Genomic DNA, 144,179 nt, shown 5'->3' with positions numbered 1-144,179 from the left:
GTGACGTTGAGCATCTTTTCCTGTGCTTTTTGGCCATCTGTATGTCTTTTTTGGAGAAATGTCTATTTATTTATTTATTTTTTCACCATATTAACAATTTTTTTTTATTTAACAAATTTAATCAGTTATACATATACATATGTTCCCATATCCCCTCCCTTTTGCGTCTCCCTCCCGCCCTCCCTATCCCACCCCTCCAGGCAGTCACAAAGCACCGAGCTGATCTCCCTGTGCTATGTGGTTGCTTCCCACTAGCTACCTACCTTATGGTTGGTAGTGTATATATGTCCATGCCACTCTTTCGCTTTGTCACAGCTTACCCTTCCCCCTCCCCATATCCTCAAGTCCATTCTCTAGTAGATCTGTGTCTTTATTCCTGTCTTACTCCTATGTTCGTCATGACATTTTTTTTCTTAAATTCCATATACGTGTGTCAGCATACAGTATTTGTCTTTCTCTTTCTGACTTACTTCACTCTGTATGACAGACTCTAGGTCCATCCACCTCATTACAAATAGCTCAATTTCGTTTCTTTTTATGGCTGAGTAATATTCCATTGTATATATGTGCCACATCTTCTTTATCCATTCATCTGTTGATGGACACTTAGGTTGTTTCCATCTCCGGGCTATTGGAAATAGGGCTGCTATGAACATTTTGGTACATGACCCTGTTTGAATTATGGTTTTCTCAGGGTATATGCCCAGTAGTGGGATTGCTGGGTCATATGGTAGTTCTATTTGTAGTTTTTAAAGGAATCTCCATACCATTCTCCATAGTGGCTGTACCAATTCACATTCCCACCAGCAGTGCAAGAGTGTTCCCTTTTTTCCACACCCTCTCCAGCATTTATTGTTTCTAGATTTTTTGATGATGGCCATTCTGACTGGTGTGAGATGATATCTCATTGTAGTTTTGATTTGCATTTCTCTAATGATTAAAGATGTGGAGCATTGTTTCATGTGTTTGTTGGCAGTCTGTATATCTTCTGTGGAGAAATGTCTATTTAGGTCTTCTGCCCATTTTTGGATTGGGTTGTTTGGTTTTTTGTTATTGACCTGCATGAGGTGCTTATAAATTTTGGAGATTAATCCTTTGTCAGTTACTTCATTTGCAAATATTTTCTCCCATTCTGAGGGTTGTCTTTTGGTCTTGTTTATGGTTTCCTTTGCTGTGCAAAAGCTGTTAAGTTTCATTAGGTCCCATGTATTTATTTTTGTTTTTATTTCCATTTCTCTAGGAGGTGGGTCAAAAAGGATCTTGCTGTGATTTATGTCATAGAGTGTTCTGCCTATGTTTTCTTCTAAGAGTTTGATAGTGTCTAGCCTTACATTTAGGTCTTTAATCTATTTTGAGCTTATTTTTGTGTATGGTGTTAGGGAGTGATCTAATCTCATACTTTTACATGTTCCTGTCCAGTTTTCCCAGCACCACTTACTGAAGAGACTGTCCTTTCTCCACTGTACATTCCTGCCTCCTTTATCAAAGATAAGTTGACCATATGTGCGTGGGTTTATCTCTGGTCTTTCTATCCTGTTCCATTGATCTATCTTTCTGTTTTTGTGCCAGTACCATACTGTCTTGATTACTGTAGCTTTGTAGTATAGTCCGAAGTCAGGGAGCCTGATTCCTCCTGGTCCATTTTTCGTTATCAAGATTGCTTTGGCTATTCAGGGTCTTTTGTGTTTCCATATAAATTGTGAAATTTTTTGTTCTAGTTCTGTGAAAAATGCCAGTGGTAGTTTGATAGGGGTTGCATTGAATCTGTAGATTGCTTTGGGTAGTAGAGTCATTTTCACAGTGTTGATTCTTCCAATCCAAGAACATGGTATATCTCTCCATCTATTTGTATCATCTTTAATTTCTTTCATCAGTGTCATAATTTTCTGCATACAGTTCTTTTGTCTCCTTACGTAGGTTTATTCCTAGATATTTTCTTCTTTTTGTTGCAGTGGTAAATTGGGAGTGTTTTCTTGGTTTCACTTTCAGATTTTTCATCATTACTATATAGGAATGCCAGAGATTTCTCTGCCTTAATTTTGTATCCTGCTACTTTACCAAATTAATTGATTAGCTCTAGTAGTTTTCTGGTAGCATCTTTAGGATTCTCTATGTATAGTATCATGTCATCTGCAAACAGTGACAGCTTTACTTCTTCTTTTCCGATTTGGATTCCTTTTATTTCCTTTTCTTCTCTGATGGCTGTGGCTAAAACTTCCAAATCTATGTTGAATAAGAATGGTGAGAGTGGGCAACCTTGTGTTGTTCCTGCTCTTAGTGGAAATGCTTTCACTTTTTCACTATTGAGGGCGATGTTGGCTGTGGGTTTGTCATATATGGCCTTTATTATGTTGAGGAAAGTTCCCTCTATGCCTACTTTCTGCAGGGTTTTTACCATAAATGGGTGTTGAATTTTGTTGAAAGCTTTCTCTGCATCTATTGAGATAATCATATGGTTTTTCTCCTTCAATTTGTTAATATGGTATATCATGTTGATTGATTTGCATATATTGAAGAATCCTTGCATTCCTGGAATAAACCCCACTTGATCATGGTGTATGATCCTTTTAATGTGCTGTTGGCTTCTGTTTGCTAGTATTTTGTTGAGGATTTTTGCATCTATGTTCATCAGTGATATTGGCCTGTAGTTTTCGTTCTTTGTGACATCCTTGTCTGGTTTTGGTATCAAGGTGATGGTGGCCTCGTAGAATGAGTTTGGGAGTGTTCCTCCCTCTGCTATATTTTGGAAGAGTTTGAGAAGGATAGGTGTTAGCTCTTCTCTAAATGTTTGATAGAATTCGCCTGTGAAGCCATCTGGTCCTGGGCTTTTGTTTGTTGGAAGATTTTTAATCACACTTTCAATTTCAGTGCTTGTGATTGGTCTGTTCATATTTTCTATTTCTTCCTAATTCAGTCTTGGCAGGTTGTGCATTTCTAGGAATTTGTCCATTTCTTCCAGCTTGCCCATTTTATTGGCATAGAGTTGCTTGTAGTAATTTCTCATGATCTTTTGTATTTCTGCAGTGTCAGTTGTTACTTCTCCTTTTTCATTTCTAATTCTATTGATTTGAATCTTCTCCCTTTTTTTCTTGATGAGTCTGCCTAATGGTTTGTCAATTTTGTTTATCTTCTCAAAGAACCAGCTTTTAGTTTTATTGATCTTTGCTATCATTTCCTTCATTTCTTTTTCATTTATTTCTGATCTGATTTTTATGATTTCTTTCCTTCTGCTAACTTTGAGGTGTTTTTGTTCTTCTTTCTCTAATTGCTTTAGGTGCAAGGTTAGGTTGTTTATTCGAGATGTTTCCTGTTTCTTAAGGTGGGATTGTATTGCTATAAACTTCCCTCTTAGAACTGCTTTTGCTGCATCCCATAGGTTTTGGGTCGTCGTGTTTCCATTGTCATATGTTTCTAGGTATTTTTGTATTTCCTCTTTGATTTCTTCAGTGATAACTTCATTATTAAGTAGTGTACTGTTTAGCCTCCATGCGTTTGTATTTTTTACAGCTCTTTTCCTGTAATTGATATCTAGTCTCATAGCATTGTTGTCAGAAAAGATACTTGATACAATTTCAATTTTCAAACCTAGCCTTGATTTGTGACCCAAGGTATGATCTATCCTGGAGAATGTTCCATGAGCACTTGAGAAAAATGTGTATTCTGTTGTTTTTGGATGGAATGTCCTATAAATATCAATTAAGTCCCTGTTGTTTAATGTATCATTTAAAGCTGACGTTTCCTTATTTATTTTCATTTTGGATGATCTGTCCATTGGTGAAAGTGGGGTGTTAAAGTCCCCTACTATGAATGTGTTACTGTCGATTTCCCCTTTTATGGCTGTTAGTATTTGCCTTATGTATTGAGGTGCTCCTATGTTGGGTGCATAAATATTTACAATTGTTATATCTTCTTCTTGGATCGATCCCTTGATCATTATGTAGTGTCCTTCTTTGTCTCTTCTACTAGTCTTTATTTTAAAGTCTATTTTGTCTGATACGAGAATTGCTACTCCAGCTTTCTTTTGGTTTCCATTTGCATGGAATATCTTTTTCCATCCCCTTTCAGTCTGTATGTATCTCTAGGTCTGAAGTGGGTCTCTTGTAGACAGCATATATATGGGTCTTGCTTTTGTATCCATTCAGCCAATCTGTGTCTTTTGGTGGGAGCATTTAGTCCATTTACTTTTAAGGTAATTATCAATATGTATGTTCCTATTCCCATTTTCTTAATTGTTTTGGGTTCGTTATTGTAGGTTTTTTCCTTCTGTTGTGTTTCTTGCCTAGAGAAGTTCCTTTAGCATTTGTTGTAATGCTGGTTTGGTGGTGCTGAACTCTCTCAGCTTTTGCTTGTCTGTAAAGGTTTAATTTCTCTATCAAATCTGAATGAGATCCTTGCTGGGTAGAGTAATCTTGGTTGCAGGTTTTTCTCCTTCGTCACTTTAAATATGTCCTACCAGTCCCTTCTGGCTTGCAGGGTTTCTGCTGAAAGATCAACTGTTAAGCTTATGGGGATTCCCTTGTGTGTTATTTGTTGTTTTTCCCTTGCTGCTTTTAATATGTTTTCTTTGTATTTAATTTTTGACAGTTTGTTTAATATGTATGTCAGCGTATTTCTCCTTGGATTTATCCTGTATTGGACTCTCTGTGCCTCCTGGACTTGATTAACTATTTCTTTTCCCATATTAAGGAAGTTTTCAACTGTAATCTCTTCAAATATTTTCTCAGTCCCTTTCTTTTTCTCTTCTTCTTCTGGAACTCCTATAATTCGAATGTTGTTGCATTTAATGTTGTCCCAGACGTCTCTGAGACTGTCCTCAGTTCTTTTCTTTTTTTTTTCTTTCTTCTGCTCTGCAGTGGTTATTTCCACTATTTTATCTTCCACGTCACTTATCCATACTTCTGCCTCAGTTATTCTGCTATTGATCCCATCTAGTGTATTTTTAATTTCATTTATTGTGTTTCTAATTGTTGCTTGATTCATCTTTAGTTCTTCTATGTCCTTGTTATCTGTTTCTTGCATTTTGTCTATTCTCTTTCCAAGGTTTGAATCATCTTTACTATCATTATTCTGAATTCTTTTTCAGGTAGACTGCCTATTTCCTCTTCATTTGTTAGGTCTGGTGGATTTTTATCTTGCTCCTTCTCCTGCTGTGTGTTTTTCTGTCTTCTCATTTTGCTTATCTTACTGTGTTTGGGGGTCTCCTTTTTGCAGGCTGCAAGTTTGTATTTCCCGTTGTTTTTGATGTCTGTCCCCAGTAGCTAAATTTGGTTCAGTGGCTTCTGTAGGCTTCCTGGTGGAGGGAACTAGCGCCTGTGTGCTGGTGGATGAGGCTGGATCTTGTCTTTCTGGTGGGCAAGTCCACGTCTGGTGGTGTGTTTTGGGGTGTCTGTGAACTTTTTATGATTTTAGGCAGCCTCTCTGCTAATGGATGGGGTTGTGTTCCTGTCTTGCTAATTGTTTGGCATAGGGTGTCCAGCACTGTAACTTGCTGGTCGTTGAGTGAAGCTGGGTGTTGGTGTTGAGATGGAGATCTCTGGAAGATTTTCACCATTTGATATTATGTGGAGCTGGGAGGTCTCTTGTGGACCAGTGTCCTGAACTTGGCTCTCCCACCTCAGTGGCACAGCACTCACTGACTCCTGGCTCCTCAATTTGGGCTGATTCGTTGTCTATTCATGTATCCACAGATGCAGGGTACATCAAGTTGATTGTGGAGATTTAATCCGCTTACTGTATATCTTTTGATTGGAGTATTTAGTTCATTGATATTTAAGGTAATTATTGATTGAAATTTATTTCCATTTTAAACCTTGTTTTCCTGTTGATTTTGTATTTTTTATTTGATCCTTTCTTTTTCTTTTGCCTTTTATATTTTGATGATTTTATTTTGTATTATGCTAGTTTATCTACCTTACATATAGTACTGTGTATATGTTAATCCCCAATTCCTAATGTATACCTCCCCTCTTTCCCCTATGATAACCACGAGTTTGTTTTTATGTCTCTGAGTCAATTTCTGTTTTGTAAATAACTTCATTTGTATCATATTTTAGATTCCACATATAAGTGATATCATATGGTATTTGTTTTCTGACTTCACAATATGATAATCAGTAGTTCCATCTGTATTGCTGCAAATGGCATTATTTCATTCTTTTTATGGCTGAGTAATGTTCTATTATTTATATATATATATATATATATATATATATATATATATATATATATATATATATATATATCACATCTTCTTTGTGCATTCATCTGTCAGTGGACATTTAGGTTGCTTCCATGTCATGGCTGTTGTAAGTAGTGCTGCTATGAACACTGGGGTGCATGAATCTTTTCAGATTATAATTTTGTCTGAATATATGCCCCAGAGTGGGATTGCTGGATCATACGGTAATTGTATTTTTAGGTTTTTTTGCGAAGCTCCATACTGTTCCCCATAGTGGATGCACCAATTTACATTCCCAGCAACAGTATAGGAGGATTCCTTTTTCTCCACACCTCCTCCAACACTTATTATTTATAGACTTTTTTTAACTTTATTTTTTTTTTTGTTGGAGTATAGTTGCTTTACAATATTGTGTTAGTTTCTGGTGTACAACAAAGTGAATCAGCTATGTGCATACATATATCCCCTCTCTCTTGGACCTCCCTCCCACCCTCCCTCCCACCCCCATCTAGGTCATCACAGAGCACTTAGCTGAGCTCCCTGTGCTATACAGCAGCTTCCCACTAGCTATCTATTTTACACATGGTAGTGTATATATGTCAATCCTAATCTCAGTTCATCCCATCCTCCCCTTCCTCCCGTGTCCACATGTTCGTTCTCTACATCTGCATCTATATTTTTGCCCTGCAAAGAGGTTCATCTGTATCATTTTTCTAGATTCCACATATATGCATTAATATACAATATTTGTTTTTTCCCTTTCTGACTTATTTCACTCTGTATGACAGACTCTAGGTCCATCTACATCTCTACAAATGACCCAATTTCATTCCTTTTTGATGATAACCATTCTGTCTTGTATGTGTTGATACCTCATTGAAGTTTTGATTTGCATTTCTGTAATAGTGATATTGAGCATATTTTCATGTCCCTATTGGCCACCTCTATGTCTTCTTTAGAGAATTGACTATTTAAGGCCTATGCCAATTGTTTGATTGAGATTTTTGTTTTTGTGATATTAAGCTGTGGGTGCTGTTTGTATATTTTGGAAATTAAGCCTTTGTCCATTGCATTGTTTGCGAATATTTTCTCCCATTCTGTAGGTTAACTTTTCATTTTGTTTATGGTATACTTTGCTGTTCAGAAGATTTTATGTTTAATTAAGTCTCATTTGTTTTTTTTAATTTCCATTACTCTAGGAGGCAGATCCAAAAAAATATTGCTGTAGTTTATGTCAAAGAGTTTGTTTTGCTGCCTATGTTTTCCTCCAGGAGTTTTATAGTAACCAGTCTTATATTTAGGCATCTATACCATTTGGAGTTCATTTTTGTATATGGTGTTAGAGAATGTTCCCAGCACCACTTATTGAAGTGGCTCTCTTTTCTCCATTGTGTATTTGTACCTCCTTTGTCATAGATTAATAGACCATAAGTGTGAGGGTTTATTTCTGGGCATTCTACCCTATTCCATTGATCTATATGTCTGGTTTTGTGCCAGTACCATACTGTTTCAATTTCTGTAACTTTATAGTCTGAAGTCAGGCAGGCTGATTCCTCCAGCTTCGTTTTTCTTTCTCAAGTTTATTTTGGCTATTCAGGGTCTTTTGGGTCTCTAATGAATTAAAAGTTTTTTTAAAATCTAGACCTGTGAAAAATGCCAGTTTTATTTTGATAGGGATTGCATTGAATCTGTAGATTACCTTGTTTAGTATGTTCTTTTCAACAATATTGATTCTTTTGAGTGCAAGGACATGGTATATCTTTAAATCTGTTTTTGTCATCTTCAATTTCTTTTATCACTGTCTTATAGTTTTCGCAGTATAGGTCTTTTGTCTTCTTAGGTAGGTTTCTTTCTAGGTATTTTATTCTTTTTGGTGTGAGGGTAAATGGGATGGTTTCCTTAATTTCTTTTTCTTCTATTTTGTTGTTAGTGTATAGAAATGAAACAGACTTCTGTGTATTAACTTTGTATCCTGCAACTTTATCAAATTCATTGTTGAGCTCTAGTAGTGTTCTGATAGCATCTTTAGGATTTTCTATGTATAGTATCATGTCATCTGCAAACAGTGACAGTTTTACTTCTTTTCCAATTTGGATTCCTTTTATTTCTTTTTCTTCTCTGATTGCCATTGCTAGGACTTCCAAAACTATGTTGAATAAAAATGGTGAGAGTGGGCATCCTTGTTTTGTTCCTGATCATAGAGGAAATGTTTTCAGCTTTCCACCATTGAGTATGATGTTAGCTGTGATTTTGTCATATGTGGCCTTTATTATGTTGATGTATGTACCCTCTATGCCCACTATCTGGAGAACTTTTATTATAAATGGATGTTGAATGTTATTGAAAGCTTTTTCTGCATCTATTGAGATGATCATATAGTTTTTATTCTTTAATTTGTTAATGTGGTGTATCACACTGTTTGATTTAGAGATATTGAAAAATCCTTGTATCCCTGGGATAAATCCCACTTGATCATGGTGTATGATCCTTTTAATGTACTGCTGGATTTCGTTTGCTAGCATTTTGTTGAGGATTTTTGTATCTATTCATCAGTGCTTTTGGCATATAATTTTCTATTTTTGTGTTATCTTTGTCTGGTTTTGGTATCAGGGTGATGATGGCATCATAGAATGAGTTTGGGAGTGTTCCTTCCTCTTCAATTTTTTGGAATAGTTTCAGAAGGATAGATGTTTACTCTTCTCTAAATGCTTGGTAGAATTCACCTGTGAAGCCATGTGGTCCTGGACTTTTGTTTGTGTGAAGTATTTAAATTACTCATTCAATTTCAGTACTGGTAATTGGTCTGTTCATATTTTCTATTTCTTCCTTGTTCATTCTTGGGAGATTACACCTTTCTAAGAACTTGTCCACTTCTAAGTTGTTCATTTTATTGGCATATAGTTTTTCGTAGTAGTCTCTTATAATCATTTGTATTTCTGGGTGGGTGTCCATTGTAACTTCCCCTTTTTCATTTCTAATGTTATTGATTTGAGTCCTCTTCCTTTTTTTCTTGATGAGTCTGGCTAAAGATTTATCAATTTTGTTTATCTTTTCAAAGAACCAACTTTTAGTTTCATTGATCTTTTCTATTGTTGTCTTAGTCTCTGTTTCATTTATTTCTGCTCTGATCTTAATGATTTCTTTCCTTCTACTAACTTTGGGTTTTGTTTGTTCCTCTTTCTCTAGTTGATTTAGGGTGTAAGGCTAGGTTGTTTATTTGAGATTTTTCTTGTTTCTTGAGATAAGACTGTATTGCTATAAACTTTCCTCTTAGAACTGTGTTTGCTGCATCCCACAGGTTTTGGATCATTGTCCTTTTGTTTTCATTTGTCTCTAGGTGTTTTGTGATTTCATCTTTAATTTCTTCAGTGATCTATTGGTTGTTTAGTAGTATATTGCTTGGCCTCCACGTGTTTGTGGTTTGGTTTTTTTTACATATTTTTTTCTTGTAGTTCATTTCTAATCTCGTAGCATTGTGGTCGGGAAATATGCTTGATATGATTTCAATGTTCTTAAATTACTGAGGCCTGCTCTCGGGCCCACAATGTGATCCATTCTGAAGAATGTTCCATGTGCACTTGAAGAATGTGCATTCTGCTGATTTTGGATTGACTGCTCTATAAATATCAATTAAGTGCATCTGGTCTAACGTGTAATTTAAGGTCTGTGTTTCCTTATTGATTTTCTGTCTGGATGATCTGTCAATTGGTGGAAGTGGGGTGTTAAAGTCCCCCACTATTATTGTGTTACTGTCAATTTCTCCTTTTATGGATGTGAGGTACTCCTATGTTGGGTGCATATATGTTTACAATTGTTATATCTTCTTCTTGGATCAGTCCCTTGATCATTACATAGTGTCCTTCTTTGTCTCTTGTAACAGTCTTTATTTTAAAGTCTATTTTTGTCTGATATGAGTATTGCTACTACAGCTTTCTTTTGATTTCCATTTGCATGAAATACCTTTTTTCATCCCCTCAGTTTCAGTCTGTATGTGTCCCTAGATCTGAATTGGGTCTCTTGTGTACAGCATATATACAGGTCTTGTTTTTGTGTCCATTCAAGCAGTCTATGTCTTTTGGTTGGAGCATTTGATCCATTTATGATTAAGGTAATTATCTATATGTATGTTCTCATCGCCATTTTGTTAATTTTTTGAGGTTTGTTTTTCTAAGTCTTTTTTCTTCCTTTCCTCTTTTGTTTTCTTCTCTTGCGATTTGACGACTAACTTTAGTGTTGTGTTGGATTCCTTTTTCTTTTTTCTATGTATATCTATTGTAGATTTCTGGTTTGAGGTTACTATATGGTATTGGTATAGCAGTGTATGGATAAACAAGATTGTTTTAATTTGCTGTTCTTTTAATTTGTTCTTTCAAATGCATTTCCAATATCCTGAATTTGTGCTCTCCTGTTCTCACAATTGCTGGTTTTGATATCATATTTGTGTGCAGATTGCTTCCTACATTTATTGTATGTTTGCCTTTACCAGTGAGATTTCCATTTGAAATTTTCTTGTTTCTAGTTATGGACTTTTCCACCTAGAGGAGTTCCTTTAGCATTTGTTGTATAGCTGGTCTGGTGGCGCTGAATTCTCTTAGCTTTTGCTTGACCTTAAAGCTTTTGATTTCTCTGTGAGAGCCTTGCTGGGTAGAGTATTCTTGGTTGTAAGATTTTCATTTTCATATGTTTAAATATATCATACCACTCCCTTCTGGCCTGCAGAGTGTCTGCTGAGAAATCAGCTGATAACCTTATGGGAGTTCCCTTGTATGTTATTTGTTGCTTTCCCCTTGTTGCTTTTAATATTTTTTCTTTGTCCTTAATTTTTGTCAATTTGATTACTATGTGTCTTTGTGCTTTCCTCCTTGGGTATATCCTGTCTGGTACTCTCTGAGCTCCCTGGACTTGGGGGACTGTTTCCTTTCCCATGTTAGGTAAGTTTTCATCTATTATCTCTTCCAATATTTTCTCAGGTCCTTTTTCTGTCTCTTCTCCTCTGGGACCCCTATAATGCAAATGTTGTTGCATTTAATGTTGTCCCAGCTATCTCTTCTGTCTTCATTTCTTTTCATTTTTTATTTATCCTGTTTGGTGTCAGTGATTTCCACCATTCTGGCTTCCTGGTCACTTATCCAATCTTCTGCCTCAGTTATTCTGCTATTAATTCTTTCTAGTGTATTTTCCATTTCAGCTAATGTATTGTTCATCTCTGTTTTTTTGTTCTTTAGTTCTTCTAGCTTTTTCTTAAGCATTTCCTGTATCTTCTCACTCTGTGCCTCCATTATTTTTCCGAGATCTTGGATACCCTTTACTGTCATTACTCTGAATTATTTTTCAGGTAGATTGCCTACCTCCACTTCACTTAGGTGTTCTTCTGGGGTTTTATCTTTTTCCTTCATATGCGACATATTCCTCTGCCATCTCATGTTGTCTAACTTTCTGAGATTGTGGTTTCACTTCCACAGGCTGCAGGGTTGTAGTTCTTGCTTCTGCTGTCTGTCCCCTGGTGGATGATGCTGTCTAAGAGGCTTGTGCAAGCTTCCTGGTGGGAGTGTCTGGTACCTGCCCACTGGTGGGTGGAACTGGGTTTTGTCCCTCTAGTGGGCAGGGCCGTGTCATGGGGTATGTTTATCAGGCAGCTCTGTGTTCAGGAGGACTTTAAGCAGCCTGTCTGCTAATGGGTGGGGCTGTGTTCCTGCCCTGTTGGTTTTTTTGGCTGAGGAGTCCCAGCACTAGAGTCTACAGGCTGTTGGGTGAGGCCAGGTGTGGGTGAGAAAATGGCAGCCTCCAAGAGGGCTCACACCAATGAGTACAATCCAGAGCTACTGCTGCCAGTGTTCTTGTCCCTGCAGTGAGCCCCAGCTACCCCCCGCCTCCACAAGAGATCCTCCAATACTAGCAAGTAAGTCTGGCCTAGTCTTTTATGGAATCACCACTTTATTCCCTGGGTCCTAGTGTGCATGAGACCCTGTGTGTTATAATAATAATTATTTTTTAATTTAATTTTATTTATTTATTTTTGGCTGTGTTGTGTCTTCATTGCTGTGTGCAGGCTTTCTCTAGTTGCAGTGAGCAGGGGCTACTCTTCATTGCAGTGTGTTGGCTCCTCACTGCAGTGGCGTCTCTTGCTGTGGAGCACGGGCTCTAGGCAGGCGGGCTTCAGTAGTTGTGGCACGTGGGCTCAGTACCTGTGGCTTGTGGGCTCTAGAGCACAGGCTCAGTAGTTGTGGAACATGGGCTTAGTTGCTCCGTGGCACATGGGATCTTCCTGGACTAGGGATTGAACCTGTGTCCCTTGCATTGGCAGACAGATTCTCAACCACTGTGCCACCAGGGAATTCCCTATAATAATTATTATAATATAATTATTATATATAATTATTCTCTAGTTTGTAGGTTGCCCACCTGGGAGTATGATATTTGATTATATCATGAGTCCGCCCCTCCTACCCATCTCATTGTGGTCGCTTCTTTATGTCTTTAGTTGTAGAAGATCTTTTCTGGTAGGTTCCAGTCTTTTTCATCAATGGTTGTTCTGCAGTTAGCTGTGATTTTGGTGTGTCTGTGAGAGGAGGTGAGCTCAGGGTCCTTCTACTCTGCCATCATGGCTGCTCTGCCTGAGATTTTTTTTTTTAATGTAGGCATTTATTCCAATAAATTTCACTCTTAGTACTGCTTTGCTGAATCCCATAGTTTCATTGTGTTTTCATTTTAATTTATCTTGAGATATTTATAAAATTCTCTTTTTATTTCCCATTTGATCCAATGGTTGTTCAAGGGTATGTTGTTTAATTTCTACATATTTGTAAATTTTCCTATTTTCTTTTTTTTTTTAATAAGAAAAGAGTTTATTTTGGGTATAAATAATTGCAATTCAGAAGGCTCAGATTCAGGTAACCCTGAAAGAGTGTTCCAGGGAAGAGAAATAATCAGGGGCTTATAAAGACAAAAAGCCACGAGGTTGTTAAAATTTGCCTGGTGAGAATTGTGTTTGTCTCCGATGTGAGTCAGGAAATGTTTGTCCTTAAGAATCACAAGTTATTTTAGGGTAGGGGTCTGATAAGTATATAGGCTGTTCCAAGGTATTTTAGAATAAGGGTCCAATAAGTATCTTGAGTTTCTGGCAGATGTTTTGGATGACATCATCAGGACAGTAAGTGGTCAAGAAGTCAGATCCATCCAGGCTGAGACATACATAAGTCACACATTATTAATGGCCTCCTGGCTCCATTTTAGAGATCCTTTTAGCACCACCAACTCCATTTTTATTTTCCTTCCACAGTCCTTTTTTATCTCTGCCCTATTTTTATTGTCCCAGCCTAGCCTTCATGGTAAGTCATTTCAGAGATGTCCAAAAATCTACGTAGAATCCTTTGTTCCCCTGGCATTTTGTTATACCAGCAATGATAATCCCCTGTCTTGGGTTAATCCTATGGTTTCCATAGTTCTCATACCCATGACGGTTGATTGTACTCATTTAAAATCATGCTAACTAAATTCAACCAGGCTTAAATTAGTTAGCAATCTTTTCTTCATTATTTCCCCTAGAGTCTATTTTAAATAATTTTCACATTCCTCAAATTCCTAGTATGTCTTCTACACCCAAACCCAGAGGCTATTTCACTGAAAAGGTTTAAGTCATTAATAAGCTCGATTGACTTCCTCTCTTTTCTAATCTGAAAAGTTTACCTTATTTCCTCCTATACACTTCTTCAATTTTGTCACAAAGAAATACCCTGCTCCCATTTTCAAAACTAATCCCTTTACCTGTCCTAACAACCCCATTTTCACCTGACTCTTCTCCCTCCTTATTTATAAGGTATCTCTTGAATCTCAAGTAAATTCTTCCCTAATGGCTTGATTCCAAGCTACTGCACTGCCCTAGTTTTACTCTGCCTGAATGGTACTCCTAGGTCTTCCTCACAGGCTTTATTCAATCATTTTGATTCTTCAATGAGGGATTTCTTAGGAGATTTCTTTTGTTTTATCATCTCTCCAAATTCCCCACCTTGGTGTCTTCACGTCTAGACACTCTATTTTATGTACTTCTTCTGTGTAAACTGCCATAGCCTTTACATTGAGCTTTGTTAAGGAAAGCAACTCTGCTACTGTCACCAAACCAGCCTGAACTAGGAGAAATGGAGAGCCTAAAGTACCATCAACATGAGGTAGCTTCATATCTCTCAAACTGTAGGCTGGCCCCACTTTCTGCATAGCTTCAGAAAGCCTGGTTTCAGACCAATACTTTTACAACCAGAGCATCATACTTGATACAAATCCTCAAATTCTTACTGGTTTATGGTTAACCACAGGGAAAGTCCCATCATGCAGTTAGTTGGAAAAATATTTTACAATAATTATCTAGAGAAGTTCGTTTGAAATGATAATGGCCTAGGTTAGACAATCTTGGAGTATTTTATTAAAAATTCTTGTGGCTAAGATGGTCCTTTAGCTATTCTTGCTTGAAGTTTGTTCCCAGGTGAAAATGCCTTGGGTCATTTCCCAAGAGACCTTGATTGTCCACTTGAGCTGACCAACAATGAGAAGACATCTCATTCTAAAGCTAATTCCTCAGGAGTCTTCTCTTTCTGTGAAACAAGCCAGGTTTCTGTCCTTCCCAAGTCACCCCTGAGGTCCACTCAACTTCTCATCTTCCAGGAAGCCATTCAGAACCAAGGAAGGTTTTCTTCCTCTTTGGAGAAAATTTCTTAAAAATGGAAGAGTGTGAAGTAAAGGAATAGGGCTCCAAAAATCAAGTGAAAGAATCACAGGACTCTCTTAGGGAATAAGGAATGAATATTCCATAAAAACACTAAATTATATTACAAAAAAAGTGCCATGGCTCTAAGGAAAGAATAGAACTGCTTTCTACCTCTTACCTTCAGCAAGCCTCTTATGTGCCTTTAAGTTTTTCTTCCTTGTAATATTGTAGATGCAGTTAAACAACATGGTTTCTCGGATTTCCTCTAGAGCTAATATAATACATAAATTTACTTAGTAAAATATTCTAATATTATAATGCAATATATATTTTAAAAATCTATTTATTTATTTGTTTGTTTGTTTATTTGTTTATTTATTATTTTTGGCTGCATTGGGTCTTTGTTGCTCTGCACAGGCTTTCTCTAGTTGCAGTAAGCGGGACCTACTCTTTGTTGTGGTGCGCGGGCTTCTGATTGTGGTGGCTTCTCTTGTCGCAGAGCACAGGCTCTAGGCGAGTGGGCTTCAGTAGTTCTGACAGGCGGACTCAGTAGTTGTGGCTCATGGGCTCTAGAGCACAGTCTCAGTAGTTGCGGTGCACGGGCTTAGCTGCTCCACGGCATGTGGGATCTTCCCGGATCTGGGCTCAAACCCATGTCCCCTGCATTGGCAAGTGGATTCTTAACCACTGAGCTACCAGGGAAGTCCTGCAGCTTTGATTCCATCTGTCAGGCTCTTTTCAATTCTCTGAACCCCTTGCATTATTCCAGAAAGTCCCAGTTTTGCCATAACATGGAGATTTGATTTCTCTTATGAGCAAAAATCCTGTAAGTAGGAAAATAATCACCAAATTCCAGCAGAGTCAACTTCACAGAGAGCAAAGGGGTTCAGAAACCACCTTTCGCAGAAAGGAGCTCCAGAGCCCAAACCAGCCACTGTCTCTAGAAAGTTCTCCCCCCGTCTCCCTCGCTGCCAGCTGGACAATTCTCCCATTTTCTTGATGTTATTGATTTCTAGTTTCATTCTATTGTGGTAAAAAAAAATAACTGGTGACTTTGATCTTAAATTTACTAAGACTTGTTTTGTTAACTAACGTGATCTATCTTGGAGAATGTTCCATGTGTGCTTGCTGTTGAGTGGAAAGTTCTGTGTGTATCGGTTAGGTCCATTTGGTCTATAGTATTGTTCAAGTCAGCTGTTTCTTTATTGATTTTCTTTCTGGATGTTCTATGCATTATTGAAAGTGAGACTCATTAAAGTCTCCTACTATTATTGTATTTTTATCAATTTCCCCTTTCATATCTGTCAATATTTCCTTTATGTACTTAGGTGCCCTGTTGGGTGCATATATATATATGTTGTACCCAACGATTGTTCTATCTTCTTGTTGAATTGACTCTTTATCATTACATGATGACATTCTTTGTCTCTAGAGACACTTTTTGAGTTAAAGTCCATTTTGTTTGATATATGTATAGCCACTTCTGCTTTCTTTGAACTGCTGTAAGAAAGGGATATATTACGTTTCTAACATCCCTTCATTTTCCAGCCTGTCTTCTTCTTTCTTGTAGATAGCACATAGTCTTGGTTTTTCATCCATTCATCCACTCTATATCTTTTGACTGGGAAGCTTAATCAACTTACATTTAAAATAATTATCTATAGAAAAGGACTTCCTATTACCATTTTGTTAACTGATTTGTCTTATAGTTCTCTTGTCCTTTTTTTTCTCTCCAACTCTCTTTGTGTTTTGTTGTTGCTATTATTTGTATCGATTCCTTTCTCCTTGTCTTTCATGTAACTTCTCTAAGTATTCTCTGTGTGGATAACAAGGCGCTTATATAAAATATAGTTGTAACAGTCTATTTAAGGTGATAACAACTCCACTTACAAACAAATCTACACTTTCATCCCTCCTTCTCCATTATATGGTCATGTCACAATATACTTCTATTTATATTGTGTATCCAATAACATGATTTAGTTTTAGTTATTTTTAATACTTTTGTCTTTCAGCTTTTTACTAGAATGAAAAATGGTTTATCCACCACTGAAATAGTAATATGGAATTCTGTTTTTGTCTGTATATTTACCTTTACTAATGAGTTTCATAATTTCTTATGCTTTTATATGGCTGTTTAATATCCTTCAACTTTTGTTTAGCTGAGAAAGTATTTTTCTCCCCTTCATTTTTGAAGGATAGGTTTACCAGGTATAGTATTCATGGTTAGCAGGGGTTTGTTTTGTTTTTTTTTGCAGCATTTTGAATATATCATGCAACTCCCTTCTAGACAGCAAGATTTCTGATGAAAAATCTCCTTATAGTCTTACAGGGCTTCCCTTGTATGTAACAAGTCACCTTTCTCTTGCAGTTTCAAAATTCTGTCTTTAACTTTTGACAATTTGATTATAATGTGTCGTTTTCATTTTATTTGGTGTCTTTTTTGCTTCAGGGACCTTGGTGGCTATTTCTTTCCCTGGGTTTGGGAAGTTTTCAGCTATTATTTCTTTGAATAAACTTTCTTCCCCTTTCTCTCTTCTCCTCCTGGGACTCTCATAATGAATATTCTATAAGTCCTTTAAGCTATGTTCTCTCTTTCTTTTTTTTTTTTTTTGCCCCTCTGATTGCCAACGGCCTTTTAGTTTGTCAGTGCTTTCTTCTGCTTGATCTATTCTGTTCTGAAGCCCATTTAAATTCTTTTCAGTTCAGTTATTGTATTCTTCAGCTTTGTGATTTCTGCTTGGTACTTTTTTGTTTGTTTGTTTGTTTGTTTGTTTTGTATGTGTGTGTGTTACGCGGGCCTCTCACTGTTGTGGCTTGTCCCGTTGTGGAGCACAGGCTCCAGACGCACAGGCTCAGTGGGCATGGCTCACAGGCCCAGCCGCTCCACGGCATGTGGGATCTTCCTGGACGGGGGCACGAACCCGCATCCCCTGCATCAGCAGGTGGACTCTCAACCATTGCGCCACCAGGGAAGCCCTCTGCTTGGTACTTTAAAAAATTTCCTCTTTGTTGACATTCTCACTTTGTTCATGCTTTGCTCTCCTGACCTAGGTGAGGATCTTTATGACCATTATTCTGAATTCTCTGTCAGGAAAATCACAAATCTCCATTTTATTAGGGTCAGTTTCTGGAGACTTGTTCTTTTATTCGGAACATATTTCCTTCTTTCTTCATTTCCCTTGACTCTCTATGTTGGTTTCTGCACATTAGATAAAACACCCACCTCTCTCTGTCTTCATGGACTGGCCTCATAGTATAGGAGATAAACCTCACCAATCATCCTGGCCAGAGAGTCTGGGTGCCTCTCAAACCCCTGTGCTTGTCCAAACTGCCATCTTTGTTCCTAGTGTCCCCCAGGAGAATAAAGTATGCCAAGTCCTCAGTGCCTCAAGAAGGCAAGAAAGAAGCCAGTAGCTCAAATAACAGCTAGAAAAGTTGGGGGCACTAGATGAGTAAACCAATTCCTTCTCTCCTTAGTGAGAAGTTGGAAGCTGGAGTTTATCACTCACTTGCTCTGCAATTAACTTGGGAGAGGAACTGTGGCAAATTTCTACACCCTCATTCAGATCAACCACCCTTTCGAATGGCCTGCTTTGCTCTCTGTTGCCCCCAGGGTCTTAGCAAATGTTGGGTCATGTTAGGTCTCATAGACATGTGGGTTAGAAGCCAGTCCCTTGCGTAGCAGCTGGAAAGTGGGGGGCTTGATGTGAAGTCCACCTCCTTCTAGAGAGAAGCTGAGGGCTTGACTTTATCACTGTAGCAGGCTGAGGGTAGGAGCTGCAGGAAGTGTCTGCACACCTGTTCAAACTCCCAGGAGACAAGGCATTGCCTGTCCTGTCAGCTCCCAGAGACAGGCAAGTTAGATGCCAGACCTTCAGGCAGCAGCCGGAAAAGTCAGAGCACTAGTATGCAGTCTAACCCTTTCTAAAGAGATGCTGACAGCTGGGTATTATTGGAGTGAGCTGAGAGGAGGAGGAGGAGGAGTCATGGGGAGAGCATGCAGGGACATTAAACATTGTTGCTTTCTCTGTAGACCCTGGGGGAGAAGTACAGGCTGGGCCCCATCACCTCCCAGAGACAGGCAAGTTAGTCCCTCCGATAGCAGCTGGAAAAATCACGACACTTGTGTAGTTCAACTCCTTCCAGGGAGAAGCTGGAGGCTTGGTTTTTTTCACTGGAGCGAGCTAAGGGGAAAAGCCACAGGAAGTGCCCACATGCCCACTTAAGCCCTGGGAGGACTAATAATTGCCTACCCCATTATCTACCAGATGCAGGCTAGTTAGAAGGCAAATCCTCAGGCAGCAGCTGGAAAAGTCAGACTGCCAGATGTGCAGTCAAACCCTTTCCAGGGAGCAGCTGGGAGCTGAACTTTATTGCCTGCTCACTCAGCTCCTAGCCAAGGGGAACGAGCTGGGCAAGTGCCTGTACAAGTTCAAAACTGCCTCATAGTTCCTTGAGGTCCCAGGGAACTAGCAAATGCCAGGACCTATCAGCTTCCAGAGATGGGTGGGTTAGAAGCTAGTCCTTCAGGCAGCAGCCATAAAAATTGTGATGCTAGATGTTTGTTTGGCCCAAAGCCTTCACTCCTCAGGTTGAAGAAGGTAGTTGAGGGTTTCCTCCCATTTGCCAATTGCATGGCACATTGCTGGGGTGGGGTTTATGGTGAAAGGGTATCAGCATTTCCTACCTTTTTCAATGTGGGTATTTTCTTAGTCACCCAGTGTGTAGGAGTCTTTCTAATTTCTGGATTTTTCTCAGAAGTACTGATACATGTGAAGCAGTTTATTGAGTCTATGGGTGGAAGATATTTTGCCTATTCAGATATTCCTTCCAATGCACCCCCTGATCTCTTCAGAGCATCTTGAGACTGGATTTCTAAAGAAAGCATTGTGTCCATCAGCAATTCTAGTGCAGCTAGTACATATTTACTAACTGTGTAGAAGATACTGTGCTGAGTGTTGTGAGGGAAGCAGAGATGAACCAAATAAGGCCGGTGACCTCAAGAAACAGTGTAGCAAGACAGACACATTAAAAAAAAACAATGGTAGATCACATTAAGGTCGCTAAGACAAAGACTTTGAAAGTTTTAGAAAAATGTATCTCTCATCTTTTTTGAGAAATCCCGGAAGAATTTATGCAAGAGGGGAATGTTTGAGTTGAAGCAAGAGGCAAGAGGTCTAACTTGCAACTTTTAACCACTTATTGATAGCAAGTTGCTGCAGCCCAGGTGGGCAAGGGAATGGAGCACTTCATCATCAAAACCATAGCCAGATTAAGGATCCAACTGTAGCTCTATCCCTGGCATGTCACTGTGTGCAGGGTGATGCCTCAAAGTTTCACTTCACTACATTTGTTATCCCCTATAATATGGAACTTCAGAGAGCTGTAGAATGTGTACATTTAACCTAGACATCTAGAGTAGAGCTGTCCAATAGAATTTTCTGTGATGATAGAAATGTTCTTAATCTGCACTGTCCAATATCATAGCCACTAGCCATATGTGGCTAGAAGGAGGAAATAAAATCTAAATTTGTTTTAATAACCAGTGTGGCTAACAGCCATCACATTGGTCAGTGCAGGTCTAGAACTTTGGGTTGTTCTTAGTGAATGAGTCACAAAATAATGTATGGCCAGCATTTATTGTATAGTTCAGAAAGTCTAATTAGTAGAATCATGGTCTTTTGGGATCATGTTGATCTACCTAGAGTGAGATAGGACTTCACTTTTGTCTCTATCATCTTTCCATAACTGACACATTAACTTTTTTCATGTGATTAAACAAATATTTATTGAGCATCCATTAACATGAACAGAATTAAACCTTTCCAAGACATGTTCCAAGAACATGAAACACCTGCACTTTTCTCAAAACTTCACAACTCATTTTGAAAAACCTGTGTAAGATTCGGAAATGGGGTACTGGAAGAAAGAAACCTCCAAATACAGCAGCTTTAAAGATTGCTTAACTAAGAGAAATCTGGGTTGGAAGTCCATAGCTGATATGACTAAATGGCGATTTCAGGATCCAAGTGCCTTCTTCCTTATTGTTCCACTAGGGTTGCCCTCAGGCACATGGCATTCCAGATGGGGAGGGAGAAGAGCTAGGGAAAGCACGCCCGTTCTTTTAACAGGCACACATCACTATTATTCACATCTCTTTGGCCAGAACTTGGTTAAATGGCCCCACCTAGTTACAAGGGAATCTGGCAAGTAGTTAATCTAACCCCCCGCCATGGTAAAATATAACAAGCTAAAGTATGGGGTTCTATTGCTAAAGGAAGAAGGGGAGAAAGAATGGATATAGTCGCAGTCTTTGCCAAAAAAAAAAACCCAAAAAAACAAAAAAAATCCCAGAAATATTCTGGATTCCATGATAATGCAAATTGGAGACATAAAAGAGCACACCAAAAAAATAATTTTTACACATCTTATCATTCACCACAAAAAAAAATGAAAAAATTAGAATTATTTTTTCTTTACCAATCTAAATATTTAAGTCCTTTATTTAAAGCAACAAATAAATGTGCACTTGTACCCACTAAAAATTCATCATATCAGACAGAATCAGAAAGTTTATTTACTTTAAAACATTTGACAAGTATTGTTATTGGACAATCATTTATTTAAAATAATATACTAAATACAAAAATAAATCAAGTATTGCTTCTATTTTTCAAGTGTCAAAGTCTTTGCCATAGAAAATAGAAAGAACCTTTTGTAAACTAAAAATTACATTTAAGCTCCATCAAGCTTAGTAACTGCACACGATTTCCTTTTATGTTTGTGCTTTACAAATTTCCAAACTACTTCTTTGCAAGGTATAGGTTCACAACAAGAATGTATGCATACAACCATATACACACATTTTTACATAGGAATGTTTCTCATTAAATATACATATAGAGAACCTAACACAGATAGTACTGTGGCCTAAAAGCCAACCCACTGGGCCACATGTGCCACTATACAGCAACAGGTGTAGATGCAGAAGCATTATTTGACATTCAAATGAGCACTCCAGTTATCAAAGACGATGACATCTGAGTAAGGGCTACTCAGTTTAATGTTTCTAGACAGGACATTAATTCTTAATCTATATTAAATCATTAGTTCAACAGCCTTATTAAAAAAAATAGAGTGAACTTCAAATATTTCACAATACATTAAGCTGAGGATAAACATCATTGTCATATGTATACACACTTTTATTTTAAAAAGGTAAAGGAATATTTATTAATCTTAGAGCAAATACTCAAAATTAAAGATCATTCCCAAATTGGTCTGTGGTTTTACTTTATAATCACTGGGACATTCAATTCCTTATCAGAGAGATAAATGCTGAATTTCTCTTCCCTGGTATATGCACTCAGGCCTCACAGCAAGGACATGTATAAATCATGGTTCAAGATGAATATTTATAATGCTTTACCACCCACAGGGTGTCAATCTCACTACATTAACCAGATGTGGAAAAGACTCTCACTTCTGATCAGTTCCTGAATTTCCATATGATTAATCACAATAATACAGAACTTTAAATTACATTAGTAATTTATTAGTATAAATACATATTGAGCATTTTAAATTCTACCAACTAGAAAAGTGATAAATCACAAAATTTGCTTTTTCTCTATTTAGGAAAAAGAATCTAGCCTTACATCCTTATTCAGAAATTGCATGAATTTTTCAGAAATTCCAAATATAATGATTAAAAATTTATAAGCAATTGAACTGTGAAAATACTAATTTATTGAAATTGATGTTTCACAATAAATTTCATTAAAAGGGAGCTTGAAGAGCTTGTGAAATCTCAATTACAAGCAAGTAGTAAACACCAAAGGAGCAGATGTCTCACATTGACCAAAATGTACCAAAATGCTATAATATTTAGAAAATTTTAATTAGCATGCTAAAATATTTTCAAAAGCTTATTTCATTTCACTAAAAGTCACAGGCAAGCAGAGACTACAATAATACAGGAAAATGAAATCCAACAATATAATTGTACCAGTAAAGAACACCAAAATCTAAGAGGTAGTCAAAAGAAGTAACCCTGATAAAATATCCTGACAGATGCTCCCTAATCTCAGAGACCCAAATATAGTATGAAATTCTTATATTTTCAGTGATTAGAAAACATTTATTGGTATAGAATATAAAAACCAAGTATCTAAATGAATAATACTGTAAATGGAATACTCATATTTGCAAAAAAAAAAAGCGCTAAGAATAAAATCTAGAACAGATGTCTACAGCCTGTGGGCCAAATCTGGCCTACTGCCAGTTTCTGAAAACAAAGTTTTACTGAAATATAACTACACCCATTTAATTTACATATTGTGTATGGCTGCTGATTTTATACTTACAGCTGAGTCGAGTACTTGCGATAGATCATATGGCCCACAAAACCTAAAATACTTACTAAAACATTGACCATCTGTCCCTTTACAGAAAGTTTGCTGACCCGTGGTCTAGACATATGCTGATAGGTATGTAGTTCTGAATAGCACTGGAAAGATTATGTCACAACATAAGGTATTCAACCATAAGGAATGTAAGATACTAGTTACATCATAATTCAATTACTTTTCATATCTGAAATCGTCCTAACATCTTTCTTTTTTTTTATTTTTGTGGTCTAACATCAATGAGTGTTTCCAAGTTATTATAAAAAGATTTAGTACTACACTGTCCAAGAAGTTTCTGCAATGATGAAAGTGTTTTATATCTGCACTGTCCAATACTGTAGCCACTAGCCACATATGGCTGGCTATTGAGCATCTGAAATGTGGCTAGTGCAACCAAAGAACTGAATTTTTAATTTTAATTAAATTGCAATGTGACTTTTGGCTACATTACTGGACAGCACAGATTTAACTCAACTAAATTAAAATTCCGAAGTGTGACTCTTAAAAATGACCAAAAATAACAGAGTAATGCCTTTGAAAAAAGGAGCTTTGGGCAGAAATGAACTGAATACCATAAACTCAACCCAAGACAAATTCCTTAATTAGTAAGCAAGATAAAAATGATTCCAAGTTGTTCCTCTACTTCACTATCTCTTTTCAGTGAAGAGGCAAAACTACTAATGCATCTTTTTTTTTAGCAGAAACCCTGATAATTTTACGCTTAAAAGTAATAATAATTTTAATCTTCATTAATTATATTAAAATAGTGTGGGCATTTCACACAAAGTATATTTTTTAGCTTGCTTCCCATCAGAAAGTCATCTCTTAAAGTCAGTTCATTTCTATACCCTTAACATTTCAACCATGCTGTACAGAAGCCTTAGTTTATAGTACGTACATATGAGAACTGTGACCTCTTCTAAATCTGCAAAATTGCCAAGTAGTCACTTCTACTATGGAGAAGTCATTTTAATAGTCCAATCTTCCAAATGTTATATCTTCCATTACATGACAAAATATACCCATTCAGTGACAGAATTAGAGGACAGAGGTAATGCCTTGTGTAGGTCAAGTCAAAAAATATAACTCTTGTATAGTTCTCCATGTGCCTACCTCACAACTATTTTTTTCACAACTATTTTTATATGTACCGAAACACTAAAATAGATGTATTTTTAGATTACATATTACCGATTACACATTGCAAATTAGTTACTGGTACAACTGAAAATCTAAAATATACAAAGTCAAATTTGAAATAATATAATACTCTCAAAAGACAAATGTTTGAGATATTTGCCTTATTATATCTTCCAGTTAGTCACACGTGCTTCCCCAGATAGCTAATTCCACATTTTTTTTCAAAATCAGCTGGCAAGACTAATTTTATGCATTTTGATTTTAAAATAGCTGATATCCAGAATCATACACTACTTTTCCAACCTGGTAGTTAGTTGAAAGATACAAAATATTTTAAGGGCACTTCTGTTTATGTTTTCTTTTGCAGTTTAATCAGATGTCGTAGCAGGAACTTTAACAGAGAGATTTCTTCTGGTGCTGGTGATGTGCCGCTGCTGTGCTAGGAAAGACCGGGCAGGAGCACAAGCCCCCGTGTCTTTGTAAGCACCACTGCCGCTCACGAGTCTAGATTCCATCCCTAATTTCTGGAATGCTAGACTCTGAACAAAAATAAACAAATAACATGACTATGTAGAGTTTGCAAAGTGCTTTCCACATATATAAAGTCATTTAATCCTCAAAACAATTCTATAAAGCTGGTGTTTTCCTCATAGGTATAGAAAAATTAAGGGTTCAGGAGCTACACTGCACGTGATAATGCCAGTAAGAAAGGAGAAAACAAAGGCATAAATCCCTGTTTCTCTATTTTGACCCATTAAATTTGAAATTGTTAAAAACAGTAGCTTAAAATAATGCTCTAGAATTAAGCTTAATTATAACAACAGAAAAAAGTCCCAAGGCAAATTTTTGTGTTGGGGCCATTACTCCAGCCATTATGAGCAGACACAGCACAAGAGAAAAGCTTAGGATCAATGGTTCTTGAAGTGTGGTCCCTGGATTAACGTTTGCACAACTGAAAATTTTAAAGTGCAAATTATACCTGTGGATTCCACCCAGACCTACTGAATAAGAAGCTCTGCAGGTAAGTCCAATAGTTTGTGTTTTAACAAGTCTTCTGATGCATGCTAAAGTTTGAGAATCACAGAATAGTTCAAATTTACTATGGTCTAGCTATATATCAGTACATGACAAATTATTGTAGTTGTGGCTATTGGGTTTCTTACTAAGGGAAAAAGTCACTACTCCTCTCTCACTAGATCACATAAAGCGATTTTACTGAACGTAGCTTCACTGGTAACTAGTACAATAGACAACAATATTGTAAATGCTCAAAAAATATGGGTTGAAAAATGATTAAATAATGCATTATTTGGCTCTAATATCTTTGATGATTTATGTATCAAGAGGCCACAGAACAACAAGGAAAATAATACATTGTCCCTAATCTTAACCAGGATGGCTAACCCATGAAGGAAGGTTCTGGGGACACCTCACACAATCTCCTTCAAGGTCTTGCTAAATTAAGCCAGACTTCACCAAATAGAGAAGGGAGGGAGAAAGCACAGACAAAAAGTATGATGACATGAAAGAAAAAGGCATGTTTAAGGATGGAGAACCAGTTCTTCATGGTGAAGCACAGGCTTCACATGTGGAGAGTCTATAAACTGATATTCTCTCATACTAAATAAATGGCAGCTAAGGTAGATAATGGCTGTGTTATTATCTATGCTAGCTGATTAGAATACTCAAAAGAACCATATACATCAGGAAATGCTACTCTTGAAAACATCCCACCATACTAAGGATGACAAAATAAAATATACCAAATTATTTTATACTATTTTCTCCGTGTTAGGACAGATAGACAATTCTTAAAGAGCAGTCTCTGGATAAAAAAAAAGAAAATACAATAAAGGATACACTGAGAGGCTTTAGGGATGTTAAAATACATGCTGAGTACTAGAAGCACTTAATTTTGCATTATACAGATATCCGTAATTCTACAGAAACCCTTTATGAAGCACAAATTAAACGTTTTAGCTCAAATAAGGCGATTTAAAAAATGTTTAAGAACTATATGAGTGCTTCATGTGCATTAACTTAAAGGTTGGTGAGTCATGAAATCAATTTAGTGGTTTCGAAAAAGTCAAAATCAACTAAAAATATTAAAATATAAAGTAAATTTGGATTATGACCAACATTTAAAAAAAAACGAGAATATAATAGAAAACACCTGAGTGTAACACACACAGTCAAGGTAATTTTGTTCAGTTATACAGAAACATGAACACACACTAATTTGTGGTATAAAGTATATTTCCTTCTGTGGTTCATGGTCAAAATGTTTGATAAACACTGTTCTAAACATAGATTCACTGGCTAAATTTCAACTCACCTTATTATACCAGGCAGAAACAATGAGTTTTTCTTCATAATCACGGAATTTTGCTACTTTACATTCACTCTGGAAAAAGATATGAGGACTATTAAAATCCCAGAAATAAAACCAAATTACTGAAAATGGAATATTTTTTTCACTATGCCCATGATCAAGAGAATGTGAAGAATGCACTGTGAGGCACAGAAAGTATACAAATTGTAAAGCTGAATCATGGGAAATGCATGCCCAGCACCTTTAGGAAAGAATAAGATTGTGACTAATAAATCTTTATTTTAGGAATTGTACTGGTAGAACAGATATTAAACAATAACAAACAAGAAACGAGTGATTCTTATGCTACTGTCCCCTATATCTAGAGAAAAAAGTAACAACTGGCTTAGGTGACAAAACAAAGCTGCATCTGCGGAGAGTCAAAACTAAGGAGAAAAAAGATGTGGGGAAAAATACCCCAGAAAATCCTTCAAAATTTCCTGTAAAGCTTAGCACGAATTGTTCTCTCTCAGTCCTTGGTGACTGTATGCTACACTGCCCAGGGCCCTATCTGCGTGCCACCCTAGAGACTGACGTTCATTTCTTAATTACTCTAATACAGCTGATTTTGTACATGTTGTGGAGCGCCAGATATAGCTGGAATTTAAAACATTTGAATGTTCCTACAGCAAGATGCTCATGGTACGAAAAGCATACAGGAAACAAAGGAGGTAAGATGCCCATCTTCTTGCTCACATCCACTCCAGACAGAGACTGCCCGAGAAGGATGCAGACAGAATAACCTCTGCTATAAACATTAGTTTTCTCCTTTTTACTTTTTGCAGTGTGTGTACAGATAAATACACATAAATTAAAGGCCCATATGCTGTGACTTAACTGAAGATTTTCCTCACAGCCCTATATTAGAGGCACCATTTTGTCATCACACTTGTAAGGGAGCTATATTTCAAGTATCAACACTGGTGCACATTCTCATTGGCTTTCACTGGGAAGTGAATATTCAAAGCAACTTAGAGTTCATAGATTATTCAGTTCAAGTCTCATTATTTTACAGACGAGGAGACTGAGGACCAGAGAGGAGTGATAACTTTAAGACAAGTTAACAGTAAAGCTGTAACCTTGGCTTCTGATTTATGTGATATTTAATGCTGTGGGGGTACAGAGATATGATACAGCCTCTGCCCTCAAGACACTCTGACACATGCCATAAAGAAAAATGCTATTGTGGGATGAATTCATGAGTTCAAAGCACATGGAGTCACTATAAAGAGACAACTAACTTTGCCTAAGATATATAAGGAGAGCTTTATAAATGGGAGATACTGGAGCTGGATCCTGAAGAATGAATAGTATTTCTTCAGAGAGACACTTCTATCCAGTGATTTTTTACAACACTTGACATGGCCTGGACAAGCACTTACAGCAAGTGCACCATAAGGCTGGTGTGTACTCTGTATATTAAAGTCTTTAAAGCTTTAAATAAATTATTTCCACCACAGTCTCTATCTACTGGCTCAGAAATAATATGAAGAAAATGGTAAATGAATATAGTGTATTCCCCTGAAACATAACCTTCCTAGTTGATTTATTGGGAGAAGAAAAGTAAAGAAGAATCTGGTTAACTGAGTATAGTACCTTTTTAAAAAGGTGAGCTTTGTTGTTTGTTTTTTTTTTAATGAACTCTTATCCACATAATATTAAAAGGAGCATGATGGCAGGACTCTACTAGAAAGAAGGGCTATCTATATGATTCGCTGTTACAGAGGGAGAGACATACAATGGAGCAAGATACATAAACTTGTAGAGGCCCATTTGTGGGCTTGTGAGATGCTTTTTAATAAGCATACTGAGTGCTAAAACATGACACTCCTAACTTCTAAATTCTTGTGAAATTTGATCATTAATGGCAAATATTGACAGCAGTTAATTATATATTGACAGAATAATTAAGAGGAGATATATGAATATGGAAGTTTTACCTCCAGAATCTCAATTCTTCTCTCTTTCTCTGCCAACTGCTTTCTAAGTAGCATAATTTCAGCTGATGCTGGATTTAATTTGGGGTCTAAAGTTTTTATTACCTGTTTAAAGGAAAAAAACAAATCTCTTACGTTCACTTTATCTTATCAAATACTGAAATAAGAACACAGCATGTAAAATCTGTGTAAAGTGGAACATTATCCAGAAAGTGATCCAGGAGCTAACTATAACTTGTTTTACATTCTAATTTGAGTAACAGAAATAACACTCTACAGACTAGAAATGTTATAAAAATTCAGTACAAAAATGGGAAGATACCCATCCCCAAATCAAATATCCTTCTCCAGGCTCAGTACTCAGAAATAGTTACTTAGCCTTATCAAGCTTTGAGCACTGAGGTCTTGAAATAACCCTTTTCTACCTTTAACTTGAATCAGATAAATTAAAACATTTTTTTAAATTAATTAAAATGAATTCAATAGTTATATGGGAACTTGCTAACTGTACAAAGTAGGAGTAACTAACACAAAAAAATTCTTAGCAACAATCTTTTACTACCATTATCTAGTTAGGTGTAATTCAATATATAAGATAAATATAATAGACATTGATGATTTTGTCTGCAAATTCTAGAGTATTCAATCATATCCATGTAAATTACCAAATGTGAGCAAAAACAAAGTTTGATCAGAATGTTGTTCAGAGACTGAACTAAACTATGTAGTCAGCAGTATGGTAGCAAATCAACTCAGAAATATTAGGTATAAATTACAAGCAAAACAAGTTTCCAATAATAAGGTCATCTGTATCACCTAATTACAAATATATTTTAAAAGACTTAAAATTTAATGACAAGAAAATTTCATCTATGTTTATAGAGGTAAAGAAAAAAGACTAGAAAGTAATATCTCTAAACATTACTGTGGTTCTTTCAAAACGATTCACTGCTAAACATGGCAGGCACTGTGGCAGATGGGGCTGCAGCAGTTTGCCAGAGTAAGGGCAACTGACTCTTATGAAGTACCTCCCCTTATGAAGCACACATTGTAAAAGCAGACACATTAGTTTTTAAATCATACTGTAATTACAAAGAACACATAAAAATTCGTTGCCTCTAAGTGATAGAAAGTATGGTTGTGACTTTTCTATATTTTCTGAGCTTTCTATCATGTACATATGTTACTATTTTAACCTCTCCCCTGAAATAGTGTAAGGGTAAAAAATGAAATCATGTTTACCAAAAAAGCAACTATTTTTTAAATGATAATATTTGATGATGGCAAGAATACAGTATTCATTGTCATTGCTTTGTCTAATTAGTTACAATACTTTTAGAATATCATGTAGAAATACATGTCAAGCATCTTAAAAATGTTCTTATCCTTTGACCCAATAACTTTGTCTGATGCATTAATCTAGGAACAAGATTAACATAATAAACTAAAATAAGGGGAAACTTTCTGTATAAATATGTTTCCTGTAGCCTTATTTCTAGGAGCAAAAAAGAAAAAGACATGGAAACAAACTATTTCCAACAATAGGATGTTGACTTAGTAAATAATGATATATCTACTCAACTGAAAGAATATTATGTAGCTAACTCTTTAATTTTGCAGTCTGCTCCATACACAAGTGTATTGTTTGCTGCTGTATTCCCAGTGCTTACCATAATAGGTGCTCGATAAATATGAAGCTACATTTATATAACATGAGGACATTAAGTTTAAAAATACAAATCACACGATCAAAATCATATGTGATACGATCATACAAATTGGGTGTTGGGTGTGTTAATGGTAAACAATCACGGAGATAATAGGCACTGAAAAAAAATGCACTGTTAACAGTTGTCTCTGGGAACCTTTCAATAAATTTTGTACTGAAAGCATTTACACATTTGTTTTTTTTGTTTTTGTTTGTTTGTTTGTTTGTTTTTGTGGTACGCGGGCCTCTCACTGTTGTGGCCTCTCCCCTTGCAGAGCACAGGCTCCAGACGCGCAGGCTCAGCGGCCACGGCTCACGGGCCCAGCCGCTCCGTGGCATGTGGGATCTTCCTGGACCGGGGCACGAACCCATGTCCCCTGCATCGGCAGGCGGACTCTCAACCACTGCGCCACCAGGGAAGCCCGCATTTACACATTTGTAACAGAGACACTGAACTATGGCAGACTGCCCGGATGTTGAGCAAGTCGGCCTCCTGAAGTTGGGTGCAGCCACCTGCCTGAGTTCTGCCCACTGAAATGCGAGGGAAGAGATCTACGCCTGATCCATTACGTATGTCCCATACCATCTCGGCTTGTCTTCCCTCCTCTGTAGCTGGACAACATCGAGTGAATCTGAGAACCCCTTAGTGAAGAAGGCTGACCCTTCGTCAGTCGGGGGCTCTGAATGACTGCATAGAGTACGGCCCCTCCCACACTGACGACTGAACTTTGTGTGATCAAGAAGGAAACTGCTGGGCTTCCCTGGTGGTGCAGTGGTTGAGAGTCCGCCTGCCGATGCAGGGGACACGGGTTTGTGCCCCGGTCCGGGAAGATCCCACATGCCACGGAACAGCTGGCCCATGAGCCATGGTCGCTGAGCCTGCGCGTTCAGAGTCTGTGCTCCGTCCGCAACGGGAGAGGCCACATCAGTGAGAGAGGCCCGCGTGCCGCCAAAAAAAAAAAAAAAAAAAAAGAAGGGAACTTCTATCTTGCTAAGCCTTGAGATCTTGGGCGTACCTGTTGCTGCAGGTACTATTTACACCTTAATAAATAAAAAACTTAAACATAACAAGGGAGATATGTTAGTAGTATTTTAAGGCTCTGTCATAAAATTCTCTTCTTTTATTCAGTAACTATAAAAGGGCACATTAACATTCTTTGAGAATACTTACAGATAATTAGGAAAATATATTCATGGAAATAAAAGATTTTATGAGAACAGTACTTACAGATATTTAAGAAAAAGTATGAAACAAGGAAAAGAATAATTAGTCTGGTGAACATTTAGACTGATCTTTAACTGTCTAATACAGACTTAATGCTAAAACAATTTAAACAAGTTTGCAAAGCTCAATTTTCACAAAGGCAAATGTTCACTGTAAGAGCTAAAGATTACGTACCTTACAGTAGTCATTTTCTCTATATGAGGTCACTACAATCAACATTTAACTGTCCCTATGAAGCCATGAGTAGTATTTTCTGATGCTGATGAGTGAGAGGGAAAGAACATGAGGACTGAGGTGGAGACGCACCAGGAATCTGACTGGCAAGGCAGGGTAGTGGGGAGCAAAGTGATGTAACATAGATCCAAGAAGAGGTGGGATAGGCCCAATTAGAACCCAAGTCACAAAGACTAAATCCCTGAAAGATAAGCCACTCACATTTCTTGCTTTCTCTAAGTACATTTTGTATCTTTCCTCCATTGCTTTCATATCTTCATCTTTCTTCTGAAGAGCAGCTTCAAGTTCGTTGATCTTTTGTACTGTTATTGAAAAGAAAATGAAACATGAGCAATTTAAAATACTCCCTCCTCACATAAAAAATTATATTTTCTAAAGACTGATAATGAGAATTTAGAAAAGAAACATTTTATTTCTTCTTTATAGTCAATTCTTATCTAAAACTTTGGAACTACACCCAATACATCCCCGATCATTTTGTATTATTTTTTCTTAAAAAATATCTCTAACCTGCTTTACTGAGTTATTTTTCTCCCTTCTATCAAGTATTTCATTGAGCAAATACACCTTACAATGTAAGCACAACCATCACAAAATAAAGCATTCTTTCTACATGTTTGAAGTTCATTTTAATCTGATTATTTTATTTATACTTCCATAGTATTAATTTTATTATATTTTACAATGTTTGATACTCATATATCAGTCAGGTCATTTTATAAGATTTACCTCTTTTTTTTGCTTTAGGATATGATCATTTATTAATTACTTAAATCACTAAAAATTACTATGATTCTTATTTGCAATGTATGTATCTGCATTGCCTGAAGACTTATATACACGGTTCTTGCATCCTTCAACTAAAAAAGTCAAGTCTTTACATAAAGTCTGATCCAGGTTTTTACAAATACCTACCATTCTGGTTTACATCTGGCTGGAGGTCTTCAATGAGCTCTTGTTTCTTCTGTAATTCTTCATGGACTTCCGTTAGTTTTTCCCTAAGTAGTGGAAAGAGCATGGGGCTTTGAATCCAAACAGACCTAAGAATGAAAACTGGTTTCTGCCACATAACATTTGTGGACTGTGGGCAAGTCACTTTATGATCCTTAGTTTCTTCATCTGTGAAATGGGAATAATACCTGCCAAATATTCTAGGGGTTGGTTATGAGGATGTAAACTGCCTGACACATGGTGGGTGCCAAAAATTTTACAGTTTTCCTGGACACCCTTGCTTTCTAAGAAAGTTAAAGTAAATATTTTATAGGTTCAACATCCCACACTTCCACATAATCTAGTTCTGACAGTTGTCTGCTTTATAAACTCTTCAAATGACACTAGCGATTAAAAAATGTAGGAGTTTGGGATCATGAGCAGGTAGGCTGACCCTTTTACCATGTTCTTCTTTTCACTTTTGGTAGCAGTGGTGAACACTGAATTGGCATCAGGGTTTTTACTTTTAATAAACAAAATCAGAAAAGGATATTAATAACTTCAGAAGCTTTTAAAACCCTTCCCCTCTCATATTTGAAATGAATATCAGTTTTACTTACATATGAGCTTCCAACTTCTGCTTTAGTTTGCTGGACTATAAAAATTAGAAAAAGTTGTTGTAAGATAACTATTGTGACAAAGGAAAGTTTTTCAGACATCAAAATCTCTTTACCTCCTTTTGAAGGGATACTATATAAAATTATAAATGTTTTAAAAATTTGTATTTCTAATAACATACTTTTAAAAACAGAAAATTTTAGGTATATTCTTACTTCAAAGAAGAAAGGGAAAGATAATAGGAAATTAAATTAGGAAGAGTAAGTATAATAGCAGAAAGAAAAATACTTCGTATTTTTGAATACAATGAAAATAAAATTTGAACTCGATGGAAAATAGAAAATGCAAGCTGCATGTGATATATTGAGGAGTATCAAACATTTAAACTCCTAAAGAATCATCCATCTAAAACACAAATTTTAAGATTTTAGACTTTCACTAAAGAATAGACTTAATGAACAAAAATAATTATTTCTATAATAAAACTTTATAAATGCAAGCACGTTCAATATTAACATCAAAATGAAGCCATTGGATTTGTTAAAAAATAAAATTTAAAACAGAAAATTTCCTCTTTAAAAGAACAGGAATTTAGATTGCAATACTAGTTCTGTATCATCTACCAAATAGTTTGAAGAGTTTAAAATATATAATCTAAAATGTAATTTAGACACCAATAAATTTTTTAAAAAAGATAAATTTAAAATCCTTAAAACACTGCAATTCAAAATGTACTACCCCCAAATGACCCCATTTAAAAATATTTTTTAATGTGGCTTTAAAAATTTGTATTAGAGAGGTTACAATACCGTATATATGCACATATGAGATGCCGCCATGCATGAGATGATTTCTATTTTCCAAGCCCCCAGGGAAAAAAGAGAAAATCATATAAAGCATATAAAAGACAGAAAGGAAACTCAACCCTTTCAATCTTCCTTTTCATCTCTTTATTTACTCTCCCTCATCAATACAAGTATAGTTACCTAACATTCTATCCAATCAATATCTAACACACATCTAGCCCTATGTTTTTTTTGTTTTTTTTTTTTTGGAACAGAAAAAGTTTTATGGAAGGGCCAAGCAAGGAGAATGGGCAGCTTATGCTCAAAAAGCCTGAACTCCCTGATGGTTTTCAGGGAAGAGTTTTTATAGGCAAAATTTTGAGGCAGGGCTGCAGGGTGCATGACCTTTCTCTGATTGGTTGGTGGTGAGGTACAGGGCAGTGCTCTAGAAATCGTGTGCTCAGCCTGAAGTTACCATCCTCCACCTGGGTGGGGATCTTAGTTCCTGTAGAAGAACTCAGAGATCTATTGTTCTGTATATCCTTTGAGGAGGAACCAGGACCATGCTTCATCTGCACTGTAGTTTCTTGACTGCTCCTCCTCTGTTTCTGCATTCCCTCCCTTCCCTAATTAGTAACTGTTTGAATCTGCCCTTTAGAACTCAGTAAGGCCTGAGGCCAAAGCCTTTTTCCTTAAAACATGAAATGGGAGACAGAGAAAGACTTTTGTACCCAGAAGGGCCCTACAGGGTCCCGCTGAGTTTCAAGCATGCTTATTGTGATCATTGTTTCTAAGCCTTTTCCATGAGCAGAGCTAGGAAGTATGCACACACACACATACACAATGCACATACACAACACACTTTTTTGTATCTATGTTATAGTCAATAAAAAGGGCTTTTTGTTGAAATGAACATTTTGTCCTTCATTTTGTTTCCTAGACTCCCAATAGCATAGCCCACTGAGGAGCTATTGGCACAAAGCCCATTTAGTATTTTGAAGTCTTTGTGGAGAAAGAAAGCAGTTCTTCAATTTGAGTTTATGGATCCAACTCCCATTTCAATGTTGTTCATTTTCTCTCTCATATATTCGTTCAAAAAAATCTCTGCTCGTCCATACCATTTTACAAAGTCTATTTATGTTTTCCAAATGCCAAACTTTCATCAAATAATTCTCTTGGGGGACTGTTTGAGATGCAAGTTGTTGCAGAAAAGAAGAGGAAAGAATGGCCTGTAGGCCAGCCCACCTGTGCTTTGCTCTCATTCTGTGAGTTTGCTAGTTGCAAGTCCAGACTGAGAATGAGCTACACAGGTTGCTAACACAACAGAAACACACCTTCTTACAAGGGATGTTAACAAGAATATGGCCCTGAGTCCTAATTTTAGCTTAAATGCTAGGCTATAAAAGAAGTACAAGGGGCACTAGATTAAGGAAGGATTTAGTCTATACTGAAAAGCATGAAAATAGGATGGCAAGTGCAAAAGAATCAAGGGCAGATATTCAGTTTCTGTCACACTTCCCAATGGAAACAGAGGAAAATATTTGCTGTAATACTTGTGTGGTCTTGAAGACAGGTCCAATGTGTCAAGTATGACATCAGCCCTATCTTTTTGTTGTTGTTTTAGTTAAATACATTCTTCCCTCAATTATTACTTCTTCTCCTCTCTGTATATAGAGATTGAACTATATAAACATCACTAGTTCTATTCAGATTTAGGCTGTTTGATCTTCTTTAAGTCCTCTTACCTCTGCCCTCACAATTATTTGCCATCAAAAACCGTGAGAAATGGCAAGGCCATGAGTCTGTATGAAAGGAGGGAAGAAATAAGGGGTGATGTACTTCAAGACTGCTTTAAGATTTCTGTCCTTTGGAGGTTGATGTGACCAACTTCTTGAATGTCCTTTTGGTAGAAATCACTTTCTCATTCTCTCTTTTCCTCTATTCTGACTGCAGATTACTCTCACTAGGGTTTTCTCAGGACAGTCCTGTTGGGATCCCAGCAAAACTGTGAAGGCCTCAATTGTAGCATGCTCCCAATCAGGAATTACCACGAACTTAAGGGTAGCTGTTGAAGTAGGGCAGATAGAAATCACCTTCCCATCCATATGATCAATTTATAGGCTCCAAGTTGGCAAAATCACTGCATCTGTTATGCACATATATACGGTATTTAAGGGCACCCCCAATGATAAGGGTAGCACTTTCAAATACAAGATTAATTTTGGACATCAGGACCTATTACAGAGTCCATACATAACAGAATTATCATAACTTTTTTTTTTGGGGGGGGGCATCGCAGGCCTCTCACTGTTGTGGCCTCTCCCATTGCGGAGCACAGGCTCCGGACACGCAAGCTCGGCAGCCATGGCACACGGGCCCAGCCGCTCCGTGGCATGTGGGATCTCCCCAGACCGGGGCACAAACCCGTATCCCCTGCATCGGCAGGCAGACTCTCAACCACTGTGCCACCAGGGAAGCCCTATCATAACTTTTAAGTTACTTACACTTTCTCCTTCAGACTTGGAGCCTTGTTCTTGCAAAGACTTCTGGAGGTCCTCAATCTGCTGCTGCAATTCTCGAATTTGTTCTTTGCTCAGCCTATTATAAGATGAATCACATGTGTTTATTTGTACTGAAAGTCAAAGTAGTTAAGGATCTATAAAGGTACATTTATGCAATTTAACTCATAAAGTATACATTTAATAGCAATCACCAAAGCTGAACAATTATCTGTGGCTAGGTATGATATATGGTATAGTAGCCTACTTTCAAGGAAATATTCTTTAAAAAAAGACATTTTTATCCTAAAAGCATATATGCCCACATTTAAAAATTTAAGGTTCTTAATGAGTCAGTGGTAAAGCATAACATTTCTGCACTGTACTCACTGGTATAAAAATCAGAAAACTAGCTCAGTTTTCCTTCAGTTGTATTTTTAATGAATGGAAATTAGGTTTCCATTTCTTGTTTCAGATTTCACAGGGTGTTGGGAGAAGAGGAAGGCCACCATTTTCCAACCATTTCTTCATGACTTTTATTTCAACTAAAGAGATTGGCACTAGCAACTACTGCAGCTTTTTTTTTTTTTTTTACTTTATTGGAGTATAATTGCTTCACAATGGTGTATTAGTTTCTGCTTTATAACAAAGTGAATCAGTTATACATATACATCTGTTCCCATATCCCTTCCCTCTTGCGTCTCCCTCCCTCCCACCCTCCCTATCCCACCCGTCCAGGCGGTCACAAAGCACTGATCTGATCTCCCTGTGCTATGCGGCTGCTTCCCACTAGCTATCTACCTTACATTTGGTAGTGTATATACTGCAGCTTTTTAACTTGGCAAAATCTCATTAAAGATGGATGGGATGGGGGTGGGGTGGAAGGGAGGTCTAAGAGGGAGGGGATGTATGTATACATATAGCTGATTCACTCTGTTGTACAGCAGAAACTAACACAACACTGTAAAGCAGTTATACTCCAGTCAAAAAAACAAAAAGACCCTGCTTAATCGTTACTGCCTTTGAAGTTACCAGCAAGAGAGACAGAGAGTTACTATCTGTCTGACTTTCTCTCTTCATATATATATGACACAACACACCTGCCCATCGTGACACTCCATTTTTCCAATATTAAAGTTATCACATAATAATTATCTATTCACATGTCTATCTTCCTATATAAACAGCTGAAACTTAGGATCTCCAGTGCTGATACTGAACCATATAAAACAGCAATATTTAATGGTCTCTTCAGAAAGCTAAAACGTTATTTTTCTTTTAACTGCAGTTGATGTAATAGTATACATACAAGTTGAGAGACAAGGTTCAAGTGTCTTTAAAATTCCTGGTGGTCTCTAAGATCCAATAAAGGTAGGTCAGATAAATCCAAATACCTTCATTGTCAGTATGCTATTATAAGAGGCAGGTTAGCAAAGTGGTTAAAGAGCACAGACTCTGAAGTCAGATTGACAGAGGGTTCAAATGCAGGATCCAGAACTTACTAGCTGTGTAACTTTGGGCAAGTTACACTTTGCACCTCAGCTTCCTTGTCCATAAAAAAGATAATTATAGTTACTACTTCATAGAGTTATTGTGAGAATTTACTGAGTTAATATAAAAAAGTGCTTAGAAAAGTGCCTGGCACTAGTAAGCACCATATAAACGTTATTTGCTTAAACATTATAATTTTTGAACACCTCATTGATATCAGGTAAGTACACCATTTGCTTTAAACACATTATCTGTAATCTTCATAAGAACCTGCAAATAGGTGTCATCTCCAATTTATAGTTGAGGACACTAAGTGTGAATTTAAGTAACTTGCCCAGTTTAAGTAGAGGTGGGATTCAAATTTGACTCCACAATCTATGTACCATCTATGCACAAGACTCCAGCTGAAAACCAGATTGTCATTTATTCATCTGTTAATTTTTTGTCATTTGTGAAGACATCTAAATGAAATTCAAGAATAAGCAACTTGCTTTAACAAAGTCTGCTAAAAATAATGGGTAGTGAGAGATGAAAAAACAAAAATCGAAACTTGTTCAAATCCTAATTATTTGAACTACAATGATATCTTCCACTTCTGCGAATCAAGATTCTGTGGTTAGGTAATTAAATCGCTATGACTATCAATTATGAAGGAGTGTGTCAGTCACCTCTGCTCAGTTTCCAATTCATTCATCTTGCGGTGCTTCTGTTCCAGCTGTTCCTGAAGTTCTTCAATACGTTCGTTCTCAGTACCTTCCTGCTGTAATCGAAGCATCTTATTTTCATGTTGCAGTCGAATAAACACCTCCCTGATGTTAAAAAGCAATTAAAAAAAATTTTTTTTAGTATAAGAGTTTTAAAAACTCTTTGCTTTTTAAAAAAGAAAATTCCTGTCCACTCGATAGCTGTCATTTTGAAACGCCACCAAAGCTTCTGAAAGTTCTTAAGAAAAAACTGTGCATTGTAGGACTATGCCTCATAAAAACAAATGGTAAGTTTTTAAAGGTACAGGTATAAGATTATATGTCAATAAATGTTTATTATGTAAATCTCTGAGATGATATGAATTATTTTACTTTGATAATTTAGAAACTATTCAAACTAAAGGTAATATATAGCACATCCTTAGAAAACATATAAATAAAAAGCAGTAGGTTTAAGAAACTACAGTTTGCTTAAAATTTTTAAGTATACTTTTATGATAATGACAGTCATATGAGTGTCTCTAGACTGTTTGTTTTTAGAAAAAATGTTTATTAAAGGTTTACATACATGTTTTTAAAAATGCAAATGATAGGAATGGTATTAAATAAAAAAGGAATGCTTCCTACCTGCTGCCCTCCTAAATTCCATTCCCCAAAAGCAACTAATTTCAATTAATCACAATATTTGTTCTTCTGAATGCCAGCACCATCACTTTAAAAAATGGCTATTTTTAAATGATTAATATCACTGGATATTACTAACTAAAAAGTGCAAGTTAGTTTCCAGCCCAGCATGTAAGGAGCTCAATCTTAACAGCAAAAAACTGAACAAACTGAAAATCAACAACTTTATAAACATTATGCAAAGTGAAAGAAGTCACTCACAAAAGGACGCATATTGTATGATTCCATGTATATGAAATGTCCACAACAAGCAAATCCATAGAGACAGAGTAGATTACTGGTTGCCTGGAGCTGGCAATGGAGGGGAGGCAGGAATGGGGAATGACTGCTAATAGGTACAGGGTATCTTTTCTGGAGGATGAAAATGTTCTAAAACTAGATAGTGATGATGGTTATACAACTCTGTGATTCCACTAAAAACCACTGAACTGTATATTTGTAAACGGGTGAATTATATCTCAATAAAGCTGTTTAAATAAAGAGTAGAATTAGAAGTAATTAACAAATACAACTGTTGCCACAAAAAAGGAAAGGAAAATTTTATACCAGATTAGTCAAATACCTAGAAGTAAACATAGCGGTAAAATACCAAAATAAAAGTTAGGTCAAGAGGAACCTCTAAAATTTGTATTTTATTTAACTCCAGCTTAATCCTCCTGCAATTGACAGCTCCTCTCCTATTTTTTCACCAGTGTGGATCTGAATGCCAAGTATTAAAAAGGTTTTCCATAGTGTTTAAAAGAGGAAATTCCTGTCCACTCAACAGCTGTCATTTTAAAGTGTTACCAAAGAGATTAAGGATAAAAAATTAAGTTCAACACAATAAAGGCTGTATTATAAAAACTAGAACATGTTATTCAGCTAGTAAGTGAAATTTTATTTCTGGTAAATTTTTAAGCTTCCATAGTAGCAATAACAATATGATTTAGAAAGCATAAGCACGAGACAAAGTAATTTTCAAGCCCTATGACTCATAAAATGGAAAATGTTAAAGGCTTAGAAATTTACAAAAGGAAGAAGAAATCATGTTTCTAATATTAAGTATGGGTTATCAATTAATAAAAACAAGTTTACCTATATTCCACTGGCATAATCTCAGCAGCAAGATTCTCATAGCTTTTTGTAGCAGATGCATCTAAACAACATCAGCAACAAAAAAATAGATTAACATTTCAGTATATCTACCATTAAAAAAACCTTTTCTAAATGCAACAAAATTCACCTGTTTGGTTTAGGTGATCCTGTTGTACTTGTGAACATCGAAGCTCTTCATTTGTTTCTTTCAGAGTATCAAGCTGTTCTATTAGTCTCTAAAAAAGAATCGTTTATATAAGCAAAATATTTAATTCTGCCCACAGGCAATTTAATTTATGCTTAGAATAATTTATCTTAATTTAATTTGATAATTGTTCCTTACTTAATTAAAAATGACAATGTTTTAGTTTTAGTGCTAAGGGGTAATTTCTCTTGTATAAATCATATAAATAATAGACTTTATACAACACAAAGCTTGTGATTTTCCCCATTAGATAGTTTATCTTTGAACCAAATGAATGTAATTATGCAACAGAGCACAAATATGCAACTGTAGAGTAATAAAAGTACATGGACTTTGGAGGCAAATAGATCACGCCCTGAATTCAGTTTCACTATTTCCAGCTATACTATCTAAGGCAAGTTATTGACTCTTTGGCTTTAGATCTTTATCATCAAAATGAGAATACTGATTCATAAGCCCCTGCAAAGGTGTTCTGAGTAGCGAATGAGATAAAGTTTGTCTAATATCTAGACTATAGTCTGGTGTGTAAGAGATGCTGGAGACTTGTTATTTCCTTCTATTACTCTAAGTAGCATACTGGAAGTATGAATTTGTAGAAAAACATTATTTCCTAGGGATAGCATGCTAGGACTTCATATCATTGGCTATTTTATTTTACAGCTGACAGCCAATGACAAATTTCTACATTCTGTACAAAAGGCTCATGTTTAAATGATTTTCCCAGAACTTGAAAAGTACTTTAACATAAAATCATATTTTAAATGTTATATTTCAAATCAGTAAACAAAACCCTACTTAGTCCATTATGTGGTTCAAATCAACCTAACAGTAAATTGGTTAGGGTCCAAGGGTCCTGACTCCAAGGGTCCTTAGGCCAGAGTGCACAGATGCCGTAGGAATCTCTGAACACTATAAACTATAACTACAGTCAGGCATGAGGACCCCTATAAATCTGTTCCTTCATAAATGCAATGCAAACACTAGCTAATTTGTCAAAATCAACTTTTCCAGAACTCTGAAAATTAACCAAGGGTCTGTCATGATCTGAGGAGCACTTGTTAAAGAAACTCTGCTAAATCTCAGAACAGTGAGCTTTTTGTTCTTTTAACTATCCTTACTACTATCACCCTCTCCCCAACTCTGGAGTAGCCGTGAAAACCAGCAGACTTTCAATCTTTGTAGCTTTGCTCCTGTTTTTTGTTTTGGCCACACCACACGGCTTAGTTCCCCAATGAGGGACTGAACTCAGGCCCACGGCAGTGAAAGTACTGAGTCTTAACCACTGTACCACCAGGGAATTCCCTCTCAATTTCTATAGCTTTGAAAAACAGCAGCTTAGCCACTACCAGAATGGGCAGACTGGATATGAAATTCCTCCTAAAAAGCCCCATGCTTAGAGAACTGTCACTATATGGTCTGTCTAGAAGCACCCTGGAGAAGCCCCAGTCATACTTTTCATTGATTGATTTGTCAAAAACAATCATCAGCAATTGTTTTCACTATAGCTGTTGGAGGCTGTGATGCCAGTTAGGGCAAACAAGAGCCTTGCCAAAAACTTACAAGGAAGAGCTGAGAAACAAGAAATCCATAGAGGACTTAGAAAAGTTCTGACATATCCCTGGAGATCCAGGAGGCCAGCTATATAGAGAGTTGTGTGCATGCCCAGAAAAGACCTAGAGGGCCCTAATGTATCAGCTCTGGATAAACTTGAGGCCCTGTGCAAACAGGAAATAAAGGCAAAGGCAGAGTTTTTAATTGCCTAAGAATTGAAGACGTTTTCCAAAATACACACTGAGTCCTTTGGCAAAGGTTGGGAGAGTTATTGGCTCAAGGCATCTATGGAAATATCTGACTAATCATTAACTGATCTCAATGGTAACTGAGCAGAGAATTCAGTGGTTGCACATTACAAAGAAAGAAGATTTTATAGAATTAGTCCAAAAGAGTCACTAAAAAAACCAGCAATAACAACAAACTCTGAGGCTGAAGGAAAATCTGGATTTCCAGAGTTGAAATATTATATTATTTTAAAGGTCATATTTTCAACAAAAGTATGAAACATGCAAAGAAACAGGACAGTCCAAATGCAGGAAAAAAAAAAAGACAAACAGTTAACAGAAAAAGTCAATGAGATGACCCTAGTGGGTGGACACACTAGATAAAGACTTCAAGTGAGCTAAAACCTAAAAAGCAGGAAAAATTTTCAACTCATTCTATGTGGTATCATCTTGATACCAAAACCAGGCAATGACATCAAAAGAGAACTACCAACCAATATCTCTTATAATATAGATGGGAAAACACTCAACAAAATACTAGCAAATTGAATCTAGCAATATATAAAAAGGATTATACCCTATGACCAAGTGGAATTTACCTCAAGAATGCAAACTGATTTAATATCAAAAATCAATGTAATATACCACATTAATACAATAAAAGACAAAAACCGCACATAATCTCACTGACCCAGAAAAAGCAGATGACAAAATCCAAAAACCTTTCAGGATAAAAACATGCTACAAACTAGGTAAAATGAAACTTCTTCAACCTGATAGAGGGCATCTACAAACAAAACCCACAGCTAGTAACATACATAATGATGAAAGAGTGAATGCTTTCTCCCTAATATCAGAAACAAGAGAAGGATATCCACCCTTGCCACTTCTATTCAATAAAGTACTGGAGGTTCTAGCCAGGACAATTTGACAAGAAAAAGAAATAAAAGGCATCCAGATTGCAAAGGAAGAAGTAAAACTATTTGTATTTGCAGATGTCCTGATCTTCTATATAGAAAATCCTAAGGAATCTACTAAAAACTATTAGAAATACTAAGTGAATCCAACAAGGATGCAAAATACAAGATCAGTGTTCAAAAATCAATTGTATTTCTATACATTAGCATTGAAAAATCCAAACATGAAACTGAAAAAATAATTTCATTTATAATGGTAACAAAAAGAATAAAACACACATGAATAAAGCTTTAAAAGGTGCAAGTCTTGTACAAGGAAAACTACAAAACATTGTTGAAAGAAGCTAAAGACCTAACTAAATGGAATGTTATCCTACAGTCATGGATCAGAAAGTTAATGCTATTAAGGTGGCCAGATTTCCAAACTGATCAACAAATTCAGGCACTCCCTATCAATATCTCAATCTGGCTATTTTGCAGGAATTGATAATCTGATCTTAAGGTTCATATGAAATGCTAGGGACCCAGAATAACCAAAACAATAGCTTTAAAAAGAAGAACAAAGTTGGAGAACTCATACTTTCCAATTTCAAAACTTACTACAAAGCTCCAGTAATCATGACAGTGTGGTACTAGCATAAAGCTAGACATACACATCAATGACAAAGAAAAGTCCAGAAATAAAGTCATATATTTATGGCCAAATGATTTTTTTTACTTAAAAAAATTAATACACTTTTTTGCAGAAAAACTGAACAGAAAGCACAAAGTTCCCATATATTCCCTCGTCTCCCCCCATTCCCCAATTTCCCCTATTATTAACATCTTTCATTATTGTGGTTACCTGTAAGAAATGATGAGCCAATATAATAATAATAACATTATTATTAACTAAAGGACATAGCTTACATTAGGGTTCATTCTTTCTGTTTCACTTTTATGAGTTTTGACAAAGTATATCCATCATTACAGTATCATGGTCAATTGATTTTTAACAAGGGTACCAAGACAATTCAATGGGGCAAGTCTTGTCAACAAATGGTGCTGGGACAACCGAATATACACACACAAAAGAACAGAGTTAGAAACCTATCTCACACCACATAAAAAATTAATTCAAAATTGATCACAGAGTAAATATAAGAGCTAAAACTATAAAACTCTTAAAATAAAACATAGGAATAAATCTTTACAACCTTAAAGTTATTCAATGGTTTCATAGAAACACCACCATAAAACTAACAAAAGAAAAAATAGATAACCTTGACTTCATCAAATAAAAAAACTACTCTGCTGCAAAAAAAATACCATCAAAAAAAAGTGAGAAGACAACCCACAAAATGAGAGGAAATATTTTCAAATCATGTATCTGACAAGGGACTTATATCCAGAATATATAAAGAACTCTTAGAACTTGAAATTAAAAAAGCAAAACATGGGCAAAGAATTTGAAGAGATATTTCTCAAAGATAATTAGAAATGGCCAATAAGTACATGCAAAGATGTTCAATATCATTAGTCATTAGGGAAATACAAATCAAAACCATAATGCTATACTACTTCATACCCACTAGGATAGCCAAAATTAGAATTTAATATACTTAGTCAAGGATGTGGAGAAATTAGAATCTACAAATTGCTGGTGATAATGAAAAATGGTTCATCCACTTTAGAAAAGGCTGGTAGTTCTTTAAAAAGTTAAACATAGTTACCATATGACCCAGCAATACCATTCCTAGGTATATACTCAAGAAATGAAGGGACTTCCCTGGTGGTCCAGTGCTTGAAAATCTGTCTTGCAATGCAGGGGACGCCAGTTCGATCCCTGGTCAGGGAACTAAGATCCCACATGCCGCACAACAACCAAGCCCGCATGCCACAACTAGAGAGCCTGTGTGCTCTGGAGCCTGCACACCACAACTAGAGAGAAGCCCGCACACTACAATGAAGCTCCCGCATGCAGCAAGGAAAGATCCCACGTGCTGCAACTAAGACCCAACGCAGCCAAAAAATAAATATTAAAAAAACGAAAACATACATCCACATAAAAACTTGTACATAAATGTTCATAACCACATTATTCATTTAATAGGCAAAAAATGGAAACAACCCAATGTCCATAAACTGATGAACAGATAAATAAAATGTGGTATATCCATACAATGGATTATCATTCAGCAATAAAAATGAATGAAGTACTGACACGTGCTACAACATGGTTGAACCTTGAAAGCATTATGCTAAATGAAGGAATCCAGTCACAAAAACCACAAAGTGTATGATTATATATTAATATATATAATATTCATATATTATATATATATATTCTATTCATATAATCTATAGAGACAGCAAGTAGATTAATGATTGCTAAGGCTGAGGGAAGGGGGGCCAGAATGCAGGGTAACTGCTAATGGGCACACGGTCTCTTTTTGGAGTGATGACAGTATTCTAAAATTTGATTGTGATAATGGTTTCACAACCCTGTGAATACACTAAACACCATTGAACTATACCTTTAAAATGGGTGAAATTTATGGTATATAAATTATATCCTAATAAAGCTGTTAAAAAATTGCAACTATGGTCCTTGCTCTCAAGGAGCTGACAGTCTATAGAGCTGGAAAACATGCACTGAGACATGACCTAGGCTCTGTGACTTCATCTTCCCATATGAAGGAAACTTACAAAACCGTATAAAGAATGTCTACAAGATTTTCTTTTATATCACCAATTTCAATTTGGAGAAAGAACTGATTACATCACTTCCATTCTTAAAAGAGCAAGGACAGTATTAAAAACTAAAACAAGACATACATATTACATATCAATTATATTTATGTTTACCTCTTTTTCCTTAAGTAAAGCTTCGTGTTTTTCTTCAAGCCGCTTCATTTCAAATGCTAGTGTGTCCGCCCTTTTGGATTCAGAGGAAAGTTTAACGTGAAGATCCTGAACCTTTTATTGGAAACAAAAGTAAAAAATGAGAGTATATAATATTGATAGCTTTTCAGAGTTCAATAAATGATAAACTGGAAATAAAATTTATATTAAGATTATAGTCTAATTCTAAATATTTGTGGACTCTCTGGGCTTGGTCCTAGGTTGTGGCGATGTGGCTAAACGCATCAAGAAGGTTGGAATTGTGGGTAAATACGGGACCCGTTATGGTGCCTCCCTCAGGAAAATGGTGAAGAAAACTGAAATCAGCCAGCATGCCAAGTACACTTGCTCCTTCTGTGGCAAAACCAAGATAAAGAGATGAGCTGGGGGCATTTGGCACTGTGGTTCATGCATGAAAACGGTAGCTGGTGGTGCCTGGATCTACAATACCACTTCTGCTGTCACAGTAAAGTCTGCCGTCAGAGGACTGAAGGAACTGAAGGACCAGTAAAGCACCACCACTTGAAATGTTGCTAGCCTATAAAAATGGGTTAATTTACGTAACAAAAAAAAATTGTGGAAATGGCATGTAGATAAGAAGAATAAACATAAGTTTTAAAATACACAAATAATAACTTAGCAAAAAAAAAATCAGCCTTCTACCCTGTTTATCTAGGTTGTTTGATAAACAGCAGAAGAGAATATTTTAGGTTATAACTCCATTCTCTAGGCATTTATCACTGGTTACCAGAAATACTAATAAAACAATAAAAATGTCCAAAAATATACAAGCTGAGAAGCCAACAAAAATGTAAAAGACTTCGATGACTCAAAGTTGAACTCTTTCAATTTTACTGATTTTAAAAATCAAGATATTTTCTTACCTGTCTCTTGTATGTTTCTAATTGTGTACGTGCTGCATTTGCCTTCTTTAATTCTTCTTCTAAGCTGACTGTATTATGCATATACATCATGTTTGTTTCCTGTAAAGTTTTCACCTGCTTGCGAAGGTCATTCAGATCTTGTAGCTTCTGACGATATATCTCAACTGTTGACTCCAGTTTATTTGCTTTATCAGAGGTAGCCCTATAATAACAAAGACTAAACATTACTGTGTAAAAACTAGTAAGTACACATAACAATGTTATTCTGGCTGTAAAATGAGTCTTCCCAATGAACTATCAGTTGGTTAAAAAAAAATGAGAGGGACAGAGAAAAGAAATCATAAACTTTGCGAGAACTTTGGAGACAGACTCAGGCCTGAAACTGTCTAAAGTTCAACCCTTCTGTTATAAAGTCATCAAAATAAAAATGCTTCAAATTTGACAAACTGAATTATCAAACTATTTTATATATCAGAAAAATGTATATCAAAAGAATGGCTTTCTAAATATAATTGAACAATTCTGAGCTGCTCTGTAGCTTACAGGCCAATTGTGCTTTGTGCATAATATTTAATGTAGTTTTGCTCTAAGTATTTGATATACTAAGGAAGTTGACTCAACTTATAAGTTGTTTAGCAAAGCACTTCCCTTTAGAGTTGTGCTTACCTGACAACTGGGCTAGAGCAAAAATAAATAAATAAACCAAACCACTTCAATATCACATGCAAGTTCAAATTAATGGTTATAAAGATTTCATTTAAAATAAGGACATTAAAAACTGTGCAAGAAAATGGCTGATTAAGAAAATTTAACAGAAAATATAAAAATCATGTGGATAGACTACTTGCCTTGGTAACATTTTACAGGCAAAAACTAAATATAAATTTTATATTGTCAAAGACTATAAGACAAACCTGAGATAACCTTGAATAAATGCTAGGATTCTTATCTATATTTTATCAAATGTCAAAATATGGTTTGTGACTGCATTTCCTTACACAACAATTTCACAAGATATACTAGTAAGCACAAGAAGGTCAAGCCAAATGTATCTAAAAGTAACTCAGCTTACAAATTTTTAAGAAAAAGTTATCATTTTCTTAAATGAGAAATAAGAAAAAGGTTTATGAAACTGTCCTAACAAGAATCAAATATTATCCTTAAATGGTCCATAACTATCAACAAGCATAAAAGAAGTAAAGACTAGGAGGCTGGATAAAAACTGATCAATACTTGATACATAGGGAAAACTCTAAGAATCCCTGATTAAAATATGGAGTACTGAAATGACTAAGTAATAACTTAGAAGTGACATAATTATATTTAGACATGCCATACCTAAGAACATCTATTTCATCTTTCAGGGCTCTTGTTTCCTCAGCAAGACTAGTCAATTCATCATTCCTATGTTGAAATTCAATTAACTGCTTTTCAAGTTCTTCACAGTGAACACGGTAATCATCTTTTGCAGCTTCGAGCCTTGCATAAAGAAAACAAGTATTTATAATGTAATTTCAATTATTTGTTTTCTTACTGAGATATGAGCTTAGCAAAACTTACTTCTAGAATGTTTTTTTTGGATTCTGCATTCAAAAGAAGAAAAACTAAAGGAATAAGGTACTTTTCAGCTCTTGGTTTTAAAACAGACCTGAGAAGCAAATGATGTTCAGAATTTTCATTTTTACTTCTAAAACACTGAGCTTGGTTTTCTAGTTCAAACAGGAATTTTAATTTCAAAAGATGAAGAGAAAACGTATATATTAAAGTTATCCAAAAATATACATAGCGTGTAAAGTAGTAAAACATTAACTCTAAGTATAGACTATGATAAAGAATAAATACTTCAAAGCCTAGAGCAACAACAAAAACTAAAATGACAATACAGTAATTAAAATTATTTTTTTAAATCTGATCAACTGAAAATAATGCAAAAAAGGAAGAAAAACAAACCTAAGACTAGATATAACAAATGAAAAACAGAAAATCAATAGATCTAAATACAGCCGTGTCAAAAATTACATAAAAGTCAAATGGACTGAACATACCAATTAAAAAGGCAGAGACTACAAGACTGGATAAAAAAAAGCAAGGCTCAAATATATTTTAGTTACAAGAAACATTTAAAATATAAAGACACAATATATTAAAAGTGAAAAGATGAAAAAAAGTACCATGCAAACAGTAAGCAAAGAAAGCTGGGGTGGTTATATTAACATCAAAAAAATTTTTTAAGACAAAAAGAAAGAAAACTACAGGCCAATATCACTGATGAACATAGATGCAAAAATCCTTAACAAAATACTAGCAAACAGAATCCAACAGCACATTAAAAGGATCATACCCCATGATCAAGTGGGGTTTATTCCAGGAATGCAAGGATTCTTCAATATATGCAAATCAATCAATGTGATACAGCATATTACCAAATTGAAGGAGAAGAACCATATGATCATCTCAATAGACGCAGAGAAAGCTTTTGACAAAATTCAACACCCATTTATAATAAAAACCCTGTAGAAAGTAGGCATAGAGGGAACTTTCCTCAACATAATAAAGGCCATATATGACAAACCCACAGCCAACATTGTCCTCAATGGTGAAAAACTGAAACCATTTCCACTAAGATCAGGAACAAGACAAGGCTGCCCACTCTCACCACGCTTATTCAACTTAGTTTTGGAAGTTTTAGCCACAGCAATCAGAGAAGAAAAGGAAATAAAAGGAATCCAAATTGGAAAAGAAGAAGTAAAGCTGTCACTGTTTGCAGATGACATGATACTATACATAGAAAATCCTAAAGATGCTACCAGAAAACTACTAGAGCTAATCAATGAATTTGGTAAGGTAGCAGGATACAAAATTAAGGCACAGAAATCTCTGGCATTCCTATACACTAATGATGAAAAATCTGAAAATGAAAACAAGAAAACACTCCCATTTACCATTGCAACATAAAGAATAAAATATCTAGGAATAAACCTACCTAAGGAGACAAAAGACCTGTATGCAGAAAATTATAAGACACTGATGAAAGAAATTAAAGATGATACAAATAGATGGAGAGATATACCATGCTCCTGGATTGGAAGAATCAATATTGTGAAAATGACTCTACTACCCAAAGCAATCTACAGATTCAATGCAATCCCTATCAAACTACCACTGGCATTTTTCACAGAACTAGAACAAAAAATTTCAAAATTTGTTTGGTAAAACAAAAGACCCTGAATAGCCAAAGCAATCTTGAGAACGAAAAACGGAGCTGGAGGAATCAGGCTCCCTGACTTCAGACTATACTACAAAGCTACAGTAATCAAGACAGTGTGGTACTGGCACAAAAACAGAAAGATAGATCAGTGGATCAGGATAGAAAGCCCAGAAATAAACCCACGCACATATGGTCAACTTATCTTTGATAAAGGAGGCAGGAATGTACAATGGAGAAAGGACAGCCTCTTCAATAAGTGGTGCTGGGAAAACTGGACAGGGACATGTGAAGGTATGAGATTAGATCATTCCCTAACACCATAGACAAAAATAAGCTCAAAATGGATTAAAGACCTAAATGTAAGGCCAGAAACTATCAAACTCTTAGAGGAAAACATAGGCAGAACACTCTATGACATAAATCACAGCAAGATCCTTTTGGATCCACCTCCTAGAGAAATGGAAATAAAAACAGAGATAAACAAATGGGACCTAATGAAACTTCAAAGCTTTTGCACAGCAAAGGAAACCATAAACAAGACCAAAAGACAACCCTCAGAATGGGAGAAAATATTTGCAAATGAAGCAACTGACAAAGGATTAATCTCCAAAATTTATAAACAGCTCATGAAGCTCAGTAGCAAAAAAACAAACAACCCAATCCAAAAATGGGCAGAAGACTTAAATAGGCATTTCTCCAAAGAAGATATACAGACTGCCAACAAACACACGAAAGAATGCTCAACATCATTAATCATTAGAGAAATGCAAATCAAAACTACAATGAGATATCATCTCACACCAGTCAGAATGGCCATCATCAAGAAATCTAGAAACAATAAATGCTGGAGAGGGTGTGGAGAAAAGGGAACACTCTTGCACTGCTGGTGGGAATGTGAATTGGTACAGCCACTATGGAGAACAGTATGGAGGTTCCTTAAAAAACTACAAATAGAACTACCATATGACCCAGCAATCCCACTACTAGGCATATACCCTGAGAAAACCATAATTCAAAAAGAGACATGTACCAAAATGTTCATTGCAGCTGTATTCACAATAGCCCGGAGATGGAAACAACCTAAGTGTCCATCATCGGATGAATGGATAAAGAAGATGTGGCAAATATATACAATGGAATATTACTCAGCCATAAAAAGAAACGAAACTGAGCTATTTGTAATGAGGTGGATAGACCTAGAGTCTGTCATACAGAGTGAAGTAAGTCAGAAAGAAAAAGACAAATACCGTATGCTAACACATATATATGGAATTTAAAAAAAAATGTCATGAAGAACCTAGGGGTAAAACAGGAATAAAGACACAGACCTACTTGAGAATGGACTTGAGGATATGGGGAGGGGGAAGGGTAAGCTGTGACAAAGCGAAAGAGAGGCATGGACATATATACACTACCAAACGTAAGGTAGATAGATAGTGGGAAGCAGCCGCAGAGCACAGGGAGATCAGCTCGGTGCTTTGTGACCGCCTGGAGGGATGGGATGGGGAGGGTGGGAGGGAGGGAGATGCATGAGGGAAGGGATGTGGGAACAGATGTATATGTATGACTGATTCACTTTGTGATAAAGCAGAAACTAAAAAAAAAAAAGAAAGAAATAGAGAATGGCTGCCATTCTCATCTTAAAAATATCATCAGAAGGTAACTGAAGAAGACGTACATACATACAATGCAATATTACTCAACCATAAAAAGGAACAAAATTGGGTCATTTGTAGAGACGTGGATGGACCTAGAGACCGTTATACAGAGTGAAGTAAGTCAGAGAAAAACAAATATCGTACATTAATGCATATATGTGGAATCTAGAAAAATGGTACAGATGAACCGGTTTGCAAGGCAGAAATAGAGACACAGCTGTAGAGAACAAATGTATGGACACCAAGGGGGGAAGGGGGTGGGTGGGATGAAGTGGCATATTGGGATTGACATATATATACTAATATGTATAAAATAGATAACTAATGAGACCCTGCTGTATAGTACAGGGAACTCCACTTTGCTGTACAGTAGAAACTAACACATTGTAAAACAACTGTACCCCAATTTTTAAAAAAAAAGGTGAAAAAAAAAAGTATTACCAAAGATAAAGAGAGACAGTTCACAATAATAAAAGGGTCAATTTATCAGAAAGACATATCATAAAGGTGTATATAAGTAAAAACAGAATTTTAAAATAGATAAAGCAAAAACTGACAGAATCAGAGATCCACAATCTATAATTATTGTCGAAAATTTTAACATCAGTCTCCCAATAAATGATAGAACTAAACAAAAATGTCAGTAAAAATACAGAAAATATCTGAATAACACTGTTAACCAGTTTGATATAATTAATATTTACGATACAAGTCAGTCAAAAAAACAGAACACACATTCTTTGCAAGTACACATGGAACACTCACCACAATACAACATATGATGAGCAATAAAATAAGTATCATAAATATTAAAAGATTGAAGTCTCATGGAATATGTTCTCTAACCACAAGGAAATTAAATTAGAAATCAGTCACAATACAAAGTCTGTAGAAAAGCCTTAAATATTTAGAAATTAAACAACACATTTCTAAATAATCCCCGAGTGAAAGAAGAAATCACGAGGGAAATTAGAAAATATTTCAAACTGAATAATAATAGAAACACAATCAATCAAATTTTGGGGACCCAGCTAAATCAGTGCTTAAAGGAAAATTTACAGCTTTAAAGGCTAATTTTAGAAATGAAGAAAGGCTTAAAATCAATCATCTAACTTGAAGAGGCTAAAGAAAGAAGGGAAAATTAAATCCAAAGGAAGTAAAATAAATAAAGAACAGAGATCTAAAACTTACAGTATGGAAAGTTAATAAAGGATGTTTGAAAAGATTAATAAAATTGATGAACCTTTAGCAAGAGTGACCAAGAAAAATGAGAGAAAACACAAATTACCAGTATCAGGAATGAAAAAGGAAATATCACTACAGCTCCTACAGTCACTAAAGGGACAATAAATAGAATATTATGAACAACTTTATGCCAATAAATTCAACAACTTAAGTCAAATAAACATATACCTTGAAAAAAACAATTTAGCAAACTTACATAAGATGAAACAGAAAATCTGAAAAGCCCTATGACCATTACAGAAATTACATGTGCCATTAAAAGCCCTTTCACAAAGAACACCACAGATCCAATTGTTTTACTGATAAATTCTATCAAATACTGAAGGAAAAAATAGTATCATTCTTACATAAACTCTTTCAGAAAACAGAGGAGGAGAGAATACTTCCTAATTATTCTATGAGACTAGCAAAACTCTGATAACAAAACCTGAAAGACATTACAAGAGAAAAAAGTTACAGACCAATATCTATTATAAAGACAGACACAAAAATACTTTCAACATATTAGCAAACCAAATCCAGTCATACGTATATAAGATAATAAAATATGACCAATTGGTTTTCCCTGGAATACAAGATTTTTTAACATTCAAAAATTAATCATATTAAAAGAGTGAAAAAGAAAAACCAAACCATCTTCTCAAGATACAGAAAAGTCATTTGACAAAAAATCAACACCAATTAATGATAAAACTTGTAGCAAGGCAGAAATAAAGGGGGAACTCCAATCTGATAAAAAGCAAATTTAAAAACTCTACAGCTAGCTTCATAATTGACAGTACTTAACTGAACATTTTCTCCTAAGACCCAGAACAAAGCAAGATGTTTGATCTTGCTCAAAACAAAGAAGATAAATACAAGGCAGAAATAATACAAAGAAGAGGTAAAGCTCTATTAATAAACAAGGTGACTGTAGATTCCTTAGGATTTTCTACTTCAATAAACAACTAGAAGAATCAGTAAGGGAATTAAGAAACTTTGCAAGACAGAAAGGTTTCAAAATACAAGACAAGTTTCAAGATACAGGATAAAAGTTTCAATATACAAAGATCAATTGTGTATCTATATATTAGCAGTAACTTTTCAGAATAATGTTTTAATTGTGTTTGTAACAGCAAAAAAATTAAATATTTGGGAATAAAATTAACAGAAGACACACATAAAACTATGATGGAAACAACAAAACATTGCTAGAGAAATTAGACTTAAATAGACGAAGATACTACATTCATAGACAGAAATTCTCAATATGGTTAAGGTATCAATCACATACAATCCAAATCGTAATCACAAAAGGTTGTTTTTTTCACAGAAACTGACTAAAAAAGCAAAGGATAGAATAGCCAAAACAAATTTTTAGAAGAAAGAACAAAGTTGGAATACTCACACTATCTGATTTTAAATGACTTACTCTAGAGCCATAGTGATCAAAATCGTGTCTTATAGGCATAAAGATAGAAAAACTGATCAATGGGAAAGAATTGAGTCCAGAAAATGACCCAAATTTTATGGTTGTATCATTTTTCACAAAGGTGCCAAAGCAATTTGACAGAGTAAAATAAATTTCTTTTCAGCTGGTGATATTGGAACAACTAAATACTCATAAGGAAAATAAAAATAAAGCTTAACATCCACACCTCACACTAGTTTCAAAAAATCATTTCAAGATGGATCACAGACCTAAATGTGAAAGTTAAAACTATAAAGAAAACAGTAGAGTGTATTTTCATGACAAGGGAGTAGACAAAGATTTCTTGGACAGTGCACAAAAAGCACTAATCTTAAAAATATTGATAAATCAGACTTCATCTAAGTTAAGAACTTTAACTCTTTCAGATACCATTTGAAAAATGAAAAGGCAAGCCACAGAATGGATGAAACATTACTACCTGTATATCTGACAAAGATTTTGTATCCAGAATATATATTTTTAAAACTCCTACAACTCAGTAATAAAGACAAACAACCCAATTTAAAAATAGGCTAACAGGGCTTCCCTGGTGGCACAGTGGTTGAGAGTCCACCTGCCGATGCAGGGGACACGGGTTCGTGCCCTGGTCTGGGAAGATCCCACATGCTGCAGAGCGGCTGAGCCCGTGAGCCATGGCTGCTGAGCCTGTTCGTCCGGAGCCTGTGCTCCGCAATGGGAGAGGCCACAACAGTGAGAGGCCTGCGTACCAGGAAAAAAAAAAAAAAAATAGGCTAACAGTGTGAAGAGATGATTCACAAAGTAAGATATATTGCCAATAAGCACAAGAAAAGGGGCTTACCATATCATTAGTTATCAGGAAAATGCAAATTAAAGCCACAATTCAACACCCTTAACACATCCCCTGAGATAACTAAAATTAAAAAGCCTGATAAAGCCACGTTATGTTATACAGGCAGAGAAACTAGAGCAACCAACAGCAAACACTGCTGGTGGGAATGTAAAACAATATGAACACTTTGGGAAATGGCTTGCCAGTATCTTTTAACATTAAACACAGACATAATGTGTAACTCAGCAATATCAGTTCATTCATGTATTTGCCAACTAGAAATGAAAAAATATGTTCACAAAAAGTCTTATACTCCAATGTTCATACCAGTTTTATTTATATTAGCCAAAATCTGGAAACCCAAATGCCCATCTAAAGGAAAATGAATAAGCAAAATGTGTCATAATGAGAAATAATTCCATATAATGGAATACTACTCAGCAATAAAAAATAATGAACTACTGATATATTCAGCAACATTTGTAAATTTCACAAATATGCTGAGCATAAGAAGCCAGTCATCAAAGAATTCATATTGCAATTCAATTTATAAGAACTTCTAGACGAGAGAAAACATATCTATGGTGGAAAATAATCAGAAGAGTAATTACTCTCTGGGAGATAGGGATTGACTGGGAAGGGGCATAGGGGAACTTTCTGTAGTGATAGAAATGATCTATCAAACAATAAAAGTGTGAGTTACAGAAATGTATGCATTTGTTAAAACATGCCAAATTGTACTCAGTATTTATTCATTTCACAATATGCAAATGTCATCTTAAGAAAAAAGAACTGTAAACGTACTGAAGTCTAGTATTAGTTTGCTTTTTACAGAGGTATGGGTTAGCAATTCTTACTTCCTATGTGTTTTGGGATTGAGTAAATGAGAAAATGTACTAAGGAAAGTGGAAGCCAGGTTTCTCACTGTTGGAGAAGGGAGTTACAATATGGAAATGGAGAAAATCAGAATGAACCCTGAAGTCACTGGACTAAAATGGAAGATGATAAGATGAACTCATTGTTCATAATTGTAGGTATGAAAATAAGTGCAGATATGTGCATATACGCACGTGTGCGAACATGGACTGGTATGAATCTGTGCAAGCGTATTTCCTAGCTCTGTACACCAAGGTGGCTCAGAAGTAATGACAGAAAATTTCATCTGGAGCATAGGTCTTTGTTTCTAAATAACATTCTCCACTAAAAAGCAATCAGGGCTTCTTGGAGAAATGGCTGATTCTAGAGTTGAGGAAGAATAAGAAGAGTCTGGAACATTTTGTTGTGCCAGTAAGTAAGAAAATACTCAAAGAAGGGTAGCAACATGTTGAAATTAAAAGTTTCTCAGTGGTCAAATCTGGGACAATTTAAACATCAAAACAAATGATGACAGTAATGGAACTATTGTCCATTGAATATCCATTACTATCAATAAATGGACCCATTTACTAAATGCAATGCATGATCCTGGATTAGATTCTGAACCAAGAAAAAAATTACCTATAAAGGACACTGAAATAGCTGCTGGAATTTGAATATGATCTGTGGATTAGATAATGATATTATATCAATGACCAATTCACTATTTTGATCACTATGCTGTGATTTATAAGAGAATATCTTTGTTCTTAGGAAATACATACTGAAGTATATAGGGGTAAAGGGGCATGTCTCCAATTTACTCTCAAATGGTTCCAAAAACTAACGTGTGTGTGTGTGTATATATATATATATATATATATATATATATATATATATATATATATGATTATGTAAAGAGACTGTTAAAGCAAATGAAGAAAACTGTAAAACAACTGTCAAATCTGAATGAAAGGTATAAAGGAGCTCCTTATACTATTCTTGCAACTTTTTTGGTAAGTTTGAAATCATATCAAAATAAAGTAACAACAACAAAAATACATACAGTACAACTGGAGCACCTACTCTCAAGGCCTTATAGTGCAAGGCTCAGTGGTAAGCACATAAGAGACAATCAATTTTTATTAAAGGTTAGATGTACACTTTTTTTAAAAGGAGAAATATAAAAGCATCTTCTTTAGCTTAAGATTTACATTTTTTCCATTTATTATCAAGTTCCTTCTCCTATGTAAGAAACTCCCCCTTCTCCCCAGACTTCAGCAATCACTCCTTTAAACTACTCTTGGACTTGCCTATGGCCTTCATTTGGCCCTTATCACACATTATTTTGAATTGTTTTGTTTTTTACATATGTATCCTACTTGGCAAACTGGACTGTTAGCCCTATGAGGGCAGGAACCACTTACACCATTCAGTATTTTCAACAGTATTTTTAGGATACTAATCCTAAACATGCTTTGTAATGCTTAAAAATTAGTTGTTGATATTATGATTTTTTAGCTACTATTTTAATAAAACTGTATAAAATGATTTACACTACAAATGTTACCTGAAGTTTTCTTCCTGTAATTGTTCTAGTTGCAACTGTGCATGGAAATACTTTTTTGCAACCATTGTATTTGGATCATCAAAAGAGCCATCCAACTGGTCAAGTTTTTCATTCATCATCTCATTCTCAGAAACTAGTGAATTCTTTTCATCTTGAAGTGCTGTCACCTAAAAAACAAATACACAAACATAAGCATCAATAGCAAAAAAGCTTAGAATAAATCTGACCAAGCCATTAAATAGCTTGGTCAAGCCGACTAGATAATGTCTAAGAATCCTTAGAACTCTGGAGTTCTGGGTCTGGGAGATTTGGGTCAGAAGAAATCAACTTTCTTAATACAGAGAAAACAGAGTTAATACATATAAGAATATCTTTCAAATGTTATGCTTGCTTTAGTTCTGAGAAGAAAATGTTTCTAAGTCTCCAAAATCTCTAAATACCAATGAACTTCAAAAAATTAATTTGTTTCCCTTTTAGGTATAAATTTTTAGGATGCTGTTACCTAGTAAGCCAAAATATACACACATATATACAAAGTTACCATTTTAGGTTCCTGGTAGAAAATTATCAGTTACACATCACGTCTTCAGGCAATAGGCACATTATTTGGTTAATGAATCAGTAATAAAAACCTGAATTGAAAGCAACTGCACAGTGAAACTATTTAAAATGGATACAAACATGTAACTTTAGAATCACATCAACATCAGTACTTGATACATTTTTAATTTTACTTACATATTTATGTTAACAAGCATGATTTGCTCTCTCAGTTTTATTTCTTTTTCATTTAAAAACATCTTTAAAAATTTACAGCTGAGGCTGTGACCTTTTATAAGACTAGAAGTTTATGTGTGATTTTATTAAGATTAGTTTGAAAAAAGGTTGACCTCCCATAACTTATAGTATATTAATGCACAAGTTTGCTATTTATATTTTCAAAAGGTATAATCAATTCAGTCCATTTATGGGAATGGGACTACACATTGACACACCAAGCTAATAACAGGAAATTAAAATCAAATTATAGTCTTAAATACAGTGTAGGCAAGTTACAAACACTGTCCTCCAAATGAGGAACACAAACAAAGGCTGGGAAACTGTTCCCAGACAGACTAGGAGGAAACAGTTTCTCTTCCTAAATTCAGTGCATGCATCCATTCTTGTCATGCAAGCAGTCTAGTGACTATGACCTGTCATGTACAATCCTAAGTGTTTGGGATACAAAAAAGGATGAGAGGTTGTGCCCTTTTAAGATCGCTACAGCAGAAATGTAAACAATTACAGGACAGAAAATGTGGTGCTTTGGTGCAAGTATACTATGGGGGGTTGGGGGCCCTCAAAGAAAACAATATGTATGTTGTTCTAGCTTGAAGGTAGGGGCTGTTGTAAAAAGACTGGTAGAGGAGAAACAATACCCTGTCTTCAAACTGGGTAAGAATCCCCTGAAGAAGGGAGAGGATCATGGGCAAACTTAATTTTCAATACCTAGTGGGTAACCAACCTTGTTCCTATCCATGCTTTACACTGTGGTTCTAGAGCCACTTTTATCACAGATATGAAAGAGGGGGGTATTAAACATGCGAATTCCTTGGACCCATCCCAGAAGGGTGACTTAGAGTGTCCAGTGGTGGCTCTAGGCATCTCTTTTAACAAGATGCCATGGTGATATTTTGTTTAGGTTCACTCTGTACCTGCCTCTGTCCCTTGCTGTTTCTCTCTGTCTCTGTCTCTCTCTGAGCTATTTAAAAGAGACAGAAAGTTCAAAAAGCTAAGAAAAAAAAACCTCAAAAATAATACTCATATTCTCACATCACTCAGACTTAATATTTTTATCATAATTGTTTATTTTAAAAATTAAAATATAAAGTAAACTTCTATAGCTGGAGTCCTCTTTATCACATTGTGCCCAGTCGTACATACTTTGTAGACACCTTAAGTTTGAAAATCACTGCCTCATTGAACCTTACACAATGCTGGGTAAAAGTATGCTTTTCTCTAACATACTAGAAGCAAGAATAACCAGCCTCTGTTACTGCAGTAACTGAAGTAGTGTTACCTACTGCTGCCAGGTGGTATGAATAATGACTGGGAAAGGCAGGTAAAGCGTGGTTGATAAACCCGTCCTAACTTGCCCCAAGGCCCCATAATCATCTTGGACCAAAACTATGTGAAAGTTTCTCAAAACTTTACATCAAATTCTCACGTGGATTTTTTTTCTTTCTTTTTTTAAAGTACGCATAATCAGGCCTTACTCCTGACTTAGTGAGTCATAATTTCAGTTGTCCCAGTATCTATAGCCATAATTGACACAGAACTCACACAGATCTTTATTTAAATGGATCGAGCTTCATCACCAGACCTTTCACTACAGAATCTCCTCTGTTCTTGCATTCTTTATTCTGATGAAAACATGTTTGCTAACTGGATTGTGTCAATGAGTAGTTTTTTTTCAAGAAGGGGAGTTTGCACCTGCACTCCTCAGTTAAGGCTGTTTCCCTGCCTCAGCATTTTGTGGATACTGCTCCTCTATATTCTGGCATGGAAGTTGTAGGGGAGCCTGATTTTCTTATCTTTGTGGGTGATTTACCTTTTCTACTTGACTGACTGAGTTGTTTTTCTTGTATTCTTGAAGTCTGATAGCTTAACTAGGGTAAGGCTTGGTGTTAAACATTATTCACTGATTTGTTTCTATCTAGCTGCAATTTCCTTTTAAATCTTTACTTTGTTGTCCTACCACCTAGTCTATACTATTGATGCGTTCTTATGAAATTGTAATCCTAAATGAAGTGAAAGTTATTTTCCAAGCTTGGCTGTTGTCTTTTACATGCTCTTATCTGTTTTTGGTTTTAATCTGTAATGTTCACAGAGATGTCATGCTTTGATTCTTTTCATCTAGTTCATGTTTTGTGGGCAGTTAAGATACCCTGTTTGTTCTGGCATAGTGTTGAAGACTTCTTGGACACCCTTTCCACTGTAAGCCATGGCCCAGTATGTTCTCCCCTCTGGGTAATAGTTGGGCCAGTTTTCTCTCCACCTCTCTATATAGCCCTGTGAATGGTCAGGGAAGATAGTGGTGGGGGGCGCGCATGGGGGCAGCTGAGACAACGGGCAATCTTTTTATAACACCTGGGCTAGGCTCTCACTTCTGAGGTTTAAGTACTTCATACCAGGGTGGTGAGAAGTATATTCCATTCCCATGGAGAAATTCCTTTGGGCATCAGACTGTTTCCCCAATTCAGTGTGTGGCCCTACAGCCTTTGTTCCTATCAGAAAGAGTCAGGCCCTTAGTTTCTTTTTAGCCATCATTTCCACTCTTCTCCAGTCCAAAGAAAATGAAGGACTCATAGCGTGAACTTCCTTCTGATTGGGCAGATTACTGTGAGAAGTGTCAAGATTTTTGTTGATTCCCCTGCATGGGCTGGGGATGAAGGAAGAACAGCAGGTTCCTGCCATGCAGCACCTCTGTCAACATCATATGCCTGCTTCTTTCCTTGATTACTAGCTTTTAATTTAACTTCATTAGGTTATGCCCTTTTGTTTGTTCACCTGCCCTTGGTGAATTTCTTTGCAGCTTATTTTTCTTTTTTGGTTCATTTGGTTGGGTATTAAAAAAGAATTCCCCCCAAATTTTAGAATCACTCTCAAGTAACATATGATTAAAAGTAAACATTTTTCAAAAATAATTTTCCTTATAAAATTGGGGTATGTATCATATACACCTGTGTGAAATTTACATTGTTAAATTAATTATTTTTGTTTTGATTATATGCAGTTTTGACTATATTCATTTCACATGTGTAGCAGATCGTTGAGGGTTGACTCTATTTTGATACTGGAATTAAAATGCCAAAACTTGGGATGTCTACACTTTTCAACTAAAATCAGATCATCACATACTCTCCATCATGTGTTACAAACACTGAAATGTTTTAACACAGAATTTTGTGTTCTTTTTTGAATAAGAATTTCTCAGAAAACTGTACAGAGACCCTACATGAGACTGGTAATACCTGAATGATTCAATCCTCTATTCTTTATATGAGGTATTCTGGAGAGAGGATATAATCTTACTTGAAAATAAAACATCTCTGATGCTGTGCACGTCTGTGCGTATATGTGATGGTATATATGCAAGGTGAGTGTGGTTGGGAAAGAAAAAAGGACGTTCTCATAATTTTGAGACACTAGCTTCTTTCAAATATAAACACTGGCTTTGTTCAAACATAGAGGAGTGATGTTTAAAGATATCGTTAGAAGATCTGGATTCCAGTGCTGTCACTGCCCTACGTAGCTGAGTCGCCCTGACCAAGTCACTTCTCGTTTCCTTATTTGCAGACCCCTGAACGTTAGAAATATTACCCAGCCCTATCACTTTAGATATTTATCTCATCAAGCAAGGATAATGCTACCACAACCTTTGTTCCTTGTCCTCACACTTTTCAGAGAGTCAATTATTTATGTAGCTCATTATTTGAATGAAAAGTGCAATTTACATACAGCATAATATGATGGTACATTTAAATCTTTGTATAATTTTTTGAGACTTATTGCATAATTTTCACATAACAATAATAACAATACATGCAAACATATACACAGTCCTTATGTGCCAGGCCCTGCTTTAAGTGCTTTATGTATATTAATTCATTTAAATGTAATTATCACTCTGGGAGATATATACTATTAACACATCATTTTTCAAAAGAGAAATATGAAGTATAGAGAAATTAAGCAATTTGCCTGAGCATATACAACCAGCTAGTAACATAACCAGGTTCTGAATATAGGCAGCCTGGTTTGACAATTTACTCCTTTAACTGTTAACTACTGTCTCTCATGCCAAGTTTATTTTGCTAACACGTATGTGCATATGAACCCAAGAATTACATACATGTGTTCATATACACATACATGTTAGCAAAACAAACTTGGATCTCAAATTTATTGGGGGTCAAGCCCTTCTAAATATTTCCATAAAGGACCCCACTTAATATTCATACCCTATAAAGTAGATACTTTAGTTTCCCCTTTTTACAAAACAACAAACTAAGGCGTCATCTAAGCAGTTGAAATTCTGCAATTAGAATGACCCTCTCAATGAAGTAGTTAAGCAAACAATGTTCAACTCTAAAAGAAAAATTATAAAGTTCATGTTTGAAGAGTCAAACCTGTAACAGACCCTTTCAATGGTCCCTCCATAAAGTGAAACCCAACCTCGAAAACACTTTACTAATTAATTAATTAAAATAAGACTCCTGTAACTTTAAAGAGGAAATTATTCTTCGATCCATACCTGCATATCTAGTTCTTGGCATCTTTGCCTCAGTTCTTCTTTTTCTGCTAGTGCTTCCTGAAGTTCTTCCAGGGCCCTTTTAAGCTGAAATAGAGTATGTCCTAACTCTTAGTAAATCACATTTTGAAACAAATTTTAAAATATACTTTTATCAAAACGCATATATACACTGATGTCGGAAATGCTTTTAAAATTTACCTATTAACAAGTAAGTAGTAATATGTTGTTTTTGTGTAAATAATATCAACAGAGTCTCATTAACGTTTAAGGCTAAGGTCCCACAGAAATAAAATTTTATGTAAATCTTTGTGAAATATTTAAAACAGAGTATTAGAGGATGAACTGTTTATTTTTATCACAGAAAAAAATTTAGAGCACAGCATGTTTACATTTAAATAAAATTTTTATAGAAAAATTTTTTTAATTTGAAATACTTCTTGAGATGGCTGGTGACACTCATGAAAGTCAGATGTCCAAAAATATAACAGGAAAAGTATTTGATGCATTTACCTCTTCTCTTACTCTTCCCCTTATAACCCAGATTGGGTTATACAGAGGAGGAGTGTGCCTTTTCCTCCATGTAAAACAACTGTGTAAAACAACCAGGGAAAGAAGCCTTGAGTACAGGACCTTTGAGTTAATTCTTCAATATTAGAGGAAAGCAACTGTGACAAAAATCATATTTCCTTATTAGGTAAATTAGAATTCAGCAGAATTCTTAAGTACTATTTAATTATGTAACTATACAGAATGGGCCACATATGTATTAACAAATGTCAGGAAAGTTTAATGCCACTCATCTCTTCAAACATGATCATTAAAAACTCTGGAGATGTACACTACTTGCATTCATGAAGGAATGCATAATAGACAATTAAGATTTTATAGGAGAATAAACTAAATTTCATGGAAGAAAATAATCTTGTATGTGGTCTCCTATGTAAGCTTTTAAGATAGTAATTGACAAAGGAACTCTATCACTGTTCGCAACATTTTCCTCACATACTAAAACACTCACCTGTTGCTCTAATTCTCCAACAGCATCATTTGTAGGAGAGCTCACTATTTCTTTACTCATCAACTAGAATTAAAATAGTAAAATTAAGTAAGATAAAGTAAGATTTACACAGTAAAAAATATGTTTACTTGAAAGGACAGTAAAATGCTTTATGTTTAATTTTTGCTTGCCTTAATTTGATGATCCTTATATTATTCAAATAAAAAATGAATAGAGGTTTAAGCTAAATAACACAATGTTCAAGCATTACATTAGTGAGGACATAAGTAAAATGTGCTTGACATATTTAGATATATTTAAAATACTAATGTACTGAAAAATTATAATCCAAGTTCTAAATGATGAATTACTAAATAAAACTGAACACATCACATAATAAAAAAAATTATTTTTCCGTAACATGAATTGGCACTTTAAAAATAGAGCTTTACATGAGTGATGTGGCAAAATTCCTAATTTGAGAAGTCATTTTAAAAGTAGGAGTTACAATTATATGAAACAAAAAAGGATCCTGTAAAATAACTTTTCTGCATATGAAAGGCAGATTTATGCATAGTGATGTTTTGAATTCAAACCAGCAATGCAAACTCAGAGTATACACACTTCTAAAGTCCTAGATGCTGTCTCCCTTTAAGTCATGCCTCTTCCAAACTATGTTTTCCTCACTAACCCTTCACTCAACTTTCCCTCAGGCCTCCTCTTCACTTGACTTCATCTCAGCCTTTTGTTCTGATTTTAAGAATGAACATACACCGAATGAATTCTGACTCTCTATGGTACAACTCAGATAACTAGACTGGCTTGAATCCAGGTTATCTGGCTCCGAAACCTAATTTTCACTATATTTGCTCACAGTTCTAACATTCTGAAAATGCATATGAGATACATACACACACACACACTTTAAAATTTCAGAAAAGATTACTCTACCTGGCAGAAAAAAAGTGAAGTTATAAAATTCCTAACTGGGAAGAGGCTATTTATCCTGCTTAGTTGAAGTTATTTAAAGGAAACTGACAATGTTAATTTAATTTTTAAAATGCAGAGCTACTACAATTGGGCTTGAAGTCCTTATAAGAAATTTTTGGGAAAAATAAAGAAGGGACGACACAACAGCCAAAGATAAGTAAACCTACTATAAAGGGCTCGTTTATACAGCAATGAAATATACATCCATAAAATCTATGTGAACAGTTTTATATAATTTGGTTTAGGATTTTCATACATATGTGATCATGATATAGCTTACCTCTTGAATAGCAGTCATGACCACATGTTGAACAGACTCTTCCAGTGTCATTATATTTTGAATATGTTCTATGATTTAAAAAAAAAATCAGATCTGAAAAAACCCTACTCTTTACCCACAGAAATCTAGTCATTCAATTAACATAAAAATTCATTCACTACACATAATTCTTTATGCAAGTATATTATTTTACCACAAAAAATATGTCCACTGTAAACAAATAAGCAGAACTGAAAATATTCATAAAAATATCTATAAATGTTTTAAAGAAACTCTCTAATTTTCTGACAAGGAAGAAAAAGAGAAGAAATTGCAATTAATGTTAAAACAATTATGACAATTTCTTTCCTCTTGTTAAATATTCAGAATTATGAGATGAATTCACATGTACAGGTACACCACAGAGATAGTACCAGTTCAGTTCCAAACCACCCCAATAAAGCGATTATCACAATAAAGTGAGTCACATGAATTTTTTAGTTTCCCAGTACATATAAGTTATATTTACACAATACTGTAGTTTATTAAGTGACAATAGCATTATGACCAAAAAAACAACGTACAAACCTTAATTAAAAAGTACTTTATTGCTAACAAAATGCTAACCATCATCTGAGACTTTAGTGCGTGGTAATCCTTTTTACTGGTGGAGGATCTTATCTTGATGTTGATGGCTGCTGACTGAATAGGGTGGTGGTGAAAGCTGGGGTGTCTGTGGCAATTTCTTAAAATAAGACAACAGTGAAGTCTGCCATGTCAATTGACCTTTCCCTTCACAAACAATTTCTCTGTAGCATGCAGTGCTGTTTGATAGCATTTACCCACAGTAGAACTTCTTTCAGAATTGGAGTCCATCCTCTGAAATTCTGCTGCTGCTTTATCAACTAAGTTTATGTAATTTCTAAATTCTTTATTGTCATTTCAACAGTCTTCATAGCATGTTCACCAGGAGTAGATTCCATCGCAAGAAACCACTTTCTTTGCTCATCCATAAGAAGCGACTCGTCTGTTAACATTTTCTCATGAGATGGCAGCAATTCAGTCATACCTTTAAGCTTCACTTCTAATTCTAGTTCTCTTGCTATTTCTACCACATATCCAGTTACTTCCTCCACTGAAGTCTTGAACTGCTTAAAGGCATGTATGAGAGTTGGAATCAGTTTTTTCCAAACTCCTGTTAATGTTGATATTTTGACCTCTTCCCATCAATCACTTATGTTCTTTTTTTTCCCCTCAAGGAAAACATTCCTTTATTTTTAAGAAGTTTTTATTTTACATTGGAGTATAGTTGAGTTACAATGTTGTGTTCATTTCAGGTGTACAGCAAAGTGATTCAGTTATACATACACATATATATCCATTCTTTTTCATATTCTTTTCCAATATAGGTTATTACAGAGTACTAAGTAGAGTTCCCTGTGCTATAGAGTAGGTCTCTGTTGATTATCCATTTCATATATGGTAGTGTACATATGTTAATCCCAACCTCCTAATTTATCCCTCCCCACTACCTTTCCCCTTTGGTAAACATAAGTTTGTTTCCTAAGTCTGTGAGTCTGTTTCTGTTCTGTAAATAAGTTCATTTGTATCATTTTTTAGATTCCACATATAAGTGATATCATATGCTATTTGTCTTTCTCTGATTTACTTCACTCAGTATGATAATATCTAGGTCTATCCATGTTGCTGTAAATGGCATTCTTTCATTCTTTTTTTATGGCTGAGTAATATTCCATTGTATATATGTACCACATCTTCTTTATCCATTCATTTGTCGATGGACATTTAGGTTGCTTCCATGTCTTGGCTATTGTAAATAGTGCTGCAATGAACACTGGGGTGCACGTACCTTTTCAAATTATGGTTTTCTCTGGATATATGCCCAGGAGTGGGATTGCTGGATCAAATCTATTTTTAGTCTTTAAAGGAACCTCCATACTGTTCTCCATGGTGGCTGTACCAATTTATGTTCCCACCAACAGTGTAGGATGACACAAACAGATGGAACGATATACCATGTTCTCAGATTGGAAGAATCAATATTGTCAAAATGACTATACTATCCAAGGTAATCTACAGATTCAATGCAATCCCTGTCAAAATACCAATGGAATTTTTTGCAAATCTAGAACAAAAAAGCTTAAAATTTGTATGGAAACACAAAGACCCCAAATAGCCAAAGCAATCTTGAGAAAGAAGAACAGAGCTGGAGGAATCAGGCTCCCTGACTTCAGACTATACTACAAAGCTACAGTAATCAAAATAGTTTGGTATTGGCACAAAAACAGAAATATAGAACAATAGAACAGGATAGAAAGCCCAGAGATAAACCCACGGACATATGGTCACCTTATCTTTGATAAAGGAGGCAGGAATGTACAGTGGAGAAAGGACAGTCTCTTCAATAAGTGGTGCTGGGAAAACTGGACAGGGACATGTAAAAGTATGAGATTAGATCACTCCCTAACACCATACACAAAAATAAGCTCAAAATGGATTAAAGACCTAAATGTAAGGCCAGACACTATCAAACTCTTAGAGGAAAACATAGGCAGAACACTCTATGACATAAATCACAGCAAGATCCTTTTTGTTCCACCTCCTAGAGTAATGGAAATAAAGACAAAAATAAACACATGGGACCTAATGAAACTTAAAAAGCTTTTGCACAGCAAAGGAAACCATAAACAAGACCAAAAGAGAACCCTCAGAATGGGAGAAAATATTTGCAAATGAAGCAACTGACAAAGGATTAATCTCCAAAATTTATAAGCAGCTCATGCAGCTCAATAACAAAAAAACAAACAACCCAATCCAAAAATGGGCAGAAGACCTAAACAGACATTTCTCCACAGAAGATATACAGACTGCCAACAAACACATGAAAGGATGCTCAACATCTTTACTCATTAGAGAAATGCAAATCAAAACTACAATGAGATATCATCTCACACCAGTCAGAATGGCCATCATCAAAAAATCTAGAAACAATAAATGCTGGAGAGGGTGTGGAAAAAAGGGAACACTCTTGCACTGCTGGTGGGAATGTGAATTGGTACAGCCACTATGGAGAACGGTTTGGAGATTCCTTAAAAAACTACAAATAGAACTACCATATGACCCAGCAATCCCACTACTGGGCATATACCCTGAGAAAACCATAATTCAAACAGAGTCATGTACCAAAATGTTCATAGCAACCCTATTTACAATAGCCCGGAGATGGAAACAACCTAAGTGTCCATCATCGGATGAATGGATAAAGAAGATGTGGCACATATATACAATGGAATATTACTCAGCCATAAAAAGAAACGAAATTGACCTATTTGTAATGAGGTGGATGGACCTAGAGTCTGTCATACAGAGTGAAGTAAGTCAGAAAGAGAAAGACAAATACTGTATGCTGACACACGTATATGGAATTTAAGAAAAAAAATGTCATGACGAACATAGGAGTAAGACAGGAATAAAGACACAGATCTACTAGAGAATGGACTTGAGGGTATGGGGGGGGAAGGGTAAGCTGTGACAAAGCGAAAGAGTGGCATGGACATATATACACTACCAAACGTAAGGTAGATAGCTAGTGGGAAGCAACCGCATAGCACAGGGAGATCAGCTCGGTGCTTTGTGACCGCCTGGAGGGGTGGGATAGGGACGGCGGGAGGGAGATGCAAAAGGGAGGGGATATGGGAACATATGTATATGTATAACTGATTAAATTTGTTAAATAAAAAAAATTTTGTTAATATGGTGAAAATAAATAAATAAATAAATACATTTCTCCAAAAAAAGACATACAGATGGCCAAAAAGCACACGAAAAGATGCTCAACATTACTAATTATTAGAGAAATGCAAATCAAAACCACAATGAGTATCACCCCACACTAGTCAGAATGGCCATCATCAAAAAGTCTACAAACATTAAATGCTGGAGAGGGTGTGGAGAAAAGGGAACCCTCTTATCACCTATGTTCTTAATGGCATCTACAATAGTAAATCTTTTCCAGAAAGTTTTCAATGTACTTTGAAAACCAGATCCATCAGAGGAATCACTATTTATGGCAGTTATAGCCTTACAAAATGTACTTTTTAAATAGCAAGACTTAAAAGTTAAAATTACTTCTTGATCCATGAGTTGCAGAATAGATGTTTTGTTAGCAGGTATGAAACCAACGTTAATTTTGTTGAACATCTCCATCAAAGCTCTTGAGTGACCAGGTGCTTTGTCAATGAGCAGTAATGTTTGAAAGGAATGCTTCTTTTTGTGAGAAGTAGGTCTCAACAGTGGGCTTAAAATAGTCAGTAAACCATGCTGTAAACAGATGTGCTGTCACCCAGCCTTTGTTGTTCCATTTTTAACACAGGCAGATTAGATTTAGCATAGTTCTTAAGGTCCTAGGATTTCCAGAATGATAAATGAGCATGGGCTTCAACTCTGTCACCATCTACCTAAGCAAGAGAGTCAGCCTGTCCTTCAAAGCCAGGCATTGACTTTTCCTAGCTACCTATGAAAGTCCTAGATGGCATCTTCTTCCAATAAAAGGCTGTTTTGTCTACACTGAAAATATGTTGTTTAATATAGTGGCCTTCATTAATTATCTTAGTTACATCTTCTAGATAACTTGTTGTAGCTTCTACATCAGTACCTGCTGCTTCACCTTGTACTTTTATGTTCTGGAGATGGCTTTCCTTAAACCTCATGAACCAACCTCTGCTAGCTTCAAACTTTTCTTCTGCAGTGTCCTCATCTCTCTCAGTCTTCACAAGATTGAAGTCAGAGCCTTGCTCTAGATTAGGCTTTGGCTGAAGGGAATGTTGTGGCTGGTTTGATCTTCTATCCAGACCACTAAAATGTTCTCCCTATAAACAATAAGACTGTTTCGCTTTCATATCATCGGTGTGTTATTATACCAGCACTTTTAATCTCCTTCAAGAACTTTTTCTTCATACTCACAATTTGGTTGTTTGGTGGAAGAGGCCTAGATTTTGGCCTCTCTTGTCTTTCGGCATACCTTCCTCATTAAGTTTAATCATTTCTAGCTTTTGATTTAAAGTAAGAGATTGGGACCCTTCCTTTCATTTGAACATGTAGAGGCCACTGGAGGGTTATTAACTGGCCTAATTTCAATATTATTGTGTATCAGGGAGTAGGGAGGCCTGAGGAAGGGAGAGAGATGGGGAAATGGCTGGTTGGTGGAGCGGTCAGAATACATACAACATTTATAACATTAACTGATTAAGTTTACCATGTTACTATGGGTGCATTTCATGGTGCCTCAAAACAATTACAATAGGGCTTCCTTGATGGCACAGTGGCTGAGAATCTGCCTGCCAATGCAGGGGACACAGGTTCGAGCCCTGGTCCAGGGAGATCCCACATGCCACGGAGCAACTGGGCCCGTGAGCCACAACTACTGAGCCTGTGCTCCGCAACAAGAGAGGCCGAGACAGTGAGAGGCCCACGCATCGCGATGAAGAGTGGCCCCCGTTCGCCACAACTAGAGAAAGCCGTCACACAGAAACGAAGACCCAACACAGCCAAAAATAAATAAATTAATTAATTAATTAAAAAAAAAATTACAATAGTAACACCAAAAAGCACTGATCACAGATCACCATAACAAATATAATAATAATGAAAAAGTTTGAAATATTGTGAGAATTACAAAAATGTGGCACAGAGACATGAAGTGAGCAAATGCTGTTGGAAAAGTGGTGCTAATAGATTTGTTGGACATAGGGTTGCCCCAAACCTTCAATTTGTGAAAAACACAGTAAAGCAGAGCTCAATAAAACAAGGTATGCCTGTATTCAGTGAACTCTTAAGATCTAAGCTCAGAAAGTTTCATTTATCACCTACTTAGTTCATTTCAGGAAGGTTTTCAATGAAGAGACTTATACAGCTTCCTGCAAACACCTGCTCAACATTCACCAAATCTCACCTTAAGGAGATTCTTATACCTTAACACACACACACACACACACACACACACACACACACACACACACACACACGTGTGGGAGTGCAATAAGTTGATTCTGTCACAATTAGAAGTGATGAATCATGAGAAAGAGTTTTTCCTGTATTCGCAGGTTTAGATCGACAGCAACTGTATGTTCTCCACCTAAAACAATTTTCCAAAAATTTTAAGGATTTATTATTTTCTAATGCTTTTATTGTTTTAATGATACTTTTGGAAGACTTCTAAAAGTTCTCTAAATCTCTTTTATTTGTGAAGCCAAGTACTGGAAAAAAATTCTGATAGATTCTGGTATGCACCCAACCACTAAATTCTATGGTTGTGTGTGTGTGTCGGAGGGGGAAGAATTAACTAGATGAGGCACAAGCAATGGAATGATTTCTTTTAACTGGATTTGTTGGATAATGGAGTGTTTCAAGTCTACTGAAACCTTCATAAAATTTTTCTCTTTCCACACCAAGATAAACAGGGTACTGTTAACCAAATTAGTTAATTCTTTCAAGATTAAGACTGCTGCAATACCTTTGAATCATTTTGAAAATCAATTCTCACTGAAAAGTATAAATATGTGGGAGGTGGTTTATATTATGGATGTGTTTTGGTTTTACATTTTAATTAAATTACTACAAGTTTTTTTCCATTTATCTGCTCACTCCTAAAAATTGAGACCCCAGACACATACCTCAAAAAATAAATCCAATTAGATAATCCTGACTTTCTAAATAATGAAAATTAAACTATTTCTTTATATTTATTACTTGCTAAACTTTTATTTATATACCCAGGAATTGAGCCTCCTTTTAAAGATCTGAGGTAAAAATTGCTAAGTAATGCTTAAAACTAAATTACGAAAATACTACATATTATATCAATATTTATAGGAGGCAACAAAACCTAAGGGAAAATTATAGCTTAAAACATCAATTATAGCTTAGAATAGAAAAAACTGATTAACTCACAATAGAAGCAATGAGATAACAGAAAAGATATTAAATAGTACAAACAAAATGAATCAAAGCCCAAAGATGGTTCTCTGAAAAAGACTATTAAAACCAACAAACATGCTAAAGTTAAGCAAAAAGATGTTATAAATAACCAGTAATTGAAATAGAAACAAAGCATTAAATAGAAAAATAAAAAGGATCACAGTAACAGAAAATTGCTAATTCATAAAAGAATTACTATTTGTCAATTTGTAGTTAAAAATTTATAGAAGTTTTAACTTTCCACAAGAAAACGTTTCTTACTTTCATTAAACAAAACAAAACAACAGAAACACCCTAATATAGAGACCTTTGACATTATCTATGAGAAATAAAAGCCTATGGAGAAGTACTGACTTGACCTAGAAAAAAAACAGCCAGTTAATAACAGAGATGGACTAATATGAAAGTTTTCTGATACCCAAGCCCTTTCTTAAGATAAACTATAGCTGATTCCATGTGTTTCATTTTTCTCCTTCCTGAATTGATTCTTACTGAATTTATCTTGTCTCATATGTTCTCTTCATTAGTTAGATAACACTGAATGTGTTTTCTAAGGTTCTGACTTAAAATGTTTTAAAAACTTCAGCACCCAACATTCTTTTATGAAGGTGATGTCCTAAGGCCAATTTTGGATGAGCATGCAAAAAACATCGGCATCAAAAATGTCATCACCCAGGGCTTCCCTGGTGGCGCAGTGGCTGAGAGTCCGCCTGCTGATGCAGGGGACACGGGTTCGTGCCCCGGTCCAGGAGGATCCCACATGCCATAGAGTGGCTAGGCCCGTGAGCCATGGCTGCTGAGCCTGCGCGTCCAGAGCCTGGGCTCCGCAACGGTAGAGGCCACAACAGTGAGATGCCCACGTACCACACACACACACAAAAAAATGTCATCTCCCAGACTGATGCAAGTCCCTCAAGGAAGTAGACCTTGGTCTGTTCAGTTCACATTTTATTCATTACATTCAACCAAAAATGTTCTTTTTGTACTCAGCAGGATATGGATCACTGTGTTCATATATACCAACATAGCACACCAATTCCATTTATATCATCAGACTGCTTATCTTTATCTGGAGGATACTTTGGAAGCATTCTTCTGAAAAGAGCAGAATATCCTCTGAAGAAGCCTGTATTATAATTTAGTAGCTGCATAATCATTTATGAAAATCTGAATCAACCTAAGGTTCTGTCTCTCACATGTTAAAGAGATAATGTATCAAATAAATAAGTACAATTTTTATTGAATATCCACTAAGTCCTAAGCATTAATTAAATTAACCTAATTAAAGTACATTTTATTTAGCCACTGAATACGAATCTCAGAATCCAGGTACAGTTAGGATACTGAAGATTTATAGCTTTTTAATGACAGAGCTGTGCTCAAATTCAGATCTTCTGGCTTACATTTCAGTGTGCTTTCCACCAATCTACAACAGTACATTTTTATGCGATTTCCTATAACAATGTAGGTTGTCTCTAGAAAGTAGATATCCTCAAATGATTGAAATTCACTTACCTTGCTTCTTTTCACAGTTGACAGCACAACCTAAAATAAGCTGGAGCAACCTCCCAAGCTCCACAGAATCTGAACATTCAGTTATTTGGTTTAAATCAGGGATAAGTTCTTCAGAAATCTGTTGTCCCAAAAACTGCAGTGTTGAAAATAAATTAGATCACTCATTTTTGTAGGCTACAGAGAACTGACTACATTGAATTATTACAAGGAAAATAAATTATAAATAGGTTCATGAAATGACTCAGATAAATTAACAAATGATAAACCCACAATTATTGACTAAAACCAGTTAGTAAAGTTCAAGCAACCTCCCAAAATTTTGAGAACCAACCAAAAGCAACTAAAATGGTTTTATAACAAATATCCTTCACCCCACTGTCAGAGAGAGGAACTGTTTAAGAAGCCCCTGGCCTGATCTATTATGATAAAACTTATGCCTTTCCATAAAAAAATAAACAGACTTAAGTCAAAGAAAATTCATAATATTTTGATACATGTTCAATGAACAGAGAGCCACAAAATAAACCAAATGAACAACAAATCTAATGGATTAATCTTTCCTGGCTCTATCTTTTTTTTTTTTAAGATTGTTTTTTTCTTTTTTCTTTGGCTGTGCCATGCAGCTTGCAGGATCTTAATTCCCTGACCAGAGATTGAACCCTGGCCCTGGGAGAGAAAGTGCCAAGTCCTAACCACTGGACTGCCAGGGAATTGCCAAGACTGTTTTTTTCAAGAAACTAAAAAGTATTCTTGCCATTAAAAAAAAAAAAAAAAAAACACTTCAAAATGAGTTTTAGGCATTAATGAATTGAAAAATTTTAGTTCTAAAATTATTTGCAAGAAACTACAAGTTCAATTGTATGAAAACTTTAAAAAGTAAAAACAAAATCCTTTAATGGCAAAACCAAACCAAAAGCTTTTACACGTTAAGCAATAAATTTTCTTATATCAAATAATCCTGCTAGAGAACTTCTTAAGATGCTGAATAAGAAAAAAAAATCACTTGAATAATGCATTATCTAATGTGACTTTAATACTACTTTTATTTTGCACTTTTTCCCAATTCACTTGCACAAGCATAATTTCATAGTATGTCTTTGCTGTTATTTACATTGGAAAGAAATATCAAAACAATGCTTTAAATAGAAAAGTACTTTAATTTAGTTATAAGGTCTACTTTATAGCACTGCATAAAATCAAATTATATAAAGATGATAGTAATTTTATTTAAGAAAAAAATCAACTTAAAAAGTATCAATATAGAAACATTATTTTACAAATCAATATATTACTTTTTAGCCCTTTTATGTTAACAAAATTTGAGTGTTCTAAAAATGGAAAAATCATAATATATTTCAATTATGAATTATATACCAGTAAAATGTTATAAACAAAAAGCCAAGTCATTTTTCAGTGTCAATATAATTATCACAGAGTATTTTATATTTGAACAAAGTCAGATGATTTTCATACCTCATTGTAATAACCCATAATTCCTTGAAGTACCTTCTTTAAATTACTAGCCTAATGGAGGAAAAAAAAGAAATAAATTATTTAATATTAACAATGAAAGAAAATATATGTCAAGGTGAAATATAATAAAACCTTCCTGATAAAAATGACAAAAACATATTTTAGAGTTCTATAAATACAAATACATGGTTTTTAAATATCAAAGCTTTATTCAGAGTTTGATTAAAGAAAAAATGTCTTCTTCCTTAGATAGTTGAACCAGAGTGATTGTATTTAAAGTGAGCCACAATGAACTCAAGTACCAACTTAAAAGATTTAGCTATGAGCATGTCCACCTTCAGTCATGAGTGAGTAACTGGATCTAGACTTACTCTCCACCACAAACAACTAGAAAACAGGACAAAATACAAGGAATATTGTTTTCACGCTTTAGCCAAAAGACAATATAGAACTCTAATTTCTAAGAGAAGGAAAACAAAAAAGATGAGCCCTACACTAGTCTAAGACTTCTCTCTAGAGGCAATTTTCATACCATGGCACAGGGAGGTGGAAACAAAACAAAGCCTGATGTTCTTGTGGAGTTGAGAAGATAGACATCAGAAGTTCAGGAAGGTTGAGGTAGTTGGGATTTGCAGGGCAGATAAATGAAGAGGTGAGAGCTTTGGAAAGAAATCTCCATAGTAGTCCCTTTGACTCTTTGGCTGAATACTAATTTGCATGTGCATGGGTGAAACTCAATGAGATTAAACAAAAATAATTTCCGAGGAAACAACAATCTAGGGAACTATAAACTGAACAATTCCTTGAAGATTGCACAGGGCCAGAAACTGCTGAAATTCCCACCAGTCAGGGTGAAGAGATTATGACTATGCTAATACACACAAGCATTGACTAAAAAACCCCAAATAGGTCACAGCTTAGTAGTAAGTCTAACCTAGCCCTAGAGGAGAAAATAACTCTAGATCTGCCTTCCATCCCCCCAAACCTTGAAAAGATCGAACTGATTCACAAGTCCTTTAACTGAATGTAAGAACAAAGTCCAACACTCTTTAAAGGAATATAAAAAACCCAGCACTCAATAATAAAATTCACACTGTCTAGCGTCCAATAAAAAATTACTACACATGTGAAGAAGCAGGACTATAATTAGGAGAAAACTCAGTCAATAGAAACAAGCCTAAAAATGAGAGATGAAAGAATTAGAAGATAAAAAAGTTAAAACTGTTAGTTTAAAAATGTTCAAGGATTTAAATAAGAGGAATATAAGAAAATAAATAATTTTTTTTAAAAAAAAGAATGAAATAAAGAGATTGTCAATGGATAAAAAAGCAAGACCTAACTATTAGGTGTCTACATCACTTTCAATATAAAAACACAGAGAGACTAAAGAAGAGAAAAAGATATAATAGGCAAAAATAATCTTAAAAAAACGGGAGTGGTATATCAGTATCAGACAAAGTAGACTTCCAGAAAAGAAATATTACCAGGGATAAAAATAAGTCATTTTATAATGATAAGTAGATTCATTCAACAAGAAGACATAAAAAATTAATGTATATAAACCAAATAACACAGATGCAAATTACATGATTAAAAAATTAGAATTGAAAGGAGGAATTGACAAATCCACAATCATTCTTAGAGATCTGAGGACTCCTCACCCCTTAATTGACAGAATAATCAGACAGAAAATCAATAAAGATATAAAAGAAGTAAACAGTACTATCAACAAAGCTGTAATAATCCATATTTGTAGGACTGCAAAATACATGTTGTTTTCAAGTGCACATGGAATAATCACCAAGACAGACCATATATTAGGTCATAAAATAAGTCTTAGTAAATGTAAAAGAATTCAGAGTATGTTCTCAAAACAAAATGGAATTAAATTCGAAATTAATAAATAAAAGAAAGATATGTAGAAAATCCTCAAATATTTAGAATTTGAAATACCTTCTTCTAATCTACCCAGGGGTCAAAACAAAAGTCACAAGGGAAATTACCAAATATTTTGAACTAAATGAAAATAAGAACACAGTATGTTAAAATGTGTGGGATGTGGCTAAGGCAATGCTTACTACTAGGGAAAAGTGCTTAAAGCTGATGACTTAAGAAGCAAAAAAAAAGAGCAGATGTAAAGAAGAAAGGAAATAACAAAGAAGAGAAAGGAAATCAATAAAACAGAAAACAAAAGCTAGCTCTTTTCAAAAGAAAAATTTTTTAATTGAAAAACATCAAGCCAGATGTATCAAGGAAGAAAATATAAGAGACATAAATTACCAATACTAGAGAAGAAAGAACAGAAACAATTCAAACATCCATCAACAGGTGAATGGCTAAGCAAATTGTGGTAAATCAGTGTAATGAAATACTACTCAGCAAAAAAAAAGAAATAACTACTAATACAGGCAACATGGATGAGTCTCAAAAACAATACATGAGTAAAAGAATACCAAAGAGTTCATAATATCTGATTCCATTTATATGGAACTCCAGAAATTAAACCTATACTGACTGAAAGCAGACCTATGGCCACTCAGAACCAAGTCAAGAGTGAGGATTAACTGGGAAGGGGCATACGTGCCTGTTTTTGCTTAATGGAAACGTTCTATATCTAACTATGATGGTATAAGAACATACACAAGTGTCAAAACTCAAACTATACACAACAAAATGTACCCTTCAGTTAATTTAAAAAATAAGATTTAGTTGAGCTTAGTGCTAATTTCAGACCACTGTTTGGATCAAGTACTTCTAGCATTCATTCTACATACCTTTATTCGCCAGTTGTCACCGATATCCTCTTTAATTCGGCTTAACCAAGATTCATTGAACCAAGCTACATCACTACAACAAAAATACAAATGTTGAACATTAAAATGTTTTTATTACATGAAAAATACCAAATTTAATCAACAAATTCAAAGTTATTTTCCATCTTAAAGCCTGTCCTTAATAAGAATAGTAAATATTATTTAAAATGAACCCGCTGAACTTTTTGTTATTCCTAAGGGTTTCTTTTGGAATTTCTCATAGTAAATTAATTAAGACATTAACATCTTCAATTTAACAAACATTTACTAAATATCTCATACTAGGCACCCTGGTAGGTAGATGTAAAAGTCCCAATCCTAAAGGGAAAAAAAAGGAAAACATTTTAACATGTCTACTATGTATCAAGCACTGTGCTTGATGTTTTTTCATATTACTTCATTTAAATATCATAGTCACTTGGCAAAGCATCCATTATCCCCAATCTTACTCCTCAGTGAACTGAGAATAAGCCAATAATTTGCCCCAAGTGACACTAGTACATGGCAAAGTTTAGTATTAAGTCCGATATTGACATTGAAGGCCAAGACAAAGAATTGCTATATCAAATTTTTATGTATTCAATAAGGCCTTGAAGAATAACACCTGATTATAAATAGTGAACTACAATAATAGATTATATTCTAAACAAATACTTGGATGCTTGCTCTGAGTAAGAGTAAAATGAAGGTGAATAATTTATTATCCTGACTCTTAGAGAAATAGCTAATAAAGGGAGAAAGTAAAGAGCACAAATAACTATACTCAAAGGAGAATGTGATAAATGCTTTAAAGAGTAAACGAGGGCTTCCCTGGTGGTGCAGTGGTTGAGAGTCCGCCTGCCGATGCAGGGGACACGGGTTCGTGCCCTGGCCCGGGAAGATCCCACATGCCACAGAGTGGCTGGGCCCATGAGCCATGGCCGCTGAACCTGCGTGTTCGGAGCCTGTGCTCCGCAACAGGAGAGGCCACAGCAGTGAGAGGCCCGCGTACCGCAAAAAATAAAAAAAATAAAAAAAAAAACAAGAGTAAACGAACACCAAGAAATCACAGAATATTAGTACTAGAAGAGGTCTTAGAGGTCTTACCTAAATTTTTACTTTTCAGATAAGCCAACTAAAGTGAGTGTAGAAATTAAAGAGGTTATTTCCAAGGCGGTATCCTGAATTTAAAGATGCAAAGCTGAAAACAGTGCCTAGTTTTTCAGCAATCATTCTGCCTCAGATGTGCTAAAACAGAAGATGTCACTTCTGACTACAGTAACCAGAAATGGCTTCACCATTTTCAATTCATTCTTTGGAATTTGTAACCATTTTCTTTTGAGCAAATTAATGTTAATTATTTTTGACTTTTCTCAGATGCTAAGGCTATAATTACCAAAATAACTTGGCTAAGTGTATAAATGGTATATTTCTAACCAGGTATTTACCTGAAAAGACTGAATTTATTTAGTTAATGAGTCAAAACTCTCAAAGTAAATTTACTTTCTTTTGACATCAGTTTAAGTTAAAGAGGTATGCCAGTTGCAGTGGTTAATTTTATGTGTCAATTTGGCAGGGCCCCAGTACCCATATATTTGGTCAAACATGCTTGGATGTTGTAGTGAAGATGTATTTTAAATGAGATTAACATGTAAATCAGTAGACTCTGAGTAAAGCTAATTACCCTCCATAATGTGGGTGGGCCTCATCCAATCAGCTGAAGGCCTTAAGAAAATGACTGACCTCCCCTGAGAAAGAGTAAATTCTGCCAGTAGACGGCCTGTCGACTCTAGCTGCAACATCAACTCCTCCCTAGATCTCCAGCCTGCTGGTCTACCTACTCTGTGGGTTTTGGAGTTGCCAGCCTGGACAATTACATGAGCCAATTCTTAAATTTCTCTCTCATCCTGTGTGTGTGTGTGTGTGTGTGTGTGTGTGTGTGTGTGTGTGTGTGTACATATACACATGCGTATATATACATATCTTATTGGTTCTATTTCTTTGGAGAACCCTGACTACCTACTACACTTGTCTTCTGACCCTAAAAAAAACTTCATATATGATTCGATAATTCTGTAATTCCATTGTAATTACCTTTAGAAAATGGATCTAGAGATAACCTCTTCTAGTGTTTCCTCCTTTTGTCTTGCATTCCTACTTGTCTTCCTTCCCATCTCAAATCAGCTTTAGCCCTATGTCTTAGAGTGTGCTCAGGCTGCTACAGCAAAATACCACATACTAGATGGCTTAAACAACAGAAATTTATTCCTCACAGTTCTGGAGGCCGAAAGTCCAAAATCAAGATGCTAGCAAGGTAGGTTTCATTCTGAGATCTCTAGTTGCTACCATCTTGCTGTGTGCTCACATGACCTCTTTTTTGTATGTTTATAGACAGAGAGTGAGCTCTCTGAATTCGCTTCTTATAAGGAGTTCAATCCTACTGGATCATGTCTCCCCACTTTTATGATCTCATTTAACTTTAATTACTTCTGTATAGACCCCATCTCCAATATAGTTAAACTGGGGGTTTGGGCTTCAACATAGGAATTTTAAAGGGACACAAACATTCAGTCCATAATACCCTAACTGAGAAATACTTTCTAACTTCTCCATAGAAATCTAACTCTCGTTCTCTTATAAACAAATCCATCCTTCTCAAACAATTATAATTGCAACCTATCTTTCCCACTATTAAACTTTATATCCAACCTCAGAACATTCAGGACATATCCTTATTTTACGTTTTTGCACTGCCACATCTACATGCTTTAACTAGACTCTTGGCCCCAATAATTAGCTCTTTTTTTTTTAGTATTTCCCAGAACTTCAATGAAACTTAAGAGACACCAAATAAGAAGGGAATGCAAGACTAAGGAAGTGAAATGTGGTCTAACTGCTTTCTAATAAAACTAAGTAAGAAACACTACAGGATTATTTTTTAACTCCACCCATGGTATTTGTCTTCACAATTCTACCAACTAAATATAGGTAGTAATTAACACCTACTGGTTACTAGACACAACATAGCTATGTTGCTTCAGTGGACACCCTGACACCATTCTTCGTAAATAATCAAAAGGCCTTGTGCGCTTAACACATCAAATTGTGGTCTGTACTTTGGACATGCACATCTGGCCTCTCATTTATTAAGACTCCAAAGTAAAAATCTATCAGGAGGGGTTCAAGATACTACGCTGAAATGATTACAGTTGACTGAGGGCACTGGCTTGAGTCAGGCCAAAGTGATAAAAATCTGGGCTTTGCTATTTTACTCATTATTTGACTTACTGAAGTCATTTCACCTTTATAAACCTCTGTTTCCTCACCTATAAACTGAGGATAAAAATAATGCCTACCTCACAAAACAGTAATAAAAATTAAATGAAATACCATATGTATAGGGTATAGAGCCATGTCTTACATTTAGTAAATACTCATATGTTGGCTTTCATGATTTATTATTTTAAATGATCAAATATCTGCTGAATGAATGAATGAACAAGTAAGTGCATGATACTTGAGGTCTCTGGATATTCTACATTCTGTCTCATTCTTCTCCCTCTCATAAAAATGTCTAGTCAAAGACAACAGAAAAAAGCAGAGAAATTATCTGGTGCTTAAAGTGACAAAGCTAAAAAGTAGCATGCACTATTTATAGCTGTTATGGGTTGAATTATGTCCCCAAAAAAGATATCTTCAAGGCTTAACCCCCGCTACCTGTGAATGTAACCTTATTTGGAAATAGGGTCTTTGCAGATGTAATCAAGTTAAGATGAGGTCACACTAAATTAGGGTGGACCTTAATCCATTATGACTGGTGTCCTTCTAAGAGGAGAAGAGACACAGAGGGAAGACAGCCGTGTGAAGACCGAAACAAAGATTGGAGTTATGATGCCTCAAACTAAGGGATGCCTGGGGCCACCAGGGACTAGAAGCAGCAAGGCAGGATCCTGACCTAGCGGTTTTGAAGGGAGCACAGTCCAGCCAATACCTTGATATAGGACTTCTAACCTCCTGAACTCTTAAAGAACAACTTTTGTTGTTTTAAGCCACCTAATCTGTGACACTGTTATGGAAACCATGGGAAATGAATACAGTTGTAGTTATAATTTTTCCCCCATGTGTCTTTAAAATAACAACAGTTTCTGCATTTAAAAAAGAGATACATATTATGTATTAAGACTTAAGATAACAATTAAAGAACTGTAGAATCCTAGCAACAATTCCATGGCTCACCATGTCTAAGTCATATACTTTGGGAATTGATTTTTTTTTTCTTTGCGGTATGCGGGCCTCTCACTGTTGTGGCCTCTCCCATTGCGGAGCACAGGCTCCGGACACTCAGGCTCAGCAGCCATGGCTCATGGGCCTAGCCGCTCCGCGGCATGTGGGATCTTCCCGGACCGGGGCACGAACCTGTGTCCCCTGCATCAGCAGGCGGACTCTCAACCACTACGCCGCCAGGGAAGCCCTGAGAATTGATTTTTAAGATTTTATTATTTAGAAGCATACCTGCCTCAGGTAACTAATGAAAGAATTATTCATTAGATTTTGCTACTTCCTTAAAAAGCAAATTTTTCCTTCTCATTTTCAGTAACAACTTTGATGTGAGTCACAACAGCCATCAACGCAATACATAATAAATTGGAACATATATAAAGTGTTTTGAAGTGTTCAAAGAAATAAGGTAAAATTTGCTTTTTTTAGCAGGAATATTATACACTGACCCAACTAGGAGAAAATGTGTGCTATAAGTTTCACTGTCTGGATCCAGACTTCTGAAAAGCTTACAGAAAAAGAAGGGGGTTCAAAAAGAAAAATAAATTTAAATTGGCTCTTATACGATAAGGAGGTGTAGACATCTAAGTACATGCAAAAACAGACAAATGAAACAAAAAAGAGGTTTAGGCCCAATTTTAGGTCACTGTCATTTGTTTTATGAAGAATGAGAGCTTTCTGATTGGTTGGCTATTTTATTATTCCTGCAGAAAAGCTATCAGAAGACAGTAAGAGACAAAAGAGAGAATAAAAAAAGAAAAATCAGAGAGAGACAGAGGATCAGCAGTAACAACAGAATCCAACACATTATGTAAGAATGAGTTGGTGATAAAGGATACAGTTTAACTAAAATTGACCTGACCCTACTCTAAACATCAGGTACAGTGCTAGCATACGGGAGGTCAAAGAGCCATATGTATCACCATATAATAGTAAAAACAGGTCTCATCTACTGTGTTATGGTGTAAAGCTATTAAAGACACTTCAATACATATAAATGACATCTTTGGATGGCACTGTTGAAGTGAGTGAATGCTCACTGGCCTTACACCTATACCAAAACAACGTAGCTGCATCTACACCAACACGCACAAGAATGAGAAAAGGCCAGGTCATACATTCTAATGACAAAAAACAATGATGACTTTCCCAAATCATCAAGAAAGGACCATATTCAGAATTCTTAGTTCTGACCAATTAAATCACTTTGAAACCAATTACGGTATAAATAAATAATTAAGAAACATTTTTAAGAAAGCAGGGGAGTAAGGCATATTTTAGAATGACTGCCAAAAAAAATGTTAACATGCTAAATTTATCTTTTAAAGTGTTAATCTTGAGTTAAACATAAAATCTGTCTATTCAAATTAGATCATTTTGAAGATTCCAAGTAACTAAGATTATGATATTGTTTTAAGTTGTTTTTCTAAGAGTGGTAAAGAATTTTTTCTAATCCATCTACAGAGTTTTTCAAGGTCAATCATAAAAAACCTTTACAAAATGATGGCAATAATTAAATAAATAATTTCTGATATATAAAACCATGTAGCAGAAATAGGAGTCTGGTCTCATTGAAGATATATTACCATGAAAGTAAGCTAATACAAAACCAGTATGACTATTAATTAATAAATTATGACCAAAGGGCTTCCCAGGGGGCACAGTGGTTAAGAATCCACCTGCCAGTGCAGGGGACACGGGTTCGAGCCCTGGCCGGGGAAGATCCCACATGTCGTGGAGCGACAAATCCCGTGCACCACAGCTATTTAAGCCCGTGTGCCTAGAGCCCATGCTCTGCAGCAAGAGAAGCCATGACAATGAGAAGCCCACGCACGGCAACAAACAGTGGCCCCCGCTTGCTGCAACTAGAGAAAGCCCATGCACAGCAATGAAGACCCAACACAGCCAAAATAAATAAATTAATTAGTTAATTAATTAAAAAAAAATTATGACTACAGAATAGGCCCTGTTTGTCCTATTAAGAGTACAACTCATATTGTAGATATTATAACCCTAACCCTTATACAGTGTTTGGCAAAAATTACGAAATAATGGATTTAGGAAATTTTGATATTGTATAATTATATAAAAGGGGCCCAACCCAAACAGAATCACTTTACTGGTTAAGGTACCCAGCATTTGTGACTTAAAATGTCATTTACACAACATTTCATTATTGGTGGATTCATACAATTATGATTATTAATTCAATATAGATTTTAAATTTAATGTTTTTTCCAAATCCAGTATTTCATGCTTCAATTATCTCAAAAATAATAATCTCCATGTATTGATATCTTAAGATGACAACAGTATAACTGAAGGAAACATTACAGTATAAGAAATTATATCACTCATTTCACCTGTTTCTTTCTCAGTAACTATAACTTGTGAACATGACCAGAACAAGTTTAAAATTAACATCTCTTGAATAGATAAGAATCCTGATGGCTCATTTAATTAAGATATATCTCTATGAACAAGCAAGTAATAATCAGGTGGTAAAATTTTTTGTTCCTTACATGCAAGAATGCCTTAGCAACATATGCCTGTCATCACTGGAAAGGATAAAGTTTCAATAACCTTTAGAATACAAGTCTAAATTTTCCTTGAAATTGGGTTTACAATTATTTCAGGAAGAGTGTGGAACACTACTTACATTTGATGAAGAACTTGTGCCATGGCAACTCCATTAGTCAGCTGTTTCACATCCTGACAAGGTGCAGCAGTATTGAATGTCTGCAGCTAAAATGACATAAAGCAAGTTACTTAACTGCTTTACTCCCCTCCCCCCTCAATTTATATATATGAATAAACACTAGAGAGAAAACTGTTTTGTTTAAATAGACCCTGCCAAACAAATGAAATTATACTAATACGTTTCTACGACTGTTATATTTTTATAATAAATACTTAACATTTCATAAAATCATTATCATACCTAATAGTCAAACATATTGATGTCATGTATGAAGTACTTCAATTTCTGAAAAACAGGTGTAGAACTCTTAAGATAGTAATAGTCTGTGTTTTGTCAATTTTTAGGAGAATAACATCAGGAAAAGAACTTTAAGATAACCTAACATCTGCAAGTTAAAATTTCACTCATATCATTTGGTAGGAAAACAAAAGCTAAAAATGTCAAGTCTAAAACGACCTAGTTAATCAATAAGCTCTAAATAAGGCAGGACTTCTGCCTGTTACCAACAGTTACCCTTAGAGCATGAACAGTCCAGGGCCCACCCATCACGTCAAGTTGTATCTATCTAATTTGGCTTTAGATGCTACTAACTTTTCAAATCTCTCTGTGTTAAACATTCATGTACATTTTAAAAATAGAAGTGAAACAGTGGCAACTCTTCCTAATAAGCAAATACAAGATAGAGGAATTTTTTTAAAGCAAATTGCAACAGAGCTCAATGGATTATATACTTTCTAGAAATCTAATCTCAATCCATAAATATCTTAAATTAAATATACTATGATTCTCTATTCCCTCACATATTCATCTCCTTTACTATTCAATTATAATTCCTTAGTTTACCACCATAATACACCTTTAGTGGTTGTTGTATTTTGAGATTCTACAAATCTGTCTCCATTATCCTAATACAAAATGGAAGAATGACACAAACTACGTAAATCTAGACACAGTTACTTTCAAAGCACAAAGATAAAGATACTTTACTGAGCTTCTACTCTACATAGGGCACTGTAGTATAGGAAGGAGTTACAAGGGAAAAACACCAGGTTTCCACTCTCAAGTAGCTTCAGTCCAGAGTTAAGGAGAGGAGAAAAAGACACAAGTCGTTTGCAGAAGATGTCACTTCTAGTCTCATGACTGCGGTATGCACAAAATGTTCCGAAATATACAAGAGTCAACTAACCTAATTAGGGCTTGTATTTATTAAAGACTTCTTAAAGACTTATTTATTAAAGACTTATTAAAGACTTCTTAGAGATGATTCCAGTGGATGATCCTGAGTAAAGAAAGGGCCAGGGGAAGGAAACTTCAGGAAATATCAACATGATAAAAGCACAAGTACAAGAAAAGACATGGTATTTTTAGGTAACATGCAGTTCAGTATTGCTGGATTTCTCTGCATGTTCAGTTGTTAAGGGAGACAACCAAGGAGGTAAAAAACAGGCATGGGTCAGAACTCGGGGTCATGGCAAGAAACTTGGAATTATCCTTAACAGTATTATCTATATCATGGGGAAACAGCAGAATAGTTTCTACCTCACAAGTTGGTTGTGAGAAATAAATTAGCAAACACAGTGTACTTAGATCAGTGCCTGGCACATGGTACAAACTCAACAGCTGTTAGCACATTAGCTATGAGTCAGGGTTTCTCAAAGTGTGGCATCTAAGAACAACATGTATCAGAATCTCCAGACAAATTAAATCAGAAAATCCCCAAGTGATTCTTATGCACATCAGTTCTTTAGAACCATTGCTCTGGGTGATGAAGAATCACTAAAGAGTAACAAGGAAGAGACATCTTTAGTATGTTTTGGATAGTAGCAAGAGTGACACAGAGAATGGGAGAGAGCAGCTTTATGTTTGCTCAGTTAGAAGGCTCCTGCAATGGTCCTTATGACAACATGGAATGCTAAGATTAGTCAGGGTAATGCTGACTAACAGGACAGCGTGAATTCATGGAATATTTAAATTATAAAATAAGAAGGATTTTACAGTTGGGTGGATGTACAAGGAAGAAAAACCCCAGGGTTCAGGGCATCTTTAAAAGGAAGATAATCATATACATTCAGGTAAAATGTGGCTCCCACTTCTCAACCGTTCCTACTTACACATTACATCATTAAGTTTCTACAAAATGGATATGATTAGTGATTTTAAAAAGACAATTTCATGAGACACAGAATATTAGGCAAAACAGTAAAGAAATATGTAAAAGGAGTAAATACACTGAGTGCCTCATGGCCCACCATGCCCAGATTAAGATCAATTTCTTCTTTTTACAGCCATGAAAAGTATTTCTTGGAAGCTCTAAACTAGTTGCAAAATAAATTAGATAACAGAGAACGTCACTTCATTTGGCTAAATTGAAAGACTTTGTAACCAAGAAGTGTGAATAAATTATAAAGCTCAGTGAGGGGAGTGAAGCCAAAGCAGTGGAACAAAAGAAAACGTACCCTTTCAGACTACTCTTCATAGAGGTGAAGATGCAAAAGTCTTTTGGTGAGTGACCCAAAAAGGACAAACAGGGCTTCCATCACTAAACACAGTGCTCTGGCAAACAGCATCTTACTTTCTTCTTTATTTTTAAATAAAGCAAACAATGAGAAATGTGGAAATGCTGTTCCTGAACTGCTTCAATATAAACGTCAAAGAAATCAAGGAAGAAAAGGGGTTTTCACCAGTGATACCCAACAAAAACTCAACTTTGGGTCAACCCTATTCTCAAATTATTCTCAAATTCTCTTCCTTCAGCTGCTCATTTCAGAAAGAGAATCACTGCTCTGAATTTTAAGAACTTCATAAAAATGATTCAACTTTTTTTTTTTTTTTTTTTGGTAATTTGGGCATATGTTCGGTATTAGTTTTTCCTTCACCAGCATGTTGAAATCAAAGAATGAAAGAACCAAGTAAACCATTAAGAAAAGCCTGGTCCAGCACTCTAATTTTATTGAAGAAATTAAAGTCCAAAGATTTAAAATTTTCAAATGTCACAGAGCCAAAAGGCAGAATTAAATTTATCTTCACACACATACTTCAAACTCTCTCTACCATGTAAATGATGCCCAAATTTATCCTTCAGCCCTGAATTTTTTGCTAAGTAGCAGTATAACATTTCTAAGAACTAATTATTTTAAGGTGAGCTCCAAATCACAAAATATAACTTTTAAAGAACTGCCAAAACAGGCATCTCTTCACCTAACCAACTTTTCTTGATGACCTATCTGTTAAGGATGGTTCTATTGTCCTAGAACAATGTCCAGTACTGAAAGAACAGTTTACTACCAGCTGTCTTCTCACCTCCATCATAACGTTTTTTTAATCTCATATCTCCTACAACTTCCCCTCAACACGTAACATTACTTAGCTTGGCAGGGAGCACATTCATTAAGAGTCCAGGGATATCATGACAAAGGTGTCTTCCATTACCTTCTTTCAATCTATCCTCAAAGAAGACCATTACATTACTCCTAGAAGTTCTTCCCTGTGTCTGGAAAACTCATTTCTCTTGATTTCTACTTGGTGAAATTCATCAATCCTCTATGAAATAGTTAAAAATTTATCCTAGGTATCTACAAAAACCTATATACTTAGTGGTGAATAACGAATGGTGAAATACTAGCCTCTGATGTCAGGACCAAGACAAGGATATTTACTATCATCACTTTGATTCAATGTTGTACTGCAGATCCTAGTCAGTTTTTGTTCCTGGGGATAAAGCAGAAAACAGGTCAGACAAGAGCTCTGACCCCAAAGTGCAAACGAGATGACTTGAGAAAATGTTAAGTGTTACAGACACAACAAAAAGGGGTTAACAGGTTACAATGGATTAGGAGTAGGGGACAGGTAGGTCACTCACTGTCACAGACTGTCTCTGAAAGATGACAAGAGACTCAAGAACTGAATGGTGAGAAGCCAGCCAGCCATTGGAAGAACTAGAAGGAGGATATTTTAGGAAGAGAGAAGAGAAGTTAAAAAGCCCTGATGCATTAAAAAAAAAAAAGAGAGAGAGCTTAATTTCAAGAAACAGAAAGTCAACACAGCATGGTGGGCACAGAGGAGTGTGGCATGAAGCCAGTTTTCAGAAAGTTGGGGAGGTGAGGTAAGACCAGCTAGCTGACGAACAGCAAAGTTCACTGGGAATCATCCAGAGAGGTAAAGAAAAGCCTAGAGGCAGGAACCTAAGAAACTAAGGCAGAAGATAAGTTCACAAAGGAGCCATCAATTACGATAAGGATAATAAAATAGTTCCCAGTTTGCCAATCCCAGTACGTGAAGGCCTTAGAGAAAAGAGCTCAAGTGCAATGGGCTGAGGAGTAAATAAAAGCTCAAAAAGTATAAAGGATGAGTACTTAAAAATGCAAGAAATATGACTGTGAAGGAAGGGGGGGAATACAGTGTAGCTTTAATAGGGAGTGACGGCTCTTAGTTTTTCTTTTTAAGAGAGGGAAGATTCGAGCAAGTTTACATGTGGAGAGGAAAGAGCTAATGGAAAGGAAAAAAAAAATACCGAAAGGGGATAAATGACAGAGCAAAGTTTTAGAAGAGGTGAAAGAGGTGGATCTAGAGCCAGAGCCAAAGATAAGGAGGAGGTCGTTTTCCTGAAGGGGAGAAGGTTTGGGGCTCAAACAGGGTACTGATAAAGGTTTGCAAAGAGAAGTAAGAGAGGAACTGTGTGGTTATTGTTAATCGTGAAGCTGGGCAGTGTATGGGAACAGGAGGATTTGGCTGTAGCAGCATTTGAGAGGCAACAGTCTGCACGTTAATTCCATCTTCTCCATAGTGTTTCAGCAGCCTGAGAGAGAACTGGAGAAGCAAACAACCAGTTATGCTCTGTCATCTATGATTCCTTATCTTTCCTTATATTATAAATAATATTTTTACATGGGACTTCCCTGGCAGTCCAGTGCTTAAGACTGTGCTCCCAATGCAGGGGGCACGGGTTCGATCCCTTGTGCGGGGGAACTAAGATTCAACATGCCACATGGCACAGCCAGAAAAAAAAAATTAAATATAAATGAATAATATTTTTACAGTTTTTAAGGAATTTTACTTTCCATTATAAAAAATACACAGCTCTGCCTACCACACCAATTAAAATGGAAAATTCTTTGATTATTCTTGATATCTTTCTTCCTCAGTGTCTTATACAAAGTAGGAACTTCACTATTTATTAATACCGATTAAAACAATGGATACAATCACAAAATATTTTATATTTTGAAATACAACTCAAGAAAATTCTATACTTCACCACCAACTCTCATATAAGTCAATGACATCATAAAGACTAAGTTTACTGGGTAAGTCAGATGTTTAGAGCAACAATGCAACAGATTAGGATACACCCTTTAATTAGTCACTTGTTTAATAAAACACATCATTAGAAGTAATGTTGCCTTGTTTCATGACAGCCTTAAACATGGCATCTAAATCCCAATACTTCTTTTAAGTGAAAATACAGATGAACACTTAGCTAATTGCTTTTAACTCAGAAACTCCAGATATTGCATTCTACTTAAAGCAAAAGCTATTTACCTCCAGAGTGTAAAGGTTGCTTTACATTATGGTTATTTCCAATAAACTTCACACATTGTCAGAAACCTTCCTTAATTTCTCATTCTTTTGAATTACATGCATTGAGAGATAGACAGGAAATCTCGTCAACGAATTACCGCCTCCTAATCCAGAGTGTTTACATTCCATTCTGCACACAGTCCCCTACACAAAACTAAACAACTGGTTTAGGGATGAGCATCATTGACAGCACCCTGTGGACCATCGAGCATCAACCTTGCCCAATGTGGGTTAGCAGCCACACCTGAATGTCAGCTCTCTCGGATCGCTGAGCACCTCCAAAAGGTGACAGAGACATTGTTTTGCTGGCGGGAATAGTGGGGGCAGATCCTGCCCGTCCAAACCCAACAAATTAACAGAAATACTAAACGCGGATAAAGTGCAAACGAAAATGCCAAGTTCTTTTCTTTAAGGAAATGCTTGTCCATTGGAAGGGGAGGGGAACCAGTGAGAAAAAGGGAATACGAGCCCCCACCCCTAACATATCTTCTGATCCACGCAGGAAATACGTGGAAACATCTCTTCTAAGCGGCTTCTACAAAAATGGATGTTCTGGGGTCAGGGAGAAGCACTGATCCACGAACTAAAACCACCTATTGGTCACCTGTGTCCAAGTAGAGGAAGGTGGTTGCAGTGGGAGGGAGGTTTCAGCGGGGGTCTTCACTCCCAAGTGGCACAAAGGTCACTATGGGAAGGCTGTTCAGCAGACGGAAGGCAAGGGTGTCGGTGGCCCAGAAAGTCTAGGGCTTGGGCGCAGGGCAGGGGCAGAAAATGGGAGAGCGGGGAGTTAAGGGATGGGCGCTTGGCTCCCGCCACAGCTGTTCGGAGCACGATCAGGGCAGTAAGACGAGCCTCCTCCGTCCCGCCCCCCCAGAGCTCCCTTTACCCTCCCCCCGCCCTCAAAGACATAAACACAGCGCACACTCACTCACGGACGCACACCTGCCCCGCGATCCGCAGGTGGCACTCTCGCGGTCAAGGGCGACTGGAGGCGCGGAGGGCAATGCGCGGAGTCCGGGGCGCAGGTGGTCCCCGCTGCTCCGCAGGCTCACCTGAGAGGTGCCAGTGACCAGGCACCCCCCACGACCTCTCCGCGGTCCCCCGGCCCCCCTCGCCCCCTCGTACTCACCCAGATGATGAGGCTGTCGCACAGTGGCAGCTCGGACTGCGGAAGCGGCTGCGTCTCTTCCATGGCCGGGACTGCAGTCAACTACACCGCTGACACCAAAACCTCCCTCCTCCCCGCGCTCCGCCAGGCGCCGGTGTTGAGGACCTGCTCGCCCAACAGGAAAGCTCGGTAGCCAGGCCCAGCGCCCGCGCCGCTCACGCGCGAAGCCTCGCGCTGCCGACGTCGCCGGCGTAACCCCCTCCTCGCCGCTGCCCCTGCCCCGCCCCGCAGTTCGCCCCCTCCCCCGTCTGGCCCCGGCCGCGCAGCTCGGCACCTGAGCCCCGCCCCCTCCCCTCCCTTCCTCTCCCCGCCGTCCTCCCACCCCTCCTTCCCACTCCGGCACACCTCTCCCCTCCGCACTGAGTGACCTGGGCGCGCACCAGTCACAAAGAAGATAGGTGCCGGAGGGGGACGGGTGGGGCGGGGAGGGGGCGGGAAGAGCGGGAATAGGTTGAGCAGGAGGGATTGCTGATTGGACGCGCCCTCTTGGGCTTCGACCAATCAACGTGAGACAAGACTGTGCCTCCTAGAGAGCGAGCGAGAGGGTGGCAAGGGGTTTATGACCTGGCAGGTGCAGCTAGGGTGGGGGGCAGCGAGTGCGCGTGCGTGGTGGGGGGTTGCTGAGGCACAGCCCCAAGGGCAGAAGCGGCCGCGGGGGCCTAAGGGTACGCGGGGCCGGCTCGGGCATCTTCTGGCCTCCTTCCTCGCCGGTAGGGCAAGCTCCTGGCTACAGCTATGGAGACCCACACTGCTTCCACAACGTCTGCAGAAATAGATCCTACCCGTGAATAAAAACCACTCCAGATAGGGAGAGTTGATTTTCTTCTAGGCTCTCATTAGAAAACGATATTTTAATTTGCATATAAGGCAAAGAAATGTGTTTCCTGTGGGGGAAAAATACTACAAAGCTGCTTAAATCAAATAAGCTCTCATGAGATCACAAACCATGGGCAATTTTATTTTAAATGGGGCAAAAGGTAGGAAAATGAAAAATGAAATAATCTATTTTTCAAAATCATGGAAAATATCAATGTACAATGCTTCTTATTTTTCTTTAACGGTTGAAAACTTGTCTTTTCTGAGAATGTTCATGGGGGAGGGGGAGGTGTAAAATTGGAAACTCTCCAAGGTACTGATGTATAGCTTAGGCTATTGAAATGGGCTGGCATATTGTTAGTCTTGCTGTTGATTTACATCACTTCACTCATTCATAAACTCATCAATTCATGCTCTGTGTAAAAATGCAGCTGGATCCTTTATATTACTGCATCTTTATACTTAGACACTGAAAGTTTAAAACCGATGAATGACTGCAATTAAAAGCCCCCCAATATAAATCAGTCTCATTCTAAAAATACAGTACATGCATTTGCTACTGAGTCCCTTAATATTATTCCAGAACTTTCTTACCCTGTGTGGAGTATTTTATACTTCGGGACACTAGCAACATTAGTAATATGACTTAATGAAAAGTAAAAGATCTAAGAATTGAAGACCTTGTCTGAGTCTTGACTTTACTCCTCACTGGCAATGATGACAGCTTTCTCCTCTGGAACCCAACCACCACATTCCTGAAATAATGCTAATGACGCTAACCTGCCCTGCATACCTCACAGAGGCAAAAATGATAACGGATGTGGAAGATTTTTATGAATTAAAAACTCCTTTGCAAATATGAGTTACTGCAATCATATATGCTTAGAAGTGTATGAGAACACTTACTACTAAGAGCCACAGGTGATTAAGCTACTTGAAGTATTTAAGAAGAGTAAATGAGGGGCAACTGAGTTATCCTTCTGGGCTTTATACAAGCAGAGAATAGATCCTCAGGGAAGGATGCCCAGTTGTCCTCATGATACTAGATCTAATGGGCAAATATGTGAAGGACATGATTGTGAATTCAGAGAAGAAGAAATACAAATATTTCAAACAAATATGAAAAGTTAGAAAAGTGCAAAGCATGAATCATTGAAATAAAACAACACAAAACAATGTTGAAAAGAGTAAAGTACACTTTCATATACAACTGGAACAAGCATTTTAGAATATTTTTCTAAGTTTTTCATTATAAAATTAGCTTGCATTACGTTATACCAGGAAAAAAAAGATATTAAAGAAATGCCTGATACAATATAGGCTGTTATTTTCCAACTATTGGCATTCATTCCTAAAAGTCAGCATCCATATTTGGAGAATTGAATAAAACTAACTTTTAAGCACTAGCCATGGAATTATAAATTGGCACAATCTTTCTGAAAAGTTTTTGAGAATAGATATCAACAATCTTTAAAATGTTCAAAGCCTTTAAGTCAATTTTACTTCCAGAATCTATTCTAAGAAAATAATCAGATGCCAACAAAGTTGTTGATTGCAGTGCTATTTATCAAAGCAAAAAAAGAAACAGCCATTAAATGTCTGAAAGAGGAATGATTAACTACATTATGATATATCCATACAATAAAATATATTGGAGCTCTTAAAATATTATGAAAGAAGTTTAATTACTCAGGAAAATGCTTACAAAATAATATTAAAATTAAAAAGTGATGATACAGGGGTTTCCCTGGTGGCGCAGTGGTTGAGAGTCCTGCCGATGCAGGGGACACGGGTTCGTGCCCCGGTCCAGGAAGATCCCACATGCCACGGAGCAGCTAGGCTCGTGAGCCATGGCCGCTGAGCCTGCGCGTCTGGAGCCTGTGCTCCGCAATGGGAGAGGCCACAGTAGTGAGAGGCCTGCGTACCACACACACACAAAAAAAAGTGATGATACAAATCTGTACATACAGTATGGATTTCTCTCTCTCTCTCTCTCTCTCTCTCTGTATATATATAGACACATATCTGTGTACGCATGTGTGTGTATATATGTATGTATATACACACAGAGAGGAGAGACTAAAGGAAATAAACAAAAATGTGAATAGTAATAATGATAATATCTAGGTTTTGGAATAATTGGTAAGTTTTACCTTCTTTGCACTTTACAATAATTTTGAAAGTTTCTATAGTGATGTTATCATCTGTAAACTCGAATAATACTTGTATATTTCTGTACATTTGTATATTGCTTAGGGATTTTTTTGGTGGTAAGTGGGTGAAATCAAACCTGGTAACTATAAAGAAAACAATGTTATTGCAAGTGTAGAAAATCTCACAGATTCAGAGAAAAATCTGAAGAACTGTGCATGGGAAAGGGCAGGTCCCAGAGCAGCTCATCAGATCTAGGTAGCAAAAATTATAAGAAGTCTTTTCAGGAGAGCACCGCCCAGATGAATATGATAAGATGGTTGCAAGTCTTTCTGAGTCACTCTGTTCAAGATTCAAGTTGCAGGAAGGGCATCTGATGGGTCTATCAGGGATATGTGTCCAACCCTTTGCCAGAAGAGGACAAAGGACCTCGACTGGCTGCCCCACCAGGACTGCATACCCAAGTTGAAATCATGGAGTGGTTGCCCCATGTGGATGGAGTAGGGGAGTTGGATGCCTGCAGGTAAAAACAAAAACAGCAATTCTCTCCACATTTTCTCATATGGTTGCTGTGAAGACCAAATGCATATAAAATGCCTAACAGAACTCCTAGCTCATAATAGTTGCTCAATCTATTTTAACTATTATTTACACTGTATGTATGTCTTAAGGTGTGTGTGTGTGTTTGCACTCATTAAAAAAACTGAAAGAAGATATATTAAAATGTTTGTAGAGGTTATTCACTGTGATTATTTCTTTTCATTTTCCTATTTTAACAAAATGAACTAATATTACCTTTTTAAAATAAACCAAAAAAATTTTAAGAGAAAGACTAGGTCAGGATGAGATTTTAAGCTCTGAATTGGACTTTAAGTGGATGGATACATGATAAAAGGAGAAAATCCCTGATTAAGTACCTTAAAAAGAATTGTAGTAGGCTCTCTTGTAAAGAGGAAATCTATGTCTTGCACACACAAGCCATGGAGTGAAAAAATGGAGAAGTCTAAGGTTTTCTCTGCTGATATGTAGATACCCTGAATGGCTGAGGGTGTTCACCAGCTAGAAGAAAACCCTGGCCTGGACAGGCATGGAACTAGACATTCAAAAAGAGCAGCCATTCTAGCAGAGTCACCATATCAGCAGCAGACAATCCAGTGGACCTTGCCAGCAAAGCTCCATTCCTGAAGCATTCCCCCACACAGAAGATCCAACATCCGATCAGCATCGAGATCCACAGTCAGTTAAATGCAACAGGAGACATTTCTAGATTGTAACAGTTTTCAGAATCTGGGAGATATTTTGGAATAAGAATGCCCAGGCCCTGGGAAAGGGGATTTACAAGCCCTAGGTAGGGAAGAGAGATGATGACAAAAATTGACAGTTTAAAACAGCTTCTAGTTCTCAGGCCTGTGATCACAGTCAGTGCAAGTACCCAGCTCTGTTAAATACTGTACTGGGTTTAGGGAAGCAAGACCAATCCCAAACACTAACCATGGGTGAGTTTTAGGCTTTGATAAAGAGACAATCTTGGACAGAATTGACTTGGGCACTCAGTAGATCTGAACTTTTAGGTAATGGGGTTAGGACAAACTTCATCCCCACAGGTATTTTCAGCCCTGGTGACTATTGAGAAAGAAACTGGAGAAAGGGGATCAAGGATGTGGACTTCCCACTGTGTATAAAAGGGAATACTTCACCCTGGCCAGGAACTCACTCCTGTTATGAAATTAATGTTCATTTGGAGACCGTGCATGACACTGAGAATTTTGCTTCTGGGGCTTTTATAGACTTAAGTGATTTTATATCACTTAATGATACTGCTTTTTAATGCATTTTAGTTCAGTATTTACAAGTGATGTTATTACTAACCTGTTGGGTTGCCCAAAAAGAGATTATTCTAGGGTTTCAATGAAGAAGTTCAAGCCAGGTGCAAGTTCAAATTAAGGGTGAAGTCATCTCTGTCACTGATGAATGTACATCTACAATACAAGGGATTTTAAATTTATACTATAAGAAAAAATTGCAAGAAGTGACTCCGAGATGGAGATTAGCATGCAAAAGGTTTATTAAGAAGTGCTCTTGGGGGCTTCCCTGGTGGCGCAGTGGTTGAGAGTCTTCCTGCCGGTGCGGAGGACACGGGTTCATGCCCTGGTCCGGGAAGATCCCACATGCCGCGGAGCGACTAGGCCCGCGAGCCATGGCCACTGAGCCTGCGCGTCCAGAGCCTGTGCTCCACAACAGGAGAGGCCACAACAGTGAGAGGCCCGCGTACCGAAAAAAAGAAAAAAAAAAGAAGAAGTGCTCTTGGGAATAACAGCCATGGAAGGGAAGGAAAGGAAGCAGAAGTGCTCAGAGGGAGAAAGAAGGAAGGCTGTGATGCAGTCCTACTGAAAGTCCCAACCAATCCCTGGGGAGCTCTGAAGCTGGAATGACCCTTCTGAGTTGTCTGAGTTTGGATGAAGGGGGCTTGATCCTTATGCCACCATGTTGATGAGTCCTTGGATGTGGACTATCGTGGAAAGGTGGCATGACAGCCTAGGCAATTCACAAAGGCTGATGGTTGTCTGCCAACAGCACTCCCACATGTTGGGATCTGGGTATCACATCACAGTATCATCTGAACAGCAGTAATGTCCACAGTCATTTAGGTAGAGGTGGGGGTACCATCATTCAGAACGGTAAAGCATGGTTCAGAAAAAGCATGGACAGGTAACCTTAACTGGGGCAATAGTATCATAACCACAAAGTTAAAATGGTCACAGAGGAAGCATGTTGGTATTCTTGGTTCTTGCATTGAGAAGGCACCAAAATGGAAAGGGATCATAGCCACAGTTATAATTTCATGTAGGGGCTTGGTGTCAAATCACTAAACACTAAACACAAATCACTAAAGCTTCTGCTGCCTTAGAGAATTTAAAACTGGAGTGCCTGGGGAAACAAAAGTTATGAAAGATAAATCACAACATAGGGTGATATTATCAATTGCATTTTACACTGATGGGAAGGCATGATTAGTTTGCCATTTATTGAGTGAAGATAAATATAACTATTTCATTTTATTAAGCATATTTAAACTCACCCCAAAGCTCTAAGTCAAATAAAATTGGACCAGATTATTTTATCTTGTCCTAAGGAACTCAGATGAGAAAAAAATGTAATAGCAAGGTATATGTTCTTAAAAGCTATGTTTTCAAAAACATAAAAACAACAGGTAACAAAAATAAACATTTAGCAAAATGTACTGATGATGTAACCAACCTAAAGTATCACTTAAACATATAAATCCTGTACTTTCTAGCTCAGCTTATTTAAGTGAATTACAAGACATGTCATCATTTTACACTCTGTTAGAAGAGATGATCCATATGCCTCATTCTGTTGGTGACCTGTTTCTTCTATACAAAAATCCTTCTAATCCATGTAAGCAGATTTTTAAAATAAAATCTAAACACTGACACATAGTGGCTAATCACTTAATCCACAGATGTTTGTCTCTAAAAAGCAAGCAAAATCTAACTTTACAGTATAACTACCCAAGGTACCTCCTATTGTTTTCAAGGGTATTGAAAATACATATTTTAAAATAAGAAGTTCTTTAATTTACATTATATAAATGGAAAGTGAATAAAATCACATTCATGAGACAAGGTTCACAGAAATAATAATAAGAGTATGATTTCTAAGAATGACAGGGATCACTGTATTAGAGATACTGCTTATCTTTTATTATAGCTTGAGAAAACTATACTTGAAACCATTGTGGCTAAACATGGTATTCTGAAACCTCCACACATATATCAGTTGAAAATACAGGAAGTGATTTTTGCCTGAGGAAATGTATCTTCCTCACTCTCCATGTGTTAGATAATATAACTTATATAGAATTTAATACATCTTAAAATACCAAAATGCTAAAAGGAAGAAATTTATCAGATCATTTAAGGACAGAAGAAGGGGGGGGCGGCTATCTAGCCATAAAAAGTTGGGCTGTGAAAACAAAGACAGAAATGCCAGGAAAGATGTGGGATGGGTTTGTTAACATGAGCAGTTGTAGGAAATACCTAGAAGTCCAGTTATGGTTAATAAAATTTTTGAAATGATTTAACCAAACAAATAAATACTATGTTATGTGATTTGGAGATATTTTCCAGATATCCCCAAAACAAAACAAAACATACATAAATTAAAAAACTGATCAGGGCTTAGCCTTACAGAGAAAAGAGAGAAGCTGCACATTTCATTAACGTATGGAACTTCACGCTGGAACAGTGTTTTGTATGAACATGATTGGTAACCATGAAGATATCCAATCCTGAGGCTATAAAGACCTACGACAACAACAGCAACAATAATAACAGCTAAAATTTATGGAGTACTTATTAGGTGCTAAGCTCTATTCTAAGTGCTTCATCTTTGCTAATTTATTATCCTCAACAAACTGACAAGGTAGGTAACACTTTTAATCTTTATTTTATAGATGAAGAAACTGATCATATAATGAATAAATTGCATACTTCAGAAAATTTCTTTTCAAATGTAAAGAGAATTCTCCTAGGGGAGATCAGAACCATTTTTTTAAGCTTTATTGAAGTATAATTGATATACAAACATTTACACACATTTAATATATGCATATTGATGAATTTGGACATCTGTGTATACTCATGATGCCATCACCATAATCCAAGTTCTAAACTCAGCCATCACCTCCAAAAATTGTGTTCTTTTGTGTGTGTGTGTGTGTGTGTGTGTTTTGTGCTTAGAACTGATTTTTTAAAAGACCATCATTGCAAAATAAAATATAGCATGTACAGATCTTCAGTCATTGTTTCTGTACTTTCCCTTGCTACTGAAATATTTCTTCAGGAGCTCAAGATTCTTTTTGTTTAACACTGTGAAGCAAGCGAAGCCATCATGTCTAGATGAGTGAAATTAATTGTCGCTGTTAGAGAATCTGCTGACTGAAGCCTAGTGACTAAAATACATGACTGAGAGACCTTGAATGGATTAAGATTTTGACATTTTTTATCTGAAGATGAGCTGGACCTGTTATTTCGAATACAATTTTTCTTATAAACTTCACATGATTTTTCTGAGGAATAATTAAGTTGACCATTTGGACTGAATAACTGGCCTACTCTTGGGGGTGTATTTTTTTTATGTTCAAATTGGTTTTTAGGCTATAGTTGCCACATTTTCTCTCTCTCTCCATATATATATATTTCAATAGAACAAAAAAAATTACCCTTTACCCTTAAATCTTCTAAGAATAAGGACATTCTCTTACCTAACCACATATAATTATCACACTTGGGAAATTTAACATTGATACAATATTATTATTAAATATGCAATCCTTCTTTAAATTTACCTAATTGTCCCCAATTATTTTCCCCACTTTGGAATCCAAAAATCAAGAAATCAAGGACCATGCGTTGTGTTTATTGCCAAGTTGCTTTAGTCTCCTCTAATCTAGGTCAGTTCCCCAGCCTGTGTGTGTGTGTGTGTGTGTGTGTGTGTGTGTGTGTGTGATTTCATGACAGCAACATTTTTGAATAGTCCAGTCCAGTAAGCTTCGTCAGGTTGTCTCTTCATGACCAGATTTGGCTTAACCATTTTTAGCAGAGATTATATAGGAGCTCAGTGTGTTGCCTTGGCAGGAATATGACATTGGATTGTCTGATTATGGGAGATGTTAGATTTTATAATCTAGTCAGATAGTGTCCACCAGATTTCTCCATTGTAAAGATTTTTTCCATTGTAATTACTTAGTAATTTGAAACTGTGTGAATACATGATTCCCCAAAAGTTTGTCACCCAATGCTTTTGCTTTTAGCTTCCATTGTTAATTATTGCCTGAATTAATTATTACCAAGGTGGTCACAAAATGGTGCTTTTCTACTTCCATGATTCTTTTTACATCTATTAGCTGACATTATTCTGTGAAAAGAAGAAAGACTTTTCCTCTTATCTCCATATACACCTTTTACTTGTTTTTTTTTTTTTTTTTTTTTTGCGGTACGTGGGCCTCTCACTGTTGTGGCCTCTCTCGTTGCGGAGCACAGGCTCCGGACGCGCAGGCTCAGCGGCCACGGCTCATGGGCCCAGCCGCTCCGTGGCGTGTGGGATCTTCCCGGACCGGGGCACGAAACTGTGTCCCCTGCATCGGCAGGCGGACTCTCAACCACTGTGCCACCAGGGAAGGCCACCTTTTACTTTTTGAAGTATAAATATGGACGCATAAACGTGTTTTTATTCAATATGATATAATAAATTCTTGCCACTCTTTCTTTTTAATCATCAAACTGTCCCAAGTTCAGCCAATGGGAACCCCTTCAAGTTGGCTTCTGAGTCATTTCTGCATACTTCTACTGCTTTTTAAGCTCTTCCATGCACAAGACATTCCAGGTTCCCTTTGTATTGTACTTTCCTGTCCCTATCTTGACATCAGTCATTTCTCAAAGAAGCCCTGGCTCCATTTTATGGGGAATGGTGTTTAGTAAGGCTGAATTTCTATGACCAAAGCAGGTTACATTTCCTAATTATAATTTCATCCCTTGGACATTAGATTTTAGTTCTGCGTTAAAATAATAACATCCCTGGGCTTCCCTGATGGTGCCGTGGTTGAGAGTCTGCCTGCCAATGCAGGGGACACGGCTTCGTGTCCTGGTCCGGGAAGATCCCACATGCCGCGGAGCGGCTAGACCTGGGAGCCATGGCCGCTGAGCCTGCGCGTCCGGAGCCTGTGCTCTGCAACAGGAGAGGCCACAACAGTGAGAGGCCCAAGTACTGCAAAAATAAAATAATAATAATAATAATAATAATAACATCCCTGTAAAAACTAAAATATTGAACTAGTAGCCATTTACTCTTCAGGGTGAAAGTACTTATCAGCTCGTATATTTTATAAGGGGTTGGAAGCAGAGAGAATGAGGACTCTGGACAATGTGAAAGGGGGGGTGGGGGAAGTGGAGAAGTGAGACGGGTCCATGGATGGAAAGAAAGCTAACATCAATTTCTTCTATTCCGGGCACCATCACGTACACCATTTAAATTAATCCTTACAACAATCCTTATTTTTGCAAATGAGGAAGTAACTTCTTCAAAGTTGAAATATGTATGGCAGATAGCCCAGAACTAAAACCCTTTTTGTTTGGCCCCAAAAGCCTCATCTGTGCTTTCTACTATCCCATTCTGTTCCCCAAGCCAAGCAAGGAAGTCTGTGAGCCAGAAGGACAAGTACCACCCACTTCAAGTCTCGAGAATAGCAAACTATGGTCATGCTGCTTTCCCTGCTCCACTTGAAGTTGTTCATTGTGACTTGCATGCAGAGCTACCCTCACAAATATCGTCCTTCAGTTGAGAATAAGGTCCAAACATTTCTCTCTAATGCTCAGGAAGTCTGTGGGAAATAATTCTATTTCATTTGCTTTCAGTGTTGATTCAAAAAGAACAGATAGGCATCTCAAACTGAATGCTGTCTCAGTTGGATTATTCATTACAAGTACTGCCTGTTGCCAGAAGTTGGTGCTAGTGGTGGGAAAGCTTGTTGTAGGCTTGTCAGAGATAACTGAGGCAAGTTGCCTGAAAAACAATGTCATGTACAAAGCCCATGGTCAAGTTCCTAAACTCTCTTGGTTGGTTCTCAGTTTTCTCACTGTAAGTGGGGATAATAATAGCTTGCGTACCTGAAGGAAGGAGGCAGGATATCTAAGACATCAACAACCACTTTTAAGTATCTTCTTTAGACAGAACATTTCCTTTGACACTGGAAATGTGCAGAAGTATACAGCAGAGTGTCTACCCTTACTATGCTTGCCATCTAATTGGGGATGCTGAACTTGCACATAAAAAAAGGCAAATCAATTTTGTAACACACCATGTGAGTGTCAAAGACAAGAGAAATGATTAATTACCAAGGACATTATAAGCTTCCCAATTTAAAATAATAATAAGATACAACTTTCTCTTTTTTCTACCAATGTTTTAGAAATGAAAATAAGAAACAAGGAAAGAAGGGGCAAAGGAACAATGGAACAAATGAAGAGAGGGAGAAGGGAAAGGAAAAAACACAAGAGGAGCAAAAATGGTAACTACATAAGTAAGTAAAAAGTCAGTATTAATGTATTTTTACTTTGTAACTCCTTGTTTTCCCTATATGATTTAAAGAAAATGGCATAAAATAATAAGTCTATTTTGATGGGTACACAAAGTATAAAAAGTAATTTGTGACAATAACATAAAGGGAGGGATGGAATTGTACAGGAACAAACATTTTATACATAATTGAAGCTAAGCTGATACTAATTCAAACTAAATTGTTATGAATTAAAATGTTAATTGTAATCTCTAGGGCAACCACTAAGAAAATAACTTAAAAATGTGTGGGAAAAAATGAGAAAGGAATCCAAATGGAATACTAAAAAATACATATTGAGCATGAAAGAAGGCAGTAATGGAGGAATTGAGGAACAAGAAAAGATATAAGACATATAGACAGCCTATACAAAATAGAAGTCCTTCTTTACCTGTAATTACATTACAGGGAAATGAAATTAAAACCTCAATCAAAAGGCAAAAAAATGGCAGAATGGATTAAAAAACATGATTCAACCATACTATATCTACAAGAGACTCCCTTTAGATTCAAAAGTAAGCTAGGTTGAAAATTAAGAGATGTGAAAAAATATTCCATGCAGACACTAATCAAAACATGCCAGGGGCTTCCCTGGTGGCGCAGTGGTTGAGAATCTGCCTGCCAATGCAGGGGACACGGGTTCGAGCCCTGGTGTGGGAAAATCCCACATGCCGTGGAGCAACTAGGCCCGTGAGCCACAACTACTGAGCCTGCGTGTCTGGAGCTTGTGCTCCACAACAAGAGAGGCCGCAACAGTGAGAGGCCTGCACACCGTGATGAAGAGTGGCCCCCACTCGCCGCAACTAGAGAAAGCCCACGCACAGAAACGAAGACCCAATACAGCCAAAAATAAATAAATAAAATTTTAAAAAGAATGCCGGATTGTATATATTAATATCAGACAAAATAGAGTTTAAGGAAAATTGTTATAAAAGGCTATTACATAGTGATAAAAGCATAATCCATCAAGAAGACATGTTAAGTATAGACACAAAAACAGAGCACCAAAATATATTAAGCAAAAGCTAACAATTAAAGGGATGAACAGTAACAGTAGGACATATATATATATATATATATATATATATACATATATCACTTTCAATAATGGATAGAACAACTACACAGAAATCAGCAAGAAAACAGAAGACTTGAATAACATTATAAGTCAACTGGATCTAAGAGACATATATAGAACACACCACCCAACAGCAGCAGAATACACTTTTTTCTCAAGTGCATATGGAACATTCTCCAGGAAAGATCATATGTTAGGCCACAAAATAAATTTCAGTACATTTAAAAAGACTGAAACAATACAAAACGTTTTTTCTGACCACCATGAAATAAAATGAGAAATCACTATAAAAGTCCAGAAGAAAACATAGAAGAAATGCTCATGACATTGGGTTTGGCAATGATTCTTGCATAACACACCAAAAAGCACAAGCAACAAAAGTGAAATTACATATGTAATTACACTAAAAATCTGCACAGTGAAGGAAACAATCTACAGAATGAACAGACAAACTAAGAGTGGGAAAAAATAATTTTAAACCATATATCTTATAAAAGATTAATATCCAAAGTACATAAGGAACTCCTACAACTCAACAGCCAAAAAAACAAAAACAAAAACAAAAACAAGATTAAAAAATGGGCAAAGAACTTGAACTAACATTTCTCTAAAGACATACAAGTGGCCAATAAGTATATGAAAAGATGCTCAGCATCACTAATCACCAGGGAAATGCAAATCAAAACAACAATTAGATATCACTCACACCTGCTAGGATAGCTATTATATATATATTTAAAAGGTAACAAGTGTTGGTGAGGATGTGGAGAAATTGGAAACCTTGTACACTTTTGGTAGATGTAAAATGTAAAAGGGTGAAGCCTCTATGGAAAACAGTATGGGGTTTTTTCCAACAATTAAAATTAGACTTACCATATGATCTAGCAATCCTACTTTGAGGTATATATCCAAAATAATTGGAATCAGGATCTCTACAAGATATATGCATTCCCATGTTCATTGCAGCATTATTGACAATAACCAACATATAGAAACAATCTAAATATCCATTAACAGATGAACGAATAAATAAAATGTGGTATATACATACAATGGAATATTGTTTAGCCTTAAAAAAGAAGGAAGTCCTGCCATATGTGACAACATGGATAAACCTGGAGGACACTATACTAAGTGAATTAACCCAGTCACGAAAGAATAAATGCTGCCTGATTTCACCTATATGAGGTATCTAAAACTGTCAATCTCATAGAAACAGAGAATAGAATGGTGGTTGCCAGGGGCTGGAGGGAGGGAAAATGGGGTGGTGCAGGTATAAAGTTTCAGTTATGTCACATGAAAAACTTCTAGAGATCTGCTGTACAACACTCTGCCTATAGTTAACCTATAATAATACTGTATTGTACACTTAAAGTTTGTTAACAGAGTAGATCTCATGTTTAGTGTTCTTCAACACACACACACAAAAACTTTTTAAAGACAGAAGAAAGAAAAAGAAAGAAAGAAAGAAAGAAAGAAAAGAAAAGAAAGAAGGGAAGGAAGGAAGGAAAGAAGAAATGGGAGGAAAGAAGAGAGGGAAGGAGGCAGGGAGGAAGATAAACAGGAAAACTGCCAAATTCACAAATATGTGGAAATTAAACAACACACTCTCAACCAATGGGTCAAAAAAGAAATCACAAGAAATTAGAAGGGCTTCCCTGGTGGCGCAGTGGTTGAGAGTCCGCCTGCCGATGCAGGGGACACGGGTTCGTGCCCCGGTACAGGAAGATCCCACATGCCATGGAGTGGCTGGGTCCGTGAGCCATGGCCATTGAGCCTGCACATCCGGAGCCTGTGCTCCACAACGGAAGAGGTCACAACAGTGAGAGGCCCGCGTACTGCAAAAAAAAAAAAAAAAAAAAAAAAGAAAGAAATTAGAAGATACTGTGAGATGAATGAAAAAGAAAATACAACACACCAAAACTTATGGGATGCAGTTAAAGTAGTTCTTGGAGGTAAATTTATGGTTCTAAAATGTCTACATTAAAAAAAAAGAAAAACCTTATATCAATAATCTAAACTTCCTAAGAAACTAGCAAAGAAAAATCCAAACTAGCAAACTAAATCCAAAGCAAGTAGAAGGAAAGAAATAATGAAGATTTGAGTAGAGATAAATGAAACAGAAAATAGAAAAATGATAGGATAAATGAAATAAAAACTGGTTCTTTGAAAAGACCAACAAAATTACCAAACCTTTAGATCTACTAATTAAGAAAAAAGATTCAAGTCACTAAAATAAAAAATGAAATGGAGATTTACTGTTGACTGTATAGAAATAAAAATGGTTATAAGAGAACACTGTAAACATATGTGTATCAACAAATTAGATAATATAGATGAAATGAACAATTACTCAAAACACACAAACTACCAAAACTGAATCAAGAAGAAATAGAAAATCTGAAAAGACCTAATTATTTTGATGAATAATCAAAAGCTTCCAAAAAAGAACAATTCAGTACTGCATGGCTTCACTGGTAGAGTCTACCAAGTGTTTCAAGAAATATCACCAATCCTTCTCAAACTCTTCCAAAAAACAGAAGAGGAGGGAACACTTCCTAACTCATTCTATGAGGTCAGCATTACTCTGATATCAAAACCAAACAAAGACATTACAAGAAAAGAAAACTATAGGCCAATATCCCTTTTGAATATAGATGCAAAAATCCTCATCAAAACAAATCCAAGAGCATATTAAAAGGATTATACCCCATAACAAAGTGTGATTTTTATCCCAGGAATGCAAGGGTGGTTTAACATATGAAAAGCAATCAGTATATTACATCATATTAATAGAAAAAAAAAAAACCCTCACAGTCATTTCAATTCATGCAGAAAAGGCATTTGACAAAGTTAAAAATTCAACAATCTTTCATGATAAAATTATTCAGAAAACTAAGAGTAAAAGGCAACTTCCTCAACATGATAAAAGCCATGTATGAAAACCCCACTCAGTGTGAAAGAATGAAAGCTTTACCCCCAAGATCAGAAATAAGATGAGAATGTCTGCTTTTGTCACTTCTATTCAACATGATACTGGAAGCTCTAGCCAGAGCAACAAATCCAGAAAAAGAAAGAAAAGGCCTCCAAATTGAAAAGGAACAGGCAAAACTATCTGTATTCACAGATGATATGAATATATATACAATCTACATATATGTATACATACACATACACATATATATATACATATATATATGTGTATATGTATATATATATATATCACAGAATAAAGGAATTCAGAAAAGTTGCAGGAAACAAGACCAACATATAAAAATCTTATAGTAGTATTTCTATACACCAGCAATGAGCAATCTGAAAAAAACAGAACAATTCCATTTAAAATCAAAATGAATAAAATATTAATAAATTTAACTAAGGAGGAGTAAGACTCGTACACAGAAGACAACAGAACATTGCTCAAAGAAATTAAAGAAGACCTAAATAAATGGAAAGGCATTCCATGTTCATAGATTGGAAGACTTAATATTGTTAAGAGGCAATACTCCCCAAATTGATCTACAGATTCAATGCAATCTCTATCAAAATTGTAACTGCCTTTGTGAAGAATGGACAAGCTGGTTACATCCCTTGCATGTAATTGCAAGGGATACCAAATATACAAAATCTTGAAAAAGAACAAAATTCTTCATACTTCTCTATTTCAAAACTTACTACAAAGCTACAGTAATCAAAACACTGTGGCACTGGCATGAGGACACACATATAGATCAATGGAATATAATTCAGAATCCAGAAATAAACCCAGACATCTATAAGGTACCAAGAATATTCAAAGGGGGAAAGAATAGTCTTTTCAACAAATGGTACTGGGACAACTGGATATCCACACACAAAAGAAGGAATTTGGATATCTACCTCAACCATACACAAAAATTAATTCAAAATGAATCAAAAGACCTAAATGTAAAAGCTAAAACTCTACAACTCTTGGAAGAAAACACAGGTATAAATCTTCATGACCTTGGATTAGGCAATGGTTTCTTAAACATGATATCAAAATCATAGGCAACAAAAGAAAAAAAATAGATAACTTAGTCTTTATAAAAATTTAAAAGAGCACTTTTGTTTATCAAAGGACACTGTCATTTAAATAAAAACAACTACAGAATGGGAGAAAATATTTGCATATCATCTATCTGTTAAGAGACTTGTATGCAGAATATATAAATAACTTACAATGCAACAAGAAGAAGATGAAACAATCCAATTTAAAAATGGGCAAAGGATCTGAATAGACTTTTTTCCAAAGAAGGTATTTTAATAGTCAATAAGCACATATAAAGATGCTCAAAATCATCAGTCACTAGGGAAATACAAATGAAAACCACAATGAGAAACCACTTCACCCCCACTGGGATGGCTACAAGCAAAACCAAACCAAACCAAACCAAACCAAACCAACAAACAAAATAACAAGTGTCTGTGAGGTGTGAAGAAATTAAAACACCTATACATTGCTGGTAATAATGTAAAATGGTGCATCCACAATGGAAATGCAGCTCGGTAGTTCCTCAAAAAGTTAAATATTGAGTTAGCATAAGACCCAGCAATTCCATTTATAGATATGTACCCAGAAAAATTTAAAACAGGTGTTTAAATGAAAACTTGTATGTGAATGTTCATAGCAACACTATTCACAACAGCCAAAAGGTAGTAACAACTCAGTGTCCACCAACTGATAAACGGATAAACAAAATGTGGTATTTGTGTACCATGAATGTTATTCAGCCATAAAAAGGAATGAAGTACTGATTCATGTTACTATTTAGATGAACCTTGAAAATGCTTTGCTAAGTGAAAGAAGCCAGACACAAAGACCACATATTCTATGACTGTATTTATATGAAATGTCCAGAACAGACAAATCCATGGGAACAGAAAGCAGATTAGTGGTTGCCAGGTGCTGGAAGGGAAGGGGAAGGCCCAGTGACTGCTCAATGGGCACAGCTTTTCTTTGTAGGTTAATGAAGATACTGTAGGATTAGAAAGCGGTAATGCTTGTAAAACATTGTGAATTTATAAACACCACTGAACTGGACAGTTTAAAATGATGAATTTCATGTTATGTGAATTTTACCTCAATTAAAACAATACTGGAGAAGAGAGAAAGCACTTAATGATCCTTATTTTATGCCCAGCCTTATCCTAGGCTTTTTCCATCTGTTTTCTTGTCAATCCAAGTGGACCATAAATTAATTTGTCCATAAGTAAGTCATGACCTAAATGAAGAGAATTTCCCAGCTGGAATTAAAACTTTAGAATTTATTCTGATTCTACCTCCTCTGTGAAGCATTCCTTTAACTCTCCTAAGACAAAAAAAAATTGCCTACATATTACAGAACGCTTCTTCCAGCTTCTGACATTTGCACACGTTATGCCTTGGCTTTATTTTTACATGTGTTTTCTTTTACCTTATGTTTGTTACCTGGTTTCTGAGCTCCTCAAGATCAGGACTGGTCCTTTGTATTTACAGTTCTGTGCTCAGCACATAGTACATGCTCAATGAAGGTTTTTCACGGGCCAGCTGGAGTCACATATTTGGTTCCTGTAAATATACTACATTAATGGCTCCTAAAATAGCCATGCCTGCTTGACTTGCCTGTGCAACACTCAGCATCCATTTCCCAGAAAGAAACTAGGTCACATCTGGGACGCATGAACAGTTTTAAGAAAAGTTCTGTCTAAAACTCAAAACCCTTCAGTGTATATCAAATATAATCAAGCTGATGATGCCAAAAAACTGTAAGGGATTAAAACTTCATTTCATTATTACATTTTTGGTCTTTGCTCTTTTACTTCATTTAATAAGTTTTATAGCAACAAAACGGCTTGCACATGTTGGAAATCAAAACAGGATGAAAATGGCGAAAAGAAAAGCAAAACATTTCACTTTATGCTTCTTTTTCTTTGTTTGTGAGTTCTCCCCTGTGCTGTGGTTATTTTGTACAAGGTCTGTCTTTTTGGTTATGGGGACAACTTGTGCACAAAAGATCTAAGACATCTCTGCCTTCCTGTAAAAATGTGTGTCAACAGAGAAAAAAATAGATTTCTATAAATAAAGAGGATCTGAGGATGCGAGCCTCTCCTGACCGCAGCAACATGTAGGATGCTTCAGTGGGGAAGCACTTGGAATTACCTGCCTTTGGTGGTTTCTAGGGACAACAGCAGAATTTGCTGGGTGCCCACAAACCTTTGGTTGTCCCTGTGCCAGAACACAGTTCATGTGTTCTTGTTACTTTCTCTTTTGTTTGTGATTCTTAAAGTATCTTTTTTTGTGTGAAAAGGAGGCAAAATACTTCCTTTCTGATAGCACATCCTTGGAAAATCATAAATTGTTCCAAAATGGAATGGCACAAGAGCACAGTAGGCATTCCATTAATTATATTATGTCCACTCACCTCCATTCTTCCCCCAGGTACCTAAAATGGCACAAAGAAAATTCACGTACTCGCTCTCTGCTGCACCATTTCCCTTTGAATTTTTTTTGAAACCTAGAACAAGATTTTACACCTTCATAAATGCTAGCATTTTGTTGTTGTTGCTCAGGCTAAACGGGCTGATTAATCCTGATTCTTTCTCTTTCTTCTGTTGACATTCCATATTGGAGAAAGGAGGTCATCTGATGGAAAGGATCTGAGTCCTGTGTCTCAAATTCTGGTGAAATCTATTCTCCCTTATCCTGTCTCAGACCCCTTACTTCAGATTTATCAGCATTTATTGACTATCTGTTATAAATAGTGACTGGTTCTCTGCTTGACTGTAGTAGGGGCTCAAAAATCGACTCTATTCCCATCTCCCTCCCATTTGTTATAAATATTCATTGTCTTAGTCAGGGCCGTGGCCAGAAACAGAAAACATGCTCACATTGGATTCTGATGCGAATTAAATGCAGAGACAGTTTACAGAAGTATGAATGGAGTTGGGGAAACCAAAAAGTGATCCTGAGGCACCCAGAGATAGCAACGTCAAGTAGCTGTTACTCTTTAGGCCTAAAGAAGCAAGGGGAGGCCACGGTATCATGGAGCTTGGTGAGAGCTGGTGCTCTGAAAGGCTGCTGCCCATAAGGGCTACAGTCATAAAGGGACCAGCTACCGTTAGACTCTCGGCATTGAAGAGGTGGGGAGAGGTCACTCCTTGTTGGCTGAACTGAACAGGAAGCCAGAGGGCAAAGGGAGCCTGGCTGATGCAGTCTTTAGGGCAGAGAAGTGAAGGGCATGGATCTAGGTGACCAAATGAAAAATAAAGAGCATGCTCACTTCATAATTTAACTTCAGAGCAATTCATGAAGCAGCATTATTATCCAAATTTTACAAATGACGACACTGAGGCAGTCAAGTTTAAATAATTTGCTGAAGGTCACGTGGCTACGAGGTGGCAGCCTTTTATTTAAATTCACGTCTTCTAGTTCCACACCTATTCTTTTATACCAAAATGTCTGTCTTACGCTTTACATTACATGACCAACCTTATATTTCTGACAATGTGAATCTTGTAAATGATTATGACTTCCATATTTAATTTGGCTGTTAGGAAATTCAGAGTCAAATGTTAAGTCCCCATTGCTAAGTGTGCAGGATTTTGTGGCTTGCATTTCTCAGTGGCCTTAACTTACTGTTTTGATCTTACTTTCCTTTTGCCCTGATTTTAAAAATCTTTTTATATTACAGATATTCTCTTCCATGTCTTTTTTGAAGAGGTGAAGGATAAACAAATGAATAAATGAGTAGCTGGTATCTGTGTAACCTTTGGCCTGTGCTTGGTCAGCCTTTCTCTTAATACAGACTACCACTGTATAGGGACCGCTAACCCTCACCTCCACCCTCAAACACACACATCCATGATCTTTGCTTCAGAGTTGGCTTTATCATCACAGCCTTTTTCAACAAACTACCCCCAGCAGCCACTACCCATCAATTAATATTGGCAGGGGAGTTGAAACCTATTTGCTATGCCTGGTATAATATGACCAGTAAATTAACCGATAAATCTACAGGGTCTATAATATGGAAATGCCCTATGGAGAGAGTAGCTTCTTTTTTTTTTTTAATTTAATGTAATTAATTTATTTATATAGCATGGAGAGAGTAGCTTTTATGTTTAATCGCAGACATCCTGAGAGCCTTTTACTTAAGCTCACTGTATGTGATGTGCATCATTATAGTCTGACTGCTTCCCATACTTTAGTAAAAGGCAAGATGAGCAATATGGGAGTGCATTCCCTCTCCAAATAATTAATTTTTCTTCTTCAGACTCAAATGTGTGGCATTATTCCAAGATATCTCAATGGTTATTTTTAAAAGTTGCTTGCTATTTGTTTTTATCATCCTAGATAAAGGCCTATTTGGCCTTATTAATAGAGTTAGCTCTGCTAAAGCTGCCGGGTCACAATAACATTATCTTACATCCTGAAGCAGCACGACTGCACCATTCAGAAGACAGTGGAATTTGTTTAAGCAATTTGAGACTTGGATTTCATTCAAGACCATTTAATGGTTCCCAAAGGACCATTATTAAGAAGCCTTGCCCATAAGTTTGTAATGGCACTGGAATCAAAATATTACAGATAATAGCAGTTTCTTAGAGTTCTATACATATTGGTATATTATAATGTGTTTTCAGGTATATAATTTCATAACCTCCGAACAAAGCTTTAACAAGTTTCATAGTAATGCACATATCTGTCTGTAGGTATATAAATATATAAACACAGTGAGTTTGAGTCTGTGGAGGATCTACCCATACTTGCTGATTGCCATCATTAATATGTTCTTTAATCAAATTGTTCACCTTCTACTCTGCTGTGTGAAACTCAGGTTCACTGGCCTGTGAGCTTTGATCATAAAGAATGATTATTCTTTTACTCCACTGACAGCCTGAGCACTTTCTCTTTCTCCCTCAAGTCCACAGATTGACACAGATGTGGCTATTTCTGATTCAGATACAGTCTGTTCTTTGATATGTTTGAAACTAAAACTAAGAAAGTGTTCAGGATTCTGACCCCTTCCAACATAGAGTCTTCCTGGAAGTTCTTTTCCATGTTCTTACTACTCCTCTATTTGTTTCAAAGATGAGCAATGAACACATTGATGATGTTTTCACATTTAAAAAATTACTTTCTCATATATCACCTCATTATTTTTCCATATCATCCTGTATAGTGGATATCATGGTTCCTACTTTACCAGTGGAGATACTAATGCTCTGGCATTCAGAGCTACACTAGCTCTGGGAGGGTCAGCTGATCCAGTGATGCCACAGTCATTAGTGTTCATCATTTATTGCTGATTTTAAAATATCTGCTGTTCGTCTCTGTGTGTACAACACAATGGCAGACATTGGGAGTGATACACAGATATACAGAACAAATCAGAACATGTCCTCCAAGCCCCAAGAGTAACTTACAGGTGTCATACTTCTTTCTTCCTCCAAGTCTTCCCAAGTACTGTTTTTTCCGCCTAACTCTTCTTGACTCTTCCTCATTTCTCTAAACTTCATGAGCAGGGTAGCAGGTCTGTATTCACTGCTGTATCCCTGTCACTAGTGTTCTGTACATGGTAAATGGTCCATCGGTATTTGATGACTGATTTTTGAACTCAGCGTATCAATTTGTCTCTTGCTGTCCCTGCAGGAATTTCAGTTCCTTGTTGCCCTGTTGTAACTACAGCTCACATTTCTCTTGCTCTTGGAGTCCTAATGCCATTTCTGCACTCTGAAATAAACTCCTGAAAAATAGGTGATACAGACGGTCTCAAAAGTCTTTTTCTGTGACAATTTGTCTCAAAACTTGACCTGGGCCCACTGTCAGTCCAAAATAGAAAGAGTTGATCAGGGACAACACTGAGAACTAAGCATAAAGCCTGTTAAAATTCACCAGTTTAGAGGGCTTCCCTGGTGGTGCAGTGGTTGAAGGTCCGCCTGCCGATGCAGGGGATACGGGTTTGTGCCCTGGTCCGGGAAGATCCCACATGCCGTGCAGCAGCTGGGCCCGTGAGCCATGGCCACTGAGCCTGCGCGTCCGGAGCCTGTGCTCTGCAATGGGAGAGGCCACAACAGTGAGAGGCCGGCGTACCGCAAAAAAAAAAAAAAAAAAAAAAAAAAAAAAAAAAAATTCACCAGTTTAATAAAAAATTAATCAGTTTCTGACTTTTGTACTAGAAATAGAATCATAAATTATATCCTTTGCAAATGCAGATTCTCAGCTATATTAATTGTTAACCCTCAGCATATAATATCTATGACAAAGTTACAATAAAATTATTGCTTCCAAAGTGAATAGAACATAAATTTAAAAGATTTAACAGGAAGAAATATCCTAACTCCATTATAATGTTCCAATGTTGTTTCATAGACATAAGAAATATTGTGTACATATTTAACTCTATGAAACTTTGTCATCATCATCATCATCATAATCTTCTATTCAAACATCTCTGCATTTCTGGCACGAGCACCAGGGCTGGAGCATAGTGTGTACTTAGCAAATGTTTTTGAATTGAATGAATACACTTACTACGACTGATCCTTGACAAGAACTTTATGGTGTACAAAGTGAACAGTTTTCCAGACATTATTCCATTGGAACCTCATAACAGCCTAGTGGGTTGGATAGAGGGATGACTACCAACTCTATCTTAAAAATAAGAAAAGAACAACTCAGAGGGATTAACTGATTCATCTAAGTTCACATACAGCTAGTATGTGATAGAGCTGTCATTCAAATCCAAGTCTTGCAACTCCAAGTCCCGACGCTTTTCTGGCTTGACTTTCAAACTTAAGTTTATGTATGGTATGAGGACTGAGAATTCCTTAACAAGTCAACTGGCACTCAATATATTTGTAAAATATCAAAATAAAATTGTTCTAATTGTTTAAATTAGAGAGTCATTAATCTAAATAAACACAGACACCATTAAAACAAATTTAAAACCTGCAAATAATTGAACACATTGTCTTAGGACTAAAATGAGAGGAAACCACGGGGTATGTGGAATAAAAACAATCATGCTGTTAGTGAAATGTCAGTATCTCTTAGTCTGAAGGAGGGAGTAATTATCACAAGAGGAAAGGAAAAATAAACCGCAATTAAGCAATGATTGTAATAGTGTTCCTCTGGGGATAATTGTTTGTCTTTATTGCATTCCAGCAACACTACTCTACAGATGATATAGAACCTACTATTTTCATTTTAATAGTTACATTTGATCCATGCATTTTAAAATCTATGATTTTAATAAACAAATTGTTTTCTTAAGGTATTTTAAGTTTAGTAACGTTTTAGTTTTTATGTAAGGCACTATGAACATTTTTAAACAACCAGTGCCTCATTATTTAACAAAAACAACAGACCATTGTTAATTCATTTGGCCCAACAATGAATAAACATCAATAACTCTGCAGTAATTAGAGCTGTTCAGAGAAACAGAGCAACTCAGGAGCTCCACATTACTGAAATTCTCAGGCTGAGGCTGGTAGGGGTGCCAAAGAGAAAATTCCAGTATCCAATTGTAGGATGGGCTCATCCAGTGGTAGGATGGGCTTCTTATTTCTTTGTTAATTTTTAAAATAAATTGTAACTGTCCTCATTTCAAAAAAGGTCTTCAATTTATTTACAACAAAAGTACAGTTATAATAAAATAAACAATCCGAACAGTCACTAAAAACAACCAATCAGTAAAAGAGGAAGGGAGAAAAATTTTATCAGGAATTCACAGGAAAATACAACTGAGTGTGTATCATATGTAGTCATGAACTTCTTAGCAACTGAGGAAAAGAAGGAAACATTATTCTTACTATTTAGCAGAGCCTAGAGTTCTGTGAGGCTTTGGATTCAAATCTGTTCTTAGAAAAGGCTTTACTTAAATAATGTAAATGAGAGCACACTTAACAACAAAAATATACACATATCCCTCACATGAGTACATTTTATAGATATGGCCTTGGTGAAATCCAAAACAAACTGGAAAGATAAGACTGTGGTGTGGACCAGAGTGATATGGCTTCCTGGGGATGGGCGCCAGCGGAGAAAAGCTAATAGGTGGGAAAGAAGAGCTGAGGCAGTTGGGGAGGTTCCCACTTCACATAACCCTGCATTTCTATGTGAAGTAGGATGTACCCCCTCCCCTATTTAACACCTTTCAGTGGCAACCCATTGCATTCATGATAAAAGGACATTCTTACCATGGCCTTCAAGGCCCTATATGATCCCGCCTCTGCCCATTTGCAGTCGCATTTCCCTTGGATCACTCTGCTCTCACCATGATGGATCCCTTCCAGTTCTTCAAATGCATTGAGCTCGTCCTACTAAGTGCTTCTCCAGAGGCTGCTCCTTCTGCCTGAAATGCTCTCTCCTTGCCCTTTAGCCTGGCTAATTCCTGCTCATTTAAAAGATTTTGGCTTAAGTATTCCGGCTACAAAGAAAACCACACTGACCACTGCCTCGCCCCATTTGTATTAAATCACATCTATAATTGTTTTACGCAGAATGTGGCATTTTTCTTCATAGCTAATTTATTTAACAACCTATTTGTGCTTTTATTTACTTAAATTCTTCTTATATGTATATACATGGGGTAGGATACATACATACGTATTATTTTCTAGCACCAAGATGGCCTAGAAGCACATCTAGCACCCAGATCTTGGTTTCTCACATCATTCTCCAATAAAAGGAGTTAGGACTCCCTGAAGAAATGACAGATTCTAGGGGCAGAGAGAATGCAAGATGAGCCTAGAGCATCTCGCAGTGACAGAAAACAAGGAAGTGCTTTAAAAAATGGTGATATGTGAAAAGCACATGGCAGTCAACCTGAAAGAGCTCCCAATGGCCAAAGCTGGAACAGTTTGAGCAACAAAATAAATAATGATAGTATTGGATTATAACCTAAAGAATAAAACAAACATCTATGAATCCATAATGATATACGTGATTGAATAAATAAATAAATAATTGGAGGAGAAGAGACAAATGTTTCTTACAGAAGAATTACAAATAAGAGCAGTTGCTTCCCCCTCCAGGAGGTAGAGCTTAATTCCTCTCCATTGGAGTGTACATTAGGCTGAGTCAACTCCCTTCTAACTAATAGAATATGAAAACAGTTACTGTAAAAGTAGTAATTTTACAGTAAAGAAATATGGCATACACCACCTTCACTAAATGATTAAGGTTAACATCACCAGTGATAAGTCATGTTTATAGCATGTATCCTTGACACAATGTGATGAGAAGCCCACTCCACCTTTAGATTATTCATCCAAAAAATCCATAACTCCAGTTGATGGTGAGAAAATATCAGACAAACCCAAATTACCTAACTGGTAATTTCCAAGAGTGTCAAGGTCATAAAAAACAAAGGAAGTCTGAGAAACTGGTATAGTTTGGAGGAGAGTAGGGAAACATGCTGACTAAATGCAATGTGGTATCCTGCATGGAATCCTGGAACAAAAACATTAGTGGAAAAGCTGGTAAAGTCTGTTCAAGTCTGTAGTTCAGTTAGGAGTATCGTACCAACATTAATGCTTAGTGATAAATATGCTTTGGTTGTGTTACACATTAACACTAGGGGAGATGCAGGAAGCACATATAGGAAGTCTCTATACTGTTTGCAATTGTTCTGTAAAACTAAAATTATTTCAAAATGAGAAGTTAAAAATATCTTCTCCCACTGAACTCTGTTAGCAGTGTAGTGATCACTACTATATGTCCATTCCTAGAACAGGGCTGTATGCTGGATAAGACTTTGGTTCTAGAGCCTGGCTGTACATTTAATTCCTGTCTTGGCCACTTATGAGCTGTGTTACAAGCAAGTTTCTTAAGTATTCCATGTCTCAGTGTTCTCATCTATAAAAAGGAAGATAAGGTGGTTGCAAGAACGGCGGGGCTTACTATGTATAAAACACAAACAACAGTGCAAGGTTAGTTATCATTGATATAACTCTCATTCAATGTATCATTGTTGAATGACAGAAAGAATGACACAAGGTTTTTGGTAAGAGAGAGTCACAATTCAATTAAAGTCATAAAGAGAGAGTGTTTGGAGAAAAGGTTCAGGGCACAGAGTAGTATGAATGAAATGGGGGGCTCCATGAGGCACAGTGGGTAGGTTGGCAGTAAAGATGGCGGAAGTATAAATTGTGGAGAGTGAAGCAAGGGGCAATACTGGTATGGAAGTATGTCTGAGGGCCTTGTATCCATATTCTGATTAATAGTGAAGAGCGATTAGCCTCTCTGGGGCATGCTGCCTTAGGTAGGTTCTTCACTGGAACCGCACTCTGCTCTGTATTTGCAGAGGGCTGACCCCTGAAGGATACATTTCTCAGCCTCCCACTTCTTTTTTGTTGTTGTTGTTGGGGGTAGGAGTTTATTAATTTACTTATTTATTTTTGCTGTGTTGGGTCTTCGTTTCTGTGCGAGGGCTATCTCTAGTTGTGGCAAGCGGGGGCCACTCTTCATCGCGGTGCGCGGGCCTCTCACTATCGTGGCCTCTCTTGTTATGGAGCACAGGCTCCAGACGCGCAGGCTCAGTAGTTGTGGCCCACGGGCCCAGTTGCTCCGCGGCATGTGGGATCCTCCCAGACCAGGGCTCGAACCCACGTCACCTGCATTAGCAGGCAGATTCTCAACCACTGTGCCACCAGGGAAGCCCCCAGCCTCCCACTTCTGATGGTTTCCAGCTGAATATGGCCAATGGGAGGCAACGGTGAGACACTGGAGGGTGGGAGATTGGAGTCCCTGGCTGGGGCAATGACTCCAGCAGCAGCTACATCTCCATGAACAGTCCTGCCATGGTCTCAGCTTTTGCCCAGAGGCCAGTGGTACCACCTCTTCCTCTGTCCCTGTAACTTAGGGTCTTAATGGCCTCCTTCTGTCAATCACTCTTGGGTTGCCTCCCTGTCCTCATTTTGGCTCTCAGTTCCTCCGTTACCCATGTAACTTTACCAGTTTTGGAATCGCTACTATGAATGCTCAGGTGGTTTCTACTTCCTGATTAGATTCTGACAAAAACAAAGGTCATGATGAAATTCCCTGTTTTGCAGACCGACTGAAACTCTGGGGCAAGGTTTCCCATTGCTACACTGGTTGTTTTCCTAAGTATCTATTATAGTCAATGTGCTGTGAACCATCCTGGGCTTCAGGTATCGTGACGTTTAGAAGAAGGAGGTGTTGTGGAGAGCCTGTTTAGGACTACTGAAGCACCACTGCTTTCCAGACAGTCCCAGACAGATAGGAAACATCTGATGGGAGGAGGAAGTTTCAGAATCACAGTGACACAACAGCTAGCCCCAGTGATAGATCCATCAGGGGTTATATGGGCCAAAGAGCTCCCCTGCTCAGAAGTATGCCACAGTGGGACTTCCCTGGTGGCACAGTGGTTAAGAATCCACCTGCTAATGCAGGAGACATGGGTACGAGCCCTGTCCAGGAAGATCCCACATGCTGCGGAGCAACTAAGCCTGTGAGCCACAACTACTGAGCCTGCGAGCCACAAGTACTGAGCCCGCACACCCAGAGCCCATGGTCCACAACAGGAGAAGCCACTGCAATGAGAAGCCCATGCACCATAACAAAGGGCAGCCCCTTCTTGCCACAACTAGGGAAAGCCCGCTCGCAGCAACGAAGACCCAATGCAGCCAAAAATAAATTAATTAATTAAAAAATAATAATAATAATTTAAAAAAAAAGAAGTATGCCAGAGTATTGGAGCCAGAGCAGGGGCATCCATACCATTCCAGGTCCTTTAAATACACCTGGCTTAGTCATGCTGGGACTTCATACAGAAAGATGCTACTATCATCAGCAGTGTGTCTCCAGCATTCATTTAGACTGCCTCTCACCTGAGTTCTTGCTCTCTTCTTCCTCATTTGGGCTCCATTTCTCACACTTATTCCTCACCTCACCCTTGGGAATAACAACCTGGCTTGGCCGGCTGCCCTACCTTGACCTTGGTATCCCTTCCAGAAGATCATTCTGGCATTTGTCTCCCAGTTCCTCACAACCCCACCACAGTGATGGAAGATTCTCCTTCCACACCCCCACTTAGGACCTTACCAGGGTCTTCCTTTTATTTCAGTTTACCCTTAAAAATAGGAAACCAAATGAAAGACAGAATGCGAGAGTTGATGATGAGATTGGCAGCAACAAGTCAGGCTAGAATAAAGGGAAGAGAGATAGAGGCAAGCAGTTAGCTAGGAAGCTTTTAGATGTAGTTAGAACCTAGACTCTGAGAGTGGAAGAGGTGAAGATGTATGGGAAATCCAAGAGGTTTCTTTAAAGGAAGATAATAATAGTAATAATATTTAATTATAAAGACACAGAGTGTCTAATCTCTTCCTTTTAGCCTTAGTCAGATGGTTCCATAAACATCGTTGCCTGTCTGAGAGACAGCAGCAGTGACAAGTAGGGTTGTTAGGGTGAGTGGGCTTTTGCTTTTCCACAATTTCCACTGGTTTTCCCCTTTAGTTCCTTGATCTTGGACAGCTGATGTTTTCTCATTCTTATGGAAAGGGCTTTGCAAAAGCAGTTTTGTGAGAAGTCTGGTAGCTCCTACTTTCCCCCAAATTGAGTCCCCAGAGCAATTCCTATATAGAAATTCTCAGTTCTCTACAGAAAGAGGTAGTTTATTGCTATCAAATATTGATCACGGCACTTACAATCTATATTTTAAAACAATACCATTAGGCAGTGATTCTAAACAACCATGTGCACTCTCATTCAAACCAGGCTCATACATGCCTTCTTTCCCTCTCCTGTAAAGGTGAGCCTGGCAGTGTTCACTTCCCCAGAGGTGGCTCTTTGATGAAAAATAATGAAAATGTTTGCCACCACAGGCTGATACTGAGAAGTTACCTACTCAGCCTAGACAGCAGCCTATTTTTAGCTAAGAATCCGGAAGAAAATGTATCTGAAGTGTGATATTGTGAAGAGTATTGGTTTTGTATGCATGCAGAGTTAGTTTGAGTCCTGGTTTCACGATTTACTGGCTTTGTGACTATTGGTAATTTGTTTAACTTCCCTGTGCTTCAGTTCACTTCCCATTTCTTATTTTACTATCACAAAAATCAGGATAGTAATATGCCCCTTATAGTGCTATTTAAAGGATTAAATGAGTATTACTATCTGATCTGGCATGTCTGGCATTTAGTGGCTTGTTATTGCTGGTGATGGTGTTTTTAAGTGTATTTCCTGAAGGATAGTCTCTCTTATTCTCTCCCAGAGAAAAATTGAAGTTACTGCTATAGTTAGATTGCAATGGTTCTTAATGCCAGCTGCATTTTAGAATTAGTTGGCAAAGATTTTCAAATATACCAATGCCAGGCCACATCTCAGAACAATTCAGTCAGAATATCTGGAGGTGGAACCCAAACAGGTTCTTCTAATATGCAATTGGGAGTGAGAATCACTAGGTTAGAGGAACCATAGATCTGAAGTTGGATGGTGTGATGGTTAATTTCATGTGTCAACTTGACAGGGCCATGGGGTATCCAAATATTTGGTTAAACATTATTTCTGTGTGTGTCTGTGAGGGTGTTTCTGGATGAGATTAGCATTTGAATCTGTAGACTAAGTAGAGCAGATTGCCCTCCCTAATGTGGGTGAGCATCATCCAATCTTTTGAGGGCCTGAATAGAACCAAAAGGTAGAGGGAGAATTCTCTCTGCCTAACTGCTTAAGGTGGGACATTGTCTACTGCCCTTGGACTGGGATTTATATCATCGGCTCTTCCTGAGCTTTTGGACTCAGAACTTATATACCACTGGACTTCCTGGGTCTCCAGCTTACAGACAGCAGATTGTGGGATATCTTAGCCTCCATAATTTTGTGAGCCAATTCCTTATAACAAGTATCTATCTATCTATCTACACACACAAACACACACATACACACACACACATATATATATACATGTATATATGTGTATATATATATGTGTATACATATATACACACTGTTGGTTCTGTTTCTCTGAAGAAGTCTAATACAGATGACGCTCTTATGATCCTTTGTGCTCTCCAGATTTGAGAAGACTACCTATTATTCTTCCTCTCTTATGAGGAACATGGACCTTCATTTTCCTAAAAGAGACAATTTCAGTTTAATATCACCCTGTATTTCAGGTCCAGGGTGGAAGGATTTGACTCAATCTATTTGCAAAAATATGATTTGATGAGCAGTATGTTGCAGAGTTATCCAGTGGATAAATATAAATTAAGTCATGTTCATATGTAGGGACAACTCATGGAGGCTTATATATTGGTATATACCTATTAATCCATTATAGTTGTTTCTTTTTTTGATGCAACAATTGCCCTGTTTTGGCCAGTGGAAACTCTTCAAGTTTATCCAGTGTAAGATACTATCATTATTAGCTATTTTTATTGGTACATAAGCTATAATATATTTGAAAGTGAGAGCTGTGATTAAAGTGTAGTACGAGAAACAGTAATTTTTAGAACACTGAATTAAGTACAAATGCAAAAGGTTGTAAAGAGAGGAAAATGATAAGGAAAGGTTGAAAAGGGTGACACATTGTTATCTCATTCTACATTTACAGTCATAAAGGTGTTTTTTTTTAACCACTTCCTCACCAACTCAATCACCTTTAGAATAAAGTCAACATTGTACTTATTTCCTGTAGATTTCATAAGCTCCCAGAAGTTTCCTGGCAAGACCCTGTATTAAAAGGAGCAGGTGATATCAAGGTCAAGTATATGTTTCTGATATAAATAGCAGGAAGTCTATAAAGTGTTTGTTTTAAGAAGAGTAGGTTTGAAACATATGCTTGAATATACAGAAGCACAATACGTTCTCCAGCCCAATATAACACCTGTGTAGAACAGCTAAGCCATATGTTTCAGAAATTATACTTTAAAAATTACTATGTAGATGTCAAAAAGGAAAATGCATATTTGTAAAAAAAAAAACATGTTTGCTATTAACATAACTCAACTGTATGGTTTCTTCAAATCCTTCTTAACTGTGACAAGTATTTTAAAAATCTTCTAGGATATGCCAAAACTTCTTCTAAAACCATTAACGTGTAATAAACCAAAAGTCTTAGAAACCTATTGTCAAAAGGATGATATTAAAATTTCTATACAATATTGGAATTTAAGTCAGCTCAATTTTAATGCAACTCATGAAATTTAGTATTAGAAACTCCATGTGTCACAAAATAGCTAATGTTAGATATATTTCCCATTGGTATTTTCTTGGTCTCAAGGAAAGAGTTTTCTGCTCTTTTTAGCCGAAGATCTAACACTATGTTAAGGTTGTCCATGTTGTAGGTATGTATGTGTGTTTAGGGTTAGGGTGTGCACAGGAAGGGGAGATAAGAGTGAGAAGTCCTCAGGCTGCTGTGTGTGACTAGAGAGGTTCCTACCTGGAATATATAATAGAGGGGAGGAAGACTTAAAGTTAGAATAAATAGAAATACTAAATTTAAAAAGATCACCAAGAAATTCAGGAATGAATTTTCAGCTGGTATTTGACACTAGCTACCCCAATGGCTTGATCTATGGTGCTTCAAGAGCTACAATTTAATTTAACTGAAAGGACAATTTAATTGAATTGAAAGATTTATTATAGTGTGTTTCTAAATAAAAATCTTCCTTAAGCCTATTTTTAATGACTAGTTTAGACCTTGATAATTAATAATATTCATTTGTAAGACAATATTTGATAAAGTAGTGAATATAGTAAATTGATACAGTAATGTAGTAAATAGCATTTTGTTTCTATAATTAGGTGAAACAACCAAATTGCATTTCATAACCATTAATTTGCTGAATAAACCTTATTCACAGATAACATGAAAGAAACATTCATATGACTCAGGTCAAAACATTATGGATTCTTGGTCCATTGGGTTCAAATTACTATAGTGGTTCTATATGAGTGCAATAAAATGCTTGATACAAAAATGGAATAAGTCTGGAAGTTGTCTCACAACTTATCTCTCTCTAGGAGATTCACAATGCACATACCATATTTAGACTATTCTAAGATATCCTATAATGACAAAAGCCTGTTTAACTCAGTGTTTCCCAAACTTAGTTGGCCCTGGCTCACTTTTCCAAGGAAAACCTATTATTCTGGCAAACCCTGTAGATCAAACCCTGTTGGCTGCCTACACAACAGCTCTTCCCTCCTCTCCTTTTCTAACAGAACAATGATTTCTTTGGAACGGCAATATACCCAGTCCCAGTGCATCTTGAGTTCTCTAAGCCAGTCTTAAGAATCCCTAGTGGCAGATCTGTGATGCAGAACCTGGCCATTGAGACCTAAGGAGAAGTCTGCTGGGAGGCTCTTCCTTGATCAAAAAAGGCGGCATTGCGAGAAGGTCCTGGATGCTCTGGATGCTGTTATGTGAAAAATGAGATTCCTCTAAAAGTGACAGCATCTTGGCAATCAGGAAGTAACAAAGCTAAGGTCAAAAGCCAGCCGGCTGAGGTGGGAGGAACAGAAGGATAAAATGGGCTTGGATCTTTGATGGAATTGTTGAATCCAAACACCAACTTGATGACTGCCTGTCTCCATATTTCTTAATAAGGAAAAAAAATCTTATATAAGCTACTCTTGGGTCATTATCACTTGCAGCTCAGCACCATCCCAGTGGCAAACATTCTCTCGGGAAACCCTGGAGTAGAATAAGAGGGTGTCCTGCTGACTTCCTGGGAGATTGAGCACTCAACACACACTAGTGGGGAAAGAAAGCATGAAGGGTTGTTCAGGGCTGGGACCAAGGGCATTAATTTAACAACACTGAGCCTGATGTTCAGATCATGGCAAACTTAGCTTCATATGGGTCAGGGTGGTGCTAATAGTTTGAGGTATATCAATTGTAAGGTACATCAGTAAGGGTAGAAAAGATTATGCTGAGGTAAGAAACAACCTTAAATCTTATGTCTCACTCAAGCTGCATGTTCATTGTGGGTTGGTTGGGGGCTCTGCTCTGACTCATCTTTACTCTGGAGCCCAGAAGGAGGGAGAACCCTTTTCTGGAACAGTGCTGGCTGTCGTACAGGAGAAAAGAAAGCTCTGGGGATTCTCACTTGACAAAGACTTGGTCCATAAATCACATCCATCATTTCTCACAGATCATTAAACAGAACTGGTTACAAGATTCCACTCAACCATAAGAGATCAGGAACGGGAAGCCCTCGGAGAACATCTTCACTGGCTATCACTCATGTCAGCAGAGCTGGCATCGCAATAGAAGTTTCTTGCCAGAAAGCATGCTTGAGTCCTTTGGATTCTCTCTGGGAGCTCTGTATGGGCAAAAGCAAGACCTGGGTTGGTGGCTGGAGAATTACAGGGAACTGCATTTGGTCCTGGGGGAGAGAGCTCGTAAGTGATAGATAATGTATCAGGGTTCTATCAAACTGCTTAAAATCCAAGCAGGACTCTGGCCCCAGGAGAGAAACTGGAGGGCCAGATGCTTACCTCTAGTTTCTGTTTGCTGAGTTCAGGTAGATAAGCCTTCCATATGGTTTAATTTGAGAGGGATTTCTGGCGCCAGGTGGGATGGGAGAGACGATTTATATGTCAGAGTAGCAGGAAGGTGAATTTAACTTATGGTTGAAGGAGAGCCAAGGTTCTACCCAGGGAGACGGTTTCAAAAGTCAAATTTGAAGGTATTAGTGAGGTCAGAAATAAGAGAATAAGTAAACAAAGCTCAGGAGGATTACATGTGGAATGCAATAAAATGTGAGGCATGGACTTTGACAAATGGCTTAGGAATAACGCAGTGAACCATGTGAGTGGACTCAACATTTCTTTCTTTGTGCCTAGCATAAGAAGAATTGAGCAATTTCAAGGGGTCATGCCAGACTGGATAAACATGTTTGTCCCTTGGGGAGAAGCCTGTGATTTAGTGAGGTTCCCAGTGCCTAGGGCCTAATGGCAGAAAGACGAAGTCCAGACTCACTGGCTGGGGAAGACTCACTGGGGAATTCCAGACTCACTCACTGCAGCTGGTCTGAATTGGGTGTACACAGCCTGCCTCAGCCTGGCTTATCTTGGGGATGCAGCAGAGCTGAATCTTCGGGTGAAAGACCTTCAGTACCTGAGCTTAGCAGAGCTGAGAAAGGCAGGGCTGCATGTTTCATCACTTACAGACGAGCCTTTCCAGACAGGCCTGCATTACTGACATCCTTGGACCTCTTGCAGAACCTATCAACCATGGTGTGCATTGGGCATCTAGTATGACATTTCTGGGCTTGTTAAATCTCTTTCTACGTATGTCACCTTTCTCTGCAACCTGCAGCTGGCCCCTTTACGCACTGACGGGAACTATTCCAGCACTCTTGACATAGTAAGGGCCCAGTACTGGTTGGTTGTTATGGATAGAACATAGAACTTTCACCTATGGAAAATGGATATAAAGTCGTCCAACGTTACTGGAAACAATGCTTCTAGATGCTTCTAGAAACAACGCATTTACTCTATAATGTAAAAATGGATGGGTTGAGGAGAAAAACTGATGTTTGTTGCAGTTCTATTTTATATCAGGCACTGGGCCAGGCACTTCAAAACATCATCCCATTTACTTCTCACATCAGCCGTGAGGCAGATTTTCATTTCTTTTACCTTATAGATAAGGAACAGAGACTCACAGGTTAACTAGCTCGCATGAGTTCATACACTGTGTGGATTAGTAAGCAGTGAAGCTGTGACCCGAAGACAGGACTCAGTGACTCCGTGGCTCAAGCCTTTATCACTTCACCACTCGGCTGCCAATAGAAATAACGCAGTACTTTGATCAACCAATGAGCATCAGAAGGGACCTCCTAGATATTCATACATCTTCTAAAGAGGGGGACCACAGAGGAGAGAGCAATTAGCTAACTAATGAATCATCCTCTGTTGCACAAATAAGCTAATTGAATTTACTTAGGAAGAAGCATTGGAGTGATCCTGCCTCTGTGATCCAGCTACCCAATTTTGAGCAAGTAACTTAAACTCTTGGAGCCGTGGTTTTTATGAAATGAGATCCCTCCCTTTGTCAGGCCTCCCCTCACCAATCTATTATGAGGAGGAGCTGAGATTACATGCATGCAGTCAACGTGGATACTGAAAAGAAATATTCAAATGGAAGGCATCATTATTGACTTTGCCTAAATACCAGACAATAATAAGTAAAATATTTTCCACCTCAAGTGTATTAAAATTGTATAGTAGGGAGCCAGGCTCACCCTAGATTTTAATAAGGAAACACTTCTAATCAAGACTTCAGGTACGACTTAAGCAAATAAAATTAGGTCTTTAGAAGCATTTATTCTAATATGTAATTTTAAATGATTTTCTGTGCAGAATAGAGATCGACCATAAGATTAATGGGTGAGCTAATAATAAATTGGAAAACCTTAATTTATTAGCAGTAGTCTTTGTTTTTATTTAAGTTACTTTTGTTTTATAAATTTTATATAATTATCAAATATTTAGAAGTACTGGGAGAAACATCCTTTTTAAAAATGTACTGCTTTTTAAGTTCTCTCTGTGGAAACTAGAAAAGGAAGAAAAACTTTTTTATGTTCAAGACTTCCTCCTATTACTGTCAATAACAGTTAAGTGCATTTATGGAGACACGAGACGGCACAAAGATTCTTCTGTAATTCATCAGAAGGCCCATCTTAAGTATAATTACATTACACAGCTCTGCTTGGTCATTAGTTTTTGTTTAGCGACAATGTCCTTCATTTTAAATCCTTTGATGGTAATTATTTGTAACTATGCCCTTGAATTCTGAAAGCATGTGTACTGCAGCCCTGGTGAACAATGGGTATTTCTGGACTATGATGCAATTGGTTTCCCATAAGAGATCATACAGGGAATGGTCTGTAACAACACTGAAAATCTGCAAAAGGTTTCTGAGCTAGAAGTACAACCCAAAATGAGGTGTGTAGTGTTGTGTGTGTGTGTGCACGCACAGATGCACAATAAAAAACTAAAAGCAAGTCGTTAGGTATAAGGCATGATTTTCTTAACCCTTAATGACCACGTTGCATTTTAAAGTTTTCAATGTTGCTTAAATTAAGGTTCGCTAACACATATCATAGATTGTTTGATCTACAAGTGAGACATTTTTGAGATATTTTTAGTTCTACCTGCGTGCCTTCTTTGTGCAGAAAAATATCTCATCTTTGTGTATTTATTTATATACTGAGCACCCATATGTATTTGGAACTATTTAGGTGCAGAGAACACAGGCCCTGAGAGTCTCAGTTTCCGACAAGAGCAACCAGGTCAGTGACAGGGCAACAAACTTAAACCTGAATAACCTGATTGTCCTCTGGCCTGTGAGAAACAAAGGATCACCTTAAAATGTTCATTGCAGCTCTATTTACAATAGCCATGAGATGGAAACAACCTAAGCGTCCATCATCGGATGAATGGATAAAGAAGATGTGGCACATATATACAATGGAATATTACTCAGCCATAAAAAGAAATGAAATTGAGTTATTTGTAGTGAGGTGGATGGACCTAGAGTCTGTCATACAGAGTGAAGTAAGTCACAAAGAGAAAGACAAATACCGTATGCTAACACATATATATGGAATTTAAGAAAAAAAATGTCGTGAAGAACCTAGGGGTAAGACAGGAATACAGACACAGACCTACTGAGAATGGACTTGAGGATATGGGGAGGGGGAAGGGTAAGCTGGGACGAAGTGAGAGAGTGGTATGGACATATATACACTACCAAACATAAAATAGATAGCTAGTGGGAAGCAGCCACATAGCACAGGGAGATCAGCTCGGTGCTTTGTGACCACCTAGAGGGGTGGGATAGGGAGAGTGGGAGGGAGGGAGATGCAAGAGGGAAGAGATATGGGAACATATGTATATGTATAACTGATTCACTTTGTTATAAAGCAGAAACTAACACACCATTGTAAAGTAATTATACTACAATAAAGATGTAAAAAAAAGAAAAAAGACTCTAATGCTCAGCTTGTTACCCTTACCTGCTGATCTGGTGTGTCCTCAGAGCTGGGTGTTTCCGGGGATGCCCTACAGTATTTTCACCACTCCCCTTGGAACACATACTCTCTATCCCCAGTGCAACTGGCAACAACATAGACTGTGGTGTGAATATGAAGACCAACCACCCAGTCGGGGTCTCCCTGACAGAGGGCATCCCTTCTAGCTGTTGCATTTGGACTCCAGCAAACTCTGGCATTGGGTCCTGTCATTTACTGCCGCTCTGCACCATGTCACCCATTCCGCTGTCCTTGTCTTTTCCTCTCCACTTCCCTCTCCCAGCTTTTGTTCTCTCAGGCTCTTTGGAAAGCCACATTTATGTTCCTCACATATGGGAAGTATTTTTGGTCAAAATGAAAAACCCAAAATGTGTTCCTTAGCAAAATGATTTGTGAAACAAGGCTGGCTTCAACTTGAAAGAAAAGCTTTCAGTAGGCAACCAAACCAAACAAAAATCCCACAAAACCACTCTGGCCACACTGTAATTCTTATTCATAAAAGCTAAATACACTTATACTTTACATGTGTGCATTAAATAAAGCCCCCCTTCCCAGTGCAAGAAGGTGAGTATTGGAGTCATTAAAATTTTTATTCTCCAGCTACACATGGTTAAAGAAATCCATATAGACATTTACATTTTCCTAAAACACTGGCTTTATAGTAGGAACCAGAATTATTTTCTTAGGGATTAACCATCTGGCCAGGTGGCACCAGAGGACACTGTGGAAACAGTATTTGTAGAGTGCCTATTATCCACATAGCACTGTGCTTGGGCCTTTATAGACTTTCTTCACTGAATCCTTATGACCAACATTAGCAGGTAGGTAGCAGGATTATACCATTGACAGAGGGGGGAGACCGAGGCCTAGAGGTTGAGTATCTTGCCCAAGGTTTTTCAGCCCTTCTAACAGTGCTTCTCACTGTTAAGATGCCAGAGGATTTCTAGGGTTCCCATGTTCCTTGCCTCACCTGTGTGTGTTTTCCTTTCTCTATAAAGCAGTGGGAACCCAGGGTTGGTTTGGATAGGAGTTGCCTGAGAGAAGGACCAGCAGCCCCGCTGTTCACCCACGGTACGAGTACTCTAACTAAAGAGCAGGGTGTGGGGCTGGATTCCTCTGCAGCTGTTACAAGATGGTAACACCCAAAGCTTTCCACCCAGACAGATCTGGATTCAAATCCTGTCTCTACTGCCACCTGAGGGATTCTGGGCAAGCTGTTTATGTTTCCTGAGTCTTAAGCTTTCTTAACTGGAACATGAAGTTAATGTTACTGTAAGTTATGCTATGGTAAGAATTGCAGAGAACATACCGGAAGAACTTGGCGAAGAGTCGCTAATTATTCACTCTTCCACCTCTGTGTTCCTAGCCAGGCACAACTTCTGCATTCACTGCTGCTTTGCTTGAGTGGGCCCAGGCCTGAGTTGGTTTCTAAGTCAGAGCTGATCAGTATTAGCAGCCTAAGCCTGACTGTCTGACTGTGGTCCTGACATCTTGCCTTAGGTCCTGCTATACCTGACTTCTCCTCTGAGGTGCTGAGTCTGACTCCTCAATCCTTCTCACCCATAGCTCAAGTTCTGGCTGGGGTCTAGGTGAATGAACTGGGTTTCTTCCTGCTGCCAGAGCCTGCTGGACTGGACAGCCACACCTACCTTCACACTCTAGTCCCTGCCCAAGATCTCTATATCCTTTGGATACTGTAGAATGTTATTATAGAGTTGGCCTTTGCAACTGGGTGTGGTCATCCTACTCAAAAATTTTATTGTTAGTGTTCTGAGCATCTTCTAGGTGCCAGGTCCTGCAAAAGACAGGCATGATCCAGACAATTGAGCTAGGTGCGCTACAGGTATTATTTCACTTAATCCTCATTGTGATCTGGTAAAGTAGGTGCTATGAATATCCTCACTCAAAATCTGAAGTTTAGGAAGATTGAGGGCCTTTCTCCAAGTCACACATCAAGTCAGAGGTGGAGCAAGACCTAGAATCCCAAGCCAGGGCTCACAGCCATTACATCATAATGCTTTCCATCCAATCTGTTAACCTTCCACTGCTTCCTCCTTTTCTTGTTGTTGGATGTGCTCTATGGCAGCAGGTGCCTTCTTTTAATGTGGCACCTCTTACAGTGTACTGTGATCAATTTACTTGTCTTTGTTTCTCTTTAGATTGGGAGCTCCCTGAAGGCAGGGACCATGTTTTCTTTATCCCTGTACTCCAGTGCATAGCACAATACCTGGCACAGAATAAGTACTCCAAAAGAGGTTTGATGACTGAGCTGTAGTGGCTTTTTCTTCTCTACCTGCTGACTTATGTTGCTGAAGTTCTCTATTCAAATTCATCTGAATGATGACAGCTCTAGAATCAAAACTAGCAATTACTCTTGGGTCCAAAATGGTATGTGTGTGTGTATGTACATGTGTGTATGTTTGTGTTTGTATGTGTGTGTTATGGTATCCACGAAGGTAACTGTAGTTGTGTTTTCAAATACTTGTCTATATCAATAGCTTTTAGCCCCCATGTTTCTTTTCCATACACTTTTGTCTTTATGACAGAGATATTTTTAAAGAGTATAGCCCATTAAAAAACAGAATGCTGCCCAATTTGGGTTTTGTCTTATGTTTCCTTATGGTTAGATCGAGGCTATGCATTCCCAGCCAGGATGATGTTGTGTCCTTTTCAGGCTATCACATCTGGAGGCCCATGATGTCTGTTTACCCAGCTGAAGTTAATTTTGATCACCCAATCAAGATGCTGTCCTATTTCTTCCCTGTATGGTTAACATTCTTTTTCTTTTTGTAACTGATAAACAATCTGTGAGGAGACATTTTAAGACCATGCATATATCCTGTTACTCATCAAAATTTTCTCCTGGAGAACAGTATGGAGGTTCCTTAAAAAACTAAAAATAGAACTATCATATGGCCCAGCAATCCCACTACTGGGCATATACCCTGAGAAAACCATAATTCAAAAAGAGTCATGTACCACAATGTTCACTGCAGCTCTATTTACAATAGCCAGGACATGGAAGCAACCTAAGTGTCCATCAACAGATGAATGGACAAAGAAGACGTGGCACATATATACAATCGAATAATACTCAGCCATAAAAAGAAACGAAATTGAGTTATTTGTAGTGAGGTGGATGGACCTAGAGTCTGTCATACAGAGTGAAGTAAGTCAGAAAGAGAAAAACAAATACCGTATGTTAACACATACATATGGAATCTAAAAAAAAAAAAAATGGTTCTGAAGAACCTAGGGGCAGGACAGGAATAAAGACGCAGATGTAGAGAATGGACTTGAGGACACGGGGAGGGGGAAGGGTAAGCTGATACGAAGTGAGAGAGTGGCATGGACATATATACACTACCAAATGTAAAATAGATAGCTAGTGGGAAGCAACCACATGGCACAGGGAGATCAGCTCGGTGCTTTGTGACCACCTAGAGGGGTAGGATAGGGAGGGTGGGAGGGAGACACAAGAGGAGATATGGGGATATATGTATATGTATAGCAGATTCACTTTGTTATACAGCAGAAACTAACACACCATTGTACAGCAATTATACCCCAATAAAGATGTTAAAAAAGAAAAAAATTTCCTCCTGGATCCATTGATGATCCCTGCCTGCACCTATCTTAAAATGATGTTTGCAAGATGACTATTCTGCAGTTAAATGCAGTATCTGAGTCTAAACTGGATCCTACTCAGGAGAGAAAAATGCCATAAAAGACATTATTGAATTATTGACAAAACTGGAATATGAATAGATTAAATAAAAGTGCTATATAAATATTAAGTCTACTGAAATTTACTCTCAAGTGATTCATAAAAATTTGTGTGTATATATGTATTCATAATGTATACAAATATACATATATACACACACACACATATAGAGAGAACATATACATGAGAAAGCAGATGGGATAACTATTCAAAGGTAAAAGTTAGGTACATGGGTGTTCCCTGTATTATTCCTATTCTTGCAGTTTTTCTGTAAGTTTGAAATTATTTCCAAATAAAAAGTTAATAAGTTTTTAGCCACCTATAGAATAAACATTAGATGTCCTACCTGAAGTAAGTCTTTAGTGGCTGACATTGAATCAATTACCAAGGACAGTTTCTCCTGGATTGAATGATCCCCAAGTTCTAGTCCCATAGGAGATCCTATGACTCTTGGTGAAGTTTCTGTCTCCATGATGGTGCCTGTGGAAACTACCAAGTAAATAAAGGTGGTATTGTGAAATGGAAGACTCTAGTTCTGGTTGCACACGTCTCAGTTTTCTTTATTAAAAAGAAAATACAGAAATGATGAAATGATACCTAAGGGTCTTAAATATAAGGTGAAATGACAGAGGCCCCTGATGCAATGACATGAAACCTGGCATCCGCCCGTGCAAGCTCAGTTCAGTCCCCTTTCATGATGGATGCATACTCCTTCTGGTGTTCAACCAGCTTTAGGAATACTTGATATTTCTTGTCATAATATCTGCAGGAGAAAAATAAATATGTTGGATGATCTCAAGCAAGACTGTTATGCTGCTTCTCCTGACATTTAGAAGAACAGAAATGTTATCTGTTACAGTTTTGCAGACACTTCCCATTTTTTGGATGCTGACAGCATCCTGAGCCACATGTTTCACACTCACTATCTTTAACCTCCATGGGTGAACCTACATCTCCATTTTAGAGGTAAAGGTTTTAGAGGTGAGATTTGCTCAAAGAGGCAAATCTAAACTAGTATTGCTAAAACTCGGCAGAGCTGGAATTCAAGCTCAGGGCTATCTGACTTCAAAGCCTCCACTATAACACAGTGGAAGTGCCAGGCTTGACACAGGGCCTTTCACATTCCCAGCTTCAATAAGTATTTCATATATGATTACCTGACCACCCCCCCCACCAGTTTAGTGACTGGTTTAATGTCACAGCCTGACCAGGGACGAAACTGAACATTTTAATCACCCTTTGCACGTTCCACACTTTCATTTCCTTTGCAGACTCCTTTATCTGGGAGTAAAACCCCATGAGAATGTGACTCCTTTCCTGGAGCTGTGCCCTGCCTTCCGGGCATCCCACAGAGGACCCTTTTCTCCTGTACTATCCAGCTCAGTCTTCAGATAAGACCTGTTAGAACTGGTGTTGGCCATGAGTTAGAAGGCAGAGCAGCTGAAGCTACCTTGGCATCACAATCTTGAAAAGGACAATAGTAGCTAAGACAAATTATACTTGCAGATGGCAGCTTGGCCCTTATTCCTCTTGGCTGGGAGGAGCTGACGTGAGGTAAGGGGTTGATGAACCCTGTCTAGCATGTCTTGGGAGGTTCTGGGGTGCTCTGAAAAGAAGTCCTCGTGAAGGAGCATTGGTGCAAGCTTGGGAATTGGGGGAGAGAGAGTGTGAGAGTAACCCTGAATGCACACAGAGACTTCTACCTGTAACATGCAGAGCTAAACAGATTAATAGGAACACCACTGCCCAGCATTTCTACCTTAAGAATTCTGGTAACTTAAGAGCCGTGATGGGGCCAAACACGGGGTTAAGAGGTGGACTTTGAGGCCTGGGTTTGAATCTCAGCTAGGCCCCATTACTAGCTGTGTGACCATGGATATTTTACTTAATCTCTTTGTTCCTAAATGTCCCTATTTGTAAATGGGAAAAATTACAAGACCTACCTCAATAGAGGTAATGTAAACTGTTATGTGAACTAAATGAGGTAGTATTTGAGAAGCACTTAGAACAGTGCCTAACTCATAGCAAGTGATATCAATGTTAGTTATGGTTACTACTTAAAAAATTAACATTCCAGTATTACCATCAATCTCACTATATGTAGATTATACTAAAACCCACTCTATGAGCCTCCAAATTTATTAATCATAGAATGATTTTGCGGACAGCAATTTTCTTCTTCAAATGCTACTCTGACAATCTAACGTCAAGCAATTTTTTCACTGTATGAGATGGATTTTCTGACTTTGGGAAACTTCTAGAAGGAAGCTTGGGTCAGTACTCTTTCTCATGCACTTGAAGATTTCTAATTTTAATACTGATAGTTTTGCAGCAACTTTGTTCATTGGCCTTATTCTTTGTACAGTGGGAAAAGCATTGGCTTTCCAGGCAGAGAAGCCTAGGTGATTTGGGGCAACTTCTTTAAATGGTCTGAGCCTCAGTTTCCCTGCTGTAAGAGGGGTGATAACAGTACCTACGCCACAGAGTGACTGAATTTTAAACATGAATATGAAATATTATGCGGGCTGTCAAGTGCTTACACAATGTGAGTTAATGTTGTTCTTACATCCTTCTATTATCCTGAAATGTCAAAAGATGGAGAGACTATATTTTTCCTTTTTTATACATGGGAAGCTGAGGTCCAATGTGCTTCTTTCCCTGTGCTTTTTATTTTCCAATTTTTTAAATTGTGGTAAAATATACATAACATGAAATTTACCATTTTAGCCATTTTTAAGTGTACAGTTCAGTAACATTAAGTACATTCATATTATTGTGCAGCTGTCACCACCATCCATCCATAGAACTCTTTTCATCTTGCAAAACTAAAATCCACCCATTAAATAATAACTCTCCATTCTCCCCTTCTCCCTAGCCCCTGGCAATCAACATTCTATTTTCTGTCTCCATGAATTTGATTATGCCAGGTACCTCATATAAGTGGAATCATACAATATTTGTCATTTTGTGACTGGCTCTTTTCACTAACATAATATCCTCAAGGTTCATCCGTGTTGCAGCATATTTCAGAATTTCCTTCCTTTTTAAGGTTGAATAATATTCAATTGTATGCATATACCACTTTTTCTTTATCCATTCATCTGTCAATGGACACTTGGGTTGCTTCCATGTTTTAGCTACTGTGAATAATGCTGCTATGAACGTGGGTGCATAAATATCTCTTTGAGACCATGATTTCAGTTCTTCTGGGCACATACTCAGAAGTGGAATTTCTGGGTTATATGGTAATTCTATCTTACACTTTTGAGGTACCACCATATTATTTTCCACAGTGGCTGCACCATTTTACAGCCCACCAACAGTGTGCAAGGGATCCAATTTTTCCACATCCTTGTCAACACTTGTTATTTTCTGTTTTTTTGACAGTAGCCATACTAATGGATATAAATTGGTATCTCATTGTAGTCTTGATTTGTATTGCCCTAATGATTAGTGGTGTTGAGCATCTTTTCATGTGCTTATTGACCATATATCATTTTTGGAGAAATGTCTATTCAAGTCCTTTGCCCATTTTTGATTTAGGTTGTTGGCTTTTTGGTTATTGAGTTTTAGGAGTTCTCTGTATATGGGTATTAATCCTTTATCAGATATATGATATATAAATGTTTCCTTCCATTCTTAGGTCTGTGTGGCACAGACCTAAGTAAGTGTTCTATACAGACAAGAACGTGATTTGACTCAAGGAGATGTTGAGCGTAGCTCAGAAGGAAACTGGCTCTTTCCACTTGCAAATCTTCAGGCTGCCTGCAGATGGTGCTAGAGCATCGTGTGCGCCTCTCTCACAGCGGCTGACAGCAAGCCGCCAAGGATTCTTTTCAAAAGAACACGTGGAATCTACTCAAAGAACTTAAAAACAGACTTCCCTCAAGAGTCTTCAGAGGGTCAGTGAAGAGATGGAGAAGAATAATCTGTTTCTAATTTCATCAAAAGAGGGGTGCTGCTGCTAGCCCAGGGCTCCCACTGCCATGGGGAACTCAGTTCTCTCCATGCTCCTGCATGGAGCCCCCTCTGCTCCACTCACCCCGGTATTTAGAGAGGGGTTTATATTCAGAGGATTAACCGCCCACCTCCATTTGGAGACTTTCTTTAAGAAAATAAAAAGATACTGGATGGCTTTTTCCATGGACATTTCCACTCTGTTACATGTCGATTATGCTTTGGTGAGATAAGCATCTTTGCCTGTCCATTATATAAGGTAGAATTTGCTTTTACATCTTAACCTCAAATACTTTCCTAAAGTGATAAAAGCCACTTGCACAATTGTTCCTTCATCTCTAAGCTCACTACCAGTGACTCAATATATGTCATTTTCCTCTCTCAGCTGGATTGTTTTTTTTTTTTTTTTTTTTTTTTTTTGCGGTACGCAGGCCTCTCACTGTTGTGGCCTCTCCCATTGCGGAGCACAGGCTCCGGACGCGCAGGCCCGGTGGCCATGGCTCACGGGCCCAGCCGCTCCGCGGCACGTGGGATCCTCCCGGACCGGGGCACGAACCCGTGTCCCCTGCATCGGCAGGCGGACTCTCAACCACTGCGCCACCAGGAAAGCCCTCTCAGCTGGATTGTTGAAACACTTTTCATCTGGTCTCTTCTACCCTTAGGCCCTCTAACGCATCCTCTGAGAGGATTTTTCTAATATCTGCATCTGACCAGGTCCCACCACTGCTTAAAGTTCGGTATCTCCATTTCACCAGTAGGATGAAGTCTGAGGTCCTTAGCACGGCCTCAAAACTCATTATGAGAGGACCCCCTCTGTTCCCCCCAACACCCAATTTCACTCCCTGCCATCTCCCATCTCATACTTTGCATTTCAGAATTATGAGTTGTTGATAGGTTCCTGAATACACGATGCTGTTGCCACCTTTATAACTTTGCCTGTGTTATTCCTCTACTGACAAAGTGCTTTTCAGTTTTGGCCTGACAACTTCTTTTAAGCATTTAAAGTCAGCTAGACTTAACGTCCTCTCAAAAGCTTTGCCTCACTCCTACAGGGTCAAATTCTTTTCTGTTTTGGGTTACTTTGTCACCTGGTAATGCTTCTATTATATAACATATCCCTTTGGCTTGAAATGATCTACTGCATAAATAAGATTGTCTTATTCCATTCTAAATCCTGCCTAGATGCCAAAGAGCATAATGCCTTGAAGATAGCAGGCACTCAATAAATTAGTGTTTGTGAATTGGGGTTAAAACATTAATCAAAGTTATGCTGACGTACTGTATAGTATAGGGAACTATACTCAATATTTTATAATAACCTACAAAGGAAGAGAATCTGAAGAAGAATACCTCTCCCTCTCTCTCTCCCTCTCTCTCTCTCTATAATATATATATATATATATATAATCACTGTGCTGTATACCTGAAACTAACAGGATATTGTAAATTAACTATACTTCAATTTAAAATAAAAGTCATGTTGTAGCCCTCAAAGTCACATGATGCAAAGGGTGGAGGAACAGACAGATGCTACCATGTGGAAGACAAGAGATCCCCATTTTAGAACAGAGGAGACCAGATTTACTGCTAATGTGACCTAGGGAAAAAAAACATTGGTTTGAGAGTTCAAAAGTTTGGATTTGACCTCCAGGTCTGGCCCTACCTAGCTCCGTGATCTTGGGGAATTGAAAGTGACTTTACCTCTCTGAGACTTAGTTTTATCAACTATTAAATGAAAGGCCTGGCTTGCTGACCCCTGTGGTTAATTCCAGCTCTAACGTCGCATGTGTCTGTTGCCCTCGTTCCTCAGCACCGTGCACAGAAAACATATAAACTTACCTTTTATCCTCACGTCTAGGAAACACAACTTTCCCAACTTTGCTCATTCTTGCCATCGCGTCCTGTCAAATGGAAAACAGAACACACAGAACTAAGTTGGAAAGTTAACACCAATGCGAGGCTTGTCACAGGAAAGAACATTCTTTTTTTATTTTAGTAAATTTATTTATTTATTTTTGACTGCGTTGGGTCTTCGTTGCTGAGCGTGGGCTTTCTCTAGTTGTGGCGAGCCGGGGGCTACTCTTCCTTGTGATGCACGGGCTTCTCACTGCGGTGGCTTCCTTTTGTTGTGGAGCATGGGCTCTAGGTGCACGGACTTCACTAGTTGTGGCACGCCGACTCAGTAGTTGTGGTTCCCGGGCTCTAGAGCGCAGACTCAGTAGTTGTGGCACACGGGCTTAGTTGCTCCGCTGCATGTGGGATCTTCCCGGACTAGGGCTTGAACCCGTGTCCCCTGTGTTGGCAGGTGGATTCTTAACCACTGAGCCACCAGGTAAGTCCCAGCAAGAACATTCTAATTGGAATTTACTTCCCTTAAGAGATTCAGTGAGTCCATTTTTTTTTCAACTTACTTTCTCTGGTGATAAGATTAAAATCCAGTGAACATTAAAGATTACATCTATGCCCACACAGCCTGGGCTTAATAAACTGTTGCCTATTGAGACCTCCAGGGCATAAACAACCTGGAAGGCAAAGCACTTTTATTATGGCTTGCAGGGTGTGGTGGGAAGGAATTATTTCCCCTTTGCATTACCCGGACACAAGGGCTTGAGAAGGCAACATAATCAGCCACTGAGCACGTTGTCTGCTTAACTCACAATAGCAGTAACTGAACAGAAGCCACTTTGCACCTGTACTTTAAGATAGAATATTTAAGACCTCTTCATTTCACTTTTAGTTCTTTTTCCAGTAGTCTCTTCAACTGTGCACATATAGATGTGAGACCTCTGGGCTGAGTGTAATGGACTTGACCTCAGGACTTTCTTGTCTTTACAATGCGGTTAGCGGGCAGTCAGCAAGTTGCAGTGTCTTGGTGGACACGGTCAGAGTGAACAGCAGCAAGATCAACCATAGACTGTGTTGGCTCCATTATATGAATGGAAAGGTCAAGTTTCCTTGGGCAGTCTCCCAATGCTATTAAGTTTATGGGAAAGTTAGGGGGAATGGAGTAAACCCAAACTTTGGATTCCAAAGACTTACCTGGGGAGATTGCAAGCAACAGCATGACAAAGCTCCTCAGAATAGGTCCTGTCTTAGGAACAGCTACTGAACTCTTATTGTAAAGGATGTAGTCATTCTGAGGTCACATATGTACAACTTCTTACTCTCTCTATATATTAATTACTCAATATGTACAGACATTGTGCTAGGGATACAGATTTGCATAAGATACACTCTTTGCCCTGGAGAAACTCACACATGAGCAGAGGAGGAAAGAAATGTAAAAAGCTGACTACCACACAGAATGTGAAAGGCCCTGGGTACCTTCAAAACGTATCCAAGTGTTTCCTTGCCCATCCTTACCACCTTACTTATGATTTATTTATATATATATATATATACACACACACACACACACACATATATTTAATTATATAATTATATAAATAATATATTTATTATTTATCACTAGTTCCTTTTTGACAATCCGTGTACTTATTGGTTTATGTGTTCCTTCTCTCCCTCTCCATTCCCTGTTCTAACCAGAATGTAAGCTGCACAGTCTGGGAGCTTTGTCTGTTTGCTGCTTAATCTCTACCTAGAATATTCATAAAATGTATTGAGCCCCTTCTATGTGCCAAGCACAGCATCCAATATATATGGAATACAGAGATGAAGCATGAATGGGTCCTTTCATCAAAGAGCTCACCACAGAATGGAAAAGACATTTACTGTGATCAAAATAGAGTGTGACAAATACTATGTTAGAAGCAGATAAACTTCTTTTCAATAGTTCTTCAAGGATTAAGAAACTTGATACTTTTTCATCTGCTAATCGCTTACACATATTTCCAACCTGGCAAGGATGTCCTACCGACGCTTCCCCAAGGATGCCATGGACATTCTGAACTAGTTATCCGGTTTCCTAGCCCCCAGTGGATTTAAAAGTGCTGTTTGGGAGATCAGAGATGCTGAGAGTAGCAAGCACACTGACAGCAGAAAGAAACGGTAGCCTTATTAAGGAGGAGATTTGAAAAATTATGAAAAATTATTGAAAAGGGAATCAAGGTGAAAGGATAAGAACCAACGAAGGTCAGACTGGGGCCATTCTGCAAAACAGCAAAAACATCTTAGTGTGGTCACTGCCGTTCCACTTAACAAGAATATTTTAAGAGCTCTGCTCACCCCAACCTATGTCATAACATTTTCCTTCATAAATTAAGTTCTGATTCCCTTAAAGTAAGCCTCATGTCTTGCTGAGATGGTCTCAGCCATCCCCATCGCCAACTTTGCCACTGGTTCTCTAGTTTGGGGATTGCTTCTTCCTTCATAGCGGTACTCTGCTCTGCCTATTTTAGGGAGGACCCCGCCTCCTCCTGCCTCCTCTGAAGCTTGAAACTTCCCTAGGGGAATACTCCTCGGGTTGTGCTTAGGCTTCAGACTGGAGCCGACATTCCAGGACTGGCTTCATGGGTGGGATCCAGGAAACTTGTATTAGAGAAGGAGCTCCATAAATGTCACTTTCCTTCCCACTGTAACAGATGTGTGGACACAGTGCAGAGAGCAGGGAATTCTTCTTCCCTTTATTCACGTTACCTTTGCTTATTTTTAAAATAAATTATTGAGAAATAACAGTGATAGAAATTTCAAAGGTTTAAAAAGAGGTTTTGTTTCTCAAAAAAGTACAGAGTTAAACGTTAAACTTAGCTCAGGTGTTGATGCCACAGAAGGTTTTTCCTGACTCATCCCCACTGCCTGCCTCCCACCTAGAATGAGTTACTTGCTCCCCCGGCAACTTGTGCTTCCATCTATCACAGCATTTATGATACGGCACCACAATTCTTTGTTAGCACATCAGCTGCCCCAACTAGACTCCTGCTTCTTAAGGCCGGAACTGTTATAATTGTTTCTACTGCTAAGCTCAGCATCTGGTGTATCATATGTGCTCAGCGAATTGTCTACGGGATAAATGAACGTAAGGACCGTACACGTGAAAGAATGCTAAAATGGAAGTTTTGTCTGAGATCTAAAGTTGACAGATATGAGATACCAAAGTGAGCTGGAAACAGACCACCCTGAAGAATTTGAAAAAAAGGGTAGTTGAGGACCCATAAATCAACTCAAACCTTTCATCCATGTGCAAGGTCAGGAAAAGATGGATTTTTTAGGAGACAGCTGTGTGTTCACTGAGCATCAGGCCTTCTAGGGGAGAGGTGAAAGTACGGCTTCACTGACGCCACAGGGATCTGGACGTGTATCCCTGAGGGTGTGAGACACGGTGGGTTGAGTGTGGCTCCTGTCTGGAGAAGAAGTGCTGGCTGGCAGCTTCAGTGTAGTAGTGAAGGAGTGTTGCCCTGGGATCAGCCAGCACTGCCAGAACGTGTCAGACTCCAAAAGGCATGACTGTTTCCCATGAATCTAAGGTGGCCACAGGTGAGAGGGCTTCCGGGGTTGCCTCAGATCCTGTCCAGTATGGCCACCTAATGAGACAGAGGGAGCCTGCATAAAGAAGCTTGAGGCAAACTACTGGATTTTTTTTTTAATATAAATTTATTTATTTATTTTTGGCTGCGTTGGGTCTTCGCTGCTGCTCGCGGGCTTTCTCTAGTTGCGGCGAGCGGGGGCCAATCTTTGTTGCGGTGTGCAGGCTTCTCATCGTGATGGCTTCTCTTGTTGCAGAGCACGGGCTCTAGGCACACGGGCTTCAGTAGTTGTGGCACGTGGGCTCAGTAGTTGTGGCTCGTGGGCTCTAGAGCGCAGGCTCAGTAGTTGTGGCACGCAGGCTTAGCTGCTCCGCGGCAGGTGGGATCTTCCCGGACCAGGGCTCAAACCCGTATCCTCTGCATTGACAGGCAGATTCTTAACCACTGCGCCACCAAGGAAGTCCCCTACTGGATTTTTAAGGAATTAAAAGAGCAAGCAATCTACTAGAATAAAGAAGGACAGGATACAGTGAGAGGTTTCCAGAAGTGGAAAGTCTCCAAAAAAAAAACTACAATGGAGCCTAGCTGTAAACACCTAATAAACTTAGCATGAAGTCCATTTATGACAATGCTGATCAAGATAAGAACTTTCCTACACCCTTGAGCTCTCTTCCCTTACACCTTCCAACCACCTTGGAAGAACAAGAAAAAAGCTAATATATACTGGAGAGAAAGTGAATGAGGAAAAAAGAAGAATCTGATCACAGCCAACTCCTCACATTTGCAAGTCCCAGCTGGAGGAGTGAGGAGTTGTCTTACCTTTGGATAAAAAATGAAGTGGTGGGGGCTTCCCTGGCGGCGCAGTGGTTGAGAGTCTGCCTGCCGATGCAGGGGACACAGGTTCGTGCCCTGGTCTGGGAAGATCCCACATGCCGCGGAGCGGCTGGGCCTGTGAGCCATGGCCTCTGGGCCTGCGCGTCTCGAGTCTGTGCTCCACAACGGGGGAGGCCACAACAGTGAGAGGCTGGCGTACCGCAAAAGAAAAAAAAAGAAAAAAGAAAAATGAAGTGGTGATTATTATATATTCCTTGGTATTCTAATGTTTGAAGTTCGGTTATGTCTCATGACTTAAAGGGACTATAAAACTTGTATTATCTAAGTGACTTTCTACTTATCTAACAAAGTAATGGAACTAACAGAATTTTTAATCAGGGCAGAGAGAAACTAGATCTACTGCACAGTGAGGGTAAAGGGACAGTGAGAGTAAAAAAATACAGTTGTTTTTCAATTCTATCTCAGAAACTGTGTTACACATGCATAATAAACAATGGAAGAATATATATTAAAATATTAACAGGTTCAAGAGCATGGGTGATAGCCTTTTCTATTGTTAACTTGTTTTTTCTGTCTTCTAAACTTTATATAGTGGCATACAGGGATTTGATCATTTGAAGGAAAATAGAACTGTACTGCACTCTAAAAAAAAAGTTATGGGCTTCCCTGGTGGCACAGTGGTTAAGAATCCGCCTGCCAATGCAGGGGACACGAGTTCAAGCCCTGGTCCGGGAAGACGCCACGGAGCAACTAAGCCCATGCGCCACAACTACTGAGCCTGTGCTCTAGAGCCCACGAGCCACAACTACTGAAGCCCGCATACCTAGAGCCCATGCTCCTCAACAAGAGAAGCCACCGC

At 37.3% G+C, this 144,179-nt stretch overlaps 2 protein-coding genes and 1 pseudogene across 3 annotated transcripts in view; 1 reads left to right on the top strand and 2 right to left on the bottom strand.

Moving 5' to 3' along the window:
* Positions 1-24,795: 24,795 nt before the first annotated feature.
* Positions 24,796-92,216, bottom strand: HOOK1 (hook microtubule tethering protein 1; the record flags this gene model as incomplete). Its single annotated transcript, XM_079697612.1, has 22 exons — positions 24,796-24,966; positions 26,763-26,831; positions 28,739-28,840; positions 32,104-32,204; positions 32,818-32,900; positions 33,453-33,487; positions 36,740-36,833; positions 38,893-39,033; positions 40,687-40,747; positions 40,835-40,922; positions 46,434-46,544; positions 47,354-47,555; positions 48,692-48,832; positions 58,151-58,317; positions 63,447-63,530; positions 64,465-64,527; positions 65,714-65,781; positions 74,204-74,336; positions 75,677-75,727; positions 78,451-78,523; positions 85,406-85,491; positions 92,154-92,216. 22 exons carry the CDS (start codon positions 92,214-92,216, stop codon positions 24,796-24,798), a joined length of 2,187 nt encoding a protein of 728 aa, XP_079553738.1.
* On the top strand, positions 46,570-46,980 carry LOC307048474 (large ribosomal subunit protein eL43-like; annotated as a pseudogene). Its single transcript has 2 exons — positions 46,570-46,591; positions 46,691-46,980. The product of its transcript is annotated as a large ribosomal subunit protein eL43-like (transcript).
* Positions 92,217-133,668: 41,452 nt separating the features above from the next.
* Positions 133,669-144,179, bottom strand: part of FGGY (FGGY carbohydrate kinase domain containing) — a 424,082-nt gene continuing 413,571 nt past the window's right edge. The window contains exons 16-17 of the mRNA XM_079698487.1: positions 138,903-138,964; positions 133,669-133,869 (exon numbers count right to left, since the gene is read on the bottom strand). Coding sequence (XP_079554613.1) covers positions 133,788-133,869; positions 138,903-138,964 — 144 coding nt within the window. The 3' untranslated portion in view covers positions 133,669-133,787. The remainder of the gene's footprint in view (positions 133,870-138,902; positions 138,965-144,179) is intronic.

This window comes from Hyperoodon ampullatus (assembly GCF_949752795.1).
Source record: "Hyperoodon ampullatus genome assembly, chromosome: 2".
In the NCBI taxonomy this organism is placed as follows: domain Eukaryota; kingdom Metazoa; phylum Chordata; class Mammalia; order Artiodactyla; family Ziphiidae; genus Hyperoodon; species Hyperoodon ampullatus.
The sequence above is the reverse complement of the archived record's forward strand: the minus strand, read 5'-3'. Positions and strand labels throughout refer to the sequence as shown.